Below are 144179 nucleotides of genomic sequence, written 5' to 3'. Positions count from 1 at the left end.
TCAGCTTTGTCATCAATGTGACTTTTCTCCTTCTTTGGAGCCTTCGGGATCCAGAAACCTTCTAGCTTTGGCTCTAAGATGAACACATAGTGAGTTATTTTTCTCATCAGATCAGTCTGCTGAAGAGACAACAATCGAAGCCACCAGAATGCTTTGCGTCAGAAATGAAACGGCCTTTACCATGGCAACCGCTTTGATTCGCTTCATTATCTGCATTTATTTATTTATTTATTTATATACTGTATATAATCCAATATTTGTCACTGTGGCTCCTGAAACCAGTGCTTGCCCTTGGTTACATAAGCTGCTCTACATTACTACATCTGGTGACTGTTGAAACCATACATGACAAATCAGCACATAGGTTTCTGTCTCTAACTCAGATATGTGACAAAGATACATATCTGAGTATCTTTATCTGAGATAATCTTTTAAATTAAAATATTAATTTAATCTTTAATTGTTAATCTTTAAATTAAAGATTAAAAATGTTTAAACAAAAAAAATTGAAGATGTTTTTTGTTGGTTTTATTTTTTTCCATAGCCTGACCCTTCTTGTTCCCAGGCTCCACTCCTCCACTGTCTGAGTCAACCGCCTGCTTCTTCAGCCTTTCATCCACAAAGTGCTGAGTGAATCACTGCGGTTGTATCGCTGCATTTCTTGCCAAACTTTGTTTAAGAAGTTTAAAATGCTAATGCCACAAAGAGAGGAAAAAGAAAGGAGCTCAGATGGAGATGACCCACTTAGCGTAATTATCACTAACAAAGAGACGGGAGAGTTGCGAGCTGGGGAAAACACACAGGCCTAAATGCGTTAAATTAATCCAGATAATTCAATAGGCGATGATGAAACGCCACAATCAAGCCCCCTCTGGCTGTGGTGTTTGACTAATAGTGTCAAACACTATTGGGCTGTTTTATGCAAATAATTTTCCATAATCTTCCTCTTGTTCTCCATGTCGGGAGGTGTGGTTGTGGTCACTGTGGCTGGGCTCGCCTGTGGAGAGCGCCACATGAGCACACGAGGAATTGAATGCACACACATGGATAGACACACCACTGTATATCGTCACCCTTGGACTTTTTCAGAGCCTCATGTGAGATTCATACGATGCGCTCAACCATGGCTTAGCCCCAGGGGCGAGGATGTAAGCGCACTGTCTGAGGTTTAGTAACAAGATCATTAAAATAATCAAATTATGATAAGAGAGAGTCAGTCGTGCTGAAAGTACTTGTTTTGAGCCCATCATTGGTGCATGTGCGGAGCGACAACCGAGGAGAGGGCATCATCAGCATTAGCTGACAGCATCATGGGAAAGGGCCTGCGGTGTATCTGAGCAATAATAACATTACCAGCGCCGTCTCACAAAAAGCATTCAGGGAATAAACAGAAAGTTTGTCTGTGAGTTGAATGTTGTGATTTTTATGCCCAGCAGTAAAACAATCCATGAGGATCGGACCGTCTTGTAGGAGAAGTCTGAACGTCTCACCTCCAGTCACCAGGATTCTTGTATGTTTCCACGGGCAATGGAAAACAGCATCCCCTCTAGTTTCCTGAAAGAGAAAGTCCTCCTTTTGCATTGCTTTGCAATAGTATGCAGACCATACAAACTTCACCAGAGCAACAATAAGAAGCCAATGGTTTAAAATTTTGACCAACAAATATCTGAGCATTTGAAGTGAACCACCAAATCAAATCAAACCAAACCAAAAATCAAATCTAATTTGGAAATAGTCCATTTTTTTGTTATTTAGTCTCAGTATGAATGCAGTTCTGTGAAAACCTTAAATAAACAGAAACGGAGCTGAATACAGCGATGTACTGGGGTAAAACCTGTTGAGGTTGGAAAAGATTGGAGGTTCAACTTCCAACAGGGCAACACTAATCATAAAATCCAACTTAAAATCTGTTCACAGTCAGGCGCAGCTTGAGATATTGTGCAAAGGATAACTGAACTTGAGTCTCTTTCAGGTGCAGATCTGGCATCTAGAGAAGTTAAAGAGTTTCTGCAACTGCAGCAAAAGAGTGTCCACAAAGCAGTGACTAAATTCCTATATACACCCTACTTTCCAGATTATCTGCAAATGTATCATGTTCCTTCTGAATTGAAAATTATGCACCGTTTTGTGTTGGTCCATCATGCAAAAATACTAAATATATCTAGGTTGTAACCTGAAAAAATGTTCAAGGGAGATGAATACTTTTGAAAGGCACTGCATCTCTGAAGCGACATTCGTCTCCGGAACAAACATTTGTTTAATGAGAAAACTATTATTCCACCTTTAATTACAAATGTGTCTCCTCTTTCTGCTTGCAAGCATCCCCTCTGAGACGCCGTCTTATTACAACTGCAGTTTAATCTAAAAGGGAATTAAAGCAGCGGTAATTTGTTTATAGATGAGTCTAATTTTCTTACTGTATTAAAAAAAAACATTCCTTTGTCTCCTCGGGAACTTTGAAAGTAGGATAGTGTTTCTCCTTTGCAACTCATAACCCCCAAGCAACAGAACTATTCATTTAAACCAATAATCTCCAAGTCATTACCACTTATCAAAAGGACTCCAAATTAATTATATTAACTAAAAGAGTTTTCATTTGATCTTTAAAATGCCTTCACTTCATCAGTTCTGAGAACTCAGCAATTTGATTCCAGCTGATTTCTTTCTGTTTTACAAAACAAGCATTTAATTTTCTCCCGTCCTTTTACTTCGTCTTTCTTTTTTTATATACTTTAATTGGATTATGATCAATGCAAGCTTTAGTGCTATGGAAAACTTAACCGTAGCTTATATCTACCATGACATAGTTGTTGCGTTGCAAGATTAGAAAATGCCATATCTTCATTCGTCAATTATCACACTGTCCATCCCTAACAATGTTAGAATAAAACGCTGCTAATCGCTGCTGACGGAAGCACGGCGCTGTTCTACAAAGATAATGAGTCTGCCGGAGCAGAGAGCGGAAACAAACAGCTGAGGAGAGCTTAGCCGGGATGGGGGGGAGAGGAGAGAGAACTTGACAGATCAACAAAACACAGATCGTACAAGTGCAACTTCAGACTGACAACTCGTGTGGTGAAAACTGTGAGACAAAAGAAGAAAGGACAGGGGCATCTCAGGAAATGAAAGGGAAGGGGAGATATGTAAAAGGGTGTGAGAGAAGTGGGTAGACCGTCACATTGTTTCAGGTTCGAGGGCTGACCTAAATGGAGCAGTGAGACAGAGCAGGAAGAGACGGAGTCAGAAACATCCCCGAGACACATGTCAACCACCACGGGATGCAAGGTGTGAAACAGAGAAGCAGAGTGAAGGAGGGCGAGAAAGGGGGGAAAACTGAGTGAAGATGATACGCCAAGGATGAAGACGAACTCACCGCACTTTGACAGGAAAGAAAAGACGGCCAAGAGATCTTCCTTGCAGTTGTGAAACTTCTGAGGCTGAAAAGTTTACATTTTTCAAAATGCATTAATTAGATCTGCTGCTAAGAGATTCTAAACATGTTTACATTTACACAACACTATCTTGGGTCAGAGTTATTTATGTCATTACGTCTAGACGCAGCACTCGTTTTTTTAGTAGCTATGATTTACATGCCTTAGCAAATCTTTTTGATAAATAGTATTAATTTTGACTTGATTTTTAGAAAATAACCTGGAAACCAATAATTGCTGGAAGGTCTCATTCTTAGCTTCTTTAAATCACACCAAGTTGTTGTTTTACAGCTATTGAGAAACGTTTCAGTTGTACCACCAGCCAATAACAATTTTCAAGATCAAGAACAGTTTTATTGTCATTGTAGCACATTTATTTCTGTGACAACCCCAAGCTGCATGAGAATAAGGCAAGATAAGAAATTAAAAGACTAACACATCCAAGTAACTATAGCAATGAAGCAATATAAAAACACAACAATAAGATATATAAGCTGAGCAATTCTTTTTCTCTGATACCAATCTGAGTGATTAGACCTTCAAAGTTGAAGGTCAGAGGAAATAAGATATATTTCCTCTCAACTAAACATTTTAGGATTGTGAATGTATTCCTTGGCTCAATCAGCAATGACATTTATGGCATTAGAGTATGTTTTGTCCATCTAAACCGGAGGTCGTGCAAGACTTTCTTTTATTGTCCATCACTTTGACTGAAAATGTAAAAAAACAAAAAAAATCAATTCAACTCTGGATTCTTGTTCTGATAAAACTAGATGGCACTTTCTAAGTTTGTTCTAGATTTGTAAACCAACAGGAGTTTCTCTAGCTCTTGCTCCAATATTAAAAGTTTAATGCTAAACGTTGATCTAAGGTAATGAGTAGTTTCTCTAGACAAACTGAAGAGATTTTCAGGATTGTAAGTTTGTTATAATTCCTGTTCTGGGTTGAGTGAGGTATACAAACTAGATGCTCCTGTTCTGGGTTGCTAGATAAGCATAAGTACTCCATAATTTATAAGCTACAAGGAGTTTCTCTGGATAAATTAATAGGAGTCCTAAACCTTGTGGAAAGCCTTTCCAAAAGTGTTTAGGCTGTTATAGCATTGAAGTGTGTAGCATTAAACCCATATATGGATTGAGAGTGGTATATCACTCTAGTTCATGTGTGAGAAGGCAGACGATCAAGTTGTGTTTATGTGACCCAACACAAAGAGCTACAGTCTTCAATAAACTCTCTTCACGCAGAGCGGTAAGCTGACGTACATTTCTAAAATTAGCATTCTGATTATCTGCTTTGAGGTGACTTGTTGATAGTTAGCATCATTCTGTATTTTTGTTCTGTTCCACAGGTTGTCATGTGTGAACAAAAAAGAAAAAAGTCCCATGACAGGCAGGCAGTGAGCCGTAGTAGCCAAAATAGCTTCTCTCTTCCTGTGAACACCATAGTAAAGGGTGAATTGTTGAGACTCTGAACAAAAATAATAATGTACAAAGCCCGTACAGCAAACGTGTGAGTTCCTGCTGGGGGACATTGAGAATACACCAATAGCAGGTATGCAGGAGTTAAGTTTTAGTTAGGTTTTATCATAGATTCCAATGGCAATCGACAAAGGCCTGGGATCAGGACATCCCTGATCAAAATACAAACAAAACATTAAAACAGATGAAAAAAAAAAAATCGGAGGAAGTATCAACAGTAATGTATATTGTACATAAATACTTTGACCATGCGGATTATTGCAGATGCATGCACGCGAAGCAATATTTGATTTCTACCACTAGCATGATTTAGATGTAGAAGTGTAGCAGCAAAAACATTATTTCAAAACAGCATATTTCTCAAAAGAGTGATGAGTAGGCCAAAGTGCTACTCAGATGCAATCAGCATATGACTTTGAATAAGCATAAGCTTTGTGATCGTATTTGGAGGTGAAGGTGGTGCTTTAAGTTTGAAAGCCTGCATCCAAGTTTGGGAGTTTTATTTGGACGAAAAACAGAAAGCAATTATGGAGTTGTTGCTTGGCTGAGGTGCCAGACTATGCTAATAAAAACTGCTTGTTGGTTTGGCTGACAACTCTATTATAAATCAGCCCCACCATTTTTAAATCGTTTGACAGCTTTTTTGTTACGCAATAAAAAAAAGTAAGTGACAGACTCTACAGCTGCTGGCTAACTGCAAGCAGCTAATCATCACATCAGCTTCAGAGCCTCATGCTGATGCTCAATTAAAGGGCTATTTCAGTGTTTTGATGAGCATGTATTGGACCCACGCTTATACAGTTCAAAAATTAAAACACTTATGTAGCTTTCACACCTGATAGCCAGTGGATTCTGTTCGATTGGTACCAAAATTGCAAAATTTGCTACATTTCAGCTGGTGCATTTCAGTTTTACACTTTCACTTACACCTGTTCCCCTCAATGCTTAAGGGGAATAGGTGAAGGAAACAACACAAAAATGTCTAAAGAAGACATGAGGGTAACTTCCTTCTTCACAAAATGTAGACAAAAGTGGATTGGCTTACCACACTTATTTGTTTGGTTGCATTTTCCCAGAATTCCCTGCGCTTCCTGCTTTTGGAGCAGTTTCTGGTACGCTTGGCATTCACATGTCCATTCGAACAGTGCCAGAGTTCACTTCAAAGGAGCCCAGAACCAGGTTTTTAGGGTTGACTAGACTTTGTTTTTTGGTCAGTATCAGAGTTTGATTGCCCATTCACTCCTCCCCAAATGAACCAGACTTTCTAAGCAACGAACTAGAGTTCAATTAAAGCGGACTAAACAGAACTGGTGTGAATGTACCCTCAGACTGCTCAAACCTGAACTGAATGCCTGTTCTATGTAAAGATTGTTTTTTTTTTTTTATCATGCAGTTGATGGTTCATCAAATAGGTATTCTCAAAACGAGGGCATTATAACCATCTCAGAAATGCACTACCTTAAAAAAAGTACATTTGGACCAGTCAAAGTTGGACTCAATGGTTCTCCACTGCTCACACCTTCAATAACATACATGATTTTTTTTTAAAAAAACGTTCACTATAGTTGTGAAAACTAAAAACAGACAGATTCTAAGTGTTACGTAATTTTTGCTGCTATCCCTCTTTCCTTTAATCTACTTGTATCGCCCAGTTATCTATTCACAAGGCTTGTCGCTCAATGTCTACATGAGCCACACAAAGCCATTTTAAAGAATGCCTGTAAAATCCATCTGTACTTCACACACTTCGGACCTGGAATGTCACAAAGATGCATAAAACACACACACACACACCCACCCACACCAACAAACACACCAAATCAAACACAGGTGCTGCTGGGTGGACCGTGGGGAAGAGGTGAGCGTGCTCTCGCTCCACTGGGTGGAAAACCGGATCTTCTTACCTCAGCAGCTTCAGATGGAGCAGCTCAGCAGAGAGACATCTGTGTGTTTGAGAAGGAGAGCGGCTGAGGAGGAAGCGAGAAACACGCAGACTAACATGGAGACAATGAACAGGTGTCTCCTTTTAACTCAATCAATCCAATCCAGCTAAATGAGCTAATCCACTTTTATGACATAATCTGCGTGAAACCCTCGAACCTCGCCCCATACCCCATCGGGTCAGCCACCTGCCCTCTTTCCCCATCTATGGTCAAATGGATTTGCACAGTGCTGCACAATTGAATTGACTCCCAGAAGAACCGAGAGAGACATCTCACCAGCCACCGCTGCGTGTGTGTACGACCACCCACCATCGTCATTAGCATCTGAGAGGCAGAGTGCACCGTTTGTGTGGATTACCAGCGCCACGCATGCTATTATAATAACAGTTAGGATAGCTGTGCTTTGTTGAAAGGATAATCAGCCAGGTATTATGTGCTGTGATAATAGCAGCCTGCGAAAACTGGTGATGCGCTTGCCGCTAACATGAGCGCAGAACCGTCCCGGTTATTACGAGTAGGGTTCACGCTGCAACCTGCGCATCAGCAGAGATCTGATTACAATAACAACAGTGTATTTTGCAATGATGATTATTAGGGCCATTGCAGAAATGAAAGGGGTGTTCTTTAAAGGGATGAGTTTACCTTTGTGAGTTTCACCGCTTTGCATGTGTGTCTGAACATCGGTGAATGGAAGAAAAGTTATTTTCCGAGTGCAAATCGTGTGAAAACGATATGATCTGTTGTATTTCACACAATCTCTTCCCAAATAGCGCGTGTCCTTCTGGTGAGTTACTCAGTTATGGGAAGTGGCAAGACGATTATCTCACGTTTGCAAATTGCACATATCTCCATTTCTGCATGACACACCTGCACCTGTGAGCCATGTAACTAATGTTAGCAGCTGTCATTAGGAGACACTGTGCACTAATTATCTCATCACTGTCAGTCTCATTGGGTTTGAAAGCAAAAGCAAGAAATACATATTCATTTCAACTTTTTATTGGCCCTACTCTGTCAAACAGAAGCAGGCAGCCTTAATAACGGCAAAAGAAACATGACAAACAAAAGTGGTTAGCAGGCAAAATCTAGAGGCTTGTGCTTTCACAATTAAATCTGCTGAAACATGAGGTCTGCTCTGCTCCATCATTTCCCCATCTCATTTAAAGAGGGCAGCATTTTTTTTGTTGTCTTATATCCCCCCGATGCTGTGGGCATGTACACATCATTAAGATGCCCGGGCCCCTCACCAACACCTCCCTTCTCCGTCCCTCTTTCGCCGCCCTCCCACCCAGCTCCCCGGAGATGATCGGGAGTTGAAAATGAAAAGTCAGAGCCATAAATCAATGTCCCCACAGAATACACCTCACTATCCCTTCCTTCACTCCTTCCTGTGTCTTACATGGACAAGCAGGGCCTTTGATTGTTCAGTCTGAGCGAAAGAGACACAAACATGCAGAAAGACGGAAGAAGGGGAACATGGGAGACAGATCGAGAAACGCAATCGACTGAGTAATCCGGGATTTCCACCGTGTGACTTCAGCAGCCTCTGTCATCCATCAGGCTCACATCTGTGTCGCAAACATTCCTGGGCATGACTGTGTGTTTGTGTGTTGCAATACTACATGACTCAGATGCAGCTGGTCTGCTCTGGGTTGTTCAACTGGACGTGCAAGGATGGCCAACTAGTGGGGGAAATAAAGGAGGAAATAAGAAACATGATTGTTACATGGTAAACTGATAGTTGGGGTCATGAGTGTCCTTTATCACGGGGGTCAGAAGTGGAAAAGATTGGAAACCATGGCCTTAAAAGATTTAAGGCACACTGCAAACATCCTAGTAAAATACCTTGAAGTTTGTGGTTGTACCATCTGTAAAGAGATGAATGAACGACGCATCCTGTCTGATGAAACGCTTCCAAAAACAGAACTTTTTTTTCCTTCTCTCATTAGGTACAACACAATATATTAAATTATGGAAAATCAACTTAGATTGAGGACTGGGATCCAGCATGATCCAGATGTCTGACGGTACAGCAGCTGATACCAAAAGGGAAGGCAAAAAGAAGACTAGAGAATGGAAGGAGGAATAGAAGGAGGGAGGGTATGTCTCCCTCCTCCCTGGCCTGTCAGTCAGTCACAGAGGGGGAGAACGACAGGCCACAATGGGGCCCTTCAACGCCTGGCTGAAAGTTGTAATTTAGCATGAAGAGCCATCGAGGGGCGAGCCTAAATATAGCTGCACATATACATTGTCTCTTGTAGAGAGAATAGCAATTAACAGCCAATTAAATGAATGACTGGGGTCAGCAGCAGCAGCAAACTAATAGAGGGTGTGTTGCTGCTGTGCTGGATAATCTGGAGAGACAAAGGAAGAGGTTCGGGAGCAGGCAGGGGCACTTTTCTTCACTTCTCTTTTCAGCAAGGCAGCATAACAAGGTTTGAAGTGTTCTGATCGAGTGTCACCTGCACCTCACAAACACCGCATGTCTGTGTAAAGCACACAGACAATTATTAACAATGCCGTGCATGTGTTCAAACATTCAGAAATACCTGCTCTCCTCACAGCATGGGGTGAGGGGAGTGTGTGTTTTTGCTAGCTGGAGAAGCTCAGCGCGCCATGTTTGCAGCACTCTCATTACGTCATGTCACTGGATGCGTTCGCGTTCAACAGTTACCACTGTCCGGCAATGATTGGCCTGCGGATGACAGCTTTACTAAGTCACCGCGGTAACCCAAGCATAACAGAACAAGTCCCCCACTAATTGCCTCGCGTTTGAAAAAGCAACTCCTCGCTTCAAAAAAAAAACAAGGCGAGTCATTAACGCCGTTCTGGCTGCTTTCCCCACCACCCCTCTGCCGCCCCACTCCCTCTCTGCTGCAGCTGATAACACCTTGTTCAGAGCCAGTGATCAAGGCAGAATCATCTCCTTCTCACCCCCATCTTTTCTACAACTCCACCTGCGTAATTGCCGCACCTAACCTTTTCAGCGCTGCCTCCGCTGGGAGTCAGCCAGCCAGCCCAATTGTGCTGCTGGTATTAATAGAATCTCATTTCATGCCTCCATCGGATAAAACAAAGGTTGGGTTTCACCAAGCAAGTTTGATCTTATTAGTGCGACTGTAGAGAAGGTAACAGTGAAGTGCGAAATTCAGACAGGGGCGTGTTTGCATGTGTACGAGCCAGCAGGGCCAGATCATAGACAGCGAAGTGTGTAATCATAACAACAACCCATCAGATGTACTTGAGATTAAATTACAAAATACATAAAGGTCTTTGCCCTTTAAGATCACACATCTTTCATCTGAAATCCATATAGAGAGGTCTTCCTGCACCATTAAAGTCAATTTCATGTACAAGACAAAACCATGTTTTTAATTTGGAAAAAAACACAAACATAAAACAAATGAAAACTTAAGTAGAATACTTTTTCATTTCACATGCTACTGAATCCCGGTTAGTTATATTAAAATCAATGTAGAAATATATTACACTACATATTACTACTGTCCCACTCACCAGTTTGTTTCAGGATGCTGCAGCCTATTTTCATCCCTTTTTGAAATTATTTGTTCAGTGTTTGTTCAACACATAATCAACAGTGTTGATTATGATTTTATTTATTAAAGGGAAAAAAGCCTTCTGAACCAACGTGGTATCGCAGCGCACCAATTCTAATAAGTGACGGCCAATAAAAGCTGTCAAGTGTTTCTGATAGGTGCCAAATAATCTTTTACATCATTGTGGAGACATTTACTCTACAGAATTGTTTAAAGAGTTTTGAAATGTTTTTGTTTATTTTTGTGTGTGCTTTGGATTATTGTCGCTCTGCAAAACCCAAGACCTTGGACTTAAAGTCACAACGGAATGGCCGGGCACAGAATTCATTGTTACATCAATATGGCAAATCATCCTGGTTATGAAGGAGGAACGCAGGCCCATACCATCACACTACCAGAACCATATCACCATGATGTCCTTTTCTGCAATGCTGTCTTAGTTTTATGCTAAATGTGAAGGAATGCACAACAAGTTCCACTTTTATCTCATCAGCCTACAAATATTTTTCCAAAAATCAAGAAGATGTTTTCTGGCAAAAGTGAGACGGGCCTTTCTGTTCTGTTTGGTCAGCAGTGCTTTTTGACTCAGAACTACCATTTTCACCCCAGTCTCTTTCATTTTTGTTGAATCATAAAAAATAACCCTGACTGAGGCAAGTGAGGCTTGCTGCCCTTTAGATGTCGCTCAGACGTCTGTGCATGTATTTCTCCATTTGTAGATAGTGACTCTGCCTGCGGTTCGCTGGAGGTCCAAAGCTTTAGAAACGGCTCTCCAGGCCTTTCCAGACTCATAGATGTCAATAACTTTGTTTCTCGTCTCTTTTGAAGTGTCCTTAGATCAGGGAATGGTGCGTTTCTTTTTATGATCTTCATGCTCAGATTCTATTTAAGGTATTTCGTCATTCTAAAGGTCTGGCAATATAGAACGAGGTGCAATTATGCTGTATATTCACAGAGTCAGGTTGGTCTAGACAGCTTTTGTCCTTGATGATTTAATCTGCTTTCTATATTCACGCATCTTTATCTTGTATTAAAATTTATTTGTAGATCAATCAATCAATAAAATTTCATTTGTATAGTACATTTCAGCAGCAAGGCATTTCAAAGTGCTTTACGTCATAAACACAAAAACACAAAGGCAAAAACACAGAATCAACAACCAAAACATTACATTAAGTCAAGTGCCATTGTTAAATTTGTAATTGATCAAGTTTCAAAAGCAACTCTAAACAGGTGGGTTTTTAGTCGAGATTTAAAGGAAGTCAGTGTTTCAGCTGTTTTACAGTTTTCTGGAAGTTTGTTCCAGATTTGTGGTGCATAGATGCTGAAAGCTGCTTCTCCTCATTTGGTTCTGGTTCTGGGGATGCAGAGCAGACCAGAACCTGAAGACCTGAGAGGTCTGGAAGGTTGATACAACAACAACAGATCTTGAATGTATTGTGGTGCTAAACCAGTCAGTGATTTGTAAACTAACAACAGTATTTTAAAGTCTATTCTTTGAGCTACAGGGAGCCAGTGTAGGGACTTTAAAACTGGTGTTATGTGCTCTATCTTCCTGGTTTTAGTGAGAACGCGAGCAGCAGCATTCTGGATCAGCTGCAGCTGTTTGATTGATTTGTTGGACAGACCTGTGAAGACGCTGTTGCAATAATCAATGCGACTGAAGATAAACGCATGGATGAGTTCCTCTAGATCTGACTGAGACATTAGTCCTTTAATCCTGGAAATGTTCTTCAGGTGATAGAAGGCCAACTTTGTGACTGTCTTAATGTGGCTCTGAAGGTTCAGGTCAGAGTCCATCACTACTCCCAGGTTTCGGGCTAATTGTTAGGTTTTAGTTGTAATAACTGATGCTGTGCATTGACTCTAGATCATTCATCTTTAGGTCCAAAAATAATCTGTTTTGTTTCTGTTCAGCTGGAGAAAGCTCTTAATATTTATGTGTGACAAAAAATATGGTGTATTTGAGTATCAGAGTGGTGTATTTGACAAACACCCACAGTCTTCAATAAAGACACACATTGCTAATGGTTTGATAAAGTCCTAGGCTAAATCTTGCATGTTTACTCTCTGTTGTGATATGTTTCTTTGGTTATTTGGCTTATGAAATATTTTTGATGCAGTTCCAGTTAATTGTGTGGAGAAATCTCACAGAAAAACTTGTTTTCCTTACTCAAAAACTTTTAGCTTTGAACCCCGTGAAAATTAACAACCAGCATTTTAGCTGTGATAGCAGCTCTTGTGGGACGCCGTGGATATTTGAGCTGTAAGATCTGGCCAAGGTGTTTACAGTATTGCCAACTTATCTGCAAGTTTCCAGAAACCTTGAAAACAACTTCTTTTCAAAGCTAAAGGCAACTAGCTTGTGCCTAAACATAGACGTGAGAGATTCTGTTTAAGCTCTTTTTTAGTTCAATTTCCTTCTCTATTGCAGCACTGCAGGGAACATTTTCTTTGCCTTATCTGATTGTGAATAAAATTATGTGTTTTTATGTGAATATTGAATTAATCAGCTATGTCCTTCAACCCCCATACAAGGGAAATCCTGTACTATGCATTCAATTAGTAGTTTTACCTCATTCTTTGAAAACCAGGAAGGTTCTTAAAAGAACTGATTTGATGACACATTTAAAATAACTTTCCATAAAATACATTTCAGTATTTAAACATTTATCTAATTATTTTATATTGTATTTATTTACTTAATGTGATCCCTTTAACCCTCAGTACAGCAGAATAATGCAATAATGTTGACAGTCTCAATCTTTAAAAACCTTTACAAATCACCTTGGCAATATTTTTTTTAATTAATAATGACATATTGGACTCTGTGGTATAAGACTGAAATCCTTTTACAACTTGAAACAAACCAGGTCATCTATACAATAACCTTTACACATAAAATAGAGTTATGTGTTTTTATAATGATAATAGATGTACAGCATAAAACTACGCAATTTCTTAAAGTGGTAAAGAATTTATTCTTCTACAGATCAAATCTGATGTTTCGAGTTTATACAACCAAAGCTCTTTCTGAAACGCGACTTCGTCTTTCTATTTCAAACATTGTTGAGCAGTCTTTTCCTTTAAAGGAAACATCCAGATAAAGAAAATTACTTTTCAATTTAGGTTTTGGTATATCAAAGTATGAAGGAACAATTCTGCACTCATGTTGTCATTGCTGCGTACGAAGGAGCTGGTGTGCAGAAACAGGTGGATTAATTAATCGTCAGCCCCCTTTAGATTTAGGAACACTTCCATGTAGATCCTATCTTTGTCATGTTTTCATATGGTCCAATTTGGTCTGTTGCCCTTTCTGGTTTTGTCATCAATCCTGGCTTACCTGCATTGTTAAAAATTAATCCATACAGGTATTTTATTGCACATGGACCCACACTGAGCTCCCTGACCTTTCTTTGCTGCGGTTAAATGAAACTCATTAGCAGCTAAATACCCTGTGACGCATTCGCCCGCCTAGCACATTCCTCAGCCTTTTGTCATTGGGGCCTCTCTGTGTTGCCCACCTTTAATTAAGGTTTATGAACGTGCCATAAATATCTAATTCTGCCTCAAATAATTTAGGATTTTTTTCCCCCTTAAAGATCATGACATTAAACATTGGTTTGAAAGGCAATTATTTTTGCCAAAAGAAATTTTTTTAGGCAAAAAATGTTTAGTTGTGAGATTCTTTGTGTATGGTAAACAAAAGTATCAGCTGTGTCGGTAGAAACAAGCAGCACAGAACAGAATGCCATTTGACAGCTCTCGAGAGTTGAATACAATTATACTTAAACGCCCTATATTCAATGTGGAGGCATTTTAATAGTGTTGTGCTGCCATTTAGGAATCAGCGCAGGCCTCGCCACACACATCGATGTGAGCTACTGAGATGTATCTTGGGAAATCTCTTTAATGAACAAACACAGTAAAGAGGGCGTCAGAACAGGATTTCTGCTTAGCAGTCACAAAGATGCAAAGGAATGCACGGCCAAGTCTGCATTTAAAATGTTAGTTTTTTTATCATCTGCATCCCTTTGGTTTTTGTTTTCTGCCTCGTCTTTCTGTCCTCTGTATCTTTTAGCTGTGCAACCAAAGCTGTGGCAGACACTTTGCAGCCTGTTTTTCCAACCTTAATAATGCATAGATGCTGTGGGTTGATGTGGGAAAAGGCATCTTTGTTCAGGGAATCCCTAGTGTGGCACAAATTGATGGAGATCTATGAGAATCCGGCTTGTTATGAGCGAGCCGGCGACGTTTATGAGGTGGGGTGTGGGTGGAGGTGGGGACAGAAAACGGAAGGGGAGGGAGGGGCGCAGCAGGTCACCGAAGACCAGCCACCAACTCTCATTTAGAAAACGATCAAGAATGACAAAGGTTTGCTTTCATCCAGGGCTGGGGGGAAAGGGACAGAGCAGGAATCATTATACAACATTTACAAACACACACACACCCCCACACACACTCACACATCTCATTGAGTCTGCTACCCTCAGCTCAAATCTCCGTAAATGAAAAAGTCTGACCAGAAAAAGCATTTATGTGCAATATTTGCAATGAGGAGGTGTGTGGGTGGGCGGGCTGCTGTCTTAATTAGGAATTAATGAGGGGGACAGGGTGAGCGAGGAAGAGCTGGGGAGGAGGAGGTGGTGGTGTGAGAGACGAAGAGGGATTACCTTGCAGCAATATGATGAGTAGGAGGGATTCTCCGGTCGGTCCCACCCTCTGGTGGACCGACTGGACGGGGACTCCCTAGGAACAGGTGCCATACCCTTTCTGTGCGCTGTCTTACAAAAATGTTTTAGAAAGCCGAGCTGGAAGGTTTTAGCTACCAAATGTGCAGGAATCATCATTCATTTTCTGCATCACTTACAAGTTTTTCTATTGTAGCAGTTCCCAGTGGTAAATGACTGACTGGTGCCTGAACTGGTTCTTCAAGTACAGAAAAGTGAGCCAGAGAGTCACCTAGATGCCCCGTCTTTACATCCATGAAAACAAATCTTGGAGTGAATGTTTGATCCTCCCTCTCTGTTGTGAAACCACATCATTAGTCTCGCCATCCCTGGAGCAAATAAGAGGGAGGAATCCTTGAACATTGCACAATCTAGATCGTCCCAATCTTATGCTCTCGTCTCTTCAGCTCACCTTAAAGTGTTTTTCTGTAGGATTCAAGATGGTTGATTTCATGTCTTCCTGTGTACATTAGACCAAATGTTTTAGATCATTATCCTGCAGAAAGATCCAATTATGACCCACTTTTTCTTTTTTTGGCAAACATCACTAAAGTTTAAGATTTCTCAGCATTTCAAAGGGCTTATTATGCTCTTTTTTAAAGTGCAACAGGCCCACAGCATCACAGATCCTCCAACATACTTAACAGTTTGCACGTCACCCCATATTTATACCGCAGGGCAAGGGAAAATGATTAACCATTAAGGAGAAGTTACAAATGTTGATCAACTAAAATGGTAAAGCATACAGTGTGTACAGAACTTTAGTTGGTTTCGTTTCAGTCTCATTTTTTCTCTTTGATTGGGTAAAGTGAAACGGCGGTGCCCTGTTTTGGTGCTAGACTCAGTAGAAATTGAAAAGCCTGTGAGCCAAGAAAAGAACTACCACCGATCTGGAGATGGTTTGTGATCAAAATGGGTGTTTTTCAAACATACTTTTTTTCTTTCAGTAGAAATCATTTTTCCACTTTTGGTTGAGGGAATTTATTTGTGAAACTGCTGCAAGGTCTGCTGGGACTGCTCCACTTTTAACCATAATCTCTCATTTTCATTCAGAATACATTAATGAGAAATGAGACTCCTCCGTTTACAGCATGATTTCTAGGACTGCTAAATAAAGTATTTTTTCTGTCAGTCTCACAATCTTTTTCCCCTTTCTTATTTCTCTCCACACCATCGTCTTACATTCTTTTCTCTCATCTATATTTATGTACTCCATATTGAAAAGTTCTTTCGTGTGAGGAGAAAAGCTGTGCCTGGATCTTCACTACAATTACTGATTAATTACAGGGAATTAAAGCAATTAGAACTGCTGAGATATACAATTAACGAACACAGTCTTCACGATGCCACACACCGGCTGTGCAATCACCACACAGCGATGAAAATTCTTCTGTCTTTTAATCTCTCGCTCTAGTTTTTTTTTTCTTTCATTTTCTCATTCTGCTCTCCAGCACGTACTCCACAAATACACAAACAGGAACACACCGACAGCAGCAGGGGTAGGTTTTCCAGTTCATTAGATACTATTTAATTTAGAAATACCTCTGTGCTGAGGGAGATGTGAGACCCCCCCTGAGGGAGGGAAACTAAAGTAGGAGTGGGCAGTGAGAGAGGGATTCCTCCATCTGTCCCCCTCGTTCCCACAAGGCAAACACCAGCAGCTCCTTAGAAACCAGGGGAAAGTGGTGAAATGATCTCTGCGAAGCCGTATGAGCTACAAATTATAAATACATGCAAGTGACGGCATTATTTTTCTGCATAAAACAGCATTCTGAGCAGATCATCCCAACAGAGGATGACACTTCCAGGACAAGCCTCCAGTCAGACACACACACACATACGCTGCCATGCACAAGGCCAAAAGGTGTCACAAATCAACTCAGTCTATGTCTCCTCTACCACATAACAATAATTAAATTAATTTATTCACAATACCTTACAAGTGAGCTTTCAGTTTGATTAAGTAAATAAAGAAAAGTCACCTTAGTTTCTAGAACAGTGCTGATATTTCCTCTGTTACAGGGTGATGAAGTTACTGCAATGGTTCGAATGTTAGATGTGATGCTGCAGAATTTGATGCAGCAAAAAACAGCAAGAAAACAAATCATTTCTCTTGTGGCTCCCAAACTAGGATTCCTAAGTAGTCTTGAAAACTCTGGAAAAAAAAGAACGATAAGAAGTTTTGGTTCTTAGACTTCAATTTTGTATAAAAAGGTAAAAACGTGAATTGCTGGAAAGCTGGGCCCTTTTGACTGACACTGAGATGACGGCTTCAATCTTTGATTTTTCTACATCTCAACTTGTGTTTTTGTTCCACTTATTTAAACCTTTACTAAAACTGCAATGTGAGGTTATTCTTGGACAATCCTGTCCAGATCCTTTTAGATATCAGACACTTTAAATGATCAGAATTTGTCCACATGTCCAGAAAATAAAAAGTGTTCATTGCTGAAGTTGATCTAATTGCATGATTGTGATCGTCTCCCACCACAACTCAAAATTCAACAAAAATCGACTTAAAACAAATGATTAAGGACATAAAGTGTAAAAATGTCATTTCCATTTAGATCTTGCTTTAGCCACATTAAAACTATGCCTTTCTTCTCCAAAAATGTTATCTTTTTACCAAACCAGCAGTCAAGATGGAAAGTATGTTAATAAATGGCTGACAAAGAAAGTGCACACTTGTAAGGTTTTCGAATGGACAGGTTGGTCGCACGATTTACACAATTTTAAAAAATGCCCACGGGGTTTTCTCCTGAATTTCTGTTTTCTTCTCACGCAGCAGGAAACATGAGTCTAAATATGATAACTGCGGTGGCTCTGTGACTGACTCACTGAATGACTAACTGGCGATCTTTTCACAGTCACTGCTGGAGAATGGACTGAGCAGAGGTCATAAATTAACATTTCTGTTTTTCCTCATAGGTTGGACATTGTACAAGTGTTTGAGTCATGTTTTAGTGCAGATCAGCAAGATTTAAAGTTGCAAACCCAGCCGTTGCCTTTTCTGTTGAATTGCGAGAGGCCTAGACAAACTCAAGAGCTCAGATGCACCTGAAAAAGAGAGCACACACTAATAAACACACACTGTGCTCATGCAAGGATGAATTATATGGGCGTTTCAAGACTAATGAAAACTGACAGCAATAACTTTGGTAGCCTGGAGACAAAAGAAGACGTCTTTATCTTGGGGGATGCATGTCCGTCCTCTAGAGTTTCTACCGCAATAATAACATCCTTTCACACACAGGTAAGCACAGTTTTGAAAGGCAGAGAGGTTGAAGAAGAAAAATTTGTGTAAACAGGAGAAAAAACAGTAAAACAAATAAAAGCAGAAGAGGGAAGATTGATAGGTGACAGACGCAGCTCTGTCTCCCTCTTTCTTTGGCACTCTGTGTGTGTGATGTCTTCAGGCGATGCCCACGGATACAATCCCCCCCACCCCAACCTCTTTGCCTTTATTTAAAAGCACACATCTCCACGATTCTTATCAACTTTGAGCTTCCTCTTAAAAACTTTTCCGCGCCTCCACAAATGCACCTTTTTGCCTTTACACCTCTCAAAACTGTGCATCGAGTTTAACCTATGCAACCAGCCTTGGTGCTCCACAATGAAACCTCACATCTCAAAGACATTACATACGTGCTGTAATATTTATGTCCATACATAGTTTTTCGCTTCATTTTTTTTTTTGTCCAGATTCAAAGCAGAACATTTTTATGCACTTTAAGGTTTGCTATATTTATGAGGGAGGGCAGTGTGTATCCTCACCGTGACTCATCCAGAAGTCCTGCTGGAGAACAGAGGAAAGCCTAAGTAAACACACCCCCGCTCCCTACTATAGGCTACGTATTCTTAGAAGGAAACGCACTCATCGGGATCACGAAGGAGGCGATTTGGTTAGGCATGGAAAGTTAATTGATTGACCTGATTTCTATTTTAATTGTAGAACAGTGGATGAGTTGACAAAAATACAAGAGACGAAAAAGGTAGATAAAAACAATCAGCCAGTCAAAATGAGTTAAACATCTATGTGGATATAATTCAGGATATAATTCAGATGCTTTCAGAGCAGTGAGTCCAAACAAACTAAAACAAACTAAAGTTAAGCAAAGGCTGACCACCTTGTGTTGGGGAGTGACTTGATGGGACACTTGCACTCTGCTGTGTGAATCCAGTGCAGAAATGAAGCTGATAGAGGAAAAACAGCTGCAAATAATAACGGGGACTGCAGCGTTAATTTTATTCTCTTTTATTTGTTTATTTATTTTTCAGCTCTATGTAAAAATTAGTAAAAATGAGTGTGAGTAAACAGAATCATCTGTCCTATTGCTAAGAATGTGATAGAGTTGTAAATTGCCTTTTGCTCCAGTGATCTGACGGCTCGAGTCACAGAACCTTCATCTTGAATGTTTTCGGTTTAGTGTCATCTTGAACGGAAACCACAGACAAAAAGTGTCACTGTGAGATTTTTGTGGAAAAAAATGTGACGTTTGTAAAAACATTTTTGCACAAATCCCATTACAATTCTGTGGAAAAGTTCAACTGGTTATCAGACACTCACTACAAGCAAGAGAAAAGCAACATTCTTTCTGACGCAATATATTTTATTTATGCTGACAACGTGAAGACACAAAAACTATTTTTTATCCACAGTCTGTCTGAAGCTGATCAGAGGAGGAGTCTGGGAGCTTATTTATAGCAGCCCTGTGTTTTTCCTATGGCAACTTTCAGACACTTTTCAGTCATCACTTTCTGAATAATACTGTTAATCTCCTCCTTTGGTTTTTATTAAATGGTGCGGTATTCATTTGTCACTTTCTAAATATAAAAGGCTAAGCCGTTTGTGTGCCTTAGATCACACAGGAAAGCATCAGTAGAGCTCAGTATGCTTCAAATGTGCGGTCCATCCTCCTCTGCACCATCTACTGCTATCAGATTCAGAATAAATAGTTGTTTTTTATCAAATCATAACATTTTAACAAATCACCTGTTAGTACGGTAGTTGAGCTCAATGTGAATTTTAAAAGAAAGCCAATGTTGCACAATGGTCTCTGTTCTCATGCAGTTAAATATTTGCAACTACAAAGGCCACAATGTCAGAGACGTGCAACTTTAAACCTTTATTCTACCTCGACGGCTTCAAAAAGGAATGGTAGCGTACAACAACGTATCAGTGAGCTTCCTTTAGTAAACACCAAAGGCTGAACATTTGTTTGAACGACAGATTTTGCCTCTTTTTTCCCCTAGTTCATCTCACCAATCCAAACCACAAGCTATTCCACAAATTCACGCAGTCGGCATCAGATGCAGCCCATGAGTTATTTACAGCACCCACCTGGGCTGGAGCTGCATCTCTGTCACAGGTGTGACTAAATAAAAAATCTCTGTCTGAAGCTCACTCTCCCCTGGCTTCCTATGCTTACATTTGCTTTGCTGCAAGCACCCTCTTGCCATCTCCGCCATGCTGGGTAAGTGCAGCCCGCGAATAAACTTGCTTCACCCCAGAATGGCTTCTGGAGAGGCACCCTAGCTTGGAGGTGTTCAGCCGGATTAACACTGGCTTTTTCATAGTGTTCACAGGATGAATAAGTTGCTGATTGTAAAGACACGGATAAGCCAATTTCCCAGTTGTTTCGGTTCATTCAGGCGCACTGACACAGCAGGTCGCTGAAATCAGAGCATATTGCTTTGACCCAGGCAGCAATTTTCTGTGATTGTTGAACAGAAACACTTTAGAGTGTCCACTCTCTCTGTTTGACCTGTGATTCTTGCCAGCACAGTGCCTTGCAAAAGTATCCATAAATGGTTTTAATGCTAAAAAAAAAATGTATAATTGACTTCATGATTAAGACAAAGTAGTGCATGATTGCAAAGTGGAAGGAAGGAAATGTAAAGTTTTATTTTTTTATTTTTTATATACAAATTTGAAAACAAAATGTACCACACATTTGTATTCAGCTAACCTGAGTCAGTACTTTGTGGAACCACATTCTGCTCCAATTATATCTGTAGGTATTTGGTATGCCTGTACAAGCTCTGCACATCTACAAAAGGAGATTTATGCCCATTTGTCTTGGCAAAATTGTTCATATTCAGTCAGATTGATTGAGGAGTATCACATAGTCTCAATTAGATTTAGGTTTTAGCTTTGACTGGGCCACAAAAATGTGGAAATGAGAAACCAAGTCATCACAAGACTAACATTTTCAATACATAATGCTCTGTGTGATAGATACTACAGCAAGTCTACAAACAAGCAGCCAGTTCTAAATCTGCAAATCTCTGTACAATCTGCTGATCCATCAACATGGGACGGTTTAAACTAATACGACACACATGTCCTCCTCAGTATTACGCTGCAGATTTAACGCCAATTTCCCTTTAAATCAATCAGTAACAGATGCATCGTTAAGTGACCCAACATTCTCGTTCCTGCATTGCCAAGAGTCTTAAAACTGTAAACACGCTTTAAGCCAAATAGATTTGCAGTAACTTTACTGTTCCTGCAGAGAAATCAGGAAACACTTACTTCTTCTAAATATAAATTCCTTCTGATATTGGGCATTTATCAATGAAACCACAGACTGATATGAAAAGTGATCAACGGATGTGATTTTCAAAAGAAAAGTAAAATATTATAATGTAGATACAAGGTTTTTGTCCAATGGCGACAACATGCAGATGCTCCAGAGAAGTAAGATGGCACAGAGGTTTGGTGGCAGCTGCTTTTCTGGGATTACGTTGCTCAAGGCCTGTCCTTGATACACCATGCCACTGATTCCTGCAGCTTTTATTCTGTCATCTTAGTTTATCCAGAGACAGCATTAGTCTGGGCATTGCTTAGATCTTCAGTCTTCTCAATCATTTAACTAAATCAAGTTGGGCAGCCACCCTGGGGGCACTGGGCTCCAAAGAGTTAAGTGTATGGAGGCAATGAAGATGATGGACATTGAACACATGTTACACATTTGTTGGTTTGAGGTTTTGAAAACTTGCACAAATCAGATAATCTCTTGCTACGTGTACTGGGATATTTTCAAAGGTCATTTCAAAAGTCTGGATTAATCTCAGACAATAGAGATTTTTGTTTTGAACTTTGTCCTGGACAAATTTTACTTGCATGACAAATATATTTTGGAGACACACAACATAAAAATCCTGAAATTGTAAAACAGAAATAAATACCTATCATAAATAGCAATCTTTCTTTCAAACAAAGAGCATTTAAAACCACACCTCCAATATGAAAATGCACCAAATCAATGATGATCATCAGAAGACCAAAACAACAGAGCATGACAGTTGATTGCTGATGATCGGTTTTGTTTTTTATCAACCCAAAATGGACCTTCTTAGTTGTAATGTGCTAGAGATGTTTGCCTAAAACACAGAAAAAGAGCGGGAAGAGCTCTGTTATGTTTTCCCATGCAGCAAATGTAGATACATTTTGAAAAAGTAAGCAGAAAAAGAAGATAGGTTTCTTGATTAGTTTTTATTGCAAGCCATAAGGGGCCTTTAAACACTCTCATATGAAGCTGGTTTATTGGGGTATCTAGTTGCTGCAGCTTCTGGAACATTTTTCATACTTTTCCCTCCTCACTGGACAAATCGCCATATTAATCTTCATCTCATGAGCTCCTTCGCCATTGCTGTATGGACTGAGGAGTTTCTATTTCACAATTTAATTTTTTCACAATTTGTATTTTACAATTTTATTCCCCCCCCCTCACATTAAACACTACTACTTTATATTTAATCACATTACCTCCAGATAACTGGCATGTACAGTAGATCTTTAACAGCTATACAAAATATTTTAGTATATATTTTAGTTCAGAATAAAGAGAATGTAGACCCAGACAGGAAGTTTTAGATAATAAAATTGGGCCAGAGTTGAACCAATAATTGGTATTTGGCATTGGTAGCTGCTTTCTTACTATAGCCAGTGATAATTAAAAACTTTAAACAACTTTATGCAGTTTCATTATTTAATGGAGATCTGTTGATAAAATAAATTATTTATCTATCATTTTCTAATCATACCAACAAGCACCACATTCACCCAATCATACTTTCATTCATGCATCTATATGCAGATCAGTGGGTAACTTGCCCAAAAGCACATCAGCATGTGGTACAAGGAAACTAGAGTCAAACCCACAACTCTCAGGTTTACAGGATGACTACTCTTCCAATGGACCCACAGTCGCCTTTAAAAACACTCAGTTTTCAGCATGGTATGGATGTATGCAAAACTGGAGAAAAAAATAAACTATTTTCATCTCAAATTTTCATCTCTCTGTTAATCATCTTTCATTTTCTGGACAAGTATTTAAGTCCCTAAATCCTCTCTCCTTCTCCCTCTGTGTCCCTCATCTCCTCTTGTTTCCCACAGAATAGTTTAACACGTAATGACCGCACCGTCGCGCTCTCACACAAATGACATCTAATGCATTCAGCTCTGATAATGTGAGGCTTGGCATGTTGTATTTCCATACTGCTGCCTAGTACATCACCATAACATGGAGCCATTATGGTAATACAGCACCTGAGGGAATGGAGACGGAAAGAAGGAGGAATTTGTCAAGAAGGACTTGTCAGGAGGCGGAAATATGGAAGAGAGGACGAGACGGACTGTGTGTCGGATTAGTGAAGGGTTAATGGGCACTAACTGGTGGAACTGGAGCGCCCCGACAAACCCATGTGATGTTCTGATTTGATTTGTGGCCTGATAAAGTACTTTGGCTTACAGCTAAACAATAACTGTTAAATTATACATTTGAATTTCAATATGGGAGCTACTTTCAAGGCTCCCAGAGGAAGCTGTCTGTAGAAATACAACAATGTACTTAGACTATGCTTAAAAGAATAAATTCATGAGCGCAGACAGGGCTTGGCTTTGTTCAGATGACAAATCTGTCTTTTTTTTGGCTACTACTATAAGTTTGAGTAGAGAGTTTGGTTCCTTCCAGGATTCATCAAGATGAACTCCATCCACCATGATTTCTGCCTCTTTTAATAGGTCTCATCAAAACATTCGACACTTCAGTCGTCAAAACACTGTTTTTTATCTCCATTTTAATTTAGTAATTTATGAATAAATGTGAGAACTTTGCAAGGTTTTATTTTTGTGAGTAATCAAGTGTTGCAATGGCAGTTTGATTTATTATTACTTTTGTAAACTGACTTTAATGGCAAATTTTAAAGTTAATTAAAAGCTAAACTCCTTTATGGATTTATTACAGCGGTTTACTCCAATAGGTGACGGCCTGTTCTCTAATAAAACTTTAGTGAATTATTTTGCATTGCCTTGGACTGTTTGATTTTATTTCTAATTGTTCACTTTTGTTGTTCAAACCAAACATCCAAACTAAAACTAAAACTCGGATGTGATTTTAACTAGATCTCAAAAGTGTGCACAACCTTGTTAAAATTATGTAAAAAAATAAAGTGAACTAAAGCAAAGATAAGTGACATCTCTGTACGAATTCATGGGGTTTAGTAAATTGCAAGTCCACCTGTGTGGCTATTAAAGTTTCAACTCTTCTAGGGAGGTTTCCCTCAAAGTTTAAGTGCACATTAATCAGACTTTTTGATTATTCTTCCAGGTGTTCATTATTGAAGTCAGGCACTGATGTTGCACAAGAAGGTCTGGCATAGAGTCTCTGTTCTAATTCATCCCAAAAGATACTCAAAGTTTCCAAACTACACTCTCTCATCCAAGTCTTTGCCTCATTTTATGCACTGCTGCACAATCTGTGCCCACAAAGTCAGGAGCATAAGATTGTCTAAATTTACTCGGCATACTGAAGCATTATGAGTCTCATAATGCTTCAGTATACCATAGTGCTTGTGCTGCTCTTGGCATGGTGTTTTTCTGATGATGTTCTGTGTTGTTTCTGTATCAAACTTAGCTGTTGGGATTGTGGCCTACAATTCAGTGCTGGGTTTATGAGTCTATTTAACATTCTTACACAACAATTGGCAAAATTTTAACCAATCCTGAAGGCTTAAAATAGAAATAAATTACTTCTGTCCAGAAGTCATTTCCAGAAACCCTGCTTCTTAGTTCAGACTCGTGATTGTGAACATGTGGAAAGATGTCATGGTATACATAATACTGTGACTTTCTTCTATAACATGGTCCTGACTGATACCTTCGTACAATCATCATTTAGATCATTTATAGTCTTATCATTTCCACCAGTTGGCAAACTGTGGCTTCCAATCTCACAAAAATTGTGCTGAACTTGTTCATAAGGCATTGGATCAGAGTCACAAACTTTATCCATAAATTACTTTTAAAAAACAACTTTGTCAAAACTAAAGTTTCGTTTCTACTGTGACAAATGCTTGCATGCAACAATCAATGCTTTAAGTTCTTTGTAGGAAAAGTGGCAGGCTTACTTTACCGTTTACCACTTTTAATGCAGAATCGCTCCACATAACTCGAGCATAATCCTCTCCATCTACTTTTATTCCACACACCATTATCACAGTTTCACCTTTGCTCTCTCCCTGTTTTTTCCTGTTCCTCGTCTCTGTTGCTCGCTCCATCAGTCAATAACACACCATGACAGCTTATGTAACGTGCCAAGTTCCAACCTGAAGTCAACTCTCCTTGATCTGCAGCCTTTTCCTTCTCCTAAATGACTCACTTCTGTTATAACACTTCAGCCGTTGCGAGAGACACAGCGGAGAAGGGCGGGAGGAGGGGTGGCAGACGGAGACCTGACATGAGAGGAGAGGAAACGCAGAGTTAATTATTCATACCTACTGCAGCAAAAAGAGAGCCGGAGAGAGAGAGACGGGGGGGATCTGAGGGACGTCGGGATACGGAGAGAGATAAAGATAAAGGGGAGGGATTGACCCACATGGGAAGGTATTCCTAGTGCAGCAATGCTCTCTGGGAGCTGGGGCTGTGCCACCCCAGGGCCATGCGTGAGGGAACTCCTCTATGAGCGATCAGAGGGCCACAGAGGGAAACAGAGAGGGAAGGGATATTCATGAATTCTATATGAAAACTAGCCCGTCGGTTTTCTTTTGCTTCCTTAACGCACTTTTGCTGTTATCCATGTTTAATTCACTTTTTGCTTTCCCTCGAGTCCACCACACCCTTCGACTGTGAATACAGCAAAGACAGGAAGTTTTATTTGTAGAGTTCACAGGGGACCATCTCCTTCAAGGTGTATTTATGTACGTGTGTGTAAATGTGTACGATGTGCCTATGAAGGAGGGTAAGTGTGAACCAGAGAACCCCACCCTGGAGATGTCTCATCCCAGAGATGACTAGCGCAGAGAGCACAGGGCTTCTCCATTCAGCTCCAGCTCTCCCCAGAGACCGGCTCACTTTCATCTTCTCGTTTCCTCAGGGTGCCCAACAACAAACCTCCGATAGAGAAAGCAAGGAAGAGGAGGAAGAAGAAACTTGTGCCCAGAACGGGGATGAAAGTTTATGGAGTCCCAGCTAAGCGGTCAGCATGTTGTGTTTATAGTAGTTGCGCGTCTCTCAGAAACCTTTTTTTCTTTTCTTTGAAACCTGAGGTTATGAATGTGAAAGTGATACAGTTTTTGTTTATATTTTTGCATTTAAGGTCTCATGCCCCTAAAACTTTTTCACACTTTGTCACGTTACGACCACAAATTTCAACTGAATTTATTGTTTTTTAATTTGATAGACTATCACATTAATGACAGTTGGAAAGAAAATAAGTCATGCTCTTCAAAACTTCTTCTAAAGTGTTTCATGCCACTAAATAAAAACAGCAAATTAGAGCCAGGTCTCAACTAATATCAAATGTAAAGGACTCAGAGGTTTTTTTAGACATTTAGGGAACAAAAAACAAATAGAAGACCAAGTAGCATGGAGCTAGGCTAATAGGCTACTTCACAATTGTGCACTACTTTGTGTTGGTCTGTCACATAAAATAACATTAGAATAAATACAGCGGATGAACTGATTGTGGACAGTTTAGCAGACGAATAGTGTTGTCTAGCATTGTAGCAGCAACCATTGAGGAATATATTAAAGCTGGGCATATTATCTAAGATGAAGGAAAGCGATGGAGGCCTGAGCTGTAACCCTGACGACCTGATGTCTCTTTATTGATGGCAAGAGTGAGGAAGAGTTGAGCACAAGGAGGAAAGGGTCGGACTTTCGCTAAGATGACTTGTGCCAGGTGTTGGACAATGACGGGAACAAAAGAGAGATTTGAACACAGCACTTCAAAAACTTTCCCTTTTCTATTCTGTGTGAGCCCTGCCTCATCCACCACTGAGCCTTTCTTCCTAGCCGTCTTTCCTCTCTTAATTGCTGCCTGCTGAATCCCTTGTTCTTCCTCCTCATCCCCCCTGTGTTCTGCTTGTCTCCCTCCACGGCTCCCTCTGTCCCTGTCTATCTTCTTCTGCTTTTTTTTAATGTCATCCTCTTGAAATCTCTTCCCCCCCTTCTGTTCCCCCATCAGTCGCCATCCTCACATTTCTAACTCTCTCCTCTCCTTCATCCTTCTCTCCTCAGCTTGCCGGTCCTCTGCGATGAGACGTTGGCACGACGTTTATCAAGGAGGCAGGCGGTTGTCACGGACGCAGTGACTAAACTTCCGATAAAATCAATGTTTAATTCAGATGACTGCAGGCCATTGACAGAAAAAGTGTGAAGCCTTTCATCTATAAAAAGACTGAGGAAAATGGGAGGATTGGGAGAGAAATGGCAAGATTAGTGGAAAAGTCATCAGTTGTATCTATGACAAGGAATCACCATCAGCCCTCTGTTGAGACCTCTGCACTACGAGAGGGAGCACATACTGCCTTACAGAAAATATTCATACTCTCACACTTTGACTAGGCCAATTTTGACTATTCATCATAGGTTTAGTTATATTTTGACTTTCACACTACTCTTAATCTTCTGCTGCCTCTAACAGATTTTCTTCAAAGATTATCCTGTAATTCATCTGCTTTTTCATCAACCCTCATCATTTCTCTCATCTCTGTCACTGATGAATCTACAGTAAAAAGTAGATATTGTCACTACATTCATATTTAATAAATGAAAATATACCTCTGATGAGTCTCGCTTTATCAGACTAAAAGTACCTTTCAAAAATAACCTTTAAGCAGATCAAACAAATTTTTTTTCACTATCCCACATTTCCGCTTTTGTTTTTTTAATTGGCCTGATATTAATATTTTAATTTTAAATGTCCTGATGTCATTAATTGTATATGGGAATAAAGGCTTTCAAATGTCCATCTGTGAGTAATCTCTATAATGTGTTCTTACTGTAGTGAATGGTATTCAAAGCTTTCTGTTAGTAAAAAAAAAAAATTTCTTAATTTCTTTTACAATTAAAAAATTGTAAAATATAAACGTTATTATAGATTTTATTCTTTAAGATACCAGAATTTTAAATTATAATGCCATTCTTATTTGAGTATCCAAATCTGTCAATCAGCAAATTTCCCACCTGAGCTGTTGATCTCTGCAGCTCCCCCAGAATTACAATGGACCTATTCTGTGCTTGCCACATCTGTTGGTTCAGATCAGTTAATGTCAAGCCCAAGCCCTGTGGCTCAAATCTAGAATGAGAACTAATTTTATTAACTTATTATTAATGGTGCATCTGTATAATGCTCCCACCAATCTCACTTCATATGCAATAAAACACTCCAGCAGAAACGACAGCTCATCGCATTACTGCTCAAACTGCACTTGAGGGAGATATTTTGAAGCAACAAGAAAACTTATGGCCCTTTCTACATCGCAAAGCTATGACAAACCAAGTAAACGCTGCTGTGCCATCGAGCACACGCAGTGAGTTCGCACAACACTTCACTGACTTGAGGTGAAGAAAATTATATGGCACAGTCTTATAATCCATTTGGTTATGCTGGAGAGAGCTCACCTGCAAACATCCAGATGGAGCTTAAGGAACTGCTGTGCAACAGACAGTCAAGGCACAGTTTTTCCCTTTCATCGCTGACATAATGTCCCAACCCCACCTCGCGGAAGCTCAAGTGCTCCAAGTTTGGTAGCAAGCCTACATACCTGTGGAAGGGGAAAAAAAAAAACTGCCTTACTGATGCATACCTCCAAATTATTCAAAGAGTTTCCACAGCGCAGAACTTTATACCAAACACTGAATCCCATCAATGGCAAGAGAAACACACAGATACACTAATCACAAAATGAACAGAATATCAGCACATAGGATAGGATGGATGAATATATTTGTAGAGGAAAAACAGTTTTTTCTGGCTGTTCAACTTTGAAGTTTCTGATTAACAGTTTTTTTTTCTCCTTTTATCCTGTTTGATGGTTCACGTTTCAAGTTTTGCCTTCTTGTCTTATTGAGTTCAACTCAACATGTCACAGCCGTAGCTACTGAAACATAACATTACACACAGGATACATTTCTTTATTAATTAAAGGAAATGCAATTTCATTAGAGAAAAAAGAACTGTATACAAATGCCTTTAACTAATGTCAGATTTTTATTTATAATGCATCAATTTTCTTCCAGCTCAACATTAAGAAAATTACTTTGTGTTCGTTGGTGTGCCTCACGAAATTCTTGTAAAGTGCACAGAAGTTGTAACTAACATGACAAAATGGAAACAATTCAAGCACAATGCACCCTCTGGCAGGGATTGTTAATGATCTCTACTTTTATAGCTTTTTTTTAATAAGTCATCCGTTTGTTTCCTCCTGACATTACAGAATTATTACTCGCTGCACAAATGATGGACATGCAAATTGACTGCGGAGTAAAGTTGCAAAGCTCTTCAAGCTCATATGTCAAATATGAAGAAACACAAGTAGTAAAAGCCATTTATTTAAGGTCGCAAACACTTGTGCACAAATGCCCATACACATACAATACCATGCATGCAAAAATGCCAAAACAGATACATGCGTTTGTCTGGAGAACGTCACTTGCATGAGAAGATCAACCCTTCTGGCTCTGAGCTCAAATGTCAGACCTTTACCCTTTTAGATTTGACCTCTGGTGGTGTCCAGACCTGTCAGTCGCAGACAGATATGTGCTGGAGACAGAGAGAAAGAGAGAGAGAGAGGTGGGGAAGGATGGAGGGGGTAAAATATAAAAATAAGATTAAAATGCCAACACTCAGATCTGCTGGAGAACAGATTGAAGTGTCATGCTGGGAGAGGAGAGAATCTGTTCCCATACAGGTGGTGAACAGAAGGTGAGGGCTGAGGGGAGAACGGGGCGAAGAGAGAGAGAGAGGAGGTGAGAACAAGAGGAGAGAGGAGGAGGAGAGGGAGGAGAACTGTTACTCCTCTTACATAATGAATGAGGCGAGAAGCCACAAATTTGCTGTAGAGGCTTTATTCGTTTTACCCGGCTGTGGCCGGAGATCATGAACCCGCCACCCTTATGCACCCAAGCATAAAATCAAACCAAATTATGAATCAAAAACCAACAGTTAACTCCTTGTGTTTTCATGCCTTGTTTCCTTGCTTTGCGCCATGTGTACAGTTTCCGTGCATGTGTGTGTGTGTCGGACGTGTCGGCATAAATGATTAGCTAACAGGCAACTCAGAGAATGACAGGTGACCACACTACAAAGATAGAGATGTCAAGCTTCGCCGGGCGGGGGGAGGACGCCCGGAGTGATGAGTACATCGCCGCAGCCCTTGTCACTTCCTATTAGCAGCCCATACACACAAACACTCAGGCTGCGAGTGTAATTAATTCATTAGTCTGCTTTAGAACGGGTATAAACGAACGTGTGCGCATGGCTGTGCATGTAGCAGTGAATATTCACATGTGTGTGTGAAGGAGATGAAAATGTGTGTGTAGGATGAAAGCTGACAGTGTGTGTGATGGCATGCTGGGGGTTAAAGCAGCAGGGTGCTGCTGCACACACTGAGACACACATTACCCCTCTATACATCCTGTCACCACCACTTACGCATCGCAGATTACCGACTGGTCAGCGCCGCAGTGTGTACCGAGAGTTTATGAGAGCAGGTATTTCACCGGGGACGTGCTGACAACTGATTAACCCCACTGCCGTTCAGAGTTAGCTGCTTCCGCTCTTAGTTACACCAACCTGGTCAGCTACCATTAGGATGCACCGCGGTGACTCATTTCAGTGACGAGTGGCCTTTTTCTTAAGTATTTATCGGGCTTTTCAAGCTTTCATTTTCTTGTCCTTGGTAACATTCTCTTTATACCTATTTTCTGTAAAATCTCTGACCTTTTCATGGAACAGACAGAACAAACCAGGGGAGAGGCTTGCTTGACCCCTTGCCTTCCAGCCCATTAAGTGTTTCAATCGCATTATTTATTTATTTTTTTAAAAGTAACAATACAAAACCCTAGAAATTACAATTAAATGTCAAATTTGAGAGCTTGGACAGAAAATTGGAAGGATGTTAGCATTCAGGGAGAGACATTCTCATCTGGCAATTAGATGTAATAGATTAAAAAAAAAAAAACAGCTTAGTTTGAGAGACACGTGACAACAGTTCACTAGAACAAATCAAAGCCTAAACCCTACAGGTGTATTACAGGCCGATCTAAATAAATTACAGGATTATGAAATAGCTCCGTTTATTTTTCACTAATTCAGTTCAAAAAGTAAAACTCATGAAGTGCAAATAATAGGTATATACTTTCTTCCAGATTAAAATGTTTTTGCTTTAAAAACAATTCAGATAATCACAAAAGATTCATTAGTATTTGCTTCCTAAGCCTAATGACTCGTTATGCCACCCCTCATGGCAAAAGTTGCCATTAAGAATTTGTGGTAATTGACAGGAAGTGCTTAATGGCATTACACCAACAAATTTTTGGCCTACTTGTCTTTGCAGAAATGTTTTAATTAAGTCACCCTCAAACAAAATCAAACCTGGGCTTTGACTAGACCACTTCTATTAATTTTTTATATATTTTTTTTTTAATCAGTCCGAAGCAGATTTGCTGATGCGCTTACTGTCAGTTCGGCAATTGGACCAAACGCTCTTGGTCCAGCAGCCCAAGAGTGTTTCAGCTTAAGATGACAAACTGATGGCCAGACATTTTTTTTCAGGATTTTTTTTCTATTTAAAAGTGAATTTCATGGTTGAAGACAGTCATCCAGATGCTGAAGCAACAAAGCAGCTCCAGATCATCACACCATCACCAATTTGTGTTGGTGATGGTGTGATGGCAAAGTAAGTGAATTCCTTTCTCATCTTCAGGTGTGATGTGTTGCTTTTGAGATCATTTATACACTTCATGTTGTCAGACAGGTTCTGTTTAAGTGATTTTTGATTCTCCAGGCAGTAGTCATGCCTGGGTGTGTAGGTGTTCACTCCACACTCCATCTGGGTGCATAGTGAAACAGAACCAAGGTAACCTGACGTAATGTGGTTAATTACAGTCAACACGCCATTTAACAAGGGATGCAATTTAAGTTAGCATATTTGGATAGCTGTTTTCCCTTAATAAATGCAATCATTTAAAAATGTTTTGATATTTAATGGTTCTATAAATGAAACCTTGAAACAACAAATATGCAAAAACAAGCAATCTGTAATGGGGTGAAGACTTCTTAACAGCACTGTATTATCCCAACAACTCAGATTTGAGGGTGACATCCCCATTTCCCGAAAGATGACAGAAACAATGTGTTACCACGGCGTCGCTTCGTAGCAGAAACAAAACCTCTGTGTCAGATCCAGGTCTGCCCAGATACCTGTGGGCGGTGCTTCACAAGTGAGGCCGACTAATCTGAGAGCGGGCTCTGACCCAGATCTCACAGAGTGGGAACCACCCCGACCATCTGTAGGTCTCCACACCCTCCCTGGCACCTCACACACATTCTGACACTTCACCTAAACCGACGCCGGAAAAGGAGAAATCAGAAGGAAGGAGATCAAAGCAGAGAGAAAAACCGAGGATGTGTCAGAGGAAGAGAAAAATATCTCCAGTCATTTGCTGTATCATCTAGAAAAGTTTTTTTAAATTTTTTTTTTTAAGTCTGGTTCTCTCTTTCCCCCCCCCTCAGCTGTTGGTCTGGAAAGCAGCGTCGCAGGGCAGGCGGGCAGCGCGGTCGAGCCGACCTTCTGCAGCGGCTGGGTGGGAGGGCAGGAGGAAACCCTACGCCCCTGCCCAGGCCTGCCGAGAGGCCATCTGGACCGGGGAAACACATGCAGAGTACCTGGCCAGACCTGGAGCTCAACTCTGACTCACGATCTCACACACACTCACACTTATGCACGACACATCGACATGCATGCATGCACAATTAGACCCACGCACGTTTTATTTTGGACACTCGAGCAAACACTCCTGCATACAGAATCATTAACATTAAAGCTGTGCTGTCACATATTTGCTGCTGCAAAAGTGATAAATGTATGCATACCAACATTTATGGCGCACAAAATGTTTGGTTTTTTTACGTTATACTGTATGTAGTAGGATCAAGACTGTATCCAGCTTGAAACTCCCACTCAAACCCACACACTCTTCCCACAGAGGCACTCGTCAGTCTATGGTGATGTTAACGTTAAGCCCCTCCGATTCAGACCGCCAATGAGACTTTTACATTTGGTTAAAACAGTTTCTGCCTGTGTTGCTTTGGAGAGTGCTACATTTGGTTAAAAGCCATTATTATGGTAATGTGAGGGTGCTTGAGATAATAGCAAGATGAGAGCAGCTCGACTGCCTCTGACATAACAACCCTACTCCATCTATCTCTTCAGCTTCTTCTCTCTATATATTGTATAGCCCATCCTCCCTTTCTCTATACTTCTCTCTCCCTGACTCACCTCTATTACTTATTGCAAAGCGTTTTATTTATTTTTTATTTTTTTTTTACCTGCTTCTCGCAAAGCTATTTAGTCATTAAAATGAAACATTACCATGTGAGAGCTTTTGCTGTGGACACGTTTCGATTATATTTAAAATCCTTCCTTCTTATATATTTAAACTATTGTTGAAAATTGGAATATCTGGCTGCAGTCTGTTGCTACTGAGCGCTGTTTGAACTTGTCCACAAAACAAAGTAAACCCCTTTATTCTGCTGACTCTAAACGAAATGCACAATCTAATCTACTGTCTGAAAATTAAATGATAATGGCACAAATTATGACTGTCCACCTAAAATGACAAGCAGCCAAAAAAGGAGCTACAGAGAAGCAATGTGTGGAGAAAATCTAACAGTGGGCATCATTCTGAAGACACCATTACCATTAAAAATATGATGGCAGCAGCATCCCACTGTGGGAATGGTTTTCTTCAGAAGGGACAGGGAAGGTGGTCAGAGAATAATTATACTCAAAATATCTTTTTTGACTCTAACGGTAGCGTAAAGACTCAAGTATAAATATAATGTTTAGATGAAACAAAATAAGGATGAAGGAACAATATGTACATGCAGCCATTTCATATAGAAAGAAAATAAAGGTTTGATGTGACCTGAAAGCAGATCTTTAAACAGTTTGTGTCCAGCATGTGTGGGGGCGAAGATCAGCCCTAATGATCATCTCTGCAGACCTTGCTTGTTGCGGTTTGGTCCTGTCCTCTTTTCCGGATGAACCAAACCACACAGTGACGGACATGCACAGGACAGACTGAATAATTAAGATGTAGAAAATGACCAGCAGGTGCTTTGGTAGGTTGTATTTCTTGACTTGCCAGAAGAAGTAATGTATCTGCTAGGTCTTCTTCCAGTGCCTATGTCTGAAAGCCATCTCAGATCCCAAGATAAAATGGTTTCTAGGAACTCAAAGTAATAGAAGAAAACTTGAAAATTGTTAGTTGCTCTCTATCCATTTTCAAAGAAGAGTAAAAGTCTGTAAATGAGAAATACTTTTAGAGACACAGGTCTAAAACCTTGGTTTGGAATCCATATTCAGTCACTTTCTGAAACTAAAGAATTTTCCTCCCCTCCACAACTATGCACTAATTTGTTTTGGCTTACAGACTAGATTCAAATAAAAGAAATCTAAATTTATGATTTTAACATGACAAAACAGTGCCACAGCGTAGAAGCACCTATGTAAGGCTTTGTACATCTAAGAGAGTTTGTCCCAGTAGGATGTACACAGCGCCCTTACTAGTTGCAGAGAACAGAAGATCAGCTCAGCGTAAAAGTCACTGGCAGGGGATTTTTCAGGTCACTAGCACTGAAAAGTCAGTAAGAAATGGAGTAAGAAAGTCAAAGAGGGAAGAACAGGAGGAAAAAGCAGAGATTGAGAGCAATGTAATGCCTCGCACATCGAAATTCCCTTAATATGATTTTGTGTTCTGTGTCTATTCAAGTCAGCTCTGATTTGGTTGTGTGTATAATCGCATCAGAGCAGGGATTTGCTCTGGCTTTTTCTCCACTGTTGTTGTGTTGTTGGGTTTTTTTCCCCTCTTATTGGAGTTGGCATCAGCCTTCATGACACAAATCCCCTCTGATAAATTAAAAATGATTGATTCAGAGTCAAAGATGGAAACAGCAATGGGAGCGCGTCCCCTCTCATGTCCACGTTTGAAGTGAATTGCACGCGCACGAGTGTCGCCGCGCACGAGTGTCGCCGCGCGCTCCCCCCGTGCTCATAAGCTGCCGCCGGAGACAATGTGTGAGCACCGTAACGCGTGTAGCACATTCGTGGGTAATGCGAGGCGAAAGGATGGGCTTACAACACTGGTTTCCTGACACTTTTAAAGAATGTGAGAAGACGGCAGATATCCGACGTGTGAACCTCAAAGCCATCAGTGTGCATTTAATGCTCTGAGATTCACGTCTGTGCCAGCGTCGGCTAAAAGCGTGAAATTCTGGACCAAAAAAATGTGTGAAGATCTTACCGAGAACACGAAGTGAACTGCAAATACCTACATGAGCTCAATTACTTACATTTATACATCAACACACGATGTGTAGGCCTAATTAAGTGAGCATATATGATTCTACTTTGTCTTACATTCACTTATTCCCTCCTAAAACAGATACGCGCACTCTCTTTGACGCACAGACACCCTCGTTGTGAGCTCTGGCTCTCCCAATTAAGCAGAGGAGTGTTGCGGCGCATCGGTGTCGGGGGGATTCTGCTTTCTTCTCCTCTGTCAGGACCCATCACAAAGGCTCCTCATTAGTGTCAACCTCAGCTGTGCCACCACTTTCTCCTATCCTCTTCCATTTCTCCCTCTCCGCCATCGCTTTGACTCTTCCTTTTTCCCTCCTGAACATCTCCATCTCGCTCCACGTTTGACTTATTCAAAATCTTATTGATTGCTGAACGCCTCTCCACGGCCCTGTTGCGTACGCTCCTGTGAATTCCCAGCCTCAGCGTCGACAACAGGTGTGCGTCCGCCGGCGCTCCTAATAGCAACGGGAGTCGAGGCGTTGGGAGCAGAAAGGAGACGCTGCAAACATAGCCTCATCATTAGACTGGCAGAAATGGATGGAAGCTGATTTGTGACTCGGCACGCCGCATCACAGACACATAATGATGTTAATGATCAACGCGCCTGAGCGCACGGCGGCGGCGGCGGCAGAGTGTAAACAAGGCGGCAGGGGAGTTGGCGTGGAGTTCAGAGATCACTAGACGCTAGCGGAGGACGAGATCTGGAAGAAAAAGGCGGGGAGATAAAACAGACGATTGTTGTTTGTTTGTTGTTTCAGTTTTTTTTTTTTTCTCCCCTGAGCAACAGTTCTCTCTATACCCCTTCAACCCCTGCTGCTGCCGTGCACCTACATCCCCATTATCACCCCATGCAGTCCGACTCCATCTCTTATTCCGTCTCAGTGTGCCTCATTTTACTACATAATGAAGAAACGGAGCTTTGACTTCAAGGTAAAGGTTACAGGAGCCAGATTGGGATGCAGTATAAACTCCGTCCCTGTCTGATCCTCCGTGTTGCTCTGACTTGCACTCCTTTTCTGCACAATTTGGTATCAAAGACATGATAATTAGGCTGAACAGAAGTTCATCGGGCTTCTATTATTTTTCTTTAATTAATAGTGTATAATAATGACAGAGTTACTCCAATGCACTTTCTGACTTTTTGTGTGTGCGTGAGAGCAAAAAGAGTAGGGAATAGTGTGAACTCGCGCCTGTGCATGCATATCTTTTAGAGCATACATAACTTTAAACCCTGAGACGCCATGCAGATAAAAGGCGCCAAGTGTCAAAAGCTCGCAAACTTTTCTCTCCTTTCTCCTCGTCCTCCTACCCCCCCTTCTTCTTCTTCTTCTTTCTTCTCCTCCCTTCTACTCTCCTCTCTCTTTTTCCTCTCCTCTTCTCTCCTCCCCCCTTCGTGCTTCAGCTCCCTCCTCCTCGCAGCATTTGTGGAGACCTAATGAGGACATTTCTGTCACGCTCCTCAATCACACGCACAGCTGCCAAACCCCAGCCAGCTATAAGTCCCAGGTATCTGAGACTTCTGGTTTTTTTTTTTTATTCCTCCCCTCCTAGATGAAAAACAACAAATAAATAAATAAACAAATAAAAAAAAGACACATTTAATGCAGCGTGGTGATGTGAAGAAGAGGAGCAAGGGGGAGTATGAGAGAGAAGACTTAAAAGGGAGACACAGTGGGAACAGAGCAAGGTTGAATTCGCTAATCTCTGAGGATGCATAAAGTGAACATGCCAACCACCTTCGGCTCTGAGGGAAAAAAAACTCCAATGGTTTGGTGATAAACAGGATTTAAGTTGGGGTGACAGCTCCTCTGTATGTATGCATGTGTGCTTGAATGTTGTTTTTTTTGTGTGCCTAAGCACATTCAAATGATACGCAGCGGTGGGCATTCTTCCAGCGAGCCCCGGATGCTTTGCTTGTGACTTATCTCTCAGAAACAAAGATGGATGTGTCAGTGCGCTTATTAAAACACGCTTTTAGCCCCGGCCGCCGCTCTTCAGGAGGAAATCGCTTTCCCGGCAGCAGATTGACAGAAGAGAAAAGAGAAAACAACATCCTCATTTAGGCCCAACATCTCGGACATGATTGCTCGCTTTAAGCCGGGCGTCCCTACTGAAGATTTTTAATTGTTGTTTGCTTCTTTCGCTCACAGCCGAGGCAGCCATGGCTGGAATCTTTAATTACCTTCGCTACTTGTCCCCCATATTTCAAACAATTGCATGATTAAATGCGGTTTGTTGTTGTTGGGGGTTTTTTTTTCCCCCCCCACACACCCTCTCTCCATCTGCATCTTCAAAAACATCACATTTAAGTCAACAATTTTCCCCCCGTTGGCTGGCTTGTTTGTTAAACTGTTGAGCTTTTTATTCTTAAAGCCACAGTTGCAACAAAGCCTCCACTTGTGCAGCAGGCAGAGCAGGCAGCCCGGCTCAGATTCAATCCAGCTTCGCCTCTATCACATTATCGCGGCGACGCGATGGTGTCAGCTTACAGAGGAAATGAAAAGATTGCTGTTGACAAATCATCGCTGACAAGAGTAGCTGAAGAGATCCCTCCAGCTTCACACAGGATTAGCTGCGTGGCATGTTAAAGACAAACACAGTGGCCTATGTGTTGCTATTTCCATCAGGGATAAAAACAAAGACAGACGAGTAAAGTGGGGGGGCAGGTGGGGGTTGGAGAGGAAGGCTTGTCTTAAGTCTTAGCGAGATGATAGGGCTTTCTTCATTCAGTATTAGCAGATTAGACGTGTTTCATGAGCCAATCTCTTCGGATGATGTGTTGGTGTGTCGGGGTGTGCGTGTGTTTGCGTGTGTAAAAGCGGGAACAACAAAGGAGGGCGCTTCGCTTTTTGGATTCATAATTAAAGATGGAAAACAATATGGAACGGGAAATGTTGTCATCTGTTGAGATACAGCCTCACAGCCATGTATCTGCTTCGACTTGATCTTCTGAACAGACTGTCAGCTGAGTTTGCATTATGCTTGATCTTAAATAGATACTTTATTCATGAACTGCACAGTTTAGCTGCCATTTGCACTCATCATCGCTGCCAGTCCAGTTCCTAGCATCGTGAAGAAAAAAAATAGCAGAATATTCAATGTTTCATTGTTTAACCAAAGTATCTTCCACTCTATAAAATAACTCTCGCCCTGTGGCTATGATAAAGCTACACTTTCAGTCATGCAACAGTAATTCTTTGGTTTCTTCGTCCCCATTTTCCTTCTGATGTCTTGCCAGAGTAATCGAGGTAATCTCTAGCACGAGAAGGATGGAAAGAGAGGAGATGAGGAGCGTGGAGAATAGACAGGAAGGTTCTGCCAGCGCTTATATAAGTACACCCAAAACTCCTTAAATTCACCTCTCACACAAACTCCTGGGACACGTCTGGCCAACGACTTGCAGTCGGTGCTTTGGCTTTTGTTTCAAGTGGCATGTAAAGCTGTCTCCCAGTTGGAAAGCATTGCAAATTTTATTTAATCATATTATGAGCACGCAAGGAGCTAAAATGTGCATCTTCATTGGTTATTCGAGCATGACAGACATCTACATTTTTAGAACCAAGTGAATTTACCCAACAAACCATGAACCCAAGACTTCCAGAAATCATCTTATTTAATTATCTAATTAATACTCTCATTCATGAAAGTCATTCTCCAACACTGAAGCCTGGTCTAAACACTCCCTCTTTTCTACAGATTCTCAAATTGTTGACTGTGAAGAAATACTCATTCTACATTGAAGGAAACAGCCATACTGCCATCATGCTTGGCACAGAGTTTGTGTGCTCAGTTCATTGCTTTTTATAAGGTTAACACACTCCTGTGCTCTTAAAAATGAAGAAAGTCCGATGATTAAAACTGTAAGATAGTTATAGTAAATCAACTCTTTCATAGAAACAATGAATCAATGAACAGAGATGAGGTCAAATGAACAAGGCCTGGTGTGGAGACAACATCCTGGCTGCTCAAGGTGGATAAAATGAAGGAGATGATGGCCAACTTCTGGAACTCACAACCAGAGCATCACCAGCAATATGGTAGATGTTGTCACCTACTTGAATACCATAACTTTAGTCTGAAAATATGGGCCAATTTATGAGGAAACTAAAATCAAATGTCATATTTTACAGAGTTGTATCTGAGATTTTATTGTATATCAGTTTGGTACTCCAGCAGCAAACAAGAGCACATTTAGATGCCATTGAGATTGCCCCAATCTTCTGTCTAGGATCTATTTCAGAGCTATTCCAGGAACTAGGATCTGAATAATGTCATCCTTATTCCTTTCTCCATGAACTCTCTGAACTGCTGTAATGAAGCAAACAGTACTGCAACGTCAAAAGCAGAACCACCAACTTAACAAAATTCTTAACTGCTGCCAACATTAGGCACTTTAAATTACTGCACATAGATTATATTTGATCTCTTTTGTGCTTTTATTCATGAGCGTTTTCTATTGAGATCTATGATTTTCAGTCCTCAACCTGTTGCCCCAGCAACTGGATGTTGAATAAGCGGAAGGCAAAGGATTGGTGGAAATCTATTGAATGAGTTTTTGCACTATCGATGTCTTGCTGCATGGTATGCTATTTAGTAGCCACAAAAATTATAAATTGATTTAAATCCGACCTGACAAAGAAACTACAGATGACTTGGCTAAGCAATAGTGAACACAGGGCAAAATTAATCTGGTAATTTACATTATGTTTTTTAACATGTTTTTTAGTGTCCCATAAAGTCAGATTTCTCCAAAATAACCCCAACCTGCAATTAAACCACATTTAATTTCAGTAATGCATCTTTCCTTAAACTTAAAACAAGTACAAGGAAATTATAAATTAAACTTTTCCAACAGTGCTGGCTGACACCAAAATGATGCATAAAAAAACTCTTTGAACCTGAAAAGACTCTGGAAGTTAGTCGCAGTTCTGATCTGCAGCTGGGCTTGATGGTAACACTTTGAGCAAGTTCAACACTACCCGACTTATTTGGTGAAGACAATTTGTTTTTTCTGTCAGTCTTGACAGGAGCACAAATGCACTTTTATACATTCTGTCACTCACTCCCTCGCTCACTTTTCTGCTTCCATTCCTATGAGGACATTTATTTTACTGTTCACTTACAGCCTAGTAACCCCACCACGATCATCATGTTCATACCTTCACTCAATCATATGTGATTAAAGCTACAGTATGTAACTCTTTTTTTTTTTTTAAGTTGCTTTTTACATATTGGTTAAACTGTCACCATTTTGTGACAGTATAGTTTGAGTACAGATATTCTGAAAAAACATAAAAATAAGCTTAACCACCTCCTCCCTGTGCTACCATTGCTCTCTGCAGAAATGCACCGTTCCACCAATCAGAGCCTGAAGGTCTTAGCGCTGTCAATCACACTTGTGTAAGGGCTAAGAATTGATAAATAAATCTCTAAAACAAGAAACAAAAACAGAAAACTAAATAACTTCACCAGTAGCGACCTTTAATGCTGGAAATGTTGCAAGTGGGAAGAACGTCCTGAGAATGGCTAAAGCAGTTCAAGGCTAAATGATTGTAGCTCCTGTCTTCTTTCACAGAGTTTACCTTTTCCTCAGAACCAAGTTAATCTGAAAAACTCAAAATATGTCTTCATTGTTGAGGTTTCCAGAACAGAAAGAGAGAATCAACATGTCAGCAGTGGGCCACTTTGTCACTCCAATGATCACTGGATCACGTATACAGCACAATGTTTTTTTTTTAATGCCTTCTTTGAAAATCTGAGGAACCATTCACAAATCGATACAGAATATTTCTGTTTTTCTAAACATCCTGGTGGTGTAGCGTACACTCCAGAGAGCCAATGACTCTTCATATGTGCGACCATTTGAATGAGGAACGATTTGACTTAGTTACAACTTAGCTAGACAGCAGGTTTTTCTGGAGACCAAAAAGTTCTCACAGTTAAAATAAACTGCAAGAAAACGCACACAGCTTCACCAGACCACCACCAATATCAGCTCATAATAAAATTTGTCAGTCCTTTAATATGAATCTGAGTTTATGAGATGTAAAGTGGTGATGGATGCAGCCTGCCACCCATGATAGAAACACCTCTGTCTGCTTCCTGCCATATCCAGAGGGGACAGTCTCCAACAGCCAGCCCTGGCTCGTCCCGTCCCGTGTCCCCATGTGCCGCCCTGCCTACTCGTGTGGACATCTGCCATTCTGACTGGTGTCAGTGCACGTTGCTTCTGCTTGGCTAATGGCTCCTGACACTGCGGCACCCCGGGCGCCACGCTGCGCCGAGCACTGGGCATCTCATTTGTGTGGCGCACATACAAACCAGCAGACACATTGACCTATTCCTTTGGCTTTAGCGTCAATGTCAGACTGCAGCTCTTCGCTTGCTCAGCCCAAACACCTCCAGATGGACCCAGACGCCAGATAACCCTTTCTGAGGGAAACATCAAAGAGACAAATATGTACACCGCCGAACACAGCGATCGGGGAAGATGTGGAGTTTAACCCTTTCAGCCGAGCACCTCTGGGAAAACTTCAAACACTTAATGATGCCATGGGCAGGAACAGCTACTGATTACCACAGCAACTGCCTACAGTAGTTGCTATAGAGACAGCTTGAAGAAAGCAAAAGAAAGTCTAAACAGCAACGCAGGCCTGTTCGTGCCGCTGCAGCTTCTGACTGGAAACTTTCAGAGAACTGCGATCAGCAAAAGTTTCTCCCAAACTTTTGATGCAGTGGAAAAAAAAAAAACTGTGGGATGCATATGCAAATCAGCACATCAAGCTCCTACAGGCCTGGATTTAAATGACTCTACTGTTGACCAACAGTAGTATGGATCCTTTGTGTGCCATCTACCCCAGACATATTGTTATATAAGTATTAGCTTAGGGGCAGCTTGCTCTCCTGTCTGTCTGCCAGTCCTCCCTTCACACTCACCTGGAGCCTGAACAACATGATGCACTTCTATTTCTGCACGCTCTGCCTTGAAGACATTTTTTTATGCTTCTGTTCTCTGAAGAGAAGCCTCAGCACAAACACACAAAAAGATGAGGGAAATAAACTACAGTTGTGTCCTATGTTGCTCATGTCGACAAAAGAAAAAAAAAAGAAAGCGATCCAGTCAGGAGATTAAAAAGAGCATTGGGTCACTGAATATTCCCTCTGGTTTCAGGACTATCAAGCCCTGCCATGTAGCCTCTATATTAGATCACTGTATACACATTATTAGTGAGAGGGGAACAAAGTGTATTTGTATGACTCCCAGGTATGGCAAGTTATGATTACCTATGGTGGAATAATTCTCAGCTTCATAAAGACAGGAGGTGTGGAGTAACATCCTGTGGTGCACGGGCACAGTGTGGAGGTGAAGATGCACATATGGATCAGGGATGTGTGCAGGACATAGGAGAGCTTTGCCACTTGAAAAGGATCCTTTTGAAGGCAATATGATCGGTCTTTTTTTAGGTAAAACGAGGGAGGACATAGAAGAGAAACGAGGAGAGACAAGGATAGTGTGTGTGCACTTAGAAACCTCTGGGCTTTTAACAGATTACAGCCTTATTGCTTTGAGACTATCCAATCTGACATCAGCGATGTAGCGCCAAGAACAGCTGACCACACGCACGGACACAGCAATAAAGATAGAAAGATAAATCAGGGAGAGCGGGAAGAGATGGGGGAAAACAAGCACATAAAACTGAGTCTTTTAGAACTAGAGAAATATCTTGTTTCGCAAGAGGTTTATAACATTTTCGAGCGAGAGATAAGAGAGCAGGACCATGATCTCAAGTTTGAGATCGGCAATTTGTCCCCATCTTGTTACAAAATCTGAGTGCGTGTTGGAGGCTTGGCCAGAGAGTAGACGTAGACAGAAACTGACTAATGACTGGAACTGGACAATGTTTATGATTGACTGAGAGAAACTGGTGACTGCACAGCAGATCAGAAAATAAAATTCCATCTTTTTATCAATCAGTGAATTCAGCAAAATATAAGAGAAACACTACAATCTTTAACGTGGAAGTTGTGAGTGAGGAAAGAAAACTGAAAGGGACCCAATGTCAGTATTTCCCCACTGAGGAACAATATACGTTATTATATTGTATCAGTGGTTTTCTACTAAGGCATGAAACCATAAAAGCAAAACTTAAATAAATAGCATGAAACTGAATATATTGCAGGAAAAACTTGTTTCACATTTTTGAGTCCATTTCTGTCTGTCAAAAAGCAAATACTGGACTAGGAAATCTTACATTTAAAGTCGGCCTACTTTTCAGGGAATATACAGAAGAGGTGTGAATTGGTCACTATTTCACGATTCGATTTAACTACGATTCATGGAGCCATCGATTTCCGAGTCACAAAAAGTATTCATAATGATTTTTTATTATATTTTTTTTATCTTTAATGGTGTGCTCATGACCTAACCCTGTCTGCTTTGCAAGGTAGAATGACAAATGAAGACTTAGTGTTACATATTTAAATTTTAAATATTAATCCATGCTCCCTCTCTTCGTTGTTTTTAGGAAGAGACACAGAGACAGTGCCGCGCCACTCTTGAAATAGCCTTCCTTGGACAACAACCTAGCAATTTTCATCCCGTAGTTTTTAGCCACTTCACGGCATTGTAGGCATTTAGTGAAGAATCGTTTTAAAAAATTACACAACTCCTCACTGCGTCGGAAAAACGTTCACCAGTCATGTCGCCTGAAGATACTAAAACCAGGTGGAAGCGGAATATCAACATTGGTGTCTGAGCGCATTTATTTATAAAACGCGGCCACAACCTTATGACCAATCACACAAAACAGCTGTGAGGGGCCGGGGGTCTGCATGGCGTACCTTGACTCAGCTGTGGCTTGTTCTCGGTCTGCATGACGTACCTTGACTCAGCTGTGGCTTGTTCTCGGTCTGCATGGCGTACCTTGACTCAGCTGTAGCTTGTTCTCGGTCTGCATGGCGTACCTTGACTCAGCTGTAGCTTGTTCTCGGTCTGCATGACGTACCTTGACTCAGCTGTGGCTTGTTCTCGGTCTGCATGGCGTACCTTGACTCAGCTGTAGCTTGTTCTCGGTCTGCATGGCGTACCTTGACTCAGCTGTGGCTTGTTCTCGGTCTGCATGGCGTACCTTGACTCAGCTGTGGCTTGTTCTCGGTCTGCATGGCGTACCTTGACTCAGCTGTAGCTTGTTCTCGGTCTGCATGGCGTACCTTGACTCAGCTGTAGCTTGTTCTCGGTCTGCATGGCGTACCTTGACTCAGCTGTGGCTTGTTCTCGGTCTGCATGGCGTACCTTGACTCAGCTGTAGCTTGTTCTCGGTCTGCATGGCGTACCTTGACTCAGCTGTGGCTTGTTCTCGGTCTGCATGGCGTACCTTGACTCAGCTGTGGCTTGTTCTCGGTCTGCATGACGTACCTTGACTCAGCTGTGGCTTGTTCTCGGTCTGCATGGCGTACCTTGACTCAGCTGTAGCTTGTTCTCGGTCTGCATGGCGTACCTTGACTCAGCTGTGGCTTGTTCTCGGTCTGCATGACGTACCTTGACTCAGCTGTAGCTTGTTCTCGGTCTGCATGACGTACCTTGACTCAGCTGTGGCTTGTTCTCGGTCTGCATGACGTACCTTGACTCAGCTGTGGCTTGTTCTCGGTCTGCATGGCGTACCTTGACTCAGCTGTAGCTTGTTCTCGGTCTGCATGACGTACCTTGACTCAGCTGTGGCTTGTTCTCGGTCTGCATGGCGTACCTTGACTCAGCTGTAGCTTGTTCTCGGTCTGCATGGCGTACCTTGACTCAGCTGTAGCTTGTTCTCGGTCTGCATGGCGTACCTTGACTCAGCTGTAGCTTGTTCTCGGTCTGCATGGCGTACCTTGACTCAGCTGTGGCTTGTTCTCGGTCTGCATGGCGTACCTTGACTCAGCTGTAGCTTGTTCTCGGTCTGCATGACGTACCTTGACTCAGCTGTAGCTTGTTCTCGGTCTGCATGACGTACCTTGACTCAGCTGTAGCTTGTTCTCGGCTCCATCCATATCCGGTGCTCCTGACGTAGCTACGCAATCTTCAATTTGCGAACCTTGCACATGGTGAAGCTCATTTCAAGCTCGGTCTTCCGGGGCATTCGGTAAAAAACAAAATTAGTCCAAATGTTTTCCTTCAACGAAAACTATGGGGGAATTTTTCTTGATGGCAGAAAATTTCTCCCATAGAAAACAGGCCTGAATCCCTCGCTCTTTCTTCTTCTTTTCTCTATTATTTGCGGATCGCAAGTAACTTCAAGGTGCATATTGCCACCTGCTGTACATGAGTGTGCAGCAGCATTAACTCACAACCACCTCGCTTCTGCGTGGTGACGTCAGAACGCCACGCATAGTTACGAAGTGGAGGCCGAAAGACAGGAAATTTGTTTCATTTAAATGTTTTTGGGATATTTTAAATCAGTTCCGATGAAAATCGAGATTTTTATGATAACCGATTCTTTTGGAACACCCCTAATAGTGCTAACTTCACAGCAATCATATAATCACTTTAGTAATGAGATGTCTTGTTTTGAAATAATGAAATAATCTTGTTTAACTGCAGAGCTCTGTAGCAGGGCTATTTTCTCTCACACACACTCAATGTGACGACACAGTTTTCCTAGTTTTTATAGTGATTGGTCACTGAACGAGAGGTGGGGTATACGAAGGTTGCCAGTCCATCCTATGGCAACGCAAGCACACTCTCATAAGGGCAATATAGAGACCAGTTATCCTAACAATGATGTTTTTGGGCTGTGGGAGGAAGCCGCAGTACCCAGAGAGAACCCAGGCACTCACAGAGAGAACATGCATACTCCCTCCAGAAAGATCCCAGATCAAGGATTTGAAGGAAATCACACTACAGAAATAAAATGATAATTCATTATAAGGGTCTTTACATGTCTACTGGGGTGCTGCTGTTATTTAATATCTTAAGAATGGCTTGATAACTTAGATATCATGCCAACTAAGGCACTTATTAAAAAGGGCTTTTCTTTGTTCTTCCCTGTAATTCCAGTAATTGAGATTCTTTAGACTGATTTTTAAAACTTTTCATTGAGCAGAAGTTTTAAACAGAAGAGACGTCTGACCCTGAGTTTTTCCGCCACTCAGAGTAAAGTTTTTAAATATCATCTGAAAACTAGAGAGTGGGAGACAACCTAAGGAAGGGAAGAAAAACTGTGCTGAACTGAAAGGCCACATCGCACAGAGAATCAATGTAGAAAAGATTGAGAAAGATTGTATGAGCAGGAAAACATTTTAAAATGCACAAGGGAGGGATGAGAGACACCGGAAGGGGGCGTGGATCTGAACGACATAGAGGAAGTCCCGTCCATCGCCCCCTCAGCCCAGCGACAGAGTCATGAGCAGAGAGGAGAGCCTGGATGCTGGTAGCCACCCACAGAGCAACAGTAACTAGGAGAGCCCTTCTTCTGCCAGCCTGCCTCCCACTCCACATCCAGTAACATCCAGCACCTTTCCTCCCACCACACTCTACTTACAGGCTCTACTTATTACCTCACCCACACACACACACACACATCACACCCAGTATCACTCCACACACTGGCATACCACTGCTTACTCAAGGATGAAGAGAACGGATTGGAAAACAATCTGGGCGCATATTGTTATACGACACGAAGCCGTATCGCTGGAGGCTCCTCTGGCGTTTCAGGAGTCGGTGTCTGACGTTGCAGTTCCTGCTTATTGTTCTGCAAGCAGGAGTACTTCACAGTTGTATTAATTTTGTTACATATCAGCTAAAATTCACATGCTGTTGGAAATCACAACAAATAGGAGATTTTTTGGTGTCAGGAGGAGCTTACTGTATGAACTCAAAGATTTAGGATGCATGAAGTTGTTTTAGTGAAACGTATCACATCTAAGAACATCTTAGTCTTCATATATTGGCAGAGTTTATCTATTTTGAGAGTTTTGTACAAAAACTTTAACACTGACTCAGCTGATCAAACTGCACTGTAGGATAATTATTCAGGTGTTTTGCATTTATCTTTGACAGCATCTGTAAACCACTGCAACACTTGTATATATGCCTATACCACAGACTCATGTAAGACTTCAATGCAGATTATACTGAACGTAAATTGAGATTTAAAGAAGTAATTGATCTGTGATCAAAATCAGCTGATTTGCAGCTTAATCAATGCTGCCTGGTGACTAGAAACTGAAAATAACTGATCTTTTTACTGTCAGTAAACATACCATTTGGACTGAAAAGACAAAAGTGGAAGTCATACATGTGATAGTCAAGCACGGTAGCAGTAGTATCATGGTGTGGGGCAGTTGTGCTGCTCCAATGACAGAACACATTAGACAGACCTGAAAATAGCAAGTACAGATTTTCCCTGGGAAACTACAAGGAATACATCAAATCATAATGACCTCTACACACAATCACTGCACAAATGTCCGCTGTTGAAGCTTGTTGAAGCTTGTTTAAAGATTGCAGCATAAAATTTAGACAAGCTAGTGAAATACTGAGAGAACATAATCTGGTCCAATATGACCAAAACATATTTTAACTGATCACTGTGCCTGGCAAAACCATTTAATTAATCATTGGAACGAATCACTTTTTCTGGCTTATAGTTGAAGCTTTAACAACCTAATTGGTTCTTTACTCACCCTTTTCTTTCTGATAGTTTCTTTCTCGAGTGAATCATCCAAATGAAAGTGTGTGGTTTGGCAAGAAGCAACAAAGATCAGAGGAAAGACAAAACATTTGACACAGAGGTGAATCTTTTCCTTGTTATCCTGGAAGTAGGATCTGTGTCAATTTCTAGTACCAAACATGCACTGGAAATATGGGGGTAAAATTGCTCTATGTTAAGTAAAAGTCTCCGCAGGTGTTTGAGAGATGCCACCAGTTCTCCTTCCCACTCACCTCCTCACATGCTTGAGCTGCACAATACATGGGCTGGTGGTGAGGCAACAGATATCGAGGCTCATCTGTGCCTTTGGGTTGTGAAACACAGAAAAGAAAACGCTGATACATGATTTTGAAAAACGTCAGAGAGAAAGGAAGAAAGAGATGTGGGGGAGAAAGATAAGAGAAAGACACAGAGCAGTTTTGAAATCCAACAGCTTTTGTCTTTACAAGGGATGAACATAACACACGCACACAGATATGGAGAGGCAGGCGGTGATGCACACAGGTATCCAGAAACAATGAGTGGGTGGAGGTTAGCCCTTGGGCTTTTCCCAGAAACCAGCAGCCTAATTACAAAAGTAAACACACACACACACACACACCCACACACACACACCCACCACACCCACACACACACACAGATGCACACAAAAGCCTTCCCAAAAACTATAACAGCTGTGAGGCTGGTGATTAAAAAAGCATCTTCAGTTGATGGATCTCAGGTAAAACACGCATCATTCACTGACCTCACTGCTCCAACACAGTGTTTTAATTCAAACGTAGCGATGTAGTACACACACGGTTTTATACTCTGAGCAAAAATATAGGATCAAACATGAGCAGCGATGTCCTCACTGAATTCCCGACTTTCTGCTGTTTGTGTTGCCGCTTTGAGCAAATAAGGACAGATTACAGGCAGGGAAAATGCATTCATGCCAGATCATTGATGCAATATTTATGATGCCAAATTAAAAAGGTTGTGTTCATTATTCAAGGCGACGGATCTCGTAGCTTTTTTTGTGTGGACTTCAGGCAAATGTGGGTGGAAAAGGGCTTCCCCGGTGCCACAGAACAGAGAAACACTCGCTGCTCTTATATAAACATGGACTCAAAGGATTTTACTGTACAGCAAACACCTACACACCGATACACAAACACAAGCTCAATCTAGATTCAACTCAGCTGTTCAAAGAGTGTTACATAAACACAATCGAAATGCACAACTTAAATAGCTCAAGGTAGAATCACAGATATATGCTCTTACTGAAAATCTATAGATGTAGAAAACACAGAGCAACAAAACAAAACAAAAAACTTACCAAGCTGGCTTCCATAAAGTGAAAGAAACATCAGGAACTTCAATAGACTCTTAAAAAGCACTCTTGAACTTTTGTACAACCATGAACTTTTGTGTATTTTAATGAGATTGTATGCAATGAACAAACACAAAATTAGGTACTCTGGGCAGAATATGTGTGTGGTGAAAAATAAACATTGCCCAAGACCCTGAAGACATCATTACTACTGGCAATGCGGTAGCATTCCCACTGCATTGTGCTGTGGGAATGTTTTCCTTAGTAGAAACAGGGAAGCTGGTCAGAGTTGATGAGAAGATGGATGGCGCTAAACAGCAGATGAACCGAAATCTCAGTACATTCATGTTCCCTGTTAAAGTACAGACCTAAATCTGTGGCAAAACCTAAAAACTTGGGCCCCAAACCTGCTCAGCTAGATTTGAAACATAATATGCTCCTTCACAATTTGACTGACGGTTTCAAAATGAAAATAGATATGGTGGTGTCCAACTGTGAAACATTGTGCAGTTTGTCATGGTCTTGTTTATCAAGGGCAGTTCCAGAGAAAAGCAGCTTCCATTTTCCAGGTGCACCTTTATGACACTGACATTTCTTCACCTTCTAAGTCCAATATTTACTACTTTGCACCCTGTCAGCTCCAAAGGGAAATATCTCTCCAAAGCACCTCTCTGCTGCCGTATGTTTATCCTCTCACTGCAAACAAAAGCTGTCTGCTGCTTGATGCAAGTCCAGTTGTATTCAAATGTGTTTTAGATTGTTTTCCAGGTTTTGAATTTCCTGAGCAACAGTCATGAATATAACATTAAAATAAAAGTTAAACAGATGTCTTCAAATGGATGTGCAGATTTATATAACTAATTCATGCACATAGAGTTAAGCCCAGAATGAGTCATACCCTTGGAAGATATAGATAGAAAATATTTCTTTTTTTCAGCCAAGATTCTGAAAGATTATTTCTGAAAGAAATTAAGGAAGAAATGTCTAAGAAGATACAAATGTAAAGGAAGTTTTTTTTTTTATCTATTTTTTATCATTACAGTAATCATACCATCAAACCAATGAGCTCCAAATCTTTGAGTTTGGACATTCCCCTTTCCATCACCCTAATCTTCAGCTTCCTCCACAGCTTCTCTCTTAGATTCAAGTCAGGATTCTTTCAGTATCAAGTTAACATTGATTCTAATCCAAAGAAACATGTTAATATCACAGGATTACAGCCAGACCTATGAATAATACTGGGCTAACTATACACACTATTACTTAAAATGTTTTTACTTAGCTTGTCACCCCAGGGACAGCTGACAGTGTTCACCCCAACGCTGAACAGTATACCTCTGAAAGGTTGAATACTCAGAAAAGTCCAAGAACAACATGAAATTCAGATTATTTTTTTTAGGGTGTAGATACTTAATTCCATTGAATTTATATAGATTTTACAACTTCCAGCGTGTTTGATTTTGATTGAAGGGTGTAAAGTTTACACCTTGGTGTCGCAGTCAGGATGGAGTAAGTAACCTTCGCTAAGATGTCACCATCATTTTTTTGTTTGTTTCCTATACATATTAATTGCATTATCTGGGGATGGGATTTCAATGCTAAATGCACAGCCTGCCACTGAGGTCATTTTAAGCATTCACTATGCCGAGGTGAGGGACTCTTCTTCATTGTTCAGAGTGAGCACCTCTTTGGTTTAATAGGAGAGTAAGTTGCATAATTATCTGGCTAGTAAGGTGAGCATCTCTGAGTTGTGATTGCTCAGTTTAGCTAATTGTGAGCAGACAGATATAAAAATGGATCCAAAGTTTTATTCATGTTTTATCTGTAATTCTAACAACTTTAAAGACCGAGTTCATCCTCTTAAGGAGTGGGTTACCTCATTAGTAAAAGTGAACAAGGTTATATTTAAAACTGATATGATCTTAACAACAAATACAACAGGCAGGTGTGAGTGCAATTCTTCTGCTCTGGGTATAATTCACTACAATTAATTTGTTGCGGTGTCCTTGGAATCTGGCCGTCATTGTTGATGAGATGTGTTGTGGTGCAGGAAAAAAAAAAACAACCTCTACGCTCATGTTTGTGTGTGGATTCAACATGCAAATGAAATGCCCCATAGTATTACCAGCCTTATTAAAACACAGATTATGTTTATTGTTAATTATGCTCCACTCTATCTTTCATTAATATGTATTTATGCTATAACCAAGCACAGTATATCTCCCTCTGTAATCATCTGCCACTTGACCTCTCTCGCCCTCATTCACTTCTTAATTTCTTAACCTCATATTCACTTCTTTCTTCTCCACCCTCCTCTTTCTGCTTCTTTCATTCCTGAGTATTCCCCGGGGTTTCCTGACTCACTCCTCCTGCACGTGTGTGTTCACTGGTCTGAAATGAAGGAAATAAACCGGGTTTTTTTTCAAACCGTTTTTTTTCTTTCGAGTCACTTAAAAAATAACTTCCTAATTCAAACATCATGAGTAAAGTTAATTCCTCATCCAGCTGTCATGATTACCTTGTCACTAGGAGTGGCAGATATGTATTAGGTGTTGGTTATTAATTAATTAAAAGCTCAGATCAAATAGATAACACATATAATAAATTATATAATTATGAAAATATATCAGGTTAGGTTGATTGGTTAGTTCAATCACTAGTTTTTTTTTGTTACTTGGTTGTTTGGTTAGTTGGCTGAATGCTGTAGTTTGAGTTGTTACTGGCAGATAGAATCCCTGAAAGCTTCATTTGCTTGTTTACTGGTTGTTTTTTTCCATTGCTTGGTTAGAAATGGACAGTTATTACAATTGTTTAACGATGTCGCTTTGGGATTTATTATTTTTTAATTGGTTCGCTGGTTTTGTTAGCTGGTTGTTTTGTTGGTTGGCTGTAGACAGACTGGCAGGCTTATTGGTTTGGCGTTCTGCTTAATTTTTTAACTGGTTGGTTGCTTTATGTTTTACAGTGGAGAGGTGTCTGCTGCACTCAGATAACAGAAGAGACATAAAAAAAAAACATCAAGAAAAAAAGACCAATAAGAAGAGAATTTAATTTTTTCCCTGTAATGTAATATCACAGAATTTTATTTATGCAGAGTTTAATGGCATCTTCTCCATGAATATAAATTTTGACTCTAAAACCAGAATACTAAGTAAAGAAAAATCTCAGTTATTGTATTAGAAACAACCAGCAGAGCTTAGTTGACAAAGTACGTTTTACTAACCTTCACCAGTATTAGAAAAGCATCTGTAGTCTTCATCTGTAAATAAAATGATTTTTTTTTTTTTTTTTTTTGCATCTGATGCTTTAGCACAACGGAGACAGAATATGAATCAGTTTTATTTGTGCCAGTATGTGTGGCAAAACTCTAATGTAACACCATCGTAACACAAATACCATTTTGTACAAAAGATCAGCCAAGTATTTTACAAATCTGCCAAAAATACTTGACAGATGTGCCAATACAAGCAAGTCATTCATGGTATTAAATAAATTTTCTTATTAAATATCTGGGGCCATATGAGAGCTGGTGCCCTATGAAATGCTGTTTCCCTCTTAGTGCAGGAAGAAACAGGAACCTCAGTGTGGCCTGTTGTCAACCTCCCTCTGTGTGCACAACTCGGCGTTAAGAGAGAGGGTTTCCTCATGTCTGCACACCCATTAAATCACACACCACACCTCAGTCTCGGCCAGTGGGCCCATGTCTCCCCCCCACCACGCCACCCAAATCTGTGTCGGTTATGTAAAACGTGGGGCGAGGAGTATGAGAAAGGTCCCCGGAGAGCGACGTTCATCATACATTAAACAGCACCCCAGGTCTGACTAAACACCGGCTCATTAATAAGTAATGAAGGCAGCGGTTAAAAATAGATCCCCCACAGCTCCTTCCACCCCGGTTCTTCCCCATCTGACAGGAGACTCTCCATGCGGGGAGCAGCGGAGGAGGCCTGTCCTGATGTGCTCAGAGCCAAACTCGCTCTGGTTGGGATCAGCACCATGGAGAGTACCACTGTAATAGCTCACCAGGTGTTCTCTCAATGCAAGCTCCTGAGTGAGCAGCCGGCGAGCTGTAAACACAGACTGTGACGACTGTAGACATGCTCCACTTGTATTCTTTTCTCTAGCCCAGATTTCCCCACCGTTCACTTTATTCTACCTCTTTCTCAGAATCCAGGACTCTCTCCCCTTCTCTCTCTTTATCTCATAGTTGACCCCCATTTTTCCCAATTTTATCCATATAAGATATGAAAGCTAACTCCTTTTCTTTTCATCAAATATTTCAGTGCATTTTCACCTCGCCACTCGAGTGAACTCTTCCGTTTCCTCTGCTCACCATGTTCCTCTTTTCTAAAGACCTCTATCCGTTTTTCTGTCTGATTTAAGCTACAGGACTATTTTTTACTCTTCCCCCTAAAGGCCAGATGGATTTCTTTTCATGAGCCTGGAAGAGAAGAAATATGAGCAGAATCTGAAAACCTGCAGAGAGGATGAGGTAGAAAAAGGGGGTGATGGGTTGAAAGCAGCAGACGCGTTGGCAACCTTTAGCTCTGAGGCGGGAGGGGAGAAAACACACAGAGTCTAACTCCACAAGTTCAGTTCAGGAAGATGTTTAGGTCAGGTGGATAAAACCAAGAATTATATAGGACAGATGATAATGGAAGCATACTGAAATGTGAAACTGAAGAAAAATACATAAAAGAAGAGAACGTTTTTCAAACACTTTGAAAAATGTTCTCATTCAGATATGAGTCGGAAAATGTTTCATTCTCCTTCATAATTATAAACTAATCTTTGCAGATCTATCACAATACCAGAAAGAGCTAGCATTTTATGAAACTCTGCAGAATTGGTTTGCAGATCGGTGCGAGTAAACCACATCTAAACTCTGTATTTTGCTCTCAAACGGAACTTGTCTAGTAATTTCGACCTTTGTCTTCTGTTTTTTAGCCACACACTACACCACATTCATAGTCAAGAACTCAAAAAACATTTGTCAAAAAGCACCAAAGTCCAAAGAGAAAATGTTAACTTTTGAAAGCTTTAGGTCTTAACAAAGACAGGAAAGTCTGGCTTTTTGAAAAGAAATTACAAAAAAGAAAACAGGCATGAGTCAAGATGTCCGCACAGTATTAGATGTAATTAAAGCAGTGTAATGAGGGTAGTAAATGGAAGTAAATTGAAGAAAGAACCATTTGGAACTTGTCATTCACAAACTGATCATAAAACCGATACAGCTTGATTTCTAACGCAGCTGCTTTCCACAGTTTAGACTTCCAAACATTGCCACAAATCTCTTCCATCCAAATTCTCTGTTCTGTGAACATTTCCAGGTAAGTTAGTTAGATGCTGCTGTGGACTCCTGAAGGCTCTGAAGGTCAGAGTCTCCACCTCTGGTTGGCAGCCAGTTGTCGCTCTGCCCGGCCAGGTAGAGCAGGTGAGAAGGCTTTAGAGAAGGCAGCCAAAAATGATTCCAATAATATTCTCATCCAAAACGAGACAAACGACAAAAAAAATAAATAATAATAAAAAGACAGCCAAGAAGTCGGAGTGAGAGGAATGCAACAACTCTGCTACTGTAGAGGGAGTGAGGAGGCTGAGTGAAGACAAAGGGCAACAGGGGAGGAAGGAGAGAAGCAATGGAGGTTAGGTACTGTGGTGAAGATGGAGGAGCAAAGTTGTGAGCAGAGGAGAAAAGGACCGAGGGGTGGCGGATGATGCAGGAAGGTGAGCCAATCGTCCTGCTCACTTGACCCTTCCAATTACCACGGCGGCGGTTAATTAGCACCAAGGTAAGCTCCAGTAATTACCACATTGTGTCTCGGACAAGAGGCTGCTCACACAGAACACACACGCACACACGCCGGCACAAAAATGTGTTGCTATGGATACCTGCAATCCTCTCCATCACTTTGCCCGCAAAAGGAAGAGAGAAATGAAGATGGAAATAGATGAAATACATGAGAGGAGATAACGAGAGCAGGAACAGGAAGCGGAGAGAAAAGGCAAACAGAAGCCGCACAAAGTCAAAGAAAGTCGGAGCAGAGTTTTGGTTTGAAAGGCGGCGACTGATTCTGTGCGTCGGCCCCAGTTAACAACTCCTGCTGTCGAGGAATGGCAGATGGGAAAAACAAACTGATCATCAAGTGCACAGGTAAGCTTTGAAAACCGAAGACAAGAAGAGACATGAGCACCACTTATCAGCTTAAAAGAGGAAATGCTGCCATCTTCTTGCAATTATCTCCTTGACCTTATCAGATATCTTCAGTCAGTCTCATCGGCGGCACCTCCTCTGCAGGATCTGATACGAGCCACGGCGCTGCAGCCACCTGCACGTTTTCACAGATGGCTGCCCAAACAGGCACCGAGGCGACAGATGGGTCATGGCACCGTGACCCTGACCCCTCACCTCTGCCAACACCTTTACCCCCTAAAAGCTCTGATACTGTATGTGGTGAAACACACTCGTGCACGGACACACACGGCCAAAACGTCGTCCCGGTTTAGCTGACATGTTGCATAAGCTGTCCAAAACAATATCTCTCAGCACTAAAGTGTAGCAGAAGCAGAACAGTAGCCACTTTTCACATCAGTGTGGAAGAGGTCGCTCTGTGACCCCGGTTTAGGTAGAAAGGTTTAATCTTACTTGTTTTGCTCTAGAAGACAATTTAAAAAAAGAGAATGGAAAAAAAAATTGTGGAGAAACATTTATATGAAGAAATGCCATTTATAAAGGTTTTAAGTTAAAGACGAACTGCTCTGCAGTAGTGAAATTCTTTAATTCACTTAAGTTTTTTTATACTTTCAATTAAAACAGATATCACATAAATCCAAATGATCTGCACGGAGTTGCCTCCTCTTCCATATGCTGCCATGTGCCGCAAATCAACCTCTTTACATCTTCTTCTCGTTCTTTAAAGGTCAAATAGCTCCACCAAGTGTCAAACATCAGTACTGCGCCTGTTTATGCCAAATTGGCAGTAGATTGCTATGAAGCGCTTGCATTTATGCCATGCTTTTCAGTGTCACCCGTAATTATCTGAAATGACTAAAAAATCTTACATAAAGAAGATGGTGGTAAAAGACTCAGTAAAGTCCGTCCAGAATACTTAAAAGAGCTTTAGCAAATCGCCGGTAAGTTACATTGTGATCAATTGTATAATTTGTAGAATGGCAAAAATTGTAATACAGGGAAAAACAGAAGATCTGGCTTGTTTTTCAAAGGAGTTTGTGGATTTTATTTAAATGTTACATTTTGTGACCCTGTGTTAAAGTGAAGTCAAAACCAAAATTTATTTTCTTCTTTCTGTTCAGCCATCATACTGTCCAGGAACAAGATCGGTTCTGTGTCCCAGAGATAAACGTGTTGTGGTGTGAAATGTTTGTATACAGCTTAGAAAAAAAAGTGTGTTATAATTGTGTCTTTTTTTAAAGATATCAATTCCAGACATGAAGCTAAATCAACAGAAATTGTTCACCAAATACAAAATCAATTTTCAGTCACGGGGCTCTAGTCACCACAGCAGGACTCTGGACAATCCAGGAGAAACAATCGAAGATCCCTCTCTATGCAAGTTTGTAAAATGTTAGACAAAAATGTGTACAATTATGCTACTGCAAAAATAATTAATCATTTCAAAACTCTTCAGGACCATTAAAGATTTTGCAACTTATATTCTATTTTGTTTGCATGAAATGTGATATTTCATGCAGCTGAACTGAATAGTGTGTAGAAACTCTGGAGCTGTTTTTTTTTATTATTACACGGTTTACTTAGAGACAAGAGTGGCCAAAAAGAAAAGAAAAAACAGTTTTCTAGGGCAAAATTATGAACACTGACAGAGTTCACACGAAGTTGATCATTTAAAAGAAAAGTAACAAAGAAGAACATGAAAGTATAATGAAGATATTTTCATCAGAAAGAATTTTTTGACAAATGATAAATTACTAAAAAACAGAAAATATTTAAAGACAAGAGCGGCTGACAGGGACTAGTGTAATGTTTTAATAAAGATGATGGAAAGAGACAGCAAAAAGAATTTTAAGAAGCTTATCCTCATTTTCTGAAAATAAATCAGACTAAAGGGACTGGATGATTAAATAAACACATGGCACTTCTCTCCCAGGAACTGTTTGACTTTCTGTCTTCAGGTTTGTTTGTTTTTTTTTTTCATAAATGAAACTTTAAACTATATGAAAAATATTCTAATTCCTCACACATGATCCATCTTTTTAATGGCCTTTTAAAAGTATAAACATCTGTATCATTCTCCACATCAACTACTTCCTAAAAATCCTTTTGTTTTTCTTTACTTTACTCCATAAATGTAGTACTTCCTTTATATTCTGAGACCGATCGTTGATTTTGATCATGACCTGTAGAGGTCGCCAGTTTTCCTGAAGTCTTGCTTGCCTTTTGTTTTTACAACCAATGTATTCATTCAGAATGCATCAAATCCACCTAGACAGTTTATGTGAAAGCAAGACTTATTGTTTGTGAACACATTTGTTCTGTTATTTTCTATCTGCTGAGCCTTTGTGCCATTTGGAGTACAAGTAAGCATACAGTAAACAGTACATATTGTCTCTGAAAGCACTTTGCACTGTTTTTATATGTACATAACCAACTCTAAGGATTGGGATCAAAGGTTTTCTCAGACGTTATTTCTGCTCAAATATCATTTTGTAGTAGCATATGTATTTTTACCAAAACCCTACACATAATTTCATACTTTGTCAGTATGATTACATCATTTTCACTCATTAAAATCAGATTAAGCAGAACCTACACAAGTACCCAGTACTGAGCTAGGCTCTTTACCATATATCTTTTTTTTTTTTTTTAACTTTTGAGTAACTTTTTGGATGACTAGTCTTTACTTCTACTTGAGGGAAAAAAATACACTGAAGCTGTGCTACTATTTAACTTCAAACATTCATGTTTCTTATTAGGTGAAGTAACTACAGGAGGGTAGAGCAGCCATTGTACTCAAGAGTACCGTTGTGTCAAAAATATTACTTGAGAGAAAGTAAACATTGTTACTCCTACAAATATTTTCTTCAAAACATTACTCAAATGTAACTAGTTACTACCTACTCCTGACTATACTATCAGCTTTATTAAAGAATGGGATACTGTATGTTTAGTTTTGCTCATGTCCATATTTCTGTTAGGACTTGCAGTCATCTGAAGAGCATTTTTACTTTGAGAACCATTTCTTTTCTCTCTTTTTTTTAATGTGTTGGACTTCTCTGTTATCTTCCAGCAGGACTCCGGTATAATGTAGCATGTTTAATAAGCATGAAGAAACAGCTTGGATGCAATAATGATAAAATAAAACTAGGAAACAATGTGATTCTGCACTAGCTTAGTAAATTTATAGTTTAAATTTTCTACAGATTAAAATAAAAAATACACCCTTTCCTGGAAACACACCTTTAAGCAACACTGTACTTCACATTCAACCACACTTTAACCCTGAGAGCTGGATTTAACTTCCTTTATTTTATTAATTGCCATTTCTTTACAGATGAGCAACCTTTTTGGAAAGCACTGTCCCAGCAGATACTCTGCTGACCATTTCACACAAAGCCTCTAAGATTTGGCACAAACAAAATATACAAATTAGCATCTTTGTATGCCACACTAATAAGAAACAAAGTAATCAACAATAAATATGATACAAGATAAAAATGCAGCGATAAAATGAAATGTCCTTAAATTATGTAACCCCTTCAGAGCAAAAATGTAGTTTATTTTTGACTTCGCCATAGAATACTTTGTAATCAGGCTGATCATATTCAAGCTTCAGTATTGGTATTAAAGACTCATTGGAAGAGTTGATTTCCTTAAAAAAAATTAAAAAATAGTTGCAGAGGAATCATCTTAATGAGCTAAAGTCTGTTCTGATAAGGCCTGAGATTCCTCTGTTCTCAGTACGTCTGATTTGTCAAGGCCAGGAAAGGAAGTGAAGGGAACCCAGGCAACAAGCTCATGATGTATGTACAGTCAGGGTTATTTATGTGCCCCATAGTTAATGTGGAGTTTGTCTCCCCCTATTGGTTAAATCAAGTGTAAGCAAAAAAAATGTACAGCATCCAGAAGAATCCATGCAGTTTGTTGGGCTACTTCAGGTCTGACTCTCCCTCCACATCTGCAACTACAAAACCTGGATCAGAAAATCCAGCTGATGTTTGTCCTGGTTTGACAGCAAGTTGCAGAAATGTGTCTCCTCACACATCCAGGTACGACCATAAAGAGAAAGTGCAGAGTTTCCCCTTTAGCAGTGAAAACCAGCCATCACTGTGGTGGAAGCGGCTGTGTCACGTTATGGCGACTCGCTAGAGACGCATTCTAGAAACACTCAAATTAGAGGGAAATACTAAGAATGGTGTCTGAATAAACAAAGTAAGCACCTGCACTGACCTGAAAGTCACTTTAAAATTAAATGAGAACCTGAACATATCAGAGCCAGGCTCAAATTAAACTGTGTATTTAAGGGGACAAAGCAAAAAGCATAGAATAAAACAGTCCAAACCATTTCAGGGATGAGAGTCTCAGGTTTGCAGCCAACTGTATTTTAGCTGGAACTAGAAGATGCCGACAAAAGCGTTTCCGCTGGTCTCAATAGTTCCGTTTCCACCGAAAACTCCTCTGACATCGTGTCGTTTTCCATGGCTAACCAAGTACTCGTGGTGCTGTGGCTGAGTCAGGATGAAGGTGCAAACCGTGTCTGAAGAATTCACCTGCAAACGCTCCGCATCGACAGCCAGGAGACGACCCAACTTTAGGAAACTTAAAGCAAAGGATGGTTTATTTAAACAGCACTGCTATAAATAAAAACAGCCTAAATCTAAAGGAGAACACACAGCCTAAACTGGGAACACAAATTAGACCTCGGTCTGCAGGAGTACTTCTGAGCAGATGACTAACTTTAAAACAATCTAAGAAAACAGCTTAAATTGCATCTTAACTGCCCCTAAACATTGACCCAGAATATGCAGCCGGACAGTTAAGCCGAAGCTTTCTTTGTGACTTGGAAAAAAAAAAAAAGCGCCATCCGCACTTTGCTCTAGAAACCAGCAGCAGTGACAGTTTCAGTGCTTAATGTACAAAGCCAATGTGTTTGAGGAGACCCAGCAGGAGGGACGGCAGGCTGTGGGTGGAGGCGGATGAGGGATCCAGTGGGTGAGGACAGCAGGACTCAGGGAGGCGTCTCTGCGTTATTAGTGGTGGTCTTTTTCTTTGTGACCTTTTTCACTGTCTTGGTTTGAGGCTGGCAGAGGGGGGAAGAGCGAAGAAGAGCTCAGTTAATCAACTGAAAGAGTGAAAGAGAAACAAATAAAAGAAGAACCAAATCTTTAGAGTCCCTACACATTCAATCCCTTTGCAGAATGAACTTTTCAGAGCTCTGAGTCCTTTTTATTACATTGTTAAAAAGCATAAATAGTGATGTTCACTACTGATTTTCAGCTGACATGGACCTGGCAAAAACCAAAAAAAGGGAGGATAAGGAGATGGACGGTTCAATGGACGAGCAGATGGAAAAGGTAAATTGACAGACGGACAGAGAGATGGATGGAAAGGATGGATAAATGAATGGACGGACAAAATGAATGGCTAGATGGACAGATAGTGGGCATCTTATCAAACATGCGGTTCGATAAGTGGAGAGATAAACATACAAAAAAATTTTTAAAATTCAAATACTTTTTTATGTTTCACTGTTTATTCATGCTTATCCAGACGTGAAAAATACTTTCCCAGATTGTTTATGAGCCGCCCTGAACAAGCAATTTAAGTTGAAAGCATTTGTGTTTCCTTCTTAGTGATCTGTGATAAACCAAAAGAATCCTGACAAACGCACAAGAAACTGATAAAAAAAACTTCCTAGACAAGCTATCTGAAGCATGTTCTTACCTCTGTCTTCACAGCCGCTACCTTTTTGGTTGTCTTGGCGACGCTGGCGCTCCGTTTGGGACCCCTGTCTCCCAGATCATCATCCGAGTGTTCGGTCCTCGTGTCTGATTGGTCAGAGCCGTGTTGGGACGACGCATCATCGGCAACAGGTGCTGACGAGCGGGCTGGACAGAGAAGGTTAGTTAGACAGCAGCTTTGGGTTTTACACTCACATCAGCAAACTATATAAAAGAAAGACCTGTTTCTGATTTCTCCTTCTACCAGACTAATTATTACACCTTGTTTATTTTAGAATGAGGAAAAAAAAAAGTTGTAGCAGTTCAGAAAATTTGAGTTGTTAAGTTTATATTAAAAACAAGCTCCTGAATAAGAAAGCTTTCAGGCAAAAAAAAAAAAGAAAAGAAAGAAAAAAAAGAGATTCAGAAATCACTCAACATGGAAAATGTTTGTGTTAACTTCAACCCCACTATGGAAACCTGTTGTACTGAAAAATAAAACCTGAAATAATTTGATTTGTAGTAATTAAATTATTTCTACAGCAAACAACAAAACAAATTGGACATATTGTTTGTTTTGCAGTTTTAGAAACTTTCTGGGTCTCTGACCGATATCAGACAGTCCTGTAGCTTCAGTGTTTCAGTATTGAGGACAACATAAACAGCAGTGAGACAAAAGAGTCCTCATTCCGAGCCTCTCTTCCCTCCAGAATCACATGATCCTCCCCACCTCAACCCCGCCCCCAACTCCCCTCTCTCTGGACTGCTTTATTATCCTCCAGCGGCAGAGTCTCAAGCCATATGACTCCTAGCAGCCCAAATACAACCCGCCCTGCTTTCAATGAACAAAGTCCTTAAAGTCACTCTCTAGCACAGTTAATGCTTGCTAATATTTGTAAATGTGTGCACCACTTCCTGGCTGATGGGATGTTTGTGGGCTTACTGTGGCGGGCAGAGGAGCTGCGCGCCCGCGGCAGCGTGCTGCACCCCGAGCTCATCTCGTCCATGTGCTCTCGTCTCGTCCGGACCTCGGCTGTGTGCAGGTCCAGCTCGTCTTCCGTGTTGATCAGGGTCAGGTCCTGCATGCTGAAGCTGCGCAGCTTGTCAGAAAGCACACCCTGGCCCTGGGCATTATGGGAAAAGAAAACAGATGTTAAGAGACGAATGCATCTTTTCTGCCTTCTGTAAAGGAGACACTGAATGTTGACAAAAGAAAAAAAAAAAAAAAAAAAGATATTAGATACTTTGCATAACCTTGCAACATGTTTCACAATTATAAGAGCCTCTGATAAAAATAACCTAGAAAACCTTAAAAAAAAAAAAGGCAAAAGGTTGCTATGGTGACTTTAAGATGCAATCTCTTGTTTTACCGCCTTTAAAATCATCTTCACTACAGCAGGAAAGATAAACATGGTGGGAAGATAAACTTTGGTTCATTTCAACACTTCTGACTGAAAGAGTAAAAGAAAAAAAAAACTGATATCTGTGTTGTCTTGAGAAATAAATCATATTTTTAAAGCACAAGCTGGGAGGCAACCTAGATTCTACAAGCAACAGTATATTTTAACAAGAATAATATAAAGACAGTTCACCACAGACTGGACGCCTTCACCTTGGTGGCTGCGGTGACGGCTGCATTAGCGGCGAGGTTGAGACCCCGTTTTCCGAACTTCATCATGGTCTCATAACTCCTGTCTTTGGCCTGTGCGATGTATTCGTCAATCTCCTTCACCCAGCAGCGGGAGGAGGAGGATCGGTGAAAAACAAAAAGTGACACACAATACAGGGTGTCAGGATGAAGAAACCACGAGCGTAAAAGGCACTTGAATCAGACATGAATATTTTAACGTGGATGTGGATTACATTGTTGTTGTGCGACTCAAGACGTCTACCTTTTCTTTGTTGGAGAGGGTCGGGTGGACAAACTTGCGGTAGAGAACGCTGGAGCCCTTGGTGTAGGGCGACAAGAGCCAGATCACGAAGGCTATCTTTAGCTCGAAGTAAAATGGAAACCTGAGAAAAGGAATAAAAAGTTGAAGCTTCAACAATAGGCTGGATTAAAAACTTCTCCTGTAGGTGAGCTCACAACTGAGATTAAAAACTCTGAGATAGAAAAAGGGCCTAATTTTCTTGCAAAACCTAAACCATTTTTTCCACAAATGTTCAAGTACTTCATTTGTATTTCTTTTACATTATTATAGCTACAAGCGAAAGCAAATATAAACACAAGAGGTGCTACTAGCTTGTGTCTATTTTTGGGTGCATTCACTATACCATCAAAAATTGTTCATAAAACCTGACATAATATAACCTTTACTTTGAAATATATTTGATATAATCGGGAAAAAAAAATGCTGCATTTTCAGTGAAGTAAAAATCTTCGCAAATGTTTGGAAACAAAATGATCTGCATGGCAGCATAAGGCTCTCAAGGTGATGTGGTCACTGTTTGTGATTATTGTTCTCATAAAACATTTGCAACAGACCTAAAATGTCCATCACTTGTGTAAATATGACATATATGTACCATAACACGTGTTCTTCTTCTAATAAATACTGAAGATTTCAGAGTTGAAATGCTTTCATGAATAACTATTTTAATAGTTATTTGAAAATAGTAACTTTTTCAGGGAAAAATAGTTATTTATGAAAGCAAAATAATATAAATAAATAATTAAATAAATTTAAAAGAGGCCAGTAAAAGATCTTTGTCTGAAGAAAACACATCCAGTATTTTTGCTAGGATTTCCAACACTTTAACTCAGATTTCATTTGAAAATATGAATAAAAGGAAAATCTAACTCCTATGAAAATACTGCACCACATAATGTGTTTGGAGAAGCTACTCGTGAGCTATTCTGGTAGTGGCAGCTAAAATGCTATTATTAGTCCGTCTGAGCTGAATCATCAGAGTGAACACTTGTCTTTTGCACATCAGTAACTGCTTGGAGTGAGCTAATCTTCCACTCTGAGCAACTTGTCCATTTATTCCTTTCTTTGCACACTAACCTTCATCCCTGGGAGTTTTGTTTCGTCTTAAAAGTTGTTTATTGCACTGTTTTACTGACTGTGCAAGGAAAGAGAGAAAAGTTTTTGTCTCCAGATGGTCACAGTGGAAGATGACCTCCTAAGAGCTGCTAGAAATACATCAACCAGCTTAATTTCTCCTCTTCTACTGTAATAAATAAATGAGATAATTAATTTAATCTTATGATAGAAGTGATATCTGTCTAACCTAGGTGGTCTCTCTTTGAGGTACCTTCTTTGAGTTAGTTTTAGAAAAATGTTTACAGTTCTCCCTAATACCTTGGAGCAATTTTCTGCAGCAGACAAAACTTCAGTAGTGGTTTATATGAAAAGCAGCAGCTGGCTGCTTTAAAAAAAAAAAAAAAAAAAAAAAAAAAAAACTTTAAAAAGAAGATTACCGTAAACTTAAAACTAACCCGAGCACTTCAAACGTCTAGTCATGCAAAGCTCGTTATTTGTTACAAGCTTCGAAGGCATGTCAAGATCAAGATCCTCGCTCACCATGACAGGAGCAAGTCTGTGACCGTCTCTGCTGTGCTGAACAGGGCGAATACTATCCAGTACATCATCCATTTTACCTGCAGAGACAGACGCACAGACGTGAGAAACGAGAGGATATCGGAAAAGCAGCACATGTAAACACACGTGTTGGAACGCGTGACGCAACACAGAGGTTACCAACATGCCAAAGCTGAGCAGCGAAATGCGTTTTCATTAATTCACACCAGATAAGACTCAAAAAAAAAAAAAAAAAAAAAGATTACTGAAGTAAGCTTTAAAACCAGGAAGTGAAGGCAAATTAGCACTGACGAAAAACACGAGGGTTCAGATTTAGTGGCAACATCAGTGCCGTGAACCTTTCTGTGAGAATAAATGTGGATGTTTAAGAGCATTAATGGGAGTCATACGGACGTGCAGCCACAAGACAAAACCACATCAAGCGGCTCATTTAATTAGTCAGACAGGGAGGGGAGGGAATAGAACCAAAACATCAGCTTAAAAAAAACATTTTAAATGGTGCCACCCTCTTTCCTCTTTCTCCTCCCATCACTCGCTACTTCTGCTTGAGCAGCAATCGAGGAGTTGCCATAGTAACCTGCCGGGAGGAGACTGCGCTCCAGTAGAAATGTAGGCTGAGGGCCAGCTCCTCCTCCCGACTCCCCCCACCTCTCATCGCCTACTGATGCAGCGATGAGGTAAGCAGGAGGAACCCCATTTAGCTGCCACACCATCCGCTAAAGGCAGAATGGGTCTCTGCAGCCCTTTTTGTTGGGTTCCCCTAGTAACGCTTTTTAATTCATTAGCACCAGCGTACTGAGCCCCGACTGGATTCTGTTTTGTTTTTTAACGACACCACACAAATACAGGACAGGAGGGAAACACACAACTAATAAATAAATAAATATAGCTTGTTTCAACCTTTTGCAATATTTCAATCTACAAAAGATTTGGTGAGATGGAAATTAAAAACAACATAAAGCAGGACCTACATGGGACCTCAGATTGCACGTGTCTGGGTGTTGACCATTATTAGATCATGAATCTGCCAAAGAAGTGAGGTCATCTGAAAACAATGGTGACCAAACTTTTCAGCAATAACAATGTAGGAGCCTCAGAAATCTGACTATTGGTTGACTAAACAAGCGTTATCCTCAATCAGCTAAACTGGGGCATAACAACAACACAGAACACCAACAGTTTCTCTGTTGCTTTCATTTATTTGTAAGTTTTTACAAATAAACTTTTTGTCTCTTCCAACATATGTAGCATAAATTTGCTTTACCAAGACCAATTTGTTATTATGTTACACTATTAGGCTCATTAATAAAGTGGAATGTCGTGAACCAACTAATAAACATTTTATTCGAAGTAATACTGTAAAATTTAAATAAATTGCACATACAAAAATACTACAAATAAAGTACAGAGCATTGAATAAATGTCTTCATTCTGGAAGGACTTTAAGGTAAGAGAGAATCAATATAATTTGCAATGTTTGCTAATATTTTAACATGCTAAAGAGAAAAGTAAAGTAAAATCTCAGTGTGTTTCAGTGGTCAAGGTGAAACTGGATGAGATAAGTCTTACAATGTAAATGTTACCGTAGATGTACGTATATATTGTGTTACCGTGTCTGTATGTAATGCGAGCATGTGTATATACATGCCTATTTAAATATAAATGTGTGCATACGTGCTTATGTATATATGCATATGGACAACAGATACATTTCACTATTGTAGACTGCTGAGATTATGAATAAGGTAGGCAAGTACAGTGTTGTATAAAGTACTGAAATCTCAGAGTCAAGTAAAAGTACAAGTACCTCTCCAAAATATGACTTTGGTAAAAGTCGAAGTCACTGACTGAAATGTTACTTGAGTAAAAGTCTTAAAGTATTTGAAACTTCTTGTACTTAAGTATGGAAATTACTGTAAAAATGGATGTACTCAAGTAATGTAATGAAAAGTACAAGTAAAAAGTAAAACAAAGCAAATGCAGTTTGAATGACATTTTTTATATTTTGGTAAACTTGTCAAATACACTTAAAATAATGTACCCAACCAAGTGCAGGCAAAATGAAACCTGCTAATAGATATACCTGCAGGCATCATTTAGTTAAGAAAATTAGGTGCTTTACCTATAGCACAAGGTTAACTTAACCTGCTTTACAACTGAACCAGCTTCTTAGTATACCCTCCAGGACAGAAAATACAAAGTTTTTGTAAGCCTTAAGTTTTCCCTTCAAGTAAGGTCAGTGCTGAAAATGAGAAAAATAAATAGTACAGAAAATGCGGCCAACATGAAGAAAAAGAGCTGTTACGATTACTCTACTTCACAAATCAGTGAATCAGTCAATGCTACAGTCAGTAGGTGGTGCACACAACTGGTCATTATGCAAAAGAAAAAAAGAATTGGGAGGGAAATGCAGCTTATTGGCATCTGTAAACCTGGTTTTGAACTTGCATGCCTTTCCTATATTCGTTAAATTTAGTCTAAATTGCTATCGCTATGGCTTCTGTCCCCCCTTGAACAGAGGAGTCTAGGTAGCCTGCTACAGTCAACATTAGGCCTAAGCTAAATACACCACGTGTGGAACTGAAACAATGCCAAACAAAGTTCATTTATGGTCAAGATTTCACAATACAGTAGTGCCTAGTGACCAAGCTATAGTTACTGAAACAGGAGGATTATAACCATTTCATAAGAAGTTACCTCGATGTGTTTCTTCAAGTTGGACGGGGAGTTTTTGTAAGATAGAATTTCCATGTGACTGCTACTGATTGCGAGACTTGCTTTGTGTTTAATGGGAGAAGCGAAACAGGTGTATCCTAATTAAAAGTAAAGAAATCAAGAAATGGTAAAAAATGTGGAATGAAGATAAGAAAGGAAGAAGATTATATGAAGTACAAAAGTCAGTTTGAATTCGAAGCAATGAACGAAACAGAAGAGAAGAAATCATAATTAGTAGATTAAGAGTAGGTCATACCTACTTAAATGACATGCTTTATAAAATAGGGAGGAAAAATAATGATAAATGTGAGAGATGTGGAGAGAAAGAAAATGTAGAACACATATTGATGAACTGTAAGTCAAATGAACTCGAAAGGGAAGAATTAAAGAGAATAGTTAGAAATATGGGGCATGAATGGAATCTTAAAGGTATATTAGGAAATGAAGGAAACATAACAGATATTCACAAATTAAGGAAAGCATTGTTTATTTATCTTAAGAATACAAAATTAAAAAGTAGAATTTAATAGATATGAAGTAATGCTTCTACACACTCATGTACAGTAGGTGGCGGTATGCACCTTAAAGTTGCTTGTGATCCGCCATAATAGAAAAGAAGAAGAAGAAGAAGTATCCTATTGGTGGTGATGAACAAGCCCAGGCAAGCAGGCTACGGACTTTGTTCGGTAGCCTGCTTGCTACTTGCTAATCAGTAGGTGGGGTCAAAACACTTGCGTTTCTCTCTCTCGCTTTTTTGTAACGAGTAACTAAACCACACATTGAAAATGTATCGGAGTAAAAGTACGCAATTAAGTTCGGAAATATAGTGAAGTAAAAGTGAAAGTCATCAAAAATTTTCATACTCCAGGAAAGTATGAAGTACTCCAAAATATACTTAAGTAAAGTAGTGAAGTATTTTTACTTCGTTACTATACAACACTGGGCAAGTATAAACCTTAGCTTCAGCCTATTCCTTATTCGGTAAGTTATGTGATTTGCAAAATAGTGTTTTATTTCGTTTCCTTTTTTGCAATGTTGTAACTTTACCAAAATAAAAGTTAATTTGAAGCTGAATGTGTCATCTACAAGATCCAGGATTTGCCTGCTTGTGACCTTAATAAAAAGGTCTTTAATTCCCATCAACAGTGTGATGAAAAAGTTAGTGGGTTTCTTTTAAAACCTTGTTAGCTTTTTATGACCAAACGGAACAATGTTTTAGCAATTAAAGAGAGAATAAAACCACTGTTTTGCTTATTTGGGACCTACAGTGCATTACCATTTCAAAGATTTTCTAGCCAGAAATCTTTTTTGTAGATTACAAGGAGAAAAAAAACAAAACACAACACTGAAAGGCTTCAACAGAAAAGACTCTCTTCAAGAGCTGACCTCATGATTAAAAAGAAAAAACAACCACATCTTGAAAAGCTTTGAGAATAAAACCGTCCAATTCCTTTTCCAAACATTTTCAAACAGCCGACACCCTGTTTCTTCAATTTACCATCTTGACTGTGTCATGCATTCAGTCTTCAACACACTTTACTGAACTATAGAGAAGTCAATAAAACATTCAGGTGGCTGACATTATATCAAAAACAACACTGAAGTGTCATTTCTTACCAAGCAATATCGTCCTATTCCGACCTAAACCCTAAAATGTTACTAGTGTACAATAACTCTTTGAATTTGGGACGATGTCTGTAAAAAGAGCAGGCAGCAGCAGAGGGCAGAAACTGCCAGGAGGAAGAACTGAACAGAAGGAGGTCACGAACGGCCCGCTGCTACTCGATGACCAGAGGTGATACTCACATATTCCTTCACGTTCTTCGTTTTGACAGCCTTGTAGGAGGAGTATGCTGGGTACAGAGTCCCAAAGGCGAGGCTGGAAAAGAAGAAAGGAGCTCGGGTCAGTGTGAGGAGATTCACCAGGAGAAGATGACCTCTGGGTATGGATGCCCACAATCATGGAGATGAGTCGTGTTTGCACTGAGCTTATATAAACAAAAGACGGCTGCTCATTCTGCACCATTTGTCCTACTTTTTCTTGAACGAGCTCAGCCTTTTTTTTTTTTTCTTTGCTGCTGAAAACCAAAAAAAAACAGGCTGCTCCAACAATCAGTAATGGAGATCACACAGTCAGGAAGAGTGCAGGGAGATAAAATGGAAAAACACACAGATAGGTCTGTCAAGGGTGGGAGGCCATGTGTTGGCTTGTGCGCAACTCTGGGACTCTGAGCTCACAGAGCTGTGTTTTTGATGTGCATCTGGTTGCACCCTTTGTTCTTTGTGCGGATTTGTGCTGATGTGACATATGCTAAACGGCAGACACAAAAAGGGCTGTCACCAGTGCTGGATTAGTCAGTTCTTGTGACCTTTTACTAAATCTAAGGGATTGAATGTGCAGCAGACTGAGTCTCGGGCTCCCAGTTTGAGCATATTTATCATTTCTCCCCCTCCTTACCATCTCAGATCTTCTGTCCTATATACAGTAGAGTCTGAGCTGCTCAGTCTTGTGTGCAAAGAGACTCGAAGCAGACCCCAAGGATAGTGGGTCGCCTGAGCTAATACAAACTTCTTTGTCTCCATTTCACAAGCTCACCTCACTGTGGATATACAGCCGTTCTCGTCCAACTCAAATTCATAGAAGCTGTATTGCCTATTCAAATGGTTTGACAATTTGCAACTGTATTCATTCTGTTATAGTCACACCAGAAATGTTGGAAAATATTCATAATGGAAGCTTTTTTCTATCATTTGAACAATGCAATTGAAAATTGCGCATCATTTTCCTTCCAGCTACCAATTTATGTGCACCTTGGAAGTGAGTCATCTAAAAAAATATGTTGAAATGTGCAACTGCAACATAAAAAAGCTAAAGCAGTATAATCTTTTTTTTTTTTTCCCTTTGCAAAGCATTCTGCATATTCAGAGCCAAATAAAGAAGAGAAACAGTCGATTGTTTGAAGTGCTGAAGCTATTATGATGCATATGTGGTCACACTGCCTAATCATTGCATGACTACCTGAGGCACAGCGGGGTAGAGGAGTCAGCTGGAAGCAAACTGTTAGCAGTGTTATTGTTATGTAATCCAGGAATATTTATAGGAAGGATAATTATTTCTGTACCAAAGGCCCCTTTAAATCCTGAAGAACCCGTCAGTATTATTGACATGTAAGGAAGGAACTAAAGCAGCCAGAGCCAGACACAACCAAACTAATCTGCTGCCGAGACAGAAGTCGGCTTTCAAATGCGAATTCTATGAATCATCAAATTTGATATACTTCGAAATTTAATCTGATTAAGAAGCTAAAATTACCAACTGATAATTATAAAAAAGGAGGTAAATATTAAGGTTTGCATTTAAATGCTGCACTCTAACTTGACTGACAGATCAATCGAGTTAGCCTGCAAAAGATATTGTTTTGATCATTTATGCAAGGCCATCTATTTAATAAATTATGTCAAGTGCATGTGATGAAAAAAACATTTTCTTTGTGAATTAGAAGATAAAATTACATTTGTGTTTGATCTTTTATTTCAATCGTGATCTCGTTGAAAATATGGGAGATTATGACCCCTGCATAAACCGAGGTAAGTCTACCACGTTTTATAGAGTCATATAATCATATTTGCTTACAATAGATTACATCAATCATTAGTTGTCAAAGTAGGTAGAAATATCCCCCTATCTTGTTACAAGCTGATGTGTGGTCAAGTATTAAATATGCTGTAATGTAGGGAACCCAAAAAGGTTGGGTAAAAAACAAGTAAAGCTACTAAGATACGATATAAAGAGCTAAAACTACTAGCACCCTTTCAATGGCCCGTCAGTGGTGGGCGGTGTAACTGGAAGGTGGGATCCCAGGCAAATTCGGGCCCCAAATACTCTTGGGCCTGCCCTGGAAACAAATCAGGATGACTGAAGCTACTGGCTGTGGTTGAGTCATCCACAGTATGGGGATGTGGTGTGTCCAGGTGGAAGAATGAGGCCCTAGTTTATGATGCTGCACAGATATATCTTCACAAAAAATAACTATAGGTGGATAAATGAGTTTATCCACCTTTACTCAGTCAACATTGAGTTCAAGGGCACTGAAGGCTGTTTTGTATGCGTTTACTTGTCCGCAGCGAGGTTTGCATGTTAATCAGGTTGGCTAACGAACGGCTTCTTTTCATCGCCCACACAACAATCTCTCTTTTTGGTTTGTTTTTAAATGGCCAGCGTCGTTAGCTTTGAGCTGTTAGCACGCAGATTGTGCTGCATCATCGCCCTTATTAAACAACACAGCACAAGAGTTGGGAAAAGTGAGCACCCACGGCAGCTTTAATCGGGTTTTAATCACCAGGCTGCCCACGGGGTTTTCTTATTTACAAAGTTTCAGCTGCATTTGGGCAGAAACAGACCGCAGACAGACCTTGTTGAGCATCAGACGGCGATGAATGGAGCAGCCGTTGACGATGATGATGGTGTAGCTAACGTTTTGACACAAACAGATGGAGCCCAGCCCATACTCACACCACTATCCTCGAAATAATCCAGGACACCATGCTGCTGGATAGCCGAGTCGTGAGCTTTCTCCGTGTCTAGGAACTCTGATTGTGGCTAGCAGGCGGGCTCGGTGCCCCCCATTCCTCCTCCAGGACGCGGTGTGTGCCGCTGCGGGTCCGACTCGGTCTGCCACGCTGCTGCGCTGTCAGGTGAGTGAACGGCCACAGAGGATGTGGATGAGCTGCTACTGCAGTCTGCTCTCCGCCACTGCTGGAAGGACTGGCTCTTAAAGCGGCAGCGCCACGCTGGTTAACGTCGCTTTCACTCTATGAATGCCCCCCCACGCTTTCCCCTCCTCATGCTCTCACAGCTCAGTGTACTCAGGGCCGGCCCGAGCCTTTTTGGGGCCCTACGCATATTTTCCATTTGAGGCCCCCTATAGCAACATGTCAGCACCAGATGCTTCATCATTCCTAAGATACTATACTAATTTGTATGTAACATATTGGCTATCTATTTTTTCCAAAATGTCTTGTTGGCTCTAGTGGCCTTTATCTCACACTTGTCAGACAGGAAGGTGGGGAAAACGTGCGGCAAAGGTCGAACCTGCGACAACCACGTCAAGGATTAAATCATCCATACATTAATCGCGCTTAACCCCTGTGCCACCGCGGCTATCTTTAGCTTCATATGTAATTAGCCTACATCATTCCAGTGTTATCGTGGCTGTTGATTTTAACCTTCAGAGTAGCAAACAAAAAATAGCTATTTGGATTTTGAAATGCAGAGTGGTATTTAATTGTGCCATATTATTTTAGCTACTTGAAAGTAACATCAGCAGAAAAACACTGAACTTATAATAAATGAGTTGAGAAGTTTAATGTCTTATATTTTCTCAACATGGGCAGTAGCCAACAGCAGGAAGAGTTTGACGTATTATTTGTGTATCAACTATATAATAATTTTTCCATGTGTATTTGCATCTAGTTTCTATTACTCAATAATGTTAAAGAAATGATCATGTTAGCTTAGGGTCCCCTAGTCGTGTTGGGACCCTAAACAGCCACGTAACTCATATTGCCTTTCAATAATTTTAAAATAGTGGTAGTTAAAATCATAGTCATTCAGTAAACTAGATTATTGAAAGTTGAATTTATTTCAGGAACTCAATTTGTTAAGTGAAACATATAGATTCATTAGATCATTTTTTTTTCTGTTAATTATGATCTCCCACTTACAGCTAAGCACACCATTATTATAACTTCATGCTGCCATGGTGATGCCATGGTGTTGCCCCCCCCTGGCAATAGTTGCAATATAAAAATGTTCTACCATTTATCAAATAAATTGCCTCAAACTATCAGATTAATGCTTACAGTAGAAATATTTTAGTGTGACTTATTTTACTTGGAAAAAGGCCAGAAAAAGAGATTTTCTGCTTGGCCCTGCTTTGGTTATAGATTCATTATGCAGGCCCATTTTCAGGTTGACAGCTTAAAGTCTTGAAAGAGAGTTAGCTAGATTCTGCTAAGGATTTATGCAGTTTAAATGTTTTTGTGAATGTAACCGTTTAGGAAGACTTAGCTTCTATTTATAGATCAGTCCAACTTATTTCCTCCTACACTGTACAGTCCAGTGGGCGGCAAGCTCTTTATATTTCTCATGGTAATTTCCGATGATGTGAACGGGAATCTTTCTCGGAAGGTCTTTTGCCAGATTGTCGTAGATCTTCCTCTTCTTTCTGTGTCACCAAGAGGTTTCCAGTTCATAAGAGCTGCAAGATGTGTCCAGCCGTTCTCCCATGTAAGAATGAATCTGCTAACTAATTGGTTTTGCCAAATTGGAAAATTGGCAGTATTTTGTTTGTATGAATTATAAATTAGCCTCAGTATAACTTTTACTTCAACCACTGTTTTTGTCAATTTCACAATAACTCCATTCAAAATAAATTTTGTAAAGATACATTTTCAGCACGATGTCAGTTTTATGAATTGCTCCTATTTAATGTCATAAGCTGTATTAAAACAGGCCACTTTATTAGGTATGCTTTGCTAGTACGAGGTGGTACCCGAATTTTAAGTTTAAACCAGCCTTTAAGAAGGCAGTTGTTGGGATTGAGATTCAGTTACTATGGAGATCATTGTTGTCCTTGCTTTCATGTTTATGCCAAATTTGAGCCCTACCATCTGAACATTGTAGCTGAAATCTCCCTCTCGTTGGACCAGACATTTTTATTATCTGTCGAGTCTGTGTGAACTGTGGCATCAGTTTCCTGTCTTTAGCATAGGAGTATTAATTGGTGTGGCAATGTGTTAAACAGGGATCCATTGATTAAAGGCAACATTTGTGAGGCATTAAAAATGAGACCAGAACATGTAACCAACAGGAATCAAAGAAGCTGCTTCCAGCCTGGGTCAAGCATTGGACTTCTATTGACCTGTGAATAGTTCACAAAATGCACTGTCATGATTGGTTAATCTCCAACTGGGGTTTCTTCAAAGACCAAGCAGATTATTTTATCCAATCAGCTTGTAAATTTACCACCGCGGCTGTTTATCTGATCTAGAGTCAGTTTCTCTGAATAAATATCACAATAAAAGAACAGACAAGGGGATTGTATGTCTGGCTTTTCACCAACTTGCTACAAAACAATAAAAGACCACATACAGAAAAGGCTTTAAACAAAGTTATTTTTGTAAACTTTATTGTGAAAAAAAATCCAACTGCTAAGATCAATATATATATTGATACAATGTTAATGGCCAGTAGTTCTGTTCAGCTGCAACTGTGATTCTTGAACAATATAGCTGGAAGTCCGTAGTTTATCAAACCTCCTGAACAAAGACGGATTAGAAAAAAAAAAAAAAAAAGAAAAAATTGCCGCCTCTGAAGCTCGTCTAATCATCAGCTTGTTGCGTAAAAAAGAAGATTTCTTACTCTAAATGAGAGAAATAAGAAAACTAAAAATACAAAACTTTGGTCAGCTTCCCTTGATCGGCTGCTTTGCAAATTCATTGCAGCCACAGACGGCAAAAAATAATCAAATGTTTAAAAAAAAGAAAGAAAAGAAAAATCTACAAAAACTGGTTAACCTTGCTTCTAATGAAAAACATAAGCATGTCATCAAAATAAGAATGTTACCCAGTACTCACATTTTGTGATTTGCTTATATTGTAGCTGAACCTCTGCTCTGAAGGCACGTCAGCTTTTTTGCCCTCCCTTACTCAAACATTTTACATTTACAACAAAAACAAGAGTACACACTGACCTTAAATACAATGTTAATCAAAAAAGAAAAAAAAAACGTAAAAACAACTAGACAAGTTTAAGAGTACTGCGACAAAGGAGTTCCTTCATCAAAGCGCTGATTTGCCCCCTCCCTGTCTAATCCCGCCCCCTTAAATGAAATGTTCTTTCCCCAAAATTCAGACCTTCACTGCCCCAAACACACACACAATCTGTACTTTGTACTCTGCAGTTTTCATTTATGTGTGGATATGTGGTGTGTGCTGTGTGTGTGTGTGTGTGTACGTAGTAGAGTGGCATTGAGGACTAAGGGCGAGCTAGTTTAGGTTCGTGAGCCTTCAGTGTCCCGACGGCATCCTTCACTGCGTGATAGATGATGTTCTTCACCTGAAGAAAGCAGGTCAAAGAAGGAAACATCAAATGCTAGATCATCAACATCGCAATACGCATGCAAAAATGAGTTAAACCAACCTGTAGCTTGTCTTCGTGGTTTGTGTGAGTCGTAGAAAGGTGTCTGAACTCCTGCGTCAGCCTGAAGCAGTGCCTCACGTGCTCAGGAGACACAAAGTCCTCCGCCACCTTGATACAGCTGTACAGGTTGTGTACCTGATAGGAACACAGCAGGAAGAGAGAGAGGAAGAGAGCTACGTCACTGAAGGGGATACACCTCAGACTGTTAATTCCTATAAAGAAACTCTGAGACCTCATGTGTCTGACCTGGTGTGGCGCTCCAGCAGGGATAAACACAGCATCGCCTAGGAACTGTACGATGGCCCACCCCTGGACGCCGTACTCCTCGTACAATCGGCGCCGGAGCCCCTGGTCCAGGTACCAGCTCTGGTCATGAATAGGGTCGTGGTCTGGAGGGTTCTCTTGACCCTGCTCTTCTCCCACCTGACATGGGGCACAGAGAGAGACAAAACAGTTAGATGTTAAGAAGCTTTAAAAAAGTGTTTGACATTTACTTTATGATCATTTTGTGAATAGAGTATCTTGAGGAACCAGTGGGTGCTAACCTTGCGGAGTAATTCACGGATCTTCTCGGCATCCTTGGCTGCGTAGATGTGCCAGAGAGCTCCGGGTTTCTCTTTCCCCTCGTGTACCCGTCTCTTTGTCATGTCGTCCACATCGCCCTCCTCAATGGTGGTCATGACCTCTGAAGAACCAAAGAGAGGAAACGAGACAGAGACATACAGAATGCCAAACGTCCATCAGTAAGATCTCTACATAAACATATTCACATCTGAATATCTGAGTTCTTTCTGTCTGACTTTTGCAATATTAGAGTTTTAAACTTTAGTTCTTAGCGATTCCTTGAACTACGGATCTAGTCCCACATGTTGGAATAACCATCACTTAAGCTGATTAAGAGGGTGAAATCCACATTTATTTTCTGTTAAAACATTATTTAGAAAAGTATTTAGTATCCATTCATCGTACTTTTGAACAAGAATGGTGCAGAGATGTAGTTCTCAACTGGTTCCTCCTGACCCAGTGGGATTTCTCAGGCAGTGCTAAGTCAGTTTAAGCAGATGCCTCTCAATAAATTACATTATTGTGTTAATTTATTCCAGTAATTCATTTCAAAAAGTGACATTTTATTATTATTTTGTGTGGTATATAATATACATCCTTTCAAGTCATTTTATTTATTGTGGGTTTCAGAAAACGTGAGCCCTAAACTCAATTCCTCAGAAAATGTTAAGATTTTTAATATAAAAATGATATGACCATTTTAGAACAAACACAATCACTGGTTGAATGTTAACAGCGTCCGAAATGAGAATAAGACACTGATGATTAGTGTTTCAGAAACTCCTTGTTTTCAGTATCCAAGCACATTAATAGATAGTTGAGAGGAAAAAAAACTGAGCACAGAGGCAACATTATGCAACCTTGATGGGATTATTGAGCAGAAACAATTTCTTAAGTTTCTTGTAGCTTACCAAGGGGTGAGCTGCAGCTGGATTCACAGCATCAACAACCACACTCAGAGATCCAGTATATCAAAAAAAAACATATCTTGTTCCGATTCACCAGAGACGACATCAAAGTGATCTCTACTAGCCAGAGGACAAAAAAACTGGACTGTTACTGAATGGCCCAAATTTGTCTTTTCATATGACCAACAGTATTCGTTTGTCCAGATACTGTTTAGAGCAGCATTGTGTGGTTGTTTGCATAGAAGCAGCTCTCTTTTAGCCACAAATAAATGATACCAGTTACAATAAATGACACAATTTAAGCAGGTATAATTGCTGTGGAAGCTTAAATATCAGATTTTTTAAGAAGTGTGACAGTTAAGCAAAAGATGTTTGTGCTTTCATTAAAAAAGAGGAACACCTACAGCAATCTTTAATTTAACAAATATTATCCCATTAGGAGTTTCAGGAGGTCTATGACCTAGAAAAAGAAGGTACTCAAAGTCCTTATGTGGTTCAGACTGGAGATTATGTGTGCCACTTCAGGCATAGCTACAAAATATTGCTGATTTTATTTTTATTTTGTTGCACTTACTGCCTTGTATCGCTATAATTTCAGTTTCAAATACAAATGTTACCTTATGTTAAAAATGTATTACAGAGCTCACATGTCAAGGAGACACTCCTAACTGTTAATGTTTTTAATGCTATTATGTGCTCCGTCTATGAGCAGAAATGAAAACTCGTAAGGGGATTTGATGTTGACATCAACACTAACACCAGCAGAGGAGAAGCATGAGGAGGAGGAAGATGAGGAGGGAAGAAGGAGAAACACGATGGATGCCTGCACAGACTTTCTGCTTGGTCACAAAAAATACTATTTGTAAAAAACAAAAACAAATACTGTCTCAGTAACATAAAGGCATCACATAACGCTCCAGTGGTTAGTTTGTGAAGTAAAATTGAAACAACTATATGTTTTGAAGATTTGTCAAATATATATGTATTCTGTGGCCAGACCAGTTGAGAACCACAAAGGCAAAAGGACAATTTACAGACTACACAATCACATTTACTGACAACTTTCACATCCACAGTCTACTCTTGATTTCTAGATGAAGCTACAGCCTGTTTACATGACATTTTGACTGAACAATAGTTTTGGAAAGAAGTAAAAACATTTAATTTGAAATTGGTGAGTAACAATGCCCACACTGAAGAGTGTTGTGGTTTGCACAACCTGATTTGGAAAAAAAGAGAAAAAAAAATCAGGTATCGGGGGTTTGCAGCTGGCGAGTAACGGGTCTGTAATTCATCAATTATCATATAATAAACTTCATACTACCCATCAGACCATTTGTAAACGGAGTGATCTACCTTTTATTTCTGCTAACATCCAAAGTCCATCTTTTGATGTATGCGAGTGTGTTTTTGTTTGTGTAAAGAAGGTTGCAAGGAAACAGGAATGCCAGCTCTAGATGCCCTTCGTTCATACTACTCTCCCAGTCTAAGGACCAGAGCACTGTACACCCAAAGTAAACAGGAAGAGAAAACAAGCCCACAACAGCTACAGAACATCTGAAGCCAGACCAGTTCACTTAACTTGTTTTGCTGTAAACGGGAGTTGAAACTCAACCCTGAAACCAACATTAACCTTTACACGGTTCTCCAGAAGCACATAAGAATCTTTACGTCCGCTGTTATTTACCATAGTGACGGTTGCATCACACAGAAATTTACAGACATGCAACAATACAAACTGAGGGATGAATCCCGGTGCTCTGGCCCCTACTGCACAACAATACAGGAAGATGAAGCGCAGGTGTGAAAAGGGGGAGTTAGTTGAGAAGAAGGGCATGCTACGCAAGTGATACAACTGAAAGTCTACAGACCTTGGTATCCAGAGTTTTCCGCCTCTGTGAAGGAGAAATTTTACCACAATGTAAATAAGTGAGACCCACTGGAGGGTGCCTCCAGTGTCCTTTCCAAGCACATTAAGCCTGGAACCCCTAAATGTTAAAATATCCTCAACAATGGATTTTAACAAAGCTTTTTCAAATACACATAAAATACTATTTTGTCCACTGGTGGGAAAAAGTACTTTGAAATACTGTAGAATCAATTCTGTTTGCAACATATTTTTAATCAACAAGCATTTTTTATTAATAGTTAGTAGCTCAGCTGTGGTTATGGTGTCTAGTACTAAAGCAGTGAGTGTCTGTGTGGGGGGATAGGGATAAAGAAACAAAGTCCCCTTAAATCTACTGACCTTGCTCCTGGTTTTCTTCTCCATGAGGAATGCCGACATACACCATGACGTTGACAGCATCAGACACATCCAGATGGAGGTTAGTGGTTCCGACCTTCCTGTCCTCAGTTGAAATTAAGCCTACAGACATTGGGGGAGTTGAAGGAAGAAAGAAAGGAGGTGAAAAGGAACGTAAGCTGCACAGAGAGGAAATGTCACCAGGCGATCATTTTTACCATAGGCATTGTACATCTTTGGTCCAAGGTCAGGACGCACGAAAAAGTTGGGCAACCGTGAAGCGAGATTCAGACGGCCGTCTCTTTTTGTGTACTCGGGCAAAGGAAGATTGTCCATCAAATCATCAAACCTGGAAAAAGAAAGTGGAATATCTTACAAAGTTGTTTTACTGAAAGATGTATTAGCTGTTATCTTGTCTACCGTTTTGCAATATAAATATTGCATATTTATATTGTACTAATTACACATTTTCTATCAACTTGAAAGAAACCTCTCTACCTTTAAAAATGTTGCAGTGGTATCAAAATTGGTAAAGTAGTTTTCTTAGTATCAGTATAGAGTTTCAAAGTTACGCATCATGACAACCCTAGTCAGAACTTCTCTGAACGCAATACAAATAATTAATGATCACTCATAGTAGAAAGGCTAAAAACGGTCATAACTATTAAAGGGAAATCAAAATCAATGAAAATCATCATCAGGAAATCCAAACTTTACAACTACCATAAATTGGAAATAATTATTTACTAAAAGCCAATTTGCATGGCAATTTTTAAATGATCAAAATTCTAAAACAACTACCAAAAATTTTAGGATGAAAAACTACATGTAAATATTTTTTTTAAATAAAATGTTACATTTCCAAAATTTCTGGAACTAAAAAGCAACACAGTTTTAGTTTCCTCACCTTGTGGGCATCATGTCTCTGAAGTCTTCACCTGGAGGCCAGTCCTTTAGTTTCAACACCATTGGTCTGCCATCGTTGTCCTGCAGTCGTTCTACACTCAAAGGAGACATTAAAGACATTAAGACAACATCCACTGCATGCTTCACCTATCCTACAGGTCATTTTAAACTGATGCATGAGAAAAACACACTGTACTTTTGCACTCACTGGAGATCGTCTCAAAGCCGTCCCAGAAGTCTCGCACCTTTACATCAGAAATGATGGAACAGTTTCTACAGTTGACCAGATCTACATCCTGGTTCCCAAACTCCTCACTGAATGCCTCGGGCCGCCACAGTTCGGATTTTAGCCGTTTATGTATTCCTGACACCAACACAGGCTGGAAAAGAACCCAAACATATCAAGACGACCTGTCAGCCCATCTTTCACCAACAGGGATGATTTCCATTTCAACTATTTTATACTCTGTGATTCTTACCTGTCCCTGCTTCCAGCACTCTCTGAAGATCTTCCAGTTGTTGCTGTTGCTAGGATCCTGCAGGCAGAGGAGTCGCCCATCACAGAGCCAAGAGTGTGAGGTATGTGGTTCCAAAACACTAAGACCCATTACGCCGTCTTTACGGGCTCCCAGCACTCCAAGTTCGCCACCTTCGGAGGTCACAGAGCGCCGGCCCTCTGCTTTCTTGGTCTCCACAACAGAGGCGATGATGTGATCCAGGAAGTTTGGTAGGCTGCTCTTCATCTTGTCACTCTGTATCATCAAATAATAAAAAATGTGCTTTTTTATTAAGGCAGGACATTTGAAACATTATTCGCCAGTAGGTGGCAGTGATATTTTCCAATCTTGTAGGTGGCGTTTAAATTAAAAGCATTATTTCTGCACAAGGAAGATCAGAAAACCTGGACATACACTTGATGAGGTAAAAACAGAGGGGAACGGCACACTGCTCTCTCCAGGCCCCTGAGACAGCTTTCCCGGTCCAGAGTTGAGCAGGTCACGGAGGCTCGACCCCTCTGGTTTGGACTGGGTTATGCTTGGTCCGAGCAACAAGCTGTTGAAGAGCTTCGGACTGGAAGCAGGCGGCTTTGAAAGGGCACTAAGCGAGTCCAGCCCAAAGGGAGGCCGACTTTCTCTACTCATCATGGCGCGAAGTGAGCCGGATTCTGGAAGAAGAGGATCATTAAAACTGAAGCCGATTAAGGATTTCTTTATCTGACTCCTGGTTCTGTGTTTCCTACGTACCCTTGGTGTCATCCTTGGCTTTCTGTGTGGCCAGGTCTGCAAGCCAGTGCAGAGCAGAACTGTTGCCCTCTCCTGATGGACGGGTGTCCTTGGCAGAGGACTGTGTGACAATACAGGGAGTGGATGTACTAATAACAGAGTTACTGGTACTACCCACAGTTCCCCCACCCCCGCTGTCTGAAGGTGTTGCCGTCTGCATGCTCTCCGTTTTGATTACTGACGTTTCTGCCTCTGGTTTTGGAGTAGTGCCAGCACCAGATAAAACTGTAAGGCCACCTCCGCTGCTGGATGTAGACTGCTAAAATAAACAAAAACGATGCATCCAAGTTGAAATATTAAAAACAATTGCAGAATAAAACAAAACAATAAAAACAGTGGGAGAAGGAAACACACCTGTGAAATCCCATTGGGGGCAGTAGGGCGGACTAGTGACTTTGTATGTCGACTAGCACAGGGGCAGTTGGCTTTAATACCCCACTTGCCCCTTGCTGCATGCACCATGTCACCTATATTATAAAGAGCTGAAGCAGAAAGACAAAAAAATCAGTCCTTGCATCTCTTTCATACCTACAAGACATGATATTTACGCAATAGATTTATAATGTGTGAGGATGCTGATCATTCAAACACCACTTTATGACTTTTGCACTTCACTGTCCTTTGGGATGTTAAAAATAACCTACTATAAAATACTCAGGTCTGCTAGGATTATGTGTCTTCAATAGACATGTGGCAGGCTGTTTATTTTACCTGTTCCTGGTATAATTTGCGTTGGCATGAGGTTTTGAGGCTCATGAGGTTGGCCTTTGGCACACTTTAACCAAGAGAAAACCTCGTCTTCTGGGGTTTCATCCACATCTAAAATGAGGTTTGCAAAAAGTCAAGCAAAGCAAGAATATTGCACAAAATAACTTGAGTGAACATACGTTTGTTCCCAAAACTCTAGTTAATAAGCTACCTTCTCTTGGCCTGTTCCTGCGGAGCCGATAGCAGTCCAAACACACTCCAAAGCCACACTTGCGGCAGACCCAGTGGATGTTAAACAAGGTTGTCTCGCATACGTCGCACATTTCTCGAACACCTCGCACGGCACGTTTCCACGCCACTTTCTCTGAAAAACCATGGAAAAATAGATTTATTTAAGATCACAGACAAATAAAACAAGAGGACAAACCTCAAGATGAGGTGTGAGACGACTTTCAGACTCACGGTGAGGTTCCACCATCATCATGGCCTCCTTCTCAGACATCACCAACTGGCAGAACTGGTCTCCCACGTTGGCCAGGATGTACTTAGATGTGTCGAGGTCGAGGCCTTCTTGGACCGCTGGGGCAGGTAACCAGAGACCCATCGCCATGGCATCGCTCTGCTGAGGACTGAGGAAGCCTTCCACACGCAGTATACCTTTACGTGTGAAAGCCAACCTGGATGAAGGCAGGAAAAACAAAATTGAAATTTAGTCCCAAGATGGAGGAAACAACGTGCCATCAAACCACTTTGGTCTCACCTCCTGAAGTGGAAGAAACGGCAGGCCACATTCGGGTCATCTTCATCCTCGCTGTCATCCTCCGTGGTTCGGTACTTCCGATAACGTTCCAGGCGACACTCACGGCACTTGTGCAAGTGAGGAGCCACGCTAATGCAGGAGCCATCCTGGAGGAAGGACTCACCTGACTGCTTCAGACGGCGCACTTTGCTCTGGTCTTTCAGTACAGACTGGCCCACTGGAAAATACAAGGCAGTGTTAACTCTATCACCAGCTTAGCTTCTGATAAGAAATTAAGGTCTATGAAAATGAATGAGATGCACCTTTAAAAGATTTGTTACGCGGACGGCTCTTGGGAGCCACCTGGACTTTAGATTTTTGCTGGATGGATCCATCCTTAGCAGGAAGAGCAAGCCCTGGGGGGATCTGATCTTTCTCCAGGCCCTCCTCGTTCTCGCTGAGGTCCGACAGGTCGCTGTTGGTGCTGGAATCAGAGTCGCGCTTGGATGACTGGCTTCGGTCTTCGAGGCTAAACTTCTGTGGCTGACTCTGGTCAAACAATAGAGCCGTTTCCTTCATTTCTCCAGAGCTGCTACTTCCCATCATCAGACAACCTGATGTAGAGGGTGGCATCTCTACGACTTCTTGGTCCTTCTTTGTCATGGCCATCTCACTCTGCAGAGTCTGAGGTGGCATTGTTGTGGTGGAAGAGCTGACTGAAGCTGCAGCTGAGGGTGCTGTGAAGCTGGACAGAATGCCTTTAGGTGGTTCGGCCATAGTGAACAGCTTAGGCTTATTGTCCACAGAAACACCCAGAGTTTGTGGCTCTGTCCCAGAGAGGCCAACAAAAGGTGATGCAGAGTTTTTGTCCCCATAAGCCAGAAAAGGGATTAGTAGACTCTTTAGAGGCCTGCAGAAAAATGTTCTGATGAATATCTGAGGAGTTAAAACTGGACTGTATCCCTAAACTCCCTTCAGCAGTTCCATTATTATTGTTGTTGTTCTTAATAGCACTTTGGGCTCCAGAGGCCATCCCAAGACCACCAATCGTTAGGCCAGGGCCCCGTGCACCTGCAGATGCGCCCTGGAAGGCTGATGGTATGTTGAAAGCACCATTTCCCAAAGGATGGGCCTCAGGCACTTTGGGCTGCTCAGGCTTCTTCAGCCCTTCAGTAGAGGCTGCAGGCATGAAAAGAGTCACTGGCTCTTTACTCAGACTCTCAGACACAGCAGTGAAGTAATTAGTGTCCTTAGTTTGAGTCTGACCGGTTGTCAGATTGGAGCTGGTGCCAGAATTCTGGGTCATGCACTGAAAAAAGAGGTTCTGGTCCTGCGGAGGTCGGGTCTCGTTCTTGGCTCCACTGAAGCCGAAGCCGAAAGGCTTGGTGGTGTCGTGGGAAGCTGTGGTAGTGGTGGGAGCGCCGTTGGTTTGGGAAGCAACATCTCCAAATACTGGAGCCGTGGGGGTCGCTTGAGACAAACGGAAACTAGGTGTTGTTTTAGAACCCTGGGAATAAAAATAAACCCGTGAATTACTATATTGTAGTTGTAATTACAACGTATGCAGTTCCTTGGAGAAGCATTCATGTCCTTTGAATCTTTCCTCACATCAGGATACTATTGCTAAAAACTGCAACAATTATATTGATAAGATTAGAAATGACCAATATTGTTCTGATTATTTTCTTTTTGCATCTTTACAGTCTTTGATCATTTCATGAATTAATGTTCTTCATCATTTCAAAATGGAAAGAGTGAAGCATAACCACAATCCTACCCCGGTACATCATCACCAAAATGACACACGGTGGTGGCAGCATCATGACAACACACTGACTCTAATCTGAGTTTGAGCTAATTTATAAAGAATGGAAAATTTTTGTCAAGAATGTGAAGCTGGATGTCACCTTGCAAGACTTGCAGAGGTGAATAAAACTGCATGTCGCATCTTTCAGATAATTTTAAGAAAGAATTGAAATCATGCACCTCCTTCTCCTTTCACATCACCTTTATATGTATTACGTTGTGTTGGTATTCCACATAAAAGCCAAATAAAACACCCTGAACGTCATGGTCATAATGAAAACCAGTAAAGTTTAAGGCATATGAATACTTTTCCAGGATAGTGTAACAGAACAGAAAGCATTAACCTCATGGAGCCGCTTACCTCTGTCTGGCCTCCCCAGGTGGGAGCTTTAGAACTGAACCCCATCGACGAAGACAGAGAAACACTGGGTCTGCTGTCCTGTGACCAAGAAATGGTGACGGGCCCGGGGGAAACAAGAGCAGCAGTTTTAGAGAAAGCCGACTGGGAGGCATCCTCTCGGTCTGGCTGGGGGGATGGAGAAGCCTTTGGGGCTGGAGCACCATGGACCAGGACTGGCATTTGCCCCAGTGAGGGAAAAGATGTGGTAGAGAAAGGGGAAGGGGCTGGTTTGAGAGGGGGAGGGTTGGGAGGATGAGAAGTGTTGCTGGTTGAGTCTGCTGCTCCTTGTGGAGAGAATAGGCGCCCATTTTCTTTGACAAGGGCAGGATACAGAGGCGAAGAAGCATTAGAGTGGTCCAAGTGAATCAAGGAGTTTGTGTTGGGAGAGGATACGCTTTCTGGAGGAGAGGTTCCCTCTGAGGGGTTTCCGTTTTTGGTGGAGCTGCTGACTCTTTCAGAGTCTCCGGCCCAGATCCCAACGCCTTCCTCTGGAGTTTTGCAGGAATCCCCACAGTTTTGAGTTCCTGCTTCAGAGTTTCCTGCTCCTTTAAACCGTTTCAAGTTCAAATCGTCACCATCCTCTGAGGCAGTCCTACGTCTGCGTCCGTCTCCCTTCATTGCTTCACTGTCCTTCTTTCGTTGTCCATTGTTACCAGGCTAAGAGGGGCACAACGTGGAAATTTAGTTCTTCACCTGACAATACTGGATTCAGTAAACCAATCACAATATAGCTATTTTTGGCCACATACACAAAGTAAAAAATAGCACTAAGAGATAGAGAAGTTTTTGTTCACATATTTTGAACAGACACAAAAAGCAAATAAAAAAAATAATCTTCTCTAAAAAACCATGCAAAATACAAGTTTAAAACTTTATGTAAAAAATAACCAATATGACAGAGGCAGCACTCCCTACAAGAAAAAGAAGCGAAAGCAGAGCTGACTTCATGCTGTAGAAAGCTTCCTATGACACTAATGACAAACTTACCTCCTCTTCTGCTAGCATGACATGTATCACACGAGGATCTACCATCTGCTTCTCTTTTCCCTGGAGGGGAAGAAAACAGTGTGAGATCCTTTCACAAATTAACCCCCAGCAGACAGTCTGGCTGGAGTCAGACTTGTTCTCAGGAGTCCTTACAAGAAATTAAAGACTTAAACTAAACATAGCATAAAACACAAGGCTCAATTATGACAATTCTTTATGTCAAAAACAAATACTTTAATAGAAAGTTTGAGTTTTAAGAATTTTGCATTTCTTTTCAGCTGCAATGCTTACCGTTTTGATTGAAAGGTAATAATTATATTCAGTTTTTCATAAATATCAGTTTGGAAAAACTATTCAATAAATGAGTTATCTCTCAACAACAAACCTATTTGTTAAAATGTTCAGTTTATGACAGAATGAAATTACTGAAAGACAATCAAAGAACACTTCTGAATGTTTACAAAGGTGCATTTGAACAAACAATAGGACTGAGGCAACAACATACTTTGAACATACTATGGGAGAAATGTTTGCCCATAATCTGAAGCAAACTTTTACAGAAAGCAAGTATCATATCACCACAAACAAATCACACCAACGGTCAATCACGGTGGCAAAGGGTTGATGTTTTGGACTCATTTTAGCGCCTTAAAGACTTCTCTGTATACCAAAGGATTTGCAGAGTTAAATGAGATTCACTAAGTTTAGAAAAATGTGGATCATGTAATAAACAAACAATCCTGCAGATCCAAACTATGACAGACAGAAAATGTTTTGTGTTGCATTGACTTTAAGATAGTTGAACTGTTATATGAATAGCATCAGTTTTAAACGCTTAAATGAACAAATTGTATTTTTCTACTTTGTCTTGCTGAACATGACCAAAAGACATGTTCAGGACTTCCCTCGTGCTAAAATTTAAAACAAACAAACAAAAAAAGAATCACAAAGAATTTAAAACTGGTTTTACCATGAATGTGTTAAAGTGTGTCACCTTATCCAGCGTAATCTCCATAACATGTGAGATGAGATCGTGCTGTGAGACATATCCAAAAGCCCAGCAATCTTCAAACTCAGGCTGGTACACGCGGACTCTGCGTCCTTGGATGGGGAACGAGCCTGACAAGAACAATGAGATAAAAATGAAACATCATCAATGAATTCTGGAGAGAAGGTTAATTTTACTCTACAAAACTCTGCATACAATTTTGCCATTTTAGTTACTTTATATATTTCTATGAAATCAACACATGATTCTCAGTTTTGCAGTATTATTAAATGTTCAGTGATAAAAAATAAAAAAAGAAAAGAAACGGAATGAAAATTAATTTCCAATTTCTGCTGAAGACAAAAAAAAAACAAAAAAACACTAGCATTTTTGTGCCCTGAAAAAGATTGAGAAAACCTCAAATGTGTTTAACAGGAATGGCAACTTTTTTACAACAAGTAGCCCGACTGGTTCTGCATTCTGCTCTCCTTAAGAGGCGTTGGAGAGAAACCCATTTAAACACATGCAAGGCTTCAGACTAACTATTGCCACTATTACTGGTTTTAATCACAGAAAAATTATAAATGGATAAGACAACCTCAACCATTTTTAGCAAATCCCAAAAGAAAATCTTTTAACGCAAAATAACATCTGAAAAGTACTGCTTTATGAAAAAAAAACCTTTAAATAGAGATGACAATTAAATGAACCGATTAAGTCGGCGCACTTGGCAGTACTGCTGCTTGTTGAACTTCCTCAGTGCTCATGTTTCACATACGTCATGAGTGAAGTTTGTGTGAACCTGTTAATCTTTACAGGTACCAGGTCTGAGAATGAACATCATTTCTATCTGTGGAATAATTTACAAGAATCTGAATTTAGTGTTGTAGGGAGTTAATCATTAGCTTCTTTCAATCCAAGATGAGAACCAACTTTATCCAATAATCAGCAGTTTCATAAATGCGCTGATGAACAAACTGCTAGAGGACTGAGCTGCAGTAGAACATATATTTAAATTTAAAAAATGCTACTGCACCATCTCCAAAATCAATTATATAATGTCATTAAAGTGCTGCAGTCATGGAGCAAGTTTTATTTTTATTTTATTGTTGGGGAAGGGAGATGAGGGAGGTCAAAGGAGAAAGGCTTATCTTTTGTGAGGCAGATTGTGTCTATTGCTCTTCTTGTCTTGTGCACACTCTGTTTTATTTTCCTTTCCATTCTGGGCAGATTTATGTGGTATGACAGCATGTTGTTTGAGTGGGGGGGGTTTAACTTTTAGATTTCAGCGTGGCTCCAACGTCTGAGACCTGGTGTAAAGAGTCAATCATGTACAGGTTGTCCAACTTGAACAAATCCCTGCAGAAATGTTCTTAACTATATTATGCTGTTTATTAATATTTCTACATAGTCTTGAGAAGCAGAAAATTAAATTTAATCATTTGCCCAATTTAGTATATGAAAACAATGTTTAGAAAAATAATTTCTAGACTTTTTGCAATAAAATTATCCACAAAATAAAAACATCATGAAAACTTTTTTTTACCCCAATTTATATAGAGAGGAACATCTTTTATAGTTAATTTGTCACCTCATAACTTTAGTTGTTGCTCTGCTCAACAATAAATACCTACTCATCTAAAGATTAAAAAAGTAGGACACGGTTTTGACACTTTTTTAAAATTAGAAGCATTTGAATTCAACAAAAAAAAAAAAATCCCTTGTTACAGATGTGCCTTGAAGAATCTGTATTTAATTTAGGATTTTTCAGTCCTAGACTCTAAAACATAGATACCCTAAATTGGTCCAGATGCCAGAGAAGTTGTGAAAGAACCCTCAACTCTCCCTGCTATTCATTAAACCAACAAAGCAGGTTGTTAAATGCTTTGTGAACCATGCATACAATATAACCTAACTTATGGTTTGCACTCAAAAGTCCACAATTTTATCAAACGTATGAATTCTGAGTTTAGGAAATGTGGGATTTTGAAACAGAAAATGAGTAGAAATTGAGTTTTTATGCACATAGATTATGATAAATTGGTGCTTTCAATGTAAAATAATGTGATCCTATTTTTTCCATTTCATTCACCCTCAATTCAGTAGTCAAAATATTTCCTTAATTGCCAACAATGAAACGTGTAGGACTAGACACTGATAAGCCTTTTAGACGTCTCCCACATTAAGAAAGGACATTCCAAGCATTCAAAGGATTTGTGCAGCTCAGACTAACAGCTCAATATGTAAATTACCTCTAATGTGTTTCACTGAGTCTTTCATCTAAGGACAAACATTACCTGCATTTATAGAAACCTAATAATACACTAACTAATGGAGAAAGCTAAGCACACAGAAAGAATTGTGTTCAATACTTTTCCTGCCAGTAAAGGAATTTAAAGTGATTTTGCTTATTTTGTTTTCTTGAAACAAAACCAATAAACAACGCTAGTGAAGACTTACAAATACTGAGGAAAGTGCTGAAGATTAAATTAAACAAAATGGCTCCTCCTATTACAAAAGAATTTATGAAGAGCAACATTTAGAAAATTAAGAATATTCACCAGCCCCTCCGAACAAGGTCCTGTAATGCGTCATAAAAACATTATAACCGGGCCAAATCCTTTTTACTTGTGCCCAAACATTATAGCTCCACTGTTAAGACTGAACAACCCAGAGACCACATCAAGCGTGAGTTTGATTCCTACCCTTCCTGAAGATCTCCTGCAGTTTAAAGTCAGTGTGCCAGCTGGAGAAGGCTGACAGCAGAGATGGTTGCTCCAACAACACGGGGTGTCTCATGTCCTTATCAGCCTGCACAAACACAAAAACACAGTTATGGAATACTTACATTTATTTTATCCTCCGATCATATTAGAAAGTAATATTAGGTTCAATATTAGTAAATAAGGAAAAACAACATTTTTTAATCAACCATTAATTGAAGGGGAAAAAAAAGGTTTAATGCAACTCCCTTGTTTCTACCTGTTAATTCCAGATCACAGTACAAGAAATACTCACCTCAAATCTCTGGAAAGCTTTGTCATCTGGCAAAAACTCAAAATTCTTTGTTCCAAAATACTCCACAGGAACCAGTGATCCTAAACCCACTCTGTCCACCAGCGAGCGGAAAGCCTGCACAAGAGAAAAGCACTTAGAAAGTCTTCCTGCTCAAACACAACCCAAAACAGAAAATGGTCAACAAACTGAATTAAACATGCTTTCAACTTTCAACACCTTAATTTATTAGAAATGTCATAAGTTTGGAAAAATGGAATGGAGCCTCACCTGTCATCATGGAAAAATAATATATAATGATAAAATAATTTATATTGGTATTTTCACCCTGTAGTTTGTACTATAAAGCAGTGGTCCCCAACCTTTTTACCATCACAGACCGGTCAAGGCTTGGCAATTTTACTGCTTAATGCAGCAAATAGAGCGGCTGCTCACACCGTCATTTATCCAACGCCTTTTCTTTTTGTTACATCTATTATCGCTTAAAATGAGTCCACAAACTATCACTGTTGGGGATTTTATGGGACTTTCTTCTGGAATCGGGATGTTCGTGACTGGAATCGGTTCGTGTGTGGTGTGTTGTTCCTGCCGTGTGGCTGGACACAAGAACCGATCGAACCTCTTGTACAACAAGTGCAGCGATATATTTAAAGTTTTCTCCTCTTACCACAGCAACCGCTTATTAATAATCGCAAAATAAACATTAAGCCTAAAACCATACTACTGCAACAGACTGAATGTTCTGCTCTTTGAGTGGGAAATATTTGAGTGTTTTTTGTGGAGTTGTTGTCAGTTGTTATGGCAACAAGTCTGCGCGTAGCTGCGCTGATACAGAAAGCTAGAAAGAAGTGCTACTGAGTTGTACTTTTAACAGTTTTTCCCTTTGCTGTGGAGCACAGCGGGAAATTAATAATATCTACATGTCCAAGTTTGATTGAGTTAACGGAATTATTCTACGGCGGCAGCGCGGCTATGCGTGACATGTAGAAGAATAGTTCTTTGCCCTCCAGCTTTGTCCACATGCGCGAAATTTCCTTATGTAAACAACAACATGCAGGGGGTCTATATTTGTAAATCTGATTATGATTAAGTCAGTGCCTCGCCAGCTATGAACCTCACATCCCGTCACTTATCATTAGCAAGTTGGCATTAGGTGATTTATAGTAGATCTGATTCTTGCGTATTGTTTCATGTTATACTTGCTTTTCCTTTATAATCTCTAACTAAACTCAACTGTTAATTTGTAGTGTTGATTTTAACCTTTCATTATCAATCCTAAAAAAATCTGATGCAGTTCTCATTTTAACTGAAACTACAAACTCATTGCCCTTCAAAGAAGTTTTAATAGGTTATAAGACTGCTCAGATTAAGTTTTGATGGCTATACAAGATATCCTTCTTTGCACAGACTGTAATTATTTTATTTTCAGTAATATACTGAGGGTATTCTGGAAAATCTGAAAAACTTGGAATTTATAAATGAACAGCACTGTTATCAAGTGAATGCTTCCGTTGTGTTGAAACAACGAAGGCAACCAAGAGCAACTGAGGCTTTAAGACATGCAGGACAAGGTGTCTCCTGTTGTCAGAGCAGCTGATAAGACTTCAGAGAGCATTTCATCTACACGATCATGTTGAAGCCCAAAAAGGACATGATCACTACTTATGGAAGCAAATATTTATGTCTATAAAAACACTTAAAAATTTGAGTTCCAAGTTGCAAAGTTTGTGTCGTCTTTACCAGCACCAAATTCCACGGAAGCGGGTGGAAAACAATTTAAAGCATCATTCTCTTCTAACAAAAGCTTTAAAAACAACAGAATTAGATGACTATTCATTTCAATTACGTGGATTTTAGTAAGCTAAAGTATTAATGCAATTATCACATTTTTTTTTACATTTGTGCATTTCTAGTACACCTGTAAATATGATGCAAAAGGCAACATCCACAAACAGAGATGTATGACAAGTGGCCCTTTAGGGGATAATTGCAGCCTCTGATGCTGATGCTGGAAAGGACTGTAGTTGTGTGCAAGTTAAGCAAATAAGAGATGGCCTATCACTGAAGCTGAATGGGTATAATAACACTTTGCACTAATTCGATGGTTGAGTAACCTAAATAACAGATTGAAGACAATAAATGTGTTGTTCTGCTCATATTTCTATTTATTTGATTATTTAGCTGCGAAGAGGGATTTTGAAATCAAAATGTTGCTTATTTGATCAATATTGCCATGGTTTGTATTTATATTATTTTTTAGTATTTTCTGCCATTTTATGATGGTCTTATTATTTTTAACCCAACTTAATTTTATTTTTTGTTTTACCATTCATCTGTAATGTGATTTTTGTGAAAGCCTTTGGTCAGCTGAGGTCATTATTAATGTGCTATATAAATAAACTTTGACTTTGATATATAGCTTTTGGTTAAAATTCAATTAGTTGCAAATAATTATAGACCACAAAATTAACTCGGTCTCACCACGTGTGCATATTATATACACATGACCACCTTCAGCTGACTCCAAGCTTAAACTTCAAAATGTTATACCAGTGACGACATTTTGTCAGATGTTTTAAACTAAAAAAGCCCAAGTTTCTTCAAAATAAGCATGCTATTTAAAGTTGGACAAACTCTTTCTTCATGACAATCTATTAAAAAGAAAGCATTTGGTTCTTTTGTCTCGGTTTGCAACTGGGGCAGAATATGCCCGCCCAAAGAAACAGAGAAAACTTTACTTTAGCTCAGAGCTAGAGGACACACCAACAGGATTCATTCATTGGTCAGAAAGAGTCAGGTCAAGACTAATATGGTAAATGGACTGCACTTGTTTAGTGCTTTATCAAGTCCCCATTTGAATAACTTGTAGTGAAAGTGACCTGACACACAACACGTACTGCGATTTTCTATCTCCAACATGAAGTAGTAAAATAAGTTAACTGTCACTCTCAAGTGTAATTCATTATTTAATAATCCCACCTAGCAATGATTTACCACAGATAAAGCTGTGACCATGTGCAAGCACTATGCAATATGTGGCTAATACAACTTGCAAAAGGTACAACATGTAGCCCATCCAAAGACACACCAAGGGTTACTAATTGACCAACAGCACACAACTTCTACTCCTTCATTGAGATAGGCCACATGAATTGTCTGTTTCATTGAATTTTAAAGCCCAACATTATTATTGTTCTTAAGTAGTCATATTATCTGAAATGCCAAACTGTCCACTCACCAGAGCCGGCCAAGGCGTTGTTGGTCCTGGAACTGCACTGACCCTCATACTGTCACTGGGGCTGACCCAAACGACCGAGTCTTCGACCAACACGGCTTTCACTCCGTCGCCATACACCTGCACCCACGAACATCGCTGCGATCCGTTTTCGAATTCAAGAAATACCTGCAGTTAGTGAACAAGAAGGACAAACAAATATTAGGACTGGTGCTCAGTTTCTTATTAAGAAAACCAGAACAAATTTAAGAACATTTCCACAGAGATTAAAAAGAGGGTAAAAGAAGAGATAATTACATAAAAAAAACCATTTGAAGTTATTTAATAAGGGGCCGTGCATATTAATAAACATAAGTACATTAAACAGTTATGTAATTATGTCACATTTTGCCACGAGAGCTAATTTTTTAACTGTAGTCTTATAGCAGGTTGATGGTAAAACAAATGGCACCAATGTGGATAAACGCACCCACAAGACATTACACGAATTGGTCAATGTTGAAACAAATGGTCAATTATAGAAATATATATATATTACAAATTAAGACCAGAAATACAGTATATTTCTCCTGTCAGTTTAATTCTGTTTTTGGTGCATTTCCATCAATTATCTTCCACTTATTCGGGGTCGGGTAGAGACCCAGACTACCCTCTGCTCAGCCTCTTGGGTCGGCTCCTCTGGGGAAATCCCAAGGTGTTCCCTGGCCAGTTAAGAAACATAGTCCCTCCAGTGAGTCCTGGGTCTTCCTCTGGGTCTCCTCTTGGTGGAGCATGTTTGAAACACCTCACCACTGCAGCGTCCTAACATCAACTGGTTGCTCTACTCTGAGAACCTCCTGGCTGACCAAGCTTCTCACCCCAAAGGCTCTCCCATGCCTCATCTGAAGCCCAACAGTCAACGTTTGGTCACAGGATGTTCAATTTCGCACACACCTTTCATACACAGCTCAGACCATCTGGGAAACGCCCTCCCAGCAACAAACCTTTCTGCAGCCGGCTTCCTCTGTGGCACTGACGTTGTAATTTCCAGGAGTTCTTAGCCATTTGACAAACTTTGTAGTTATTTAGTGAAGAATTGTACAAATATGAACAATTCCTCTCCACATTAAACAAAACGGATAGTGGAAGCAGACTAGTTGAAGAGTAATATCAACATTGCTGTCCTAGCGATTTCTGCATAAACTTCTGACCAATCACAAAACATTTCCCACAGAGCTCTGTCGAAATAGTTTGACCAGGGCCTGGTGTTGAGAAGGGATGGTGGGTGCAAGAAAACCAAATGACGCAATTTTTGTCATGTGACTATGTCAATGAGAGCCGATTTCAACACTTTCGAAGAAATAAGGAAGAGAACAGAGACTAGAGTTCTCTTCAGGTTCTATAAATTCAGAACCTGCTAGTGGACTCTCGTTTAAAGACAATACCAAACTTTGTGTTATTTGAAATCAAGTCACACAAATATTTACTTAAAATACAAAATAGTATTCAAACTGACCACAGAGTTTTACACGGAGTTCTTTATTGCTTATTAAAAGGTGTCAAATGCAAACTGATCAGGTGAAACTGCATGCTTCGTTAGCGTTACACATAACACTGAAAAATAAATTACCAGTAAAAGGCAACAAACCGAAGAAAAAACTATCAACGTGGGAATTCTTTATGGAGCTCTCTGTCCCCATAAACAGAGCAACACACATTCATCCAATACTTGCTTTGAGGGAGGCTCTCCAGTAAAAATACCATTACACCATGTAATCCCCAGAGTTCATTCCTGTTTGCCATGGCAATTTAATCCAAAATATAAAATTTTTAAAGCAAATTACTTTCTAAGGCACAATATGCATCCAGAGGCAACACAATGTCTGTTGATTATGCAAGATATGCTGATACAGACCGATCATCATCTAAAACTTGATTTTTGAGAATGACTGCATTTTAATCTGAGAATCAAGTCTATTAATGTACTGAGATATTGACCCGGTCAGTTAAGAGAATGGAGTTGCTGATCTGCTTTTGTGTTAATACTGTTACCAACAGATGCACTAAAGCAGTGTTTTTCAACCCTGGTCCTCCAGGCACACTGCTCTGTAGGTTTTAGACGTTTCCCTGCGTTAACACACATGATTCAGGTAGTTGCAGTTCAGGAAAGGCCTGTTAATCAGACATCAACTGAAATCAGGTGCGCTGAAGCAGGGAAACATCTAAAACATGAGGGGCAGTGTGCCTCCAAGACCAAGGGTGAATGAATATGCATCAAAGAGCCAAAATATGGGACAATTCCCAATTTTATAGTGGAGGATGTTTTTACCGCCTTATGTTTTGTTTTTTTCAGACTTTTTGTCACTTGTTTTAGATTTGGCTATAGTCAATGTCAATACAGTTAAAACAATATTCTGCACAATAATTAAAATTTACTAAATTTCACAGGTTTTTTAATTTCTTATACTTGTCAGCTTATGCCCATGTGTCAAAAATCAGTAATAGACAATGGACATAGTTCATAACAAAGAGTAGACTTTGTTCTACAGATACTCTTCCATATTACACCAACCTAAATGATAAAAGTGAATAGTGCAGAAGTAATGTAGCAGTCATTTCTCCACAAAGTTAAATCGATTTTTTTAATATATAATCCTGTCTGTCATATTGCCTGCAGTGAGTTTTTGCTTTGCATGGAGAACTTTGCACTAATGTGGTTTAGGCTCAGCAAGCCGAAAGATGGATTCTCTAACAGTCATAATGTTTGTGGTTAGAGACATCTGTGATGGCTCAGAAGTCTCTAAACGATGAACAATTTCACTTCTTTCTTTTTCTTTTTGCCCGTCCTCTAGAAGGATGAAGAGTAATAAAAATCCATGCTAAATGCAACTTCTTTTGATGAAAAGCACATTCCCTGCATAACTGCCCTCTCAGTTGTAACCATTTTGTGCCGATTTGCCTTTGAAGATTTCTTCTTGACATTTAAGATTGTAAAATGCTTAATATCTGTCAGCTCTGCCTCAAGTCGAACTGCACTGGAACTTTTAAAGTGGTGATATTCTGATATTATTATGAAAACTAGGAGGACACATACATATCCACATTAACCCGAGGTGTTGGGGTTTCTGGGCCATGATGTTGATATACTGTAGTTGAGTGCTGGCAATACAAAATATTAATATGGTCCAACAAAGATATTCTGTAAGACTTCAGTGTGCAATTCATTTTATTTTTTCCCCTCGTTTCTTATATTGTATAACATCTGCATACTAACTTCAGTCACTTTGATACAAATATTTGGGTTTAGAGTTACACCAATCAATCTTGCAGAGACCAGAGCTTTCATCTTAAATTCTCAAGCTAAAAACTGAGATTTTTTTTCCCCCATCCATGCATCAAAACTAAGAACTCCCAGAAAGTCTGGTGAATTAAAAAGCTTCAACAAACATCCTGGATTCTATGCACCTTTCTGAGTTTATTACGCAGGCAGGTCAGACCTCGATGGCAATTTTTAAATCAGTATCAGCCAAGAAAAGCCTGACTGGAGAACCTCCCGCTGCATTGTGATCTTTTACCAAGACTAAATTTAAAGCAGCGCAGGATCCAACTAAAAATAGTTCTGAGTTATTAGGCCTCTGGGATCAACATTCAAGACAGGCCCTACAACTTACAGCTGCTATATTATGGTTTGGATATGGAATTACTAACAAATTTATGAGTCAATATAACATTTCTGGATCGATCTACATCAGTACACATGCCACAAGGACAGTGGAAAAGGGCAAAAGTAAACTTTAAGCAAAAATCACCTTCCCACTGGAATGACTCCTAGTAAACTATAACTCTTTGGTACTTTAAAAACACATAACTGGCTTGTGAGTTAAAAATGATTTAATGGTGAAAAGACAAGCTAAATCAATGCAATTCGGAAAAATCTCAGTCACAAATAGGTTGAGGTAAAGTAAAAGCTGACTTTTGCATTTTTGCCTTACAACTCATGAAGAAATATGGGTTAATTTTATTTATTTGTTCATCATTTAAAGAGGGAGCAGAAGGCTTTGCAGAGGAGACACAAAACTAGATCAAAATGTCATTTAACTCACAAATTAAGATGTTGAAAAATGAATTTAAATCACAGAAACAAGCAAAAAAAAAAAAAAAAGCATATGTTTGATCAACTACTGTAGCTTGAACTTATTTCAATATTGTGGTGAATTTCCTAAATCTTATTCCTTAATATCACCTGGTTTGGTATTGGTTGGCTTCTTTGCCAATATTTAAACCCATTTCGTATTCCCAACCTACTTCCATACTGTAGCTCTAAACAAAGTTTTTCATACCTACTGACTTTACCGTTGCAAATCAGTTTATTTCTCTTGGCAGGTCAACATTTTACTATATTTTGGAGATAAGTAACCATTCATTGGCTATAACAGCTTATTCTTGCAGGGTCACAGAGGGGCTAGTCCCTGTCTCCAGATGTCAGGCGAGAGGTGAGGTACACACCAGACATGTCACCAGTTCATCACAGGGCAACATAGAGACACACAAGGAGAACCAACCATGCGCACACACATTCAACCCTAAGGACAATTCAGAGAGACAAATAAATCTAACAGTCCTGTTTTTGGATTCTGGGAGAAAGTCAGAGTACCAGGAGAGAAACCAAGCATACACACAGGAGACCATGCAAACTTCTTGCAGAAAGTACCTAGGCTGGGATTCAAACCCATAACCTTCGTGCTGCAAGGCAAAAGTGCTACCAACTGCACCAGTAGACAGATTAAAAAAAATAAAATAAAAATATTATATATACTTTAGTTGCTCATTGTTTTTTAAAGACCTTACATTTCAAATCACTGTGATTCTGATCACCACTTGAGCACTTTTACGAAATGTGACTGATTTTTACCCCTTATCAAACAAACACAGCTCTTAGCAAATAAATTATTAGCATTCAAAATTTGCATGCGTAATATCCTACCAAGTATTCCATCAGGAATTTTGCACATGTTGACAGTATAACTCCATTTACAGATACACGTGGGTCTTCATAAGATGTAAAAAATCAAAGTTGAACAGTTACGCTTGGTTTCCTCTGAGCGGTACGGCTCGGCGCGGCTCAGTACGCTACTTTGTTTTAATTGTAAAAGTAGTCCATACAGCCGACTGGTACCGCAGCCTTCCTGGATCCCCTTCAGTTGTATGTCCTTAGGAGCCTCGGTATGCTTATAGTGGAGCGACTAGCGCAACACAACTCAGTCTGATCATTGGGAGACAGAAACACGGCTCTGCTTGCGACAGGTTTGTCCTTAATACTAGTAAGATGCCACGTTAGGTGTTTGGGTTTAGCCCCACCTGCCCAGTCAGAGTCCACAAAATAGCGTACCAACACATGCCGCACCGCTTAGTGGAAACGAGTTGCTGTTTGTTCTCCAATCACCAGATAGGTGAATATGCTTCTTTCTTTCTGCACAGTGACCTAAAAAAAAACCAGCTTTTTAGCTGCTATTATGGGTTGCAGTTTTCAAAATTTCCAATAACGTATGCATATGAACAATGTTACCGTACTTCTTTCATTTCTGTTATTAACGTAGTCAGGACTTATTGTTGACGTCTGTAAATCAATCAAATAGTCTGTCGATGTTTCCCAGTACTGATCTGTCATACGAGCACTTGCTAAACTGGCACACATAAGGTCCAGATTCAATCAACAGTTCAAAATAACTTGGACTTAACTTCAGAATTTAACTAGAATGTTTAACTGGGAAAAAATGCAAGTTGAATATCATTTTTGTTTAAACACTTTTTGTTGTTGCTTATCATGGTGGAACTATCATCATCTGTAGCAACAAACATGACCTTTGGCTGACAAGAAGGACAATTACACATCAACTAACTGATATTAATTGTGATAACTAAAAACGCAGACATTTTCCTTATTGGCAACAACTAATTGAATATTTTAGAGATAATGTTTCTTCTGTCTTGATACAGATTCCAAAATTTCAGCTTTAAAGTCTACTTATTTTTAGCCAACACAAATCTTCATGGTGTCATTAAAACGTCATTTTAAAGCTCTCTCAAACGAATTTAACAATTTTTTAGAAAACGTGGCAACCCCATCTATTCCAACTACTAACTTTGGCAACAACTTTAGTGGAAGTTCATCACATAAGATGTACAACAAGTTGATTGAAAACTATGTCATGATACAGCATTCTTCCCTGTATATAATTTTGAAGAAAATAACTCACACTTTTAAAAGACCAACTTTTTGAATCCTATATTTGAGCAGTGCCATCAATTGTTTATATGATTCTGGATAAGCATTAGTTTGACTTCCCTCTGTCATGTTGGTCTACAACCACCACCTTACATTGGCTCTATCTGCAGTGTTGAATCAACACAGCTTCAAAATGTCAGCGTCGTTCATTCAGATTTTTATAAGCCGTGTCATACTAAATAATCTAGGTCAAAAAACAAGGTGGGAGAGATTTCAGGTTCGCCCCTTCATGAACCTCTTCTGGCCTTTAAGAGGACTAACATTAGCTGACGGGCAGAATTGATCGCCTGTAATGGTTGCACAGATATTATCTCCGATTTACTACAAAATGCTCGACGCTTCTCTTAACTCTGGATCTTAAGTGTTTAACAGTAAATGCTGCAAGGTCACACATAACATTGCTTGAAGCTGGATATCCAGAAGCTAAGAAAATCGAACAAAGCAAAGGCCAGAAAATCCCCGGTCTCGATTTTAGCTTCGCCTCTCTCCCTGCAACACGCAGCGGGCTGAGATCTAAATTTATGCAGCAGGTAACAATAAATCTCCCGATCCTGGTGGGTAAAAACAAGCTCCACTAAGCGGAAGACACATTGAACCGTTTAGCACACGTTGCATTTTAGAAAATGACTGATATTTAGCTTCGCAATACGGAAACGCTTGAATGTAAATACTGACTGTGAGTCCGGCAGCCGTGCTTGTCGTTGTCGCCTCCCCTCCTTCGCTACCCTCCGGAGCGGCCAGGCCGATGACGCTCACCGCCCGCACCGTTCCTCGGAGCCAGTCCCGGGCCCAGGCAGGTTGTTCCGTCTCTGATCCATTGGCGGGCCTGCTGTCGTCGAGTAGCAAAATAAGACGCTTCCCGATCAATTCGAGAGAGTCCCCCATGGTTTGCTTACAAAGCTAACAGCCTTCAGTGAGCCACCATGAACAGTTGAACTTCTCCGCTCGGGATGGGAACTCAAGGAAGCTACTGTAACAAAAAGGCGAGGAGAAACCAGCTGCGACTGCTTTGTAGTTCAAGCTAATGCAAAACTGAGCACGTTTTGGTCGCTGTTCCCGGGGATACGCGGCGGCGGCGGACCACAAATCTCCCAGTCGAAACGTTTTTGTCCTCGGTGTTAACGCGACTATCCTGCTCTGTCCGCCATTGAGCCCTGCAACAATCAAACGCACTCCTCCTGGTAGACTGGCAGCACTGCGGAGACAGAGAAAATATGAAGAAACACTGACCCCTAGTGGAAGACGAAGGCGTTACTTTCCCGCAGTGGTTATTATTCAGGGAGCTTCTCACCTGGAATCAAAGAAAGAAAATCCTTGATTTTCCACGTTAAGTCCCCGAACCTCACATTGTACCAAAATGGGATTTGGATGTAACGAGTAACGCGACGGTTTTGTAGAAATGTAGTGAAGTAGAAAGTACAGATACTTACTGTAAAATGTAGTGGAGTTAAAGTCGAAAGTATCCACTGCTAAATCTACTTAAGTAAAGATACATGAAAATTGTACTTAAGTACAGTGACGAAGTACTTCGTTACTTCCCACCACTGGTTATAAGCAATAATAGCGTTAATTGCAGCAGTACGAATGCAGTTGTGATTATGGAATGCTATTGATTGTGACCACTAGGGGGTGCTGTTTTGTTTCACTGATTTGTGAAAGTAAGCTGCTAACAGAATAATACAATAAAATGGCAGATGGCAAAATACAAAAACAATACACATTTCAAGTTTATTATGTAAAATATATATATATTTGACAAATATAAGACATCTTATCCCTTTTATAAAGGAAGCTTTATTAATCTCAATTGTTGTCCTACCAGTAAGGATCAGTACAGGGGCTGAACATGGAAGAAACCTCTTAAAATCTCACCTGGAGGTGAAAAGCAGCAAAACCTTTCCTCACACAGATGTCAGAGACTTGTAGATGGTTACAATAGCTTCCTAACTCAAGCTATTTCAGGCAAATTGGGTAACGTTAGCTTTTAGGGGGTAGGGTATCCTAACTTTTCTTAGCTGGGAACTGGAGCTGATTCCAGGCTGTAGGAGCCATCACACTGAATGCTGGCTTCCCCTTTTCAGTTCGAACAAGTGGAACATGCAAAAGAAAAATGTTATTAGAGCATAAAGAATGGGAAATAACTTACACAGAGCTGTTATTTCCCATTCTTTACGCTCTAATAACATTTTTCTTTTGCATGTTCCACGTTTTGGAACTAAAAAGGGGAAGCAAGCATTCAGTGTGATGGCTCCTACGGCCTGGAATCAGCTCCAGTCTGAACTCTAGATGTCAGAACTGATTTCACTGGATTTATTTCGAGCGGTTCTTAAAAGCAGGCAACGAGATTCTAATAAATAGTGTCACTGCTTTTAAATTGTTTTCTATTGTTTTACACTTGTGAATATGTATTAATTAGTTTTATTTTGTAACCAGGTTGCTGTGTATTGCAGACTTCTGCCCAGGTCCCTCTTGAAAATGAGATCTAGATCTCAATGTTGTTTACCTGGTTAAATAAAGGAAATAATAAAAAGATATATATTTCTTTTCATGTTTTTTGCTTAGTGAGTAAAATGAGGTAACTCTCCATCCTTTAAGTGCAGTTAAATCACTGTCTTTCAGTAGATAACTAGAATATACATCAATCTGTGAACTTTTCTCATGATTATTTAATGTCAAATTTCTTTACATGACTGTGTGCCAATCTGACATTCTTTTAAATATCTGCACATTAGTCTTTGAAGAAGCTTCACATATCAATTCAGCCTGTTGGTTAATTCTTATGGCAGGAGATATTTATAAATATGGGATTACAGTTACTTTAAAAGAGATTTACAACCCAAACATGTGTAGGTTATTCATGTAATCCAATGCTGCTATAGTCCAGTGAAGGTATGCAGTAGGTCATAGGATCTTAGTGTGGATCTTTCTGTGCACATGTAAGAGCAGTACTCATGTAAGAATGTAGTTGATGTGAACTATATCTGTGCAGCAATAATACTTTTACATTCCATCATTTTGAATTGGATACAAGAAGCCATTTTTAAGTAAGCAGACAGACATGTGTCTTAATTCTCACAGAGCATAAGTGAGTAAAGAAACATTTTATAAACATTGATTTAAAGGTGCATTGTTTTATTTGTCCATATGATTTCCACTGCTTGGCTCCTCTTATGTTTATTTGTTGTTAATATGAGAAATGTTCAGGCAAGTCACATAAATCTCATAAAATAACATGAGGACTAGTGTGAGTTTTTCTTAAACATGTACTACTTGTTAAACATCAGTGTTTCCTTCGTGGATGTTGAGTTACTTCTGCTATAAGCATCAAACCATCACAGATCCTTAAACTTAATAATGAGAAACAAGCATCATGTCAAAAACATCCTTTCTGGATCTCGTTAATGTCAAGAAAAAAAAAGAGATTTATCTGCTGTCAGTCAGATACAGATTGTCCTGCCTCAAGCAAAGGACTTTAAGTATCTTGGTCTCTGATGGTAGTAGACTAGAGAAAGGATAATCAGATAAATGCTTTGTTTGCAGTAATGTGTGTGCTGTTCTGGTCTGGTGTAGTGAAGAAAGCTGAGACAAGCAACACTTTTCAATTTACCATCCAGTCTATGTTCCAACCCCTCACCTAGGATGCTGCAATATGGGTCATTATTGATTGAACAAGATCCCAGATACAAGCAGCTGAAAAAAAGCTTTTTCTGTAGGATGACTGGATTTGGCTCTAGAGATAGATATACTTTTAGGTATTTTTGTTCACGTGTTTTAATTGGATTTTAGTTCACTGGAAAATCTTCCCCCATGTTTGTCCCAACTTTTTTAACATAGTATTGGCATGAACGCTACAACAAAATGCGCATTTATTTGAAAAAATGAAAAATGGTACACAAATTCTTTGTTTCAACCCAAATTAATTCATATTTCTGTTATATTGAATAAAACATCTAATTTTGGAGATAATTTACAAATGGTTGCATTTCACTTTTATTTACATTTTACAAAACAGCTCAACCTTTGGGCAAACACAGGTTGTACAACAGTTGTAAAAATAAAGTCAGACTAAATAACATTTTAGCTCTTTGATCTTCATCCACCAGCCAGTTTTTCCAAGAGATTTCTGTTTTTTCTTAGTTCTGCTGATTTGCAGACGTCTCTTTTTGTGGCAATACACATTGAGTTCTTATTGCTTCACTTCAAAAATCTGATAAATTCTCAACATGATAAAATGTTTTTTTTCAGTCCAGCACTGATAGCATGAGAGTCCAATGTTCATCACTGGTTGTTTTTATGCTCCCTGCTTTCACAATTACTGGCGTTTCTTTATGCAGTTGTGTGGCACACATTCATCCTGTTCCTCCAGCTCAGGGCAGGGGCTGCCAGCGTTTGCTGGCCGCAGAAGTATGTAACGTGTGCGGTGACGAACTCCACCTCTGGAGCAGGGACCAAGACACAGACCCCAAGATGACCAGAGGGAGACTTCGCAATCCAAAGGTGTTGCTGGGTTTAAAGAGAGAAGAAGAAAATGAAGAAACACTGCCCAAAGAAATGCCTGTTCTGCAGCAGTCATATACATGCAGACAGACAAGCAGATGGATTATATTGTTCTGGAAGAGTAAACCTATGGTCTAGTCTTACCCAGGGAGGGTGAGAAGTGTGATCTGTCAAGGATTGGAATTCACTCTTTGTTCCCTGTCTTAAAAAGTGTGACCACTAAACTATCATGCTACTCTGGCATTGCCCCTGTGCCTTTTCAATATGCAGCACTGAAGAGGTCTATTAACAATGATAGACCTATGCAAAATCTCATCCTTGTAGGTTGACATCCTGCCAATGGAGAGCTATTTAACTATCTCAGTCTCTGCTACTGTGATGGAATGCCTTCTTCCGAGTCTTCAGTTTCTGACTCCCTCACAGTAAAGAGACAGGATTGAGGAGATTCTCAAAGTGCTCTTTCCACCTGTCTACAATAACATCAGTCTGGGTCTGCAGTTCCCTAATTCAAAACCAGACAAAACACAGATGCTGCAGTCTGTCTTGTTTTTTCTATACCTGTGCTATTTGACAGTATTTAGAGACAACCAAGCCTTCAAGGCCTTCTTCAACCCAGCAAGTTCCATCACCTCTGGGGTCCATCAGCAGATCCTCTGGTTACCAACACAACAAATGGCAATATATTTTAGGCCATAGCTCTCGAAAGCCATGTCTGCAGTGAAGGTCCTGCCCCATTCTGATTTTATGTCCCCAACTTCCCTTGGGGGATGAGAGAGATTCTCCAGCAGGCATCAGTTGAACAGGTTCCTCCACCAGATGTTCACCGCTCATTCTCAATATATGTTTGGTTTTACCAGATCTGTCTAACAAATCGCTGCCAGTGGATTCAGCTCGCTACCAGGTGGCAATGAGTTGATATCTCTAGCCCTCTCTTGAGCCGCAGCAGGTCAAATGATAAGATTACAACACTGATCATCGACCTTTAGCCCAAGATGACCTGGTATCAAGCACACTTATGATCAACTCATGCTCAGTCAAATTGCAAAACATTCTTTGGACTCCAAGAAGGCTGGGTAATCTGAATTGCTGTTCAGTGCAAAAGGTCATAACCTTCCCTCTTGCAACTTAATGCTATAAAGAGGTGACCCCTCATGCTAGTAAACTCTAAAACTGAGGCAATCAGCTGAGAGCTTGTGGGTAATCCCCACACCCTGGGAAGCCCCTCTACCCAGAGTTGTGTTCCACACTATTGTGGTTCAACCTCAAACAGCAGCTCCAGCTTCTTTCCTACCAGTAGCTGGTAGGAAAAAGTCTAAATACTTTCAGGAGTATAAATATTTTTGTGAGGAAAAGCTTTGTGTTATTACCTGAGAAACGCTGAGGATTGATGGAGTTTGGCAGAATGTGATTAGAAATAGAAGTTTGGCGGTCTGGTGTTCGACGCTGTCGGGTAATCTTTATGCTGGCAATAGGTGGAAGCTCCTTTAGTCGAGGGTAGTAGAAGGAATTGGCTGGATGGTTCGGCATTTGTGACGTGATCTGAAAAGCAGTCAGCAAGCAGTTCATCAGAAAAAGCAACAGATTCTCAGTAGAACCCCCAGTGCACATTAGCCAGCTTTAAAGCACATGCTGCAAAAGGATGGATAGTCTGTTATATAAGGGGCCCCTTTTTATTTAAATCACTTCAGGTCAGACGTGAGGGCTGCCAAGCAATCATTCAGCCACAGACAGCTAAGAATGATGCCCTGTTCCCACTCTGCTTACGTACTCCAAAAACAAGACAGAGACACCAGAATTTGAGGCACCAACAGCTTAGTGAAGGACATAAACAGATGATGGTTTCTTCATACCTTTGTAATGTTTTCAGGGGGGCTGGTGGGAAAGTTGGGAGAAGAAAACGTGAATCCACTGTCCGTTCCTGCATCATAAGGCTGGAGGTCGACGGTCACTTCCTGTTTCCACCGGTTACCCTCACAAAGATTGAGACTGTCCACACCGAACAAACCAGTCAGGGCTGGGGATCATCTTCACCATCAAAGATAGCTGTCAGACACAAAACACTGATGTTAGACTTCAATGTCCAAAATAGAGAGTTTAATTGAAAAACTATGAAACACTAATTATCATAATTTTGTAAAAAGGGATGACCAGATTACCAGGAAATTAAACACTACATGGTAGTAAAAAATACGTACAGTTCCTTGCAAAGGTACTCATAAAATTTGTGCTTCACATTAAAGCCACAACCTTATTGCACTTTGTTGGAATTTATGTCACAGACCAACATAAAGTAGTGCACTTTAAAGTGGGAGAAAAATTATACATGTATTTTCACTATAAACAAAAATCCAAAAGCATGCATCCTACTGTGATACCCCTAAATACAATACAGTACCACCAATGGTTTGTGAAGGCCTCAGAGGTTTGTTATTAAAGAACAAATAGCAACCAAGTGCGAAACAGGTGAGGTTGACGAGAAATTTAAAGCAGAGTTCAGTCATAAAACAAAACTCCAAGCTTTGAACATCTCACAGAGCTCTGCTCAATCCATCATCTGAAAATGGAAAGATTATGACACAACTCCAAACCTAAGCAAGACATGATAGTCCACCTAAACTGGCAGGCTGGGAAGGAGAACATTAATCAGAGAAGCAGCCAAGAAGAGGATTGTTGTCACTATGGAGAATCTGTAGCGTTATCAGCTGGGAGAGTCTGCATACTATTAGCTGCACTCCACAAATATTAGCTTGTTAGAAAAGAGGCAAGAAGAAAGCCATTGTTAAAAGAAATAGATCTAATTTGTAGTATTATAAAACCACGTTAGGAAAGTGGAGGCAGAAGAAGGACCTCTGGTCAGATGAAACCAAACTTTCTGGCCAATGCAGAAAGAATGGATAGAGCTAAAGTGCAGAGCACTCCTAGATTAAAAACATGTTTGAAGCTGAAAATTGACAGTGGTGGAGGTTCACCTTCCAACAGAACAATAATCCTAAACAACACATCACATACATTAACCTGAGATTAACACAACCCGGTCTGACTCAGCTTGAGTAATTCTGTAAGGTAAAATTAGTAAAAATGTCAGTCTCTAGACTGAAGTGTGAGGTGGCTTTACTCAGAAATCATAAAAAGAGAGCTGAGTGCTGAATGGACAACACATATTATAGATTTTCTTTGACAAAAAAAAAATGTACCTTTTAATTTAACTTCTAAATTATGCACTGCTTTTTGTTGGTTTATCACATAATATTTATATAAAAAATACACTCTGGTTTGTGGTTGTAATATGACAAAATCTGAAAATGTCCAAGGTGTAAAACTATTTTTATTTTCCACCAACGACTCAAATAGGTTGCTACCATAATAATAAACCACACATGCATCCTCAATACCATCCAAGACCCAAACTGTCTTGTTCCGTCACATGTAAGGTGATATAATGTCTAGTCAGTCTTCCAACAGAACCCCATAAAAAAACCTTGAACTCTATTTGAAGCTGAATAAAATAACTCTTATCTCTAATAAAAAATATTTTATACTTTGACATGTAGATTGAAATGTAATGAAAACACTTGCTATTTTAATATAATAACCATTAGTCCACTCTGGACTGTGCAACTTTAAATCCTGTGGAAAGTGAGATGAGTGCAGAATGAATGAAATTACAGAGATCACAGTAACATCAGCCAGGACAATAAATGCAATAGGCCTGACATCACACACACGAGCGCCGATGTAGGGATTTTGCGACTATAAAACAGTCGGCATGTGTACACGTGCACCCCGTCTGTCTCCCGTATGATGTATGTTTCCTGAGAAACGGTGATCTCATCTCGGAGAGTGGATTTAGGGTCAAAACACACTGAAGTGATGGCAGAAGACCAGACAGCAGCACTTTTGAAAACTTCTCCATTTTTGGAAAAAAAAACACATTTGACAATTGCTGCTCATCTTGTCAGTCTGAGGGTCGGTTTTTGTGTGGGCTTTGAATGAATCGCTGGTGTTGAACCAAACAGAGAGCGGGGACCAGCAGATCTGAGACAAAGGAATGAGATGAGTCAGGAAGACATACGAGTGTTCGTTTTTCTTCCAGTGATAAATGTTAAAAAGTAAAGACTAAACCAGAAGAAGTCTTGTGGCCTTTTAGAAACATCAACGTCCTTCCTTTTTGTTCTTTGAACTTCCTGCCTCTTACGCTTTTCATCTTTTTCTGAAACTCTCCTGAGCTAATCTGAAAGGTGCCGCCTCTCGGCTAATTTCTTTATTATTAGCTGAACGGAAGTTTGCATTACATAGGACCTGGTCAGGACCAATCTTGAAACCCCGTGTCCATCTCAGAAAACCGTTTTCAAAGACCAGAAGGCATCCAGCAGAAAGCCTCTCGAGCGGCTTAAAATGGATCACATTCTGCGTCTCCATCTGGTTGAGCTCCACATTAAACAATAGCTGGATATATGATGACAGAAGTCATGTGTTTGGGATTCCTGGCGGATGTCGTATAAACCATCGGCTGTCTTCAAAGGAATGATACAGTATTTATAAATGAGAGCGCAACAGACAGTGCAACATACTCACAGATTAAGTTATCAGCTGGATCACGTCATTAAATCATGTCCAAAACAACACACTCAATAGCTGGGCTTTGCTTTGCTTATCTGATCTAAAAACAGACCAGCACACACGTCACATACCTAGAAGACAACACGGCGGGGTGCTGTACATTACCTATGCTTACAGAAACAATGCTCAACTAAAGAGTGTTCAACTCTTTCTTTTTGCCCTCTGGTTCAAGGGCTCAGAGAATTAGTCTCCTAATGTAGTTGACAATGCAAGCAGGAGACTCTCTAGACATGATAATCTTGAAGAAATGCCACTTTTTACGAGAAATTACAATAAAAATTGAAATGCAAAAACAGGATCTAATTCTTTTTATTTGAAACAGTAAGGCACATATCATTGCACAGATTGGCGGACGGATAAAAACCCAGATTTTATTGCATATGGGTGTGAAGTATAGTAGACGCAAGAGGAATGGACCTTCTCTCTCACCTGAACATGCAGGTAAGAAGCAAAAAAGCCCAGATAGGAACAATTTTATCAGCTGGCGCGCTTAAGCTGAATCAGAACTTTATTAAAGACAAGCAACAACCTTATATCGCCTCAAAAGAGGCCACAGATTTAATAAGACAACTTTTTACTTTACATACACTTTTCGTACTCTGGAGACATTGGTATGATTGCCTTCTGAATGGCTAGGAGTTGTTTTTTTTTTATTGTACTTTTTATTCTTTTATTGTCTTTGCTTTCCTTTGTATGTAATCTGGACTCTGAGTCTGTAATAAAATCTATCTATCTATCTATCTACATTTCAGATTAATTTTTTTTCTTGCTGGTATCAAAACTGTGAAATGCTTGTGGACCCCTGTGTGGGGAATTGAGTCACAAAAAATATAGCTTATAAGATGAAAGACAACTGGGGGGAGAAAAGAGGCAAAGACTGGGTTATAAATACTAGACGATGACATCGTCTATATTCTAATTGATGAATAGTATTGTTACAAGCAGTTGAAACCAAAATTACACATAATCTCTGGTAGATTTAGATTAAAAATAATTTGTATTCAAAGAAGAAGTTAATTTTTGAGAGGAAATGTAACAGGAAATAATAAAAACGTGTGAAAGAGTTTACGTTGCACAACAATTCATCTGTTTTTATTTACCTTTTCTTCTTAAAAATGATTTATACCTTTATCAATGAGAAGTGTAAAAATCTTTAACAGCATGAGGATGAGCTGAATTTAGAGCAGTTCTTGTTAAGGGAAAACTGGCTCAAATATGCACACAAACTCCTACAAAAGCTCCAGGAAATTTCCAACTTTTGTACTCAAAAACCAGTCGAGCATATGAGTTGTATTGTTCTAATGAGCTGGTGGTCTTGTTGCATTTTCCCCCTTTTCATGTTGACAAATATTTCGCACAGAAAGTGGAAAGCGTCCATGTTACTGTTTTACATGTGTTTGGCTAACTATGAATAGTTTACTAAGCTGATAAAATCAAACTGGGTTACATACAATTAAATTTGAATTTGACCTGCTTGTCTTGTAATGTGCCATTGTGATAACATCTGATGTGAATAATCACTAAATAAATACAAAGTGAGCTGAGCTAAAAACAGACAATTAATTCAACATGCCAGATGTTTGAATTGCTTCACAGAAGAGCATTTGTAGCATTGAGGTTTTTACTAAGAAAAGCACCAGACCAGTCAAAAGTCAGAAAAATCTTACATGATGTTGAACATAATGGGAGGTAATTCTTGTTTAATTTTTCTCAACGTAAAGCCACTCTGCCCAACAGACATCTTCATAAATAATATTTCAGAGGAAGGAATGTGTACATAGCCTACAATCCAACCAGCTCCTTTTGTTAAATGACATTCTCGGATTAAAAGTTAAATGTGTTTTTTTTTTTTTTTTCTATTTATTAAAATTAATGAACTATGAAAGATTTCATTGGCTCCCCCAGCGGGTCAGTACACGACATATCATACTCACCAAATTGCATCAGATTATATCTGCTGTATCTATTCATACCAGCATCCAACATATGAAATGTTTTAAAATCTAATTGAAAACAAAGGAAAAGTAAGACGTTTTTTTGATTAAGCATTGCAGAGTGAGGATGACCGAAAATGGATTTAGACATTTATGTTGAAACCACGATCTGGTTTGAAGCAACCTCTAATCAACTAAAGGCCCCTCTCTTGCGTTGGCTTGCGTTAACGTTCGTGAGTCGACCATCAGAGGAACTCTGAGCAGGGACGATGTCCACTGCAGGGAAAAGGCGATTACCGTCTGAGAAGAACCCCACTGCCCCATCTGCGGTTTGTTCCCAGTCCAGATTGACGATGAATAAACTCATCTGCAGTTTATTAAAGATCACATGCAGAAGAACGGGGACTGTTGGAATTGTGTTTTGTAGACAGAGAAGACCAAACATTGAAGTTTTTGGTTCAAAGCAAAAAATGATCTGTTTGGACAAAGGAAGCACTGCGTCCAAGCAGGAGAAACTCATCCCAGATGCACAACCCTAAACGACAATAATGGTTTTGACATGTTTTGTTACTCGTGAAATAATTTCAATCAATCATTACAACAAATTTTGACCAACAGTGTCAGGACATTCATTCACTGACTTAATCTCTAAAGGCAAGTGAGGCCTGTGGAGCATTAAATGATGTTCTAGGTACTTTATGACCTTCTGGATGTATCGTCTATGGACTCTTGGAGTAATTTTGGAAGACTGGCCAGTTTTCAGATGATTCACCACGAATCCATGTTTTCTCCATTAGTGAATAATGACTCCAAGTGTGGTTCACTGGAATCAAAACCCACTAAAATGCTTTTGTTTCTTTTCTTTTTTTTTTTCAGGCTGAGAGCTATTAATGACTTTGTTCCCTAACTATTCTTGGATATCTTTTATCCCTTGTCACATTGTCACAAATAGATTCTATTTAAGGGATTTCTGATTTCTGCAGTAATTAGGCCCGGGTGTGGCTGGTGAAACTGATCTATTGTGGTTAAGCACAGCTAATGCATGACTTATCTTTGTGCTTGGTGATAATAACAGGATAAGTTTTATTTTAGGTTTTGTATGGACAAAGCACGCTAGCTCAAAGTTTAACAAGCTAATTAACAAAAAGCAAAATCACTGGTGGGCCAATTTTCTCTTCCCTCAGACAGGAAAACTGTAACTGTTTCTACGCGTCTGCAGTCTTTATGTTGAGGTAACTGGCATTTACTGGTATTTACCTTACACAGATGGGCCCCTCCCTCGGCTCCAGTTCAGCCTGAGAGCAAAGTGTGCAGGATAGATGTAGGCGTTTGCGGCTACTGAACTCAGGCACTTGGTCTAAACAAAGTCTGACAGGGTGTAGTGGAAATAAGTAGGACATTACTTGGTGGGTGCATATGCACGGTGTAATAGACCCAGCTCAAAGTGACTGCGTGAGTGTAGATGTGCTTTTTGAAGCGTCATCGTCTCCTACCAGTGGGTTGCGGGGCACCATGAGCATCTCCGTGGAGCTGTGTCCGATCCCATTGGGAATGCCGGCTGTCCGGTACATAACTCCGACCGTGCGCTTCTTCCGGGCCTCCTTGGCTGCTTTCATCAGCTCCACCGTCACCCCGACTTCAGCAAAGCTCTGCACCCCGGGACTGGCTGAAGAGCCCTCCTCCCAGAGCCTAAAGTGGTGGTTGTGGCTCGCCACTATTGAGAGAGAAAAAGCAATTGAAGAAATGTGAGATGAGAGAAGTGAGATGCATGCTCACTTGACTCCTTTGCTTTGAGTGTCGAAAGCTCCGCAGAGTCCTGAGCCAGACGATGAGATCATTTCCACCACGGAGCCTGAGTGTACTTCTACGGCTGCCTCCTACTTCCTGCATTTAAACTGATAATTCTGAGGGAATTGCTTATATGCATGTGTTATTGCAAGGTTATATTCTCCGTCTTTTCCTGCAGAAACCGCAACACAGGCCGGAGCTGCCAGGATGTAGGTCAGGATCCTGGACTTGGCAGGCAGAAGTTGGACAACAATTTATTTTAACAATTCTGAAAACCCTTAATGATGCTTTTTGTGCAGCCTGGGCCAGCAGGCTTTCTCTTCACATTCTTTGAAAAAGTTCTGGCTATCTCAGAAATCTGTTAAAAATCAAGAGCCCAGTTTTAGATTTGAACCACAGGTTCTGGAGACCCACAAAGCCACTGACCTGGACCCGTGGTTTTAAGGGCAGAGTAAGGTTAGCCAGAAACACGCTGACAAATGCTCTGATGGTTCTGCCTTACCTCACTTTTCAGAGCTGCATAAAGACGCTCTGACACACACACACACACACACACAGACTCAGGATTTTAACCTTAAATAGTCTTGACACATGTATGAGCGCACACTTAGTTGCACAACTTGCCTAGCACACTTCACACACTATCTTGTTTCTCCCCATACCGCCGTTACTTGTGGACTTTAATTGCATTTCCATCCTAACTAGCATCAAACCCCCGAAATTTGATAATGCATCACACTTATGCCCCACCAAGACTTCAAAGTCAACCCTTCCTAAATTGCTTGAGTATTTTTTTTATTCATGACAAAGTCCAGTCCTTCAGAGTCCTCGGCCCTATTCCGTACTGACGTTTGCTGCAGATTTTTTTTTTTTTTGTCCCCTATAGTTTGCCGTCTGCTCACTGAGGCCCTTGTGTTTTTGTTCCCTGGTGACAAAGACCATCTCTTTCCATGCCCATGGAAATAATTATGTCAGAACCACTGGTGCCTGTCTCTGTTAGGAATAAGTAGGGCACTCTCCTCTTCCATGGCATCACTGGGCCACCTGGAAACCAGACATCGCTGTTACTATGTCCCCAATATTTTGTGATATTACTCGCTTTAACCTTCTCCTATTTTGTCACATCGCCATAACAAGCAAGAAGGGACCACTGCTTTGGCATGTTCTTCAAAAAAAATCTTTATTATTATTTGATTTTTAAACTCTCAGCAACAAGACGCAAAAAGGTTTTATTTGTTTTCTTGTGCTTGAAAGCACTGATCAAAGCATGAGATGAGTAATTTCTCTTTGAAAGCTACTCATTGTGTGGCCTATCTGTAGATATGTGAATCATACTTGTGTAAACGTGCAGTTCAAATTTCAGCTAAGGCAGTTGTCAAAAATCTTAAGTCTCCTAAATTGGTGCAAGCACAAAAAAGTATAATGATTTAAACTGAAAAGGGATTTAACTGTGTGAAAGCTACATTTGTCCACGTCATTTTTCCATCATCAAAGTCTAATTTTACTGTGTTTAGGATTCAGTTATGTTTTTCATTGGGGTTTTTTTCACAACATTTGCTCAATGTAGCTGGATGTAGTATAATGTACCTAAGAGTTGGTGTAGGGTTTGTAGTCGTTCTATGTTAAAAAAAAGTATTTTAAGTATCACGTTTTGTTGGTCATGCTGGTTTTCAGGTTTGTATATTTCACTGAATTCTTGCGTTTTCTGATCACCTCATTGTTTAGTCACGTTCTTTTCTGCAGCTTTTTCCTCAGATTTTGGTTCAAACTTTTGTTTTTGTGATCCACTTTGAATTCTCTGATCTCTGTTCATGGTGTTTCCTCCTCCTTACATCTGCAACACATTCAGTTAATCAGACTCACCTGTTTAGGTAATCATGTTTATACTCCCAACTCTTTTCAGCCCCATTTTGGAACCATGTGATTTGTCTGACAGCCGATAGAAAAACAAAGAGGAACACCATCTGGTAGTTTCTTTGACCATTTTTTAAAAATTCACCGGTAATAAAATCTTCTACCAGTGTTACGTATGACGCTTTTATTTCATTCCAAAAACACTCTAAAGAGAAGCCAGTATCTTTCTCACCTATGAGTTTGGACCACTGCGCTGGGGGTCGGAACAGGGGATACTGCTTTGGAAACGCCTGCGGGCTCCAGTGACCTGTAAAGACCAGGATGTAGGAAGCGGGACCCTTGGCTGTGCAGCCCGTTCCGTTGAGGGGTTGCAGAGGCTCGGCAAACGCGAAATGAAGCTTCACCAGCAAAACAAGTAGCTTGTGCAGCCAACCGCAGGCCGGGTGCTCTGAAGACATCATCTGCAAGGAATGAAAAATGAAAAACCGGGTTATTCATCCAGCTGCATGTTGGAGCTGGAGATGATTCCTGAACAAAGTCTGATAAGGAGGTTGGAACTGTAAACTGGGAGGCACCTTTTAAGATCAAATGTGTTTGGGCACATAATCTTGGTTTGGGAGGAAACAAAAAGGAAGACTAGTCAGAACATTTAGGAAGCCAAGCCCTGGACAAACCTCGAAAATAAAAGGAGACGGGGAAAATTCCACATCCCTGCCCTCGTATCACAACACAGACGTTTCATCTGAGAACAAAGCTTGTTGAACCTTCTGACCCTTGAGCTTTCAACTTCTGGGCTGGGCACGGTGTGTGTGTTGATCTCCAGCCAATCTCTAGCTATGCGACAACAGCTAATATTCAGCAGGAATGTGTGTTGCAGGAGCTGCCCTGAAATAAAACGGCACATATGACATGTCTGAGGCTGGATGTGAAATCTATCTGACCTCACCGACTGACCATCCACTGACCCTCAGCTGAGTCAGACAGACTCGCACTCTATTTAGAGGCAGAGAGGGGAGGAAGGCACGTGCGGAGCCATCACATGCAAACACTTTTCACCTTTTATATATTTTAACAGGGCTAAGGAGAGTAACTGGAGGGAAAATGTGTCTTTTCATTTCTCTCGAATTTTCACCAAAGTTTTCTGCCTTATTTAGATGATGGCCAAAAGTTAGACTGCAGTGTTAAGTTCACAATGTCAATGCTAAGCGGTCAAATCACCATTAGTGAAAATTGTAAATATCTTAAATCACCAACTTGAATTCCATTTTATGTATATTTGAGGTTAAAACCTTTTTTAAGAGCATGCAGGGGTTTCTAAAAGTAATGATTCTTTGCTAAATTTTGTCACAAAATGCCTATACGTTATCAAAAATCTTAAGTCTCCTAAATTGGTGCAAGCACAAAAAAGTATAGTGATTTTAAACTGAAAAGGGATTTTAACTGTGTGAAAGCTACATTTGTCCAAGTCATTTTTCCATCATCAAAGTCTAATTTTACTGTGTTTAGGATTAAATTATGTTTTTCATTGGGTTTTTTTCACAACATTTGCTCAATGTAGCTGGATGTAGTATAAAGTACCTAAGAGTTGGTGTAGGGTTTGTAGCCGTTCTATGTTTAAAAAAAAAGAAAGAAGTATTTTAAGTATCACGTATTGTTGGTGCTCTACACCCTCGGCAGGGTCCTGGAGGGTGCATGGGAGTTCGCCCAACCAGTCTACATGTGTTTTGTGGACCTGGAGAAGGCGTTCGACCGTGTCCCTCGGGGAGCCCTGTGGGGGGTTCTCCGGGAGTATGGGGTACCGGGCCCTTTGATACGGGCTGTCAGGTCCCTGTATGACCGGTGTCAGAGTCTGGTCCGCATTGCCGGCAGTAAGTCGGGCTCGTTTCCGGTGAGAGTTGGACTCCGCCAGGGCTGCCCTTTGTCACCGATTCTGTTCATCACTTTCATGGACAGAATTTCTAGGCGCAGCCAAGGTGTTGAGGGGATCCGATTTGGTGGCCTTAGGATCTCATCTCTGCTTTTTGCAGACGATGTGGTCCTTTTGGCTTCATCAGATCGTGATCTGCAGCTCTCGCTGGAGCGGTTCGCAGCCGAGTGTGACGCGGCCGGGATGAGGATCAGTGCCTCCAAATCCGAGGCCATGGTCTTGAGCCGGAAAAGGGTAGAGTGCCTTCTCCGGGTCAGGGGGGGTGTCCTGCCCCAAGTGGAGGAGTTTAAGTATCTCGGGATCTTGTTCACGAATGGGGGAAGAAGGGAGCGGGAGATCGACAGGCGGATTGGCGCAGCGTCTGCTGTCAAGCGGGCGCTGTACCGGTCCGTCGTGGTGAAGAGAGAGCTGAGCCAAAAAGCGAAGCTCTCGATTTACCGGTCGATCTACGTTCCCACCCTCATCTATGGTCATGAGCTTTGGGTCATGACCGAAAGAACGAGATCGCGGATACAAGCGGCCGAAATGGGTTTTCTCCGTAGGGTGGCTGGGCTCTCCCTTAGAGATAGGGTGAGAAGCTCAGTCATCCGGGAGGGACTCAGAGTAGAGCCGCTGCTCCTTCACATCGAGAGGAGCCAGTTGAGGTGGCTCGGGCATCTGGTCAGGATGCCTCCTAGACGCCTCCCGGGTGAGGTGTTCCGGGCACGTCCCACCGGGAGGAGGCCCCGGGGAAGACCCAGGACACGCTGGAGGGACTATGTCTCTCGGCTGGCCTGGGAACGCCTCGGGATTCCCCCGGAGGAGCTAGAAGAAGTGGCTGGGGAGAGGGAAGTCTGGGCCTCCCTTCTGAAGCTGCTACCCCCGCGACCCGACCTCGGATAAGCGGAAGAAGATGGATGGATGGATGGATATTGTTGGTCATGCTGGTTTTCAGGTTTGTATATTTCACTGAATTCTTGTGTGTTTTCTGATCACCTCATTGTTTAGTCACGTTCTTTTCTGCAGCTTTTCCTCAGATTTTGCTTGTAGTGTTGGCTGCTTTATGTTTGATTTCTTCCTTTGCATTATTTCAACATATTTCTCCACTTCTGATGCAGGAGTAAATATTTTCCTGCCGTTTCTCTCTGTTTTCAGCTTCATTTCCGAATTGCAGCACAAATAAACACAAAAATGCAATTTCAAGGCCACATGTTTGATTTCTCGTTTTACTGAAAGCCGACTTAAACGTGAAATAAAACTTTAAAGCTGAGAGCAGAAGATTTTTCTTTCTATTGACATTCTACAAAGGGCCAACCTGGTGTGTTTCTATAGTATTGCTAAAACTCCAAGCAGCTGCAGAATGCAGACAGTTAAATTTGGGTTAGTCAACACACACACACGCATGTCCACCCCCACACACCATCAACACACCTAACACCCATGTCTTGCTGCATATTGTCCCTGAGGTCTATTTCCAGAGGTCAGATTGAATTACTCAGCCAACATAGCTCTAAATGTCCAACTCTGACACTTTTTTCTGACCGCAGCCTCGCATGTCGCTGATCTTTTGATCAGTTCCCCATCTGTACTGAATGCAGATTAACCATTGCAGAGTTTAACAGCCACCCATAAAAATACCTGCAGTATGGAGACACATAGCCCAGATTTTATCACTGCAGGGAGAAATATCAAGGTTTGGATGTCCAACTAATTCCTAAGGTCATTTCTCTGACTTCTGCAAAGGCTTACAAGTTTCCTAAAACTGGTTCGCTTTTTCTCTTACCTCTTCAACACTATTTTGGTTTAGTAAACCCTCTGACCTTCCTCCTGAAAAAAAAGTATTTCCTTTATTTAACCAGGTAAACCCCGTTGAGATCTAGATCTCATTTTCAAGAGGGACCTGGGCAGAAGTCACACCAAAGCTGCAACACACTTCTGATAACCTGATATTTCTTGAATTTGCACATAAATATTAACACAAATAAACCGCAGATGGATTAATGAGAGCTCACGGTGATTCTGACGTGCAAAAATACACACTTGCACCTGCAGCCCAGGCCCACTGTGACCTCATCAGCCAGCATGGACTCACACGGAGGAGAATTTTTTTATTTTTTCCTGTAAGGCATAAGACGCAATAAAACCTTTCAGGCACCTTTCCTGTGCTGTTAGAGCAGCTTCATGCAGCGATAATGCAAACATTCAACCTCGTCCCATTAATTTGGTCATTCAGATCTGCACACATACACAGATTTTTAACAAGGAGCTGTCAGGGAAGGTAATTTTCTTTTTCTTTGTTTTTTTCCTTGAAAATCTTTTATTGGGCAACAATAGCAGAATCAGGAGTTTGTTCAGGACGAGAAAAAAAACAAAGAACCAAAGATGCAACCATCTGTGTTGAATTATCCTTTTCATGCATGCCTGATCCGTGTGCAGATTATGGTTGAGCTACAAGGAGAAAGATGGACACTTAGACAGGTGGGGACATAACAGGAGGTGAGAAATTTAATTAAGGCAGCCAAATGTTGCGTGCAAAACCTGATTATTCTAAAGTATTTTTAGATACGCTACTGACAGAAAGCGTAGAAAGAATGGCCATTTGGACAATTTGTGGGTAGAGTTCAGTGAAATGCCATGTAACTCCAAGAAGGAATATGTTATCACCTTCCTAAAATAATGGCCTACGTCACTTTTTTGCCAAAGGTGATTTTTGCAAAATAAATAAATGAATAAATAAAAATATTCTCTTTATTGTTTGCCAAAAGATGATTAAGACAAAAAAATTCCTTTTGGCAAAAAATAACTTTTACAAACATTCTTTTTATCAAGGTCGCCATACGCAAAAAGTCTAAAGGAAAACTGCAAAAATGTGTAGATTTTTTGTTTTACAAGACATTTGATTCATTCAGGTGAAAGGATAAGAAAAAAAATTATATATTTGTCAGTTTTCGGCTGCTTCTCGTCAAAGCGCAAGACAATATAAATGCATACAGAAGCTTACTTTAAAGCAGAAAAACACAGACATATCTCAAGAAGAAGAAGTCACGTTCACTTGAATTGTTGTGAAAACTATTCATCTTCTGCATTTGGTTTCCAAATTCGACCACAGGCACGCTCAGTTGTATTTATCTTCAATTACTCATAAATTGCATGTTGACATTGATTATTCAAAGTATTTACATAAATACATGCTTCATTTAGCTTACATTTACAATCAGTTTGTTGTTTTTATTTTTGTTGAAAGAAAAGACAGAAACTTCCTGGATGCTTCCAGACAACCAGAACATAAGGGCCAGACTCCTGCAGGCCCGGTGTGTGTTGAATGGATGACGGGTGCTCTGTGTGTGTTCCCTACCTGCGTTGGGTCAGTCGGAGAAGCAGCAGCACAACCACAGGGAGGATTCAGCTCTGCTCACTTTCCTCTCCACTGTAACTGGCACAACCTCATCAGTCTTTTTCGCTCGGTGGGCTCCCTTTATCTCTTTCCAGATTTCTCTCCTCCTACCTTCTCTCTCTCTCATTGTATCTCCTCATATTACCCTCCTCTCACTCTCTTTCTCCTCCCCCACTCGCCCCTCACCTCTCCTTGTATGGAAAGGCAGTTAACAGTCTTTGCTCCTCTCTCGTTTTCTCTCCCTCTGTCGTTCAATGTGCCTCAATTCCCAGAAGGCAGTTAACATCCCTCCAGGCAAACACCCCAAAGCATTGTCTATTTTTTTGGTGCTCAGTTGCTAAAAAAAAAAGGCAGTAAAATTGAAAGAGTAACGAGGACTTCGGCTCCGCAGACAGACATGCAACCTGCCTGACAAATGAGGGGAGTCTGGACAGAAGCACTGGCTCTGATTTCAGCAGCTAATTTCAGTTTGATTGGAAATCAGAGGGAATCAAAGGGGTTTAAAATGGTTTCCGTATCTTTACACTTCTTCTCTGTTTTAAACAACTTCATCTCCAGATCCAGCTGTGATTCGAGCATGAGGAACCCCGTTTCTTCAGGTTAGAGTGTGTAAAACGTCGTGTTTATGTGCAGCAGAAAAGAAGAAGAAAAAAAAAAGCGATTCCCCACAGCTGGGACGCACATGGACAGCCAGGGAGGTTTCTGTTATCAGGAGCCACTTGTGAATATGTTGAAACTGAGTATAATAGAGACACTGTTTGTACATGTTAGAGTCTTAAAACAGCCACTTTAACCGAAGGCTTCAAAAGGAACAAAGCAGCTACCTGTATGCCCTCACATACATAGCCTGGCAAGGAAACGTCAGTGTGTAAAAACTCAAAAACCTTTCCCAATTTCTCATGTGTGGCTAGATAATGTGATACAATCCCCATCATATGTTCATATGAGAAGAGACATTTACACAGTAAATGCTGACGAAGACCATGTTGGAGCATCAACTTTTACAGCAGGTAAAAGTAAACAGGAGCACACATTTTACCTTTCCAAGCCTGGAGGGATGAAATGAAGACCCGGACTCTGACTACATGCACTATACAGACAAGAGAAGACAGAAAATCTGATCAAATGTGTGTGGTTTCTATGTAGCCTATTTCAATTATTGAGAGTTCAGTAGTTGTGTAGTGCGTTATCTTCTGATGTGACTTGCGGATGCGACTATGGATTTCCATGATCTAATGAATTATTTCAGATCATGAAAGGACTCGGGTTGCACGGTGGTGTGTTTGTTAGGACTGTTGCATCACAGCAAGAAAGTCCTGGGTTTAAATCCCAGCCTTTGGTCTTCAAGCGTGGAGTTTGCACGTTCTCCTCTGGGTTGAAACAACGTTTCTGTGCAAAACCTGCCATTATGGGAAACATTTCTGGAGAGAGACTTATACAGTTTGAGCGGTTTGAAGGATGTCTTCAAAGCATTGTTTTTACAGCTATGTTGTTGTAGCGCACATAAAACCTCACAAGTGAGACATGAAATGATCACATGGAGAAAGTGGAGACTTTCTGCCACTTCTGTTCACTGCCTCTACATTTACACAAGCAGTCGATCGCAAAAACAAAACATCTTGACGGTGATTTGGGCATGTGGTCAGGACGCCTCCTGGACTCCTACAGACACGTTGATGCCTGTGCTGAGAGGAGCAAAGATATTCTCAACCGGTGCAGAAATTACAGACCTTCCAGGAATAAGCAGCTGATGATGACGAGCAGAAAAGGGAAGAAGGAAAAGCAGACGTATGGGTATCCAGTAACAATTTAGTTTTTATGTCTAAAGGAGTCAGTTAAGTAGATATATGTCCCTCCATCTGTTTTCCCTTCATTACGGGCTTGATTCATCTTTTTGATTTGCATCCTTCACCCAGTCTGTTCTGCTGCGATGCAGGAAAACTCCCCTGCTTCCGCTTGCTGATTGACAACAATGAACTCAGCGAGTAGGCAGACTGATTTCAAACAACAGTTTTAGATTGGTCAGGTGTGCATGCGACACGTAAAATCACCTAAGCTCACAATGGCAGATAGAGCGTAAGTGTTTCTGAAAACTGGAACTAATGATAGCTGTGATTATTGTAACACACACACACACGCCCGCACATGCACACATGGGAGATTAGCATTAGGACACCAGATACAGCAGCAGATCTTCCAGGCTGACGCAAAACTCCAAGATAGATGGAAGTTTTCCTCTCGTCCTCATCAGTCAATCATGAGCAAGAGTCAGCGTTACTGCAGTCAGTGAAGTCCAGAAGGGGAAAAGCCATGAGCTAATCACAGAACGCCTCCACCAGACAGACGCAGAGAAGAGAAGGAAAAAAGCAACATTAGAAAGAGATCAGGCATTCAGCTGAAGCTCACATTTATGCCATTTTTGGTATAAATTTTTAACGGCATGTTCTGATCTATCTAGTAAGAGAGATGGTACGGTGCCTCACCAAAGTTCTCACACCCCTTGATGTTATTTTATTTTTTTTGACATTTTGTCACAAAATGCCAGCTATATCCACCCTCCCTTCAACTCTGACCAGGTTCTCTGACCAAAGCCATCCCCTCCGCGTGATGCTGCCTCACAAAGTAGTGGCAGCGCTACACGGGTAAGACTTTTATTCAGCTGTCTTTCTTCTTAACAGATTTGTGAATTTATACCTGTCATATGCAGCAGTTCTTCCACCTGAGCCGTGGTTCTCTGCGTGTCCACACAGTCGGTTTAGGTGGATAGGAATATTGTTCTACCCGCCTGTGTCTCTGACCCGCTGCTGAGGGTGTCTGAGGCCAGGCGTATAATTTAAGTCAACTAAATTATACAGATGTTGACTCTCTTTACTGCTTACAAGACTTTTTAGTAGCATTAGATTTTCTACAGGTGGATCAGAGGAAAAGTGGGCAATCTGAACTGATCATGCAATTGCATTCCACACACGTTAATTTTCTTTTTGCACATTTTGAAAACTATTTATGCATTTCCTTTCACAACCAAAACTATGCGCCACTTTGTGATAGCCTGTGAAATAAAACCCCAGTTGAAACACGCTGAAGTTTCTGGTTGCAACGTGACAAAAACGAAAAGCTCGACAGGTATGAATGCTTTTACAAGGTGCAGTTTGTGTCTTTTGGAAAGTACAAGTTAAACCTTATGAACCTGAGGATTTTGAGGAGCTATTCTCAGCTGAAGACTGTCAACAATTACAGTGCACATTTATGGAGTGTGCGATGCAGAAGTGGGTCAAACAGAACAAACACGGCTGAGATAATTGTAACGAACACAACCCAGTGAAATCATTTCTGTAAACTCGGACAAGCTTCTCAGGCAATTTAGAGATGATCTTAAGTGGCTAAGAGTCCATAAAAATCAGACACAGATGTTTACAGATGGTCAGAGAGCTGAATACAGATCCAATCATTTAAACAAGGATGTGAATCACCCGCTTCCTGGTGCTCCGTGTAAACACAGAGATGAAAACCAGGTTAAACCCCAAACCCAGGATGCTAATGTACTCACAAGTACACTCCAGAGACAAAAAGAGACTTCTTACACCAGACCACACATGCAATATCAATCATTTTTGCACTGATTACCGACTACGATCAGAATTAAACCAGCAGAGAAAAAAACCCCCAAAAAAACAATCAATACAGATTAAATGAGCAGTTTAAGTGTATAATAAGATTGAAAACCAAGCTCTGAACGGGACGCAGCATTTGAGTCCTTTATAGGCTGAAATAATATTCGATCATTCCAGAGACAACCCAAGACAAATATTTATCCCGCTGCCTTCGGGTTGGTAGTACGATCCCTCCAAGTGGGATACTTTGTCTGCCTGGAGACTAATCCATCACATGGGCAAGTATGCAAAAGCATGCCATACACTACCACACACACTGATCTGTCAAGCTGCCCCCATTAAGGTTCAACGCTGTTATTTTTTGTTGACTTTCTCATGGCAGAGTGAGGTTATTTCGGTTTTAAGGAGAAAATCTGGAAACTAATACTTGCGGTTGAAAACACTTTTCTTCAGACAAATGGAAGAAATATTGGGCTGAAAGAAAAAAAAGAGAGACTGTTGGCAATTAAAAGATATGTATTTCAAATTGGAAAGGTCTCAAGTGTTTGAATTAGATTTTGTTTAAAAAAAAAAAGAAAGACATCATGTTGTATTAATTTTCTAACACAGAATCAAACACTAAACACATTTAAACAATAATAAAAAAAAACATTCTGAAAAAAGAAAAAAGGCAGACATCTGGAAACTAGCAGAAGCAAAAAACCACCTTGTTTTTTTACCAAAATCTAGTGCACATTGACCCATTTTACAGAGCACTTATCTGAATTTACGGACTCAGAAGCAGTGTGGGAACCGAGGGTTCACGTTTTACTGGTTTAACTGTGTTCTCCCAGAAGTGATGAGGCCTCAGTGTCTACTCCAGCGCTAAATGAACAAGCAAAAAAAAAAGAAAAGAAAAAGCTAAAATCCCTGGCGTTGCAGCGTGGCAGCTGACGACGTCAGACTGAAGAAGGAGTTGGACGAAGTGTGTTTGAAGTGTTAGTCACGTCCTGTAAAACCCAGCTATCATCCTGGGCCTCTTGTAACTTCTGAGAAGTGGACAAACAGGTGATTGTGCAATACGGCTGTTCCCCCCAACTTCAACAAAAACGGAGATAAAGGCTCTAGTATGTCATGGTGTAAAGATCAAGGTACTTATGGACAGAAGTGCTTCAACTACTGGACTCATTATGTTAATCAGCTGGCTTTTCTTCAGGAGATGTAGTGTAACTCTCTCACATCCATACACAAACAGTCCGTTGCACTTATACAACATAACCATCAACTTAAACGTATTGTATTTGGATTTCTTTTGCATTCAGTCCCATTTGCTGCGATTACTCTAAATAAAATTCAGCTTCACCAGTTGCTGTTAACAGCCTCTCAATTAGTAAACAATCATTTATTCTCTGCATAAAGTGGAGCGATGCCAACTCTGGAGGAGCAACACATCTGCTGACAAAAACAACGTTATGCACTCAATACATCTTGCCTTTCTGAATGCGTGTCAACAGAAGAGGAACTGCTGAAAAAATTATTTGCACTTTGCCACAATCGGCGTAGGAGACACAGCAAACATGCGGAAGAAGGTGCTCTGGTCAGAGACAAAGATTGAACTTTCTGGTCCACATGTGAAACGCCATGTGTGACGTTATGACCCACAACACCCGTTACCCACATGCGGTGGCGGCAGCATCATGCCATGGGGAGTCTTTTCTTTATCAGGATAGAGTATCAGAACTGACAGCATAAATCATAAGCTTAAATCTAAATCGAACAGCATGGAGGGCAGAGCAAAACTCAGGGCAAAACTGGAAGAAAACATGTTTGAGGAAGAAAAGACTTCAGATTGGGGTCAAGGTTCACCTTCCATCAAAGTGCAAACTAAAGAACCCTAAAAATTAGAGGTGTGTGATACCGCATTTCATGGTACACAGTACAGCTCCAGAATCGCCGATAACGATTCAGATGCTTGATATATTATTAAACTTCTGATCTTTATGTGTTTTATGACAAGCAGAAACAGTAGAAAAGCAAAAACGCGTGCATGCATCTGCTCCTGCAATTAAAGGGCAAAAACATATAATTTGAGAACACATCGAAACAAAACTTTTTTGAGGTAGACTTCAATGAGAATCTGAAACTAAAGTATCGATCTTAGCATGCCAGTAAGATTGGAATGATCCCAGTGTCAGTATTATTCAAATACTGACTTAATATCAATATTAATATTTTAGGTCGATCTGCAAATTCACCCACAGAGCTAAAATGAAATGGTTTAAGATTAGAGATCCTGATGTGGTTTTATTGACATATCTGCTTCAACACACTTGAATCGTATAACTAATGAATTAACTGGTCCCCGTAGAACTTGATTACATGCTGTGGAGGTAAATCACCCTGTCTCAGGTGTGTTGAACCAGGGACTCATTTTCAAAGCTGTTAGACACAGAGATCCAGGAAACATTCAGACTTGAATCTAAATCGGATTTAGATGCTTCTCTCTCAACAGGGACCGACTTCCCTGAGAGAAAAACTGAACAACTTGAGAACACCACCATAGAGATGGTCGGTAGCGTAATTATTCCCCTAAACATTTTAAATACAAGTTAAAAATCTCACTTTTTGTCCCATCAGACCGGTGTGTCCCCTACACGACCTTTACAATCTGCAAACCAGACGTCTCTCAACATGGCTTTCTTTTTGCCTCTCTTTCACAAATGCCAGTGTTATGACCAAGTCGTCCTTTCAATAGTTTTTCCCACCTCGGCTGCTGATCTGTGCAGCTCCTCTGAGGGTATTATGGGGCTTCTGATTACTCTCTTCTTGCTTAACAGCCATGTCTTGGTAAGTACAGTCGTGCCAATCCACTGACTGCATTAGATTTTGTGAAAGGATGATTTAAAAGGGGCAGAATTCAGATGAGCCATATCACAGAATTTTATTTATTTATTTTTTTTACATTGAATGCAACATATCTTTTTACTTCTACTTTGCAATTATGCAGCACTTTATTGTTAGTACATCATAGAAAATACCAATAAATACCTTATGTTTGTGGTTGTAATGTTAGAAAATTAACTGCCTTGCAATTTTAGTTTTGCAAGGCACTAAAATTGCCTCGGTGTCAATAACTGGGATAAAACAATCCTTGGAAGTCACTAAATAAATACCAACAATGCATCGCTGACTGTTTAAGAGAAGTCTCTTGGTTATATGCATGTGGAAGCAATTTTAAAGCCCATAATCCCCCCACCGTCCCGTCTTTTAGCCCTATGGGCCTACACAGCCGTCCTGGCACTGCATTGCTCCATATAAAGAGCTGCCAAACTGCGGTAAACAATTTTGTTTGTGGCAAAACTTTGCTAAACACAGCTTCACGTCCTCAGACCACAAAAGCAGTCTGCAACACACTAACCACTAATAATCAGGCAAGAAGCTGCTTTAAAAAAAACTAAATAAAACTCAAGAGTTTAAAGGTTCAGCAAGAAAAACACTAGGATTTAGATAGCAGATAAAAACGTAGGCGCCAGATGTTTAATTTTTTAGGCTTTTATTAAAATATGGTGTTGAGTTTACCATTGGAGGTTACCATCACAAACATGATTGTTTCTAATAAAAAAAGTAAACAAAAAAAAATAAAGCTTAAGAGCCTAGTTACAGATTTTTTTTTCTGGTGTTTTTGTTTTTGCAGTCTGGTGAAAAAAAAGAAATAAAATAATTCACAATGAGAGTGATTGGAGGAGGGGAAAATTTTTTTCACATGTTGTAAAAATACATTTCCCAAATTCAACATTACACACAGTCACTTTCAAGCATTCATTCATTCCTGGTTAGATGGTTAGATGTCAGTGCCAAAAAGAAAAACAAAAAGACAAAAAACGGTTCGGATCTGTGCACAGAACGAGGATCGAGAGTCTGTGAGGACGCAGGCGATCGGGGTCAACAGTCTGAGGGAGGAAAACCTCGGGGGGCGAGGGACAGGACACGCGGGGCGACTGCTGGAGGATATGTGTGCATTTGAACCCTGAGAGAGAGAGGAGAGACAAGTGACCAACTCTCGCTGAAACTACGTCAGTGTCCGCCGCACCGTCCTTATCGAGCGCAGTGGGCTAAGGTGGCGGTTCGGTCTTACATCCGAGAGTTAATTATCAGCTGCTGCAACTGACAAGAGCTGGCTGGATCTGATTAAACCAAAACCAGCAGAATAAATGTGATCCATCTAAATGCAAAGTCAGTGCTCACACCGGGTGTGTGTGTGACTGCGGAACGAGCGGTGCGTGCTTAAACAAGGCTAAATGTGGTTCTTGACTGGAACAGGAAATGCACGGTGCAGTAATTTCAGGCCTGTATGGGGGTGGAGGGGAGTGAGGAGTTTTAATTCAGAGACCCCGGGGCCCTGCTGTCGTCTCCTGGCTTCACCTGCTGTGGTCGACTGTATTAAGGCAGTGAGTGGCTCCAATGGCAACTTTCTATATCAGCTACTGTAACAGGGAGAGAACGAGTAAGGCCCGCAGGATATAAGCCAGAAACGACAAATTTAAGAGAAAGAAAGGAGGAAGAGGACGAGGAAGAAGGAGGGGGGGAACAGGCAGGGATCTCGTTTTCTCTGAAATGTTTCAGTACAACATGTCAAACACGGAGAGCTAATCCTTTAAAAATAAAAACGGTTTTAACAACAGTGCACCGCTGGACTGGAAAATATATATCATCACCAACAGGAGATTTTAAGATTATAATCCAAACTATGGGGTTACTTTTTGTTTTTCGTTTTTTTTATTTAAAAATATATACTTATCACATGACAGAGGAGCCACCTGTTGCTCATAGACTCTGAGGGGGACAAACTGTACATCACTGGAAACGGACTACGACTGAAGAAAAGAAGGAGAAACACTTTGATGGAGAGGGACAGAGGGTTAGGGGGAAGTCTGATTCCCCTGTAAAAATGACTTCACATGCACTATAGACAGCAGTTTGATGAGAAAGGTGGTCAAACGCAACGCAAGTATGTACTACCACCGTCCTAGTCCAAGTTATTTCACTTCATCAACTAATTTTTACATCACTTTTTAAAAGCCTGAAGTCTGACAATTGTGCTAAGCTGAGTGAGAAAGGCAAACAGATGCACGTTGTTAGTGACGCCTGAGTAGTTTTCAAATTTATTTAAACTGGGATCTTTTGTTGTTTTTTGTCTCCGCTTAATTTCGTCATGACTGCTACAATTTCATCTAGAAAATCTGTACAAAAACAGAAAACAAACAAAAAAAATAAAAATAGAAGGGTATGCACGGTACATTCAATATCTGTTAATGAGGTACTAGATAGGTGTTCCCTTCACACCAGGGCAACAGCGTTTTAAGAGTTAACTGTAAGGGACGACTCCTTTGGAACGACAACAACAGAGTGAGAGAGCAAACTCTCACTCACACACACACAAACAAACACACACACACACACACCACTGTCTTGAAGATGCAAGCATGCAGGAACGCTAGCCGCTGTTTGCTCCTGCAGGAAATCTGACCCATACTGTCCTGTCACACCTGAAGGGACTGGTGGATGCGAACTGGTGTGTGCGAGTGGTGCTGGGAGAGCCATGATACGAGAGGAGGATGAGGATGTGCAGGGTGGTGAAAAATTTTAAGTCAGTTTCTCCGTGTTTGTTACGTTGCATCACTTAAAGTAGCATCAATGATCTGTTACCGGGAGGCCAGACAGAGAGCGCCCTCTGCTGGCTTGATTTAGATTTCCTTTTGGGGACCAAAACCAAATGGATCGGTCTCTAGCTGCTTGCTAGAAACCTTTGAGCAAATAAGGGGAGAAAAGTCTTAAAAGGGGGATTTCATTCTTTAAATGGTTTAACGCTATAGTTTCACAGTTAAAAGAGCTCCACACAGACTACATTATAAACCCTCTGCTGATCAAGCTAATAATGCCAAGGAGGTTTAAGGGATGGAGGGTGGCTAGATTCTGACCGCCTTACTGTAATAAGCAGTTTCCCCCAGTCATAATACGAGCAGATAGGGGCCAGGAAAACAAAAATGAAAACAACAACAACAGAAGAAGAAGAGAGTAGTAACACGAGCCATTAATGTACAAAGTGGAGCTTCAACTGTTCTGTTCCTGCTGGAGGCAGCAGACTAAAGCCTCATGTCAGAAAAAGCAAAACAGCAATACCTAGAACCACAAAAGATCAACTTTCCATTAAAACAACAGCCAGCTAAGGAAGTAAAACCAATCCAATAATTGAATCCTTGAGAACACAGTTATTGCTGACATTGTGGGGGTGGGGAGGTGTGAGGGTTGGCGCGTGAGATGAGGATGGAGGGATGTGGGGGTGATGGATTGGTGTAGATGGGTCACTCCTGGGCTGGTTGTCTGATCAGACGAAGGATCGGAGATCCAGGAAGGGTCAGACTGGTGCTTCCCGTGCACCGGAGCGTCGCTTTGTGTCTGACCCTGAAGGGGCGAGGTGAGGCGGCGGGCGGGGTCGACGGGGGTTTGGTTTCCAGAGATGACGGAATGTGCCAGAGCTGGCAGAGGGGGCTATTGGTCGGAGGGGAGGTCTCTGTCGCCTTCAGCCTTAGTGGGCTGCCCCGGGGAAGGGGCGTGAGGGGGGTGGGTGACGGGGGCGATGCCATGCGCCAGGGTTCCTGAAACCAGGCTCTCCACACCTGTGCCTGCTCCTGGCAGGCCCCCCGTTGCTGCGACGTTGATCAGACCTGGGGGGAATCTGGAACAGAAGGAGGAGGAGAGCTTGTTTCCTGTCTGCCAACAGGGCCCCGTGTTGTCCTGGTCAGCATTCACTGCTCTCACCTGTAGGCAGCTCCATTAAGCTCTGGGTGAACAGTAGCTGCCTCCATGGTGGGCCACTGGGAGGCGGCCATCAGATACTCCTTATTCACACAATTCTTCAGGCTGTCAGGGATACGACCTGGAGCAACATCACATACAGGGTTCCTAAATATTTAATATTTAAATATTTTCCCATTATTTAATTTACTTTTCTGATTAGTAATGTGGAATTTTAGAAAATGGAAAAAGCAAACATTTTTTTATGATCAGTTATCTGTTTTTCTAAAATGTTCCAGGTTAAACTTTTATAGGCTTTTCAAGGCTGTAGGAACCCTTCAGAAATGAATGACACTGGTCAGTGAGAACTGGTTTCTCAGATTTTAAAAGAATATATTTTCATACTATATTAAATCACAATCACCAAAATACAAAATATTGCAATTGGAAAAAATCCTTTTGTATAAAATATCTGCCAGTGAAGTTGCACATTGCACTGAACCAAAATCGCAATATCAAATATTGATGGCAGAGGACTTGGTGAGGACAGTGTGATGAAAAATGTGAAGGGAGTTAAGAGCAATCAATAGTCATCGCAATTAAATTTCTTCTGACATCATGTAGCCTTAATTGTTCAGTGAGATCCCACAATTTATAAAGTTTAATGATTGTGCTCCATAGAAAGCGGTGGAAACAAACATCAATGCGGCATTCAACAACACCAGACCCCCTCCTAATCATCACTGAATATTCAGATTCACCCATCTTTCTATGGCGAATATCTAAAACATCTGAAAGAAAATGCAGCAACTCGATACGCTCCTGGCTACTATTTGCAATAGTATCTGCAAATAGCAGATACTATTGTCCAAGACCACCATTTATTTTCCTAGCTGCCGATTGGCTGAACTCCGAAGAGGGAGAATAAGGAAGACTGTGGATGTTAGCTTCTATGGTAGTGCTAAGAAGGTTTTCATTGTGCATATTAGGTGTTTGGACTATTAAAATAGTCAGTTCTAACTGTGTCTAGAAGGAATCTCAAGTATTTTAGCTTTTCGCTGGCGGCTCTATTCCATAACCCCCATGAATATCAGTGGTTAACTGTATACTTTTTTACATTTAAATGTTTTGTAATATTTAAATGTTTTGTATGCTACCTATTCAACATGTACACTCACCAGTGATGGCCCGGCGCACTTCTCTGGCTGCTTCTTCACGAGCCTCAACTGAAGCCTGCTCGCTGTACCAGGATGTGTGAGGGGTACAGATCAGGTTGGGGGCATCCTTCAGGGGGCCCGTTGAAAAACTTGATGAAGAGTAAGAACTTGTTAACATCCATTGATACTGTGTGTATAAGTAAGGCAGTAACTCAGGCTCTGGTCTTCATGCAGCGCTCTTACCTGAACGGTTCTGTCTCATGCACGTCCAGGGCAGGCCCCACGTATCCGGCCCTCCTTCAGGGCCTGAGCCAGAGCTTTCTCATCCACCAGCCCGCCTCTTGATGTGTTCACCAGGAACGCTCCTTGACGCATCTGTCAGAAGAGCAACAGATTTAAACTATCTACAGTAAAACTCGCCATAAAGGCAGGGGAAAAGTCAAAACCTCAAACCCCTGAAAAAGGTTTTGTCTAAATAGGAGGAGGCAGGTGAAACTGTGGTAGTCTCACTGTAACGCTATTATGCAGTTTTGCTGCTTGAAGCAGCAGCTGCTTTTAATACCTGCAGCTGCAGTTTGAGTGGCTGCCAAGCAGGGATGAGTTAATTAGTTTTCTGCTCATGAACACGACTGGCAGTGTTTGTATGATACACTCTCTGATTTACCTGTAGGCCCTTGGAGACTAAGCAGTTTTCATTTATCTGCTTTATATAACAGAAACACATACATAAACACCTAGTGTAAGATTCATTTCTATAATCTACAATGACAACATGTCTAAAAGACCAACAGCAATATTTAAATCATTATCAAACAACTGAAGTGGGTCTAGTCAAATTCTTACAAATGAAATACATTGGTAGACGATGTTATTCTGATTTATTATTAATAGAATATTATTTGACATTAAAAACACATTGCAGTAGCTTAAATTATATGTAAATCCTACCATGATATCCCTGAGGGATCAGTTCTTGGACCTAATTGTGTTCTGTATGCTCCTTCAAGGTTTGAAAAGCCTGACTTCCGGTTGCATTTTATGTAAATAACATACAAGCTTAAATCTAATAAAATATGATGCCAGAACTCATTTTTATGCTAAGACGTTAATATGTGGATAGCAAAAACAAATGGAAATCTTGTGTTTTGGACTTTCTAGACTCCAAAAATGTGGCCCATTTTTGAGCTATTCTAGACAAAATTATAGCAAATTCCTGCCTAAAACCCAGAGGAGCATATTAAGCTATCAAAACAGCGTATATATATATATATATATATTAATCGAAAGGCACAGAGCGCTGATAGTGAACATCTCCACTTGAAAAAACATGCACCCTCCACCCATCTGTACACGCTTACAGGAACGTTACACTCGCTCTCTGTTTAGTGGGTGTATGCGACAGTTAGGAGCCATGACTTTTATCTGATAGGCCGAATTTTCAGTTAAAAGCAGGTGAAAGCCAGCAGGGATTTGGCCTAATTAGAGAAGAAGTAGTTTAGGGGACGTGAAGTGGATTCAAACTGTAGAAGAAAATAAGCCTACAGCAGTGGAAAAGGACCAAGAAGAAGAAGAATGACTTCATCAGTAATTTTGATTTAATCTGTTGATATTGATTCTTTTAAATGTTAAAATAAGGATGTTCCCCTCTACTGTTTCATTACCATCAGATCTCATTAATGTGACACTTCAAACTTAATGGAGTATTAAAAAGCCCATCCCAGTTTGATGAGGAAGCGGTTTTGTATCCGCTGACCTGTTTGATGGTGAAGTCGTTGATGAGGTGGTGGTTGTGCTCGTTGAGGCTGCAGTGCAGGGACACGCAGTCAGAGTGTATGAGCAGGTCCTGCAACGTGGCCATTCGCTGGAGGCCCAGCGAGCGTTCAACGCCGTCAGGTAGGTATGGGTCATAAAAGATTACGCTAAATCCAAACGCCTTGGCTCTCAGGGCCACAGCCTGGCCAACACGTCCTAAAAACAGCAGGACCAGGTTAAGGTTGGGAACAAATGATCTGACTCCAAGTCATTATGCTTAATTTGATTTTATATTAACTTTGGGAACCATGTTCACTCACCTAAGCCTATGATGCCCAACGTTTCTCCGCGGATTCGAGCAGCGCCTCCAGCCACCTCCCTGATCTGCTCCACGCTGGAGGCCCGGGTCCCCTCCCTCAGGGCTTGGTGCATCCAGGTGACCCGCCTGTACAGGTTGAGAATCAGACATAGCGACGTGTCGGCCGTCTCTTCCACCGAGGCTGCTGGCACATTACAGACAGCGATGCCTGCATGATGGGGGAAGGAGGAGATGTTAGGCTCGCCTTGTTGTGCCATAAAGCTGCTTGTTTCTGACATTATTCTGTAAACCTGATCATCTCACCGAGCTCAGCAGCTGCTTTGACGTCAACGTTGTCAAAGCCAGAGCCGATCCTGACAATAACCCGTAGGCCTTTGAACTTTTCCAAGTCATCTCTGGATAAAGTTATAGTGTGATACAGCAGAGCAGCCACAGCTTCATTTAACACCTGCAGAGGACAGATTTTTATTGAATTATCTGAATGATCAGCATGTTAAATTGTTCACCATAAGTGAAGTCACTGTTTTAAGACAGTCATTATGTTTTCAGGTCATAAACCAATGATGTTGGTAGCTGATCTTGTTCTACCTTCTCATGTATCTCCTGCGTGGACTGAGCGTCGCAGAAAGCCACGGTCGCCACGTCTTTGAGGATGGGCATTTCCACAGTGCAGTCGCGCCCATCCAGCAGGGCCACCAGGGGCCGAGGGTGCATTGGCCCATTCAGGATGGGGGGTCGGATACCTGAGTTAATCAGAACCAGAAAGATGTTTATGGAGGATCAAAACTGCCAGGATCCACAAAATGTTAAAGTTAACATTTTGTGATAAATTAACTTAGAAGTAGGATATTAATATATTTACATCTGCATTGTAAAATTCATATTTTACATAATATAAGTTATTTAGCTATTTAAGCAATAATTTCTCAGCACAGCAGGACTTTTTTATGTGGTCCATTGCATCAAGTCCAAAGCTACACTGCTAAAGCAAAGACGATTTGTTCCTCTGTTAACTTCAGATCCTTCAAGATCTGATTGGTCAGCTGATTACAGTTAAAATAATTTCAAGAACTATGAAATAATTATGCAAATACTGAATCATATATGCCTTTAACACAAACATGTAATTATTTCAATATTTATGTCAATAAATGTCCAACTATTACTCATACATTTAATTTATATCTAAGTTACTGTATATGACAATGTATAAAGTTTTTTTTGTATTTTACTTATTTTTTTGGAATGTAACATTTATGACCCTCTAAAGATGTGCAAGTTCCTACTAACAGTTTATTAATACGACATAGATAATAATTTGAGTTCCATACTGTGGGCTTAAAAGGCCAAACACACAAAAGAATGAATGAATGAAAACAAGACTAAATCTTTCCAGGCTTCCATACAATCTACATCTTTTTAACAATACTAACACCTTATTAATCTGGATGGCATGCAACCACTTGTTTTTCAAAATGACTAAATAGACTTAAGGTTAATGAGTCAGTCTGCATTTTCCACGTCTGGCTTGCTCAATGTGATGTACAAAAAGAAAATCCCCCTGCAGCAAATAGCTGAATGCTTTACTCCTTAGAAAAACAGCGTATGACTCTCTTTTTCCAACACCAACACAGAGGAAAATGTATGACTGCATGTACAGTATGTGTTGATGTGATTTAAGGTTACGAAGTTACGTGTAGTAACCAAATCTTTAATGGTGCATCCAGGAATCTGCTCGTCTTTGCAGTGAACATCTGGGTTGAAGAGTCTTTGCGTAGAGGAAAGATGAGACTCGGGTCAATGAAGTGGTCCAGTATCGTTTCTGGGAACAGGATCGGGGTACCGTGTGACAGTAGACACACACGAAAGAGCCTAGAAGGTAGCAGCAGAGGTGATGGTGTGCTACAACTGGGGGAGGGGTGAAAAACTGATTGATGTCTGGAAGGAGGTAGTGAGGGGTTCATGGGTTTATAGTGGTGGGATGTGGGGGCTGGCAGGGGGGGTCAGTTGTGACCTACATCTCATGTCTAGAAGAGCCACATCTTCCAGTTATTTTACCCTCTCTTCCCAGTATAAACACAGAACTTGGTGGCAAATCTCATCCATAGTCACTCTCCATTCTGCCAACCAAAGCAGAACTGCCAAAACAAATTAATGCTGCAATTCTGCCAACACACTGCAGAAACACTCATCACAAACTGTCCTTTTTTTTTTTTTCTTTTACACCTCTTCCCTATTCTGCTTCATATGAGATTATTTTCTGTGGCCGTTATCTTGTCACTGCCGTGTGAGAGGTGTGCACTTCATTGGAGCTGGAGTGCGGTTTGCTGGAACAGTTTTACTTGGACAGAAGGCAGGACGAGGTGGCGAGACTGCTGGGGAGGAACGGGAGCTGGTAGCTGAAGCTGGAAATCAAGTATTCAGGGTTTCTGCACATTTTCCATTTCAGGGACTCCAGACTTTCCCAGGCTCGAATTTTTAAACACCTCAGCCAGCTTCCAGGCTGCGTTGGAATCCAGGAACAAGCAAAGTGGCATTTAGGATGAGCGCACACCTGACACGAAATTCTCTAAAATTGTTCACAAGTCGCATTTTATCACTGAACGGTCAACCATGACACACGTGAAGCTTATTTAGATTACGTGAACGAACGCCTGATGTGATGCATAACTATTTATTTTTATGTTATTTTGAGCCGAATTGTTCATCTCATTTTAATAACCATTACAGCTTTAGCTTGTTTTATTGTGACTTGTTCTCTCAAATTGAAAAACCAGAATTTATCACATTGTCATATGAAGACAGGCCTCAGGCTCGTGTTCTAACGCTTTCATGATGTAATTATTAACTGAATCAAGATTATGTGATTTCAATATATTTTATGACTCTAAAGATCTTGAGCTAAATTTAAATTTTAAAGATCTCAAACTTGTGTTGCCTGTGATGACTTCATTATAAACTAAAAACTGAATTTAATATTTTATTATATTTATTAAAATACAAAGATCTTAAACTCATTTTGTGCCATGTATAATTTATTGTTTTTAGTCTTGAAATTCATTATATTGCTATATCAATATATTAGGGTCTCCAGCTCAATTTGTTATAGCAGCTTCATTTTTTTATATGATGTTAACATCAAATTAAATTACAATTGCAAATCTCAAGTACTATGTCGGTAAACAGATTTAATAAACTCCTTTTAGTCATAACAGTTTCAGGATCTTAAAAAAGACTGGGCTATTAAGATTTGCTATGACATATTGCGTTAAAAGATCTTAAGCTTGTTTTACTGAGATCACAGTTTGAAATAGAAATCTTAAGCTAGTTAGTCCTGACACTGCATTTTCTTGAAATAACTGAAAATAATTCATTAGAAAATTGCTGATTTTGAGGAAGAATTAATCAAAATCTGGTTTTGATAATAATGGAACAGGGGAGAGTCTGGAAAGACAAATGTTTCTCCATACAGTAAGCCTTTCTAGTAAATTAAGCTCACGTAAAAATAAAAACAAAGGAGAAAAATACAGGCCTGCATGTCCGATACAGTCACTGGATGTGCATACTAGTGGACTGTATTAGGCAGTGTGATTCACATTAACTGCAGATGGCTCAAAAACGCTACCATGCCAACTGCATAACACAACACAAAGGGACAATTGCCACGCAGAAAAACTTAAAGTGCTCCATCACAAAGAGCATCTTCAGAAAAAATATACAACCAAGTTGAGACTGCAGGGAAAGTAATTTGAGTAAAGGACACTGGCATACCCAAGGCCTACGAAGAACAAGCATGGCCAGACACACAATACAATTCATTCAGTGATTCATTCATTCTCCCTCTCTTTGCCTTTCTTCCCTCCACTCCCTCCTCCTGGTCGTATTTAGAGTAAGAGGAGGGGGGGGAGGGGCAGCAGACGATGATAATGCAGCAAGCAGCAGTACTCCACCCAGACGCTGCTAGACACACGCTTATTCAGTTCCTTCAACGGCTGCGACAGCACCAACCCACACTGAGCGTGAAAGAGAAACAGAACACGCACACGTTTCAGCGCCACACCCAAACCATACATATCTCTCCCCCCCCCCACCGACAGCACAGCACTTCACAAATCTAATTTTTTTTTTTTTTAAATCGAAAACGCACGTAAAAAAAACAGAAAACACATGGGCAGTGGGCCTAACCTTGCATTGTGAAGTCTGTCAGCCTGTCTTCCTCTCTACGGTTCTTATTTTTCCTCCCTCTCTCCTGCCAGCCTGCTCTAGGCTGACTGGATCCCAGCTGTCATCCACGCCCAGCCCCTCCCCCACGGCCAGCTTCCAATCACAGGCGGCCCCATACAGACTCGGCCAACCAGCACTAACCTCATTAGCATAGCTGAAGCCGAGGCCTGGGGCGGTTTGGGCTGTTGTCATTTTTTAAAGAGACAGCTGGCCCGTTTCCCAGTAGCCTCAGGCCGCAACCCTTCACCTTGTCCTCTCCCTCTCACAGGTCTCTAGAGACTCTCCCAAAGGGCTTCCTTCATTTTTGTGCACAGTTATGTCTGATTCACATCACCGTTATACAACAGCTTAAAACAATAACAATCACAGAAGGATGCACATTACCATCCCTGAGTGCACATTCTGGAAACGGAAAGTTTAATTATTGTCTGTCACAATGAAACAGAGCGCACTTCTTGCACAGCAACTTAAGACAAACACCACACAAAAGGAAACTAATCAAGGTTACGACATTAGCACCGCACCCATCAATCAATTTTATCGCATAAACCTAAAGCAAACGAACCATTCGGAACAGTCAACATTCAAAACATAAAAGGTAACTTTATTAGAAAAATGTAAGGAATGTTAAAAAAAAAATTACTTTAAAAATTATTTTTAAAGTTAAAAGTAAAATCTTCACTTAGTTTGGGCCGGCTAATTTACAAGTGATGCAGCACTAGGCTAGCATGGTTAAGTCAAGATTATTTGTAAAGCACATTTCAGCAACACAGCAACTCAAAGTGCTTGACATGATAAACAAGTGTAACCACAAACAAGTGTTGTGGTTTAAGAACAATTACAGCTACAATTAATTCTAAGATCTAAGCCTACTTCATAAACCCTCCTGCTTTATATGCCGATCTACATTCTTACCTTCACAGATGCGGTCAAGTCTCTGCCGCTTGACGTGTTTGGTTTTGTCCATCAGAGCCATAGACCAAGGAGTCTTAACCTGGGACAGCGAAGAACAAGTCTGGGAGCTGGAGGAGGCTCTTTAATGATGTCCACCTAGTATCACCTACAGGTATACACAGATAATCCAGTTGGTAAAGACACAAGGAGAGTTCACTTGCTAGGAAACTTTAGAGCATTAAACACGTGACAAACAAGCTGACAAAAATGTAATTTATGCCTATGAGTTTGATGGGAGTTTTTCAGACACTAGGATGAGTGTTCACCTCCTGGAGTAGTGGATCGTTTGTTGGATTTCAAGCCATTTTTTTCCAGCTGTTTTTAAGACATCCTATAAGTTTTATGACAAAATATTTACCTCCAATTGACCAGCTCAAGAACTAACTCTGACATTCACTTCCAATTTGGCAGAGAGGTAAAGGGCACTTTTACTGCTTTGTTGACATATTTTGCTTGGCATCTTAACAAGACCCAGTTTAACAACCACAGGTCCAATATAAAACTTTGATCCTGAAGGGTCTAAGGCTATGTTTACATGAAAACGCTATCTAGAAACTGCTGGTATATTTGATTGCGGAAATGTTCCACATTTAAACTGTGTCACTGTTTAGACTAGACCGCCTAGAAACCTCGAATCCGCTGTAGTTGTCATGCAAAGGCACTATAAAGCACTGTAATTTTAGCATAATGTCGAAACGCGCATGCGCTTTGACCCTTAACCTCCACTTCATCCTGCAGCCCTGCTTTCTGTGAATGTGCTTTCACACCAGCAGAGTACTTCACACCTCCGCAGGGGGTATTCCCAAAAGTTACACTCTCAGACCTGGCTTCAAAAAGTTCCGTTGTTAAAGACTCCCATCACTAGAGACGTGTAAACGAGTGGCTGGATAGCAACTCGTTTTAAAATGTTCCGGTTTCTCTGAAAAGCAGCTCTATGTAAATGGGGCCAAAAGAAGCCAAACAAAATCTACTAGGTTTTGTTTGGTGATGAGAGTATTTGTAGATTAATTTTGTCAGAAACCAAAATGATAAAAGAGCAGGATGAAACCAAAGCTGGATTATGGCAAATCAGAGGTGAAGGATCTAATTTATATATAAACTTGATTAAAGTAATAAACAAATCAACTAATCCTAAAAAGAAAAAGTAGGTAAAGGGATAGGGAATAAAGTCAAAGTCAGTAGATCCTGTGCAAAAGCTTGATAAATGATTAAATCAATGTTTTTTCCAAACTTCACAAGACTGCATAGGAATCCTATAAAGCTAATTGTTTAGCATAGCTATTTTCAGATCCTCAACAGTACAAAAGAGTGACAGTATAAACTGACTTTCTGAGATATAATATCTGCATTATATCTCACTAGTGCATAGTTTTCTGTATACTTGTACATACAAATCGGCTACAGATCGGTAGAAATGTATTTAAATAAAAAACACTGCTGAATTGTGGGAAGCAGCCCCGTAGTAGGTGGGAATCAGTTGGCAGAATCTTCTTTTTTTGGTTGCATGTTTGAGCTTGTTAAGAAGGTGGAGTAATAATGGTCTCTAACCTGCCAAAGTTAAATTGTGCTCTCAGTAACAAGTTTGGTCTTCAAACAGAGGAAAAAAAGTAGAAATTTTCCCCTTACATGGGTGTAAAGTTTTTGCTGCTGACTTATTGTTGTGCGACAAAAAGAAGAAAACATAAAAAAAGAACATCCAGCATAAAGTGCTCCTTTTCTATGAAAAGGTTGGTGCTGAAATAGGCTTTGGAAGTGCACCTAAAAGTAGCACAAAAAAGCAGAGTGAAGAAAGAGTGTTTGATATCACTGCTGATTATTTAAATGATAAGTTGTTGTATCCCTCTGGAAAGTAGATCGGATTGGGATAATTTGGACTGATATGAATCAAATTTGGAGTAGATTCGATTTTGACGCAATTGTAATTGTACGCTAGAGCAGTTTGTCTTGCAAAGAGCTTTTGGATGACATTTGTTGTTAATGGGCATTCTATAAACAAGCTGAATTCAGCAGATGTTTATTTTTTACTGAATCAATCACACCTTCCTCGTGCATCCTTTTAGTCAACAATACTCCACCCCTGCTTAGACTTATGTGACATAAAAAAATAAAACAAAAACAAGATAAACATTTAAGGTTCAGCCATTAACTGAAGATCCAAGTAAACGAACAGATATAAAAATGTGTAAAAGAGTCAAAGAAAACACCCCCCCCCCAAAAAAAGAAGACACCAACTCACCTGGAATACGTCTTGTGTGCCAGGAAGGTTGGCAACTTAGTTTAAACTGTAAACGAGGCAAAGACAAACAAACATTAAATCTAACAAATGCCATGCAGTTAGCGTCTCTGCAGGTAACTTATTAAGGCAAGAAATTCTGACAAAGGTTTAGCATTTGAATTATAATCATCTAATGTCATATTTATTTTCGTTTTACCGAGTAGGTTTTCACACTTCATATTAGCTACAATTTAGCTTAGGAGTTTATTCTAAGCGAGGGTTTTTTGGTCATGTTTCACATTGTACGTTATGCAACTGAACTTATTGCAAAAACATTTTTCCTCCAAATGCAAAGTGCAGCAATACATGATTTAAACATTGGCAAAATAAAGCAATAATACAACAAAACAATTTTTAAAATCTCCATCAACTTTATTATAAACGAGCAAGTTAAAGATTGTATTTCTGAGTAACATTAAAATGGCTTCACACATTTGAACAGCATTACTATATAGTGTGCTTTTTTTTTTTTTTACCAAAATAATAAAATGAATCGCTCAGGTGAGTCATTAATTCTTAGCCAAGTAATGAGTTGTGCTGTAGATACAGAATTGAGCATGCTTTAATTTCTATGCAAAATGGTCAATCAAGCTTTCCCGCACAGATAACAATTTCCTGTTCTCTTTCTGGTCTAATCTACAGATTCAGATTAAGTTCTCCTAAGAAGGAGAACATAAAAAAAAAAGAGAGAGAAAACTGCCCTGTAGATTCTTTGATATGATGACGGTACTAATTGCAACAGAAAATTAAAAATATAAGATTTTCTCAATTTGTGCATTAACGCATATGTCCATCACCTTTGTTTGATTTTAAGTAAAATAAAAGAGAGCATTAGAATATATGGTCATTTCGCAATGAAATTAACTTTTTATATGAACAATTGGATCACACACACTAGCGCTGTCTCTTTACTTCTTACCTCAGTGAAGTAAACCTCTGTGTAATCTCCTGATCAAGATGGTGTGATTAAGTAGCAATTTTTCGCCAATATTCGCTTAAGTGTTTTTGGCCTCCTGCTCTTTACTGTTAAAACCTGAATAAACTTTATACTAACTCAGTGCAACTTTATTTAAAGTGGAAGCAGATGTGTACTCTGGCTTTAACCGAAATTTAGATTAAATAGGAGATAGTGATAATGAGCGGATAAGTTTGTGTATGACTTCTGCTAAAATTTCTACTGATAAGGTACCGTTAACCAAGTAGTTAGCTGACGAAGCTAGTTAGCTTGTTTCTCCTCTTTCAATCAGCGGGGTAATTCTAATGAATGGTAGAGATAAACATTTAGTTATAGTTCAAGTTATTTTACAATTTCTAAAAGTTATGTGTAAATATTATTTTACCCCAGCGTGCCCACTGTAGCTTGTTCGCCAAATACAAACTTCTGAATCGCTATCTAAGTTAACTCAATACATAGCACGGGAGCTAGCTGCCCGCTAACCCAAACACAAACACTCCAGTACTACAAGTGGCTAACATTCTCAAAGAGCCAAAAAACTTTCTAAAGTACTGAACAAATGAAGTATTCCATGTCATATTGCTGCCATTAAGTTAATAAATGTAAGTATTTTTTTTTGTGACGACATATGTGGGGCGTTTAAGTGCTGCTAGCGTTAGCTAGCCATCGCCGTTAAGTGTGGTGTGGCTGGGTCTGTGGGAGAGATGCAGGCGGAGGGGGAGCCCATTTCGTCCGATTTGTTATCAGCGAGTGGCGCTACAATGTGAAATGTGTGACCCAGAAGCTGAGCAAATCCTTCCATTTGCAAGGCGATTCAAACCACCGCGAAAGCGAATACAACTCATCGTACTTTGCCGCTAAACACGCGAGTTGTGAGAAAAATGGCAGTTATTTACCCCAGATAAACTCTTTCAGGAGTGCCGAGGCAGTGTGCGTCCGTCGGTGGTGTTCCCTCTCTCCCGATCGCCATGAAATTAGACAAAAGAGGAAGTGGCTTGTTGATGAGGGGGTCAGACTGTCTGTTTTTTTTAAAAAAGCGGCCGTCTGCTAGAAGGAGCGCCCTCACCTTCCACGGCGGAGCGACAAAAAAAAAAAAAAAAAAAAGTAAGGCAAGTTAGCAAAGGCTGCTTTGGTGTACTTAATAGGCCTTTTAACATGTTTCTGTGAATTTTACAACTATGAACGGAAACATGTATACACTTTTTCCACAAAAGAGGCCGAGTTCTACAGTATCTAAAATATGCTAAATAAAGAGTAAATAAATAATAATAAAAAAAGAAAGGCAGAAAAAGTATACATTTTTTTTGCATAATACATGAATCATTCTCATAATAAATTACTGACTGCATTTTTTTTAATATATTCATTTTGTCCCCATTTTTAATTTTTGTATATCATGGCATTCAGCACTTGAAATGCCTTGCTGCTGAAATGTGCTATACAAATAAAAATTTGATTGATTGATTCATTTTTGTCGCAGTATTTTTTTAGTTTATGTCCAGTTTTACAGTAAATTTTATGTAAATCTAGAGGTAGGTAGTTATAATTTTCAATATCTATTTGAAACAACTGTGTGTGAATTTTCTTTTTGAAAGTAAAAAAAAAAAAAGATAACCTTCTAAGTTATATGTAAAGTGTATAAAGGTTGAACATCAGTCTTCATTGAAATGTGAAAGCAGCTTTTTATCTTCAGTTCCAAAACTAAAATCCACAAACTTTCAAAATT

At 40.3% G+C, this 144179-nt stretch overlaps 4 protein-coding genes across 4 annotated transcripts; all 4 read right to left on the bottom strand.

The window, feature by feature from the left end:
* Window positions 1–59364: 59364 nt before the first annotated feature.
* reep2 (receptor accessory protein 2) lies at window positions 59365–72982 on the bottom strand. Its single transcript, XM_032555351.1, has 8 exons — window positions 72701–72982; window positions 69994–70066; window positions 65455–65531; window positions 63820–63940; window positions 63540–63653; window positions 62871–63051; window positions 61932–62095; window positions 59365–61287 (listed from the first exon to the last, which is right to left on the bottom strand). The coding sequence occupies exons 1-8, from the start codon at window positions 72730–72732 to the stop codon at window positions 61216–61218; spliced, it is 834 nt and encodes a 277-aa protein (XP_032411242.1). The 5' UTR covers window positions 72733–72982; the 3' UTR covers window positions 59365–61215.
* Window positions 72983–75360: 2378 nt separating this feature from the next.
* kdm3b (lysine (K)-specific demethylase 3B) lies at window positions 75361–101623 on the bottom strand. The gene is given in 26 exon segments (XM_032554621.1): window positions 75361–76306; window positions 76391–76525; window positions 76637–76813; window positions 76936–77075; window positions 79734–79757; window positions 80111–80230; window positions 80326–80456; window positions 81015–81105; window positions 81210–81393; window positions 81493–81765; window positions 81925–82178; window positions 82258–82555; window positions 82651–82778; window positions 83008–83115; window positions 83216–83368; window positions 83467–83681; window positions 83765–83981; window positions 84067–84631; window positions 84633–85250; window positions 85911–86606; window positions 86937–86996; window positions 87931–88055; window positions 90630–90735; window positions 90943–91056; window positions 94178–94342; window positions 101115–101623. Coding segments are annotated over 26 exon segments (5388 nt in total). The 5' UTR covers window positions 101325–101623; the 3' UTR covers window positions 75361–76225.
* Window positions 101624–104283: 2660 nt separating this feature from the next.
* Window positions 104284–125103, bottom strand: spon2a (spondin 2a, extracellular matrix protein). Its single transcript, XM_032554371.1, is given in 7 exon segments — window positions 104284–104942; window positions 106304–106475; window positions 106787–106933; window positions 106935–106979; window positions 112984–113204; window positions 115365–115593; window positions 121472–125103. Coding segments are annotated over 6 exon segments (1005 nt in total). The 5' UTR covers window positions 121472–125103; the 3' UTR covers window positions 104284–104751.
* Window positions 125104–127558: 2455 nt separating this feature from the next.
* Window positions 127559–143517, bottom strand: ctbp1l (C-terminal binding protein 1-like). The gene is given in 12 exon segments (XM_032554370.1): window positions 127559–130758; window positions 130842–130959; window positions 131996–132123; window positions 132218–132249; window positions 132251–132349; window positions 133728–133942; window positions 134047–134253; window positions 134349–134493; window positions 134634–134788; window positions 139185–139329; window positions 141460–141505; window positions 143350–143517. Coding segments are annotated over 10 exon segments (1347 nt in total). The 5' UTR covers window positions 139246–139329; window positions 141460–141505; window positions 143350–143517; the 3' UTR covers window positions 127559–130571.
* Between the last annotated feature and the right edge of the window lie 662 nt (window positions 143518–144179).

Source organism: Xiphophorus hellerii, chromosome 23 (genome assembly GCF_003331165.1).
Source record: "Xiphophorus hellerii strain 12219 chromosome 23, Xiphophorus_hellerii-4.1, whole genome shotgun sequence".
Lineage (NCBI taxonomy): Eukaryota > Metazoa > Chordata > Actinopteri > Cyprinodontiformes > Poeciliidae > Xiphophorus > Xiphophorus hellerii.
Note: the sequence above shows the minus strand (reverse complement) of the source record. Positions and strands in the feature narration are given on the sequence as shown.

Bases quoted from the DNA above. Each gene is read 5' to 3' on its own strand.
- reep2 (XM_032555351.1), bottom strand. From the start codon at position 72,732: ATGGTGTCCTGGATTATTTCGAGGATAGTGGT. The intron at 65,532-69,993 runs GTGAGTATCACC...CTGTCTCTGCAG, and splicing joins CGAAGAACGTGAAGGAATAT to GTAAAATGGATGATGTACTG. The intron at 63,941-65,454 runs GTGAGCGAGGAT...TCCTTTTCTCAG, and splicing joins ACAGACTTGCTCCTGTCATG to GTTTCCATTTTACTTCGAGC.